Consider the following 144179-nt stretch of genomic DNA (forward strand, 5'->3'; position numbering starts at 1 on the left):
AAATATTACAAGAGAAAACAAAATACATCAATTGATTGAGCGTGGGAGCTGCTGCTCTTATCACTATGATACCCTGGCAATAATACTGTTGAGGAGAGGCTATTTTTCCCTAAACCTATTGCATCTTGCAACTGCAGACAGCTTTTGGCGAATCTGCTTCGACAGTGATGAGTCTAGACGATCAATAGTATTACATTACATGACGCGTTATTTCACATTTGTGTTTTAAAGGCTAAGTGCATGGTTTCATCAGGAATACTTCTTCTGAAATTGCACATTTACGGATATGCTGAGCATTCAAACAGCATGCATAAGGATCCATACAATGATATTAGAAAAAACACGTGTAACAAAAAGTCAAACGTTTTGACGTAAATTTACAGTAAAAACAACAACTTAATGATGATGATAACGACGACGATGATGACGACAAAGATGATGATGATGATGATGATGAGGATGATGGCGATGATGACGATGATAATGATGCGGATGCTGATGATGATGCTGATGCTGCTGCTGATGATGAGGAGGAGGAGGAGGATGCGGAGGAGGAGGAGAAGGAGAAGGAGAAGGAGGAGGAGGCGGAGGAGGAGAAATCGTATTTCGGATGAACAGCACCTCATATAATTATATTTTAAGTAAGCATCTCTACGCTATAACATATGTGTAAATCTAATTAAAATGTCTTCTTGGTTCTAAATGTTGATGCGTCAACAATGTTGTCAAGACATGAGGCTGATATGTGTCGAGATTACCGCCATATGTCTCCCACTGACTTTAATGTCACAGTTTACAAATCATGTAATGGTTGTGTATCAATGACTTATATATTACAATCGCATCGAATTGTCAGATGAACATGGCAAATCGCTGCATATAAGGGTCAACAAAGCAACGCTAATGTCATCAGTACGATTTAATAAACAAAAGACATGTTTTTGCAATATAAAACACGGAAACTTTTTGTATAAAGTCCTAGAAAAAGGCGATGTAAGTTATTCAGTGTTATGTAAAATTTCAGACTGTAGAAAATAAAATTGCTATTATTTAATGTAATAAAATTTGTTATAATGATGCCTTGCAAAAAGTAGGATGATTGATGATAACGTTGATGATGATGGTGGTGAAGACGACGGCGAAGATAAAGCCAAAGACAATAATGATGATGATGATGATGTCGATGAGGAGGAGGAAGAAAACGACGTTGACGGCGATGATGATGATGATAATGATGAAGATGAGGATGAGGAGGAGGATGAGGAGGAGATTAATAATAATAATAATAATAATAATAATAATGATAATAATATGATGATGATTATGATGATGATTATGATGATGATGATGATGATGATGATGATGATGATGATGATGATGATGATGATGATGATGATGATGATGATGATGATAATGATGATTATGATGATGATGATGATGATGATGATGATGATGATGATGATCATCATCATCATCATCATGATCATGATCATGATGATCATGATCATGACCATTATGATGATCATGATAATGATGATCATGATTTGATGATAATCATGATCATGATCATGATGATCATGATGATTAAATCGTCGACGGCAACAACGATCACAAGAATTAAATTAATCGAAAGTAAGTACATACCCTCAATCTAGTATCCTGTAAACGTCGTTGAATCACTATACGTGTACACTTTAGAGAAATACAGTTATGTTTATCGCATCTTAAATCAATTTTCGAAGTTGTTAAACACTCTGTTAAAGGTTTCAAATGACTAATAAACAAATTCTTAGCGTCAGTATCAGAATTTTTTTTTCGTCTTAGCAGTCACAGTTCTAAATCAGGAAACTAATTTTCACAGCCAATTTATTTTCTTAAAACGACACATCGTAGAGCATACCTCACCAAAACACGAAAATAATCCATGACTTCTGGATGAATGCGCGGGTATTGAACTTTTATAAAACCATGTGTGCTTTATTACTAAACAAACCAACGAGCTTACTGGTTAAACAAGTTACGTTCGATTGCCCTTGGTAATGTCGATGCACTTAAAGGTAGTGTATCGATTTACCGTGGTAAAGGAAGTTAAAGGGACATTAATACGAGTTTATTTTATGATAGGGGAATAAAACGGTTTTCATTTGTGCATTTTAAGGGTAAGAGGATTCTCTCGTTGAAACAGAACGCTGCTGCAGGTTGTAAGACATTGCACATTTAAGCAAACAAATCGTCAGAACGTACATATGTATCTGCGCTGGTTGTTGCAAAAATTGCTTTGCTTTGAATACTCAAATGCATTTTTTTTACTATTTGTTACCTCAGTTTTTATTGTGTGAAACGTGTACGTAATTTTTGTTTTGACTAGTGTATATTGTTATATATGCACATACTTTTTTAAATATTATTATTTCATTGCACATTCATTTGATTGTGGATGATATGAACAACAGTCACATGACCATATATCTTTTACCTGAATGTAAAGCGTCAACATTGTTTTGCCGACTCCCTTTCCTTATTGATACATGGATTTTGTATATTAGGTATGACGTACTGACATCCAACACACGTTTATTTGCAAAAGAAAGATGGGACAGCGCTATCCAGATATGCATAACTGGTCCACAGCCCTCGGCCAAAATATAAATTCAAAAACACACATACAGTCTTTCGTTCGCAGAAACAAAATACATATAAAACAATCAGCGAATTGAAACATGTTACAAGTTGGAGAAAATATCAAAATAATATATTTAAGGCTAAACCGAATGTTGAATTTGGTTTCATTAAAGTGACCTTTTTGATCAATTGACAAAATTGAAAATAAGTTTAAGATTTGCAAATGTAAATAATTTGTTGCAAGGACACGGTAATACTAAGCATACTCATCTTAATGTTTTGTGACGAGGTTTGCCTTTGTTTAGTACATAATACAGCATGTGTTATCAACACGGATGGCAGAGTGCTTTCAGCGCTAGACTTTTACTCGAAGGATCAGTAGTTTTAGCCCGGGTATGGATTTTTTTCTTTCTTAAATGTTATAATGTTTATATTTAGTAAATAATTATAAAAAAAAACAGAGAAACTACTTCATTATTTTTCAAAATAATTTTTCTAAACGTTTCAGTCAAAGACCTTCATCAGGAGTAAAACATTTGCAATAAAGTGATGTAATGTTTATATTTATTAATTTAATCCATTTAATTACAAACTTCAAAACATACCGTATCTGCGAACAAGTCCCTGTAATATAACATATCGGTTGTAATAACGGTCGATGGTATTATAGTCTAATTAATGCTCCTCTGGCATCTGTTTTTTTTTATTGAGACGAACATACAAGATTTACATATATCCTATGTCCCAGCCGTGAATCATACATATAATACGACGATGTTAAGATGTTCAATATATGTTCGCCACAATATGCCAGTATATGCAACACATGAACTCGTCAATTAAGAACCATTAATAATGCACGATACATGTATAGTAAAGATTGCAAAGTGCAAATAATCAAAATGATTACCTGTAAATGAATGCCTTAATAAGCTGATAATATATGACTGTTTTGCTGACAGTTTCGTCAAATGTAAAGGTAAATTTGTTTTAAGTTGTTTAAATATGCTAATGGTGTAAATATATCGCTGAAAGATTATTGTAAGCACGGTATCCGTGTAATTATCTATTAAATAGCTATCTTTGTTAGTGACATATTTTTATACATGTATAATGATATACAAAGTAATATTATCATGGCATGAATCAAAGTAACACAGTGCTTTAAATAGCAATCATAACCACTTGCTTATAAAGCTGATATTTGTTTGTTTATGTACGTTTAAAAAGTATAGTTGTTACCAGTATCACATGAAATGTCCATTTATGTTGTAAAATATGTTGAATGCTTTAGGAAATACTTAAATGTTTTTGCTTTTTTATTAGATCGATCCGTTACTATTACAAAGTTGTACTGTTTAATAGGTGCTTTGTGTTTACAATTACTTACAAACAAATTATTATATTATAAGCAAAGGCCCATTAGCATACGTATTACTTTATGATATCCTTCATGTAACTTTCAAAACAGTATACCGAAATAAATAACGCCCTCGTTGAAAGCCTCAAATAAAAATGTATGTAATAAGGTATTGAAAATTGCATATCAGATTCTTGGCTTATCAGCCAATAGATTTGCCGAAATACATTAATACGGGTTTCATGTCGTTACACATTAACAGTAGGTTTTTGCAGTTTGACTTAAATTCATAAGTAATATAATTCTTTATCCATGAATTGTTTCGAATCTAACTTATGATAGTACATTTAGTTAAGTAAGTTACCATGCAAAAGTGTCAAAGCTATTTGAAAACAATCTTCAATCAAAGTCAGTCCTTTGAAACAAATATCCACCCCAAAACACATAATATTCCCTTTATGGCTTATATAATTCATTACTTTATGATTAAGTTAACATGTTAGTATGTTTCTAATCCACAAGAAGGTAGAAACACATTATCTGAATAAAAATACACCACCCTGTTTACAGCACTCCAATAAATCGTCATTTATCAGAGTAAGTCGACGTGACTTGTCTTTTTTTAGCCCACCACAACGATTATTTTGTCGCGTATACGATTTGATACGCCTATACAGTGTAACCATAGCTCGTTACGAAATTGTTACTTAATACGCATACTCGCAACATGCGATAAGAAAACAGTGTCGTTTTGGGTTACGGCAGATAACATTTTGTTTTCAACCTAACAATAATGCTTTATAACGTAGTATAGTACGAGTGGGTTTAATTTTGGAATGCCATCCTCCGCGATGAGAGAGCAACAGTTCTTAGCATAGCCCTATCAAATACCTTCCTCAATTACACAATGCAATCATGGTCAATTCAAATAGTGTTGTTTTTTCATACGATTTTAAATCTTTTTTAAACATTTATTTGACCATTTTTGACGTCAAATATATATACAAAACCCATTTATGAAAAAGATCACAATGTTATCATCGATACGATTTGTCTAAGCACTGAAAAAACAGATTCGAAGATATTTGTTGATCGCAGTTTTGACTCTAATGGATCATTAAATATATAAGTGCATTAAAAAAAATACATTTCTGAAAGGTTTGTATTATTGAACTACCGACAATTTTACCAATCGTCTTCCTTTAAGTGGCATATAATTGTATTTACAGCGCCGAAATATACATGTAATATTGAATTGTAAAATATTAACAAACACAAATTGTTGAACAGTCATGTACTGTGGTAGTTCTAAGTTATACTAGTATATACCGTAAGTCAGGCAAAGATACAATTTTCTGATGCAGCATACAAAACAGACCTGTTTAAATGACGTCCGTGTGCATAACAAACACATGCGTCCGAATTGACCCTCATTATCGATCGGAACATCATAAAAGGGACCTCATAAACATCGAAATACACACGACCAGGAGGTGAATAGGATCTTCCATATTTAGAAAGTGGTGCAGTGAATCAATAAGTATATTCGGGCATAATATTATGACATTATTATGAAAATATATAAGCATGTGTTCCTACTTATTGCATAACGTTGTTTGGATAAAAGATGTTTCTAGCAAACGACATGCAAAGTATTTAAGAGACTGAACTGAACGTAATCGGAAAACAATACACTCTTACAGTTTTCACTCAAAGCTGTATAACATTTAACACATACGTCCAAGCAATGTAATTTTAACAGCATCAATTACAATTTAAGATTCAATCCAAATCTTAATTGGACGCCACACTAAAAAATACAAATCTCGATACAAAATTGATAAGAAAAGGAAAATGATGTGTTATGTTGAAGTATTTACTTTTATCATTCAAATATTGCACATAGGTCAGTTTGTTCATTCACGGTAACATAGATTTATCGATAAATGTCCTAAAATGGAAGGGAAAACGTATTTAAACAAATAGTGTTCAAGCACAGTATTGATTTTATCCTAGCTTCATGTAATACATTAAGGACACACGGGCAATAACCATATGTTCTCGGCAGACGAAGTTATTCATATATCTTGCTAATTGCCAACCGTCACTCTTTTCTGAAGTAAGTGATATATAATGTAGTTCCGATAATATGGTATTGCTTATATCAAAAGCATATAGCCTGTTTGAGAAAGGACCATTAGTTACACATTGTATAATTTAACCTTTGAATTTTAATACAGTATTCACAATAAAAGATACTTCGTCTCATGTTTAAAGGGGCCTTTTCACAGATTTTTGCATTTTTTAACTTATTCATTAAATGCTTTATATTGATAAATGTAAACATTGGATCGTAAAAGCTCCAGTAAAAAATCAAGAATAAAATTAAAAAAAGGAAAAGAACATTGCCCGGAGCAGGTTTCGAACCAGTAACCCCTGGAGTCCTGCCAGAGTCCTGAAGTAAAAACGCTTTAGCCTACTGAGCTATTCCGCCGAGTACACATACACTACGTATTTTATACCTTATATAAGCAATCTTCGTAGTTATACAAAATTTAACGACAAAAACAGAACTCTCCAAATTATTCAATCGTTTCGCGTTGCAACGCTTTATAATTTTTAGGTTTTATAATCGTCAAAAGATGCATATAATGGCTATATTAAAGCATGGTAAATGTTCAGTATAACTGTTTCCTCACAAATATCATAACTAACACGAAAATTTGCGAATCTGAAACAACTTTTTTCAATTTTGTCAATTTACCAAAGCGTGAAAAGATCCCTTTAAAACAACCCATTTGATTGTCTGCTTTTTAAAGTCTTATTAAAACAGCATTATATGCACTTAAAGTTAATAAATCAGTAAAAACAGTATCTGGTGTTGGTGCAGCAATTTCAATGCACACATTAAAATTAATAAAAATTGATAGTTGCAAGTGTAATTGTTTGTGTGTAACCTCGAAAGATTTTGAGGATGAGTGTTTGCAGTAATAATTAGATTACGAACATACATACATATGTGTCGCGTTCTGAGAAAACTGGGCATAATGCAGTCCGCACAGACTAATCAGGGACGACACTTTCCGCCTAAATTGGATGTTTGCTAAGAAGAGACTTCATTTAAACGAAAATTGTCATAAAAGCGGAAAGTGTCGTCCCTGATTAGCCTGTGCGGACTGCACAGGCTAATCTGGGACGACACTTTACGCACATGCATTAAGCCCAGTTTTCTCAGAACGAGGCTCATGTGATTGGTTGAAATGCCTTTGCACAACGACACCACCTCAATGAATGCTGCCATGAACTATGGAAATGTACATCTGCTATGTTAACCCATTTATGCCTAGTGGACTCTCCCATCCTTCTAAATTGGATCAATTTATGTCCAAAATAGGGGATGTCTAGTATATTTATTTCTATATTTAGAAAATTACGTACAGAAATTCCTTTAAGCAAACAGCGAAGACCCAGATGAGACGCCGCATCATGCGGCGTCTCATCTGGGTCTACGCTGTTTGCCAAGGCCTTTTTTCTAGACGCTAGACATAAATGGGTTAAGGTTTCTGTATGATTCTTCGTATGAAAAATAAGCAATACAAAACGATATATTTTATGAGTTATTGCTACAGTTTCAATCGCCGCGGGTTGACAGTGTTTTCTCGAATATGTTTTCGCCGCGTACTTTATGGGAACCTTGTATGGGTTCTCTTGCAAAAACAATCAATTTCCCTTGGAGTTCTTGGAGAAACAGAAGCTTTGAGATGAATAATTTAGTTTAAACGCACCTGTTTGAGAACTTTAACATTCTCTAGCAAAGCGATAAAATTAAAGAGATCGGACAATAGTAAACATGTATTAAAAACAATGAAACGTTTTTATCATAATGACAATACTATTGAATAATATCGACGCACTTGAACTACAGAGCAAGATGAACCATGTTCATAAACTTTGCTGTATTTCGATGTAAGCTTTACATTGCATATTTAATAAGTGGGAACTAAATGGTTGAACGATTATATGTTATAAACATAATTATCGTTAAAATTACCCTGATAACGTCTTTTGAAATGGCAATATGGAAAATAAGAAACCAGTACTCAGTCTTTTCAAAGCATTAAATGCGACCTTAGGTCTTTATTATGTTTCCATTTTCAGACTGCATTGATAATCTCACTGGCGTTTTTAAACTTTAATTGGTCTGCCCGTTTCTTATCACTTCCCTTACTCATGTGTTATCCAAATTGTAATACGTCTAATCGCAACTAGCTTATCGCTTAAGTCTTTTAATCCGTCCACTTTATTTGTAGAATGATAATATGTTTGTGGTAACATGCTTAAAGGAGCCCATACACCAAGCATGTTCTTAAACAGTTCGACCACCTTCTGAAGAAAATGCAGAACGGGATATGAACTTGCTTGAATGTGTAGTTTTGTACAGAAAAAAATCTACAATATGATTTAACGACGTTCATACACAGTTCGCGCTACGTGCATCTCGTTCCTATCCCGTCCTATCCCGTTGCCAGTCCGTCTTCATCCAGTTCAAATCGGGTCAATTCTCCCAAATGTCCCCGTTGGTATACCGTTTCCAGTCAGACAGAGCACGTCCTCCGCCAGTTTGATCAGGTTCGTACGCATTTCTTCTTTATTCGTTGTGCAGTGGTAACTCGTTAAAAGGCAGTTCTCACTCCGTCCTACTACGTTCTTAGTACGTTTAGGGCGTAGTTGCAGCCACGTTCTGCACGGCGATTATAAAACCGACTACGTTCCTACCAGTTCTAATTTATGTTTCACGCTTTGAGCCGACCAGGAGTACATTTGTAATGCCCCCCAAAATTAATTCCGCGAAAATGGAAATGCGGCTAAAGGCTGCCGAAATTAAAAAACACAAATCAATATCTCAACTGAAAAACGTCAAGAAAATGCAGAAGGTATTGACAATCCTGAATCTGCCAAACCTACAAATAAAAAGGATCGCGCTGTGTCTCCGGTAGCTTCAGATGATGGATCTGCGTTCAGGTCGGGTAGTCAAATATCGGACGAAGATGAAGAACTTACTGAAAACTTATAGAACGTGTTGCAAACGTTGTAAGAATGTATCTTTTAGTTTATATTTATTTACACGAAACAAGATCGTACTTGAGACGTAGTGCGGACTGGGTCAGTCTGTCTGAGAACGGATTGGACGGACTAGAAAAGGACTTGATCGGTTAGGCATCGTACATGTAATTTCGGTCCGATCGCACTACGTTCTGGCATGTTCCTTACCCGACCTTAGCATTACCTATCCGTTCTTAGTACGTCCATTCCGTTTCCAGTACGTTGTTACTACGTTTAATCGTAGAACGGGATGATCGGAAGAAAATTTGAGTAAGCTCAAAGTTCTGAAACACCTCTCCCGTTCAATACCGTCCACAAAGTTCGAAGACAGTTCGTAACACGTTGCTACTACGATCACTCCGTTCTCACACAGTTCGAGCCCGTTTAGTGACATTTTTCCGAACGTACTTCGAACGGAGGCGGTGTATTGGGGGTATAAAGAAGAAAGTAAATGTTACAGGTGTATTTAGTCTTTGAAAATGAATGAATACACGCCAAATATTCAAGAAAATGTATCCTGCACATTTTATATGATAAATATTCAAGAGAGAAGCTATGGGTACTATACAGTACATTTTAAAGACCTGAATTACATGTGTTACATACAATGTTTTAGATTATTTTTGTTTATTACATGGTTATTTTATTACAATTATTAATACTAATAATTTTAGTAGCATTTGTTCGACAAATATATTCAAAAGTAGTATACTTTCATAACTTGTCATTAATAGTCACTTAGCAATCTAAATCTATCAAAGCACAGTAATGTACGTTATATTTATATGTATTTTACTATAATATCAAGTTTTTTAAGAATTTTTCATTGTAAGTCAGTGTTTTTTGCGTCAATCGTAAATCCTAGCTTTTAAACTTCAGTTAACTTAAATGTGTATGCGTAGGATCAATTAACAAATCGATATTGATAAAGAAGGCGATATGTGCACAGTGTCTGTTTTTGATTTGTCTTGCACGAAACCATGCGATGCTTGAATATTGAATAGATACACATATGCTAACATTCAGTGACAATTTGAATAATCTTAATGTAAACTAGAGATCGTTTTCTTAAGTTCAAACCACATTGATGTTTTGTTTTCTAAATTTCAAACCACGTTGATATTTTGTTGCTGTCTGAGGGTATGCAAATAATAACAAAACATGAATACATGTATATGATATTCAAATATGAACAAAGCCTTTAGAATATTAAATGCAAATATGAACAAAGCCCTTAGAAGATGTACGCGAGCACATATTTATACGCGTTTATCGTTTAAGTATCCCCGAGGTCCGAATAAGAATTGCCACGGCGACCGCAGCGATAGCCAGACTGAGCAGGTTGTGGAAAAGCAGTTCCATCAGCTTCCCCATCAAGTACGGGATCTACATGTCCCTCGTAGTCTCTATCGTACTATACGGCTGCGAGAACTGGACGCTTCACGAGGACACAGAACGCATGACACAGGCATTTGAACATAAAATGTTATTGATTGCTGTAATGGAATCTTTTGATATGAGGACAATAATTGATAAAAGAAAAGTGATAAACAAGCAGGGTTTTCATTATTATTATATTTACTGATGGGGACCTGTATGTTGTTTATGCAATACATTCTGGACTTGAAATTGTGGGCATGTTTACCGATTATGATTTATTGAATTATCAATCAAGAATGAATAAGCTTAAAAGGTGTGATGTTTCTTCTCTGTTTTGTAATTGATGAGAGATTTTGATAAACTCTTAAATAGATGCAATATTAATAACAAATAAATATGTTCAACTGCTAAGACTGTTGTGTTAGATGGATATGTATTTCAATAAACGTTTTACTTAATAACATTCATGGTTATGCATAATGCCCATTATTTGGAGACATATGTGTCGTAAAAGGCGTTACTCTTTCCCTATCTAAATAAATATGCAATAGACGACTATGTAAGCATCTAAACAAAAAAGGAAAATCTCTATGTTTGCAAAATTAAGTTAATGCTATTGAATCTATTATCCAATACATCCAATACTAAATATCCTATTGATTCTTGCTCCAACACTCTATTTAACTATATGATATGGTATTTTTACATATGGCATCTTTTTCTCTGGCATTTTTACCTATGGCATTTTTACCTGTGGCATTTTTACCTATGGCCCGTTTACCTCTGACATGTCTACCGGACACCTTTCAGAAAAATTACACGTACCATTGAAATTACGATATATTAACTGATCATATGAATGCATTTGCTTTTTCAACAGCCGTCAATGTCTTACCACACTCTGTCCCTTTGGTATTTTATTTAACTATTTTGTCGACCCATATTTGTTACATCGATGTCTTAAGTTAAACAAACACTTCAGTGGGTACATTTTCTTATCACCACACACGCCCATTTCGTAATCCAGTATTTAATGCTTGTCGCCTCCACAAATTTATAGCTTCGTGAATTTATCATTTGCATGTTGTCAAAGATAGATCTTAACCGAACAGGTAGATTTGTTTACACTGGAAATGAGAATGCGAATTGTTCAAACATTACTCAACTATTCGTTTAAGATACGGCTTCAAATTGACGACCAGACAGTTTCCAAAAATAAATGAATATTTTATATCAGATATGAGATAAATTATACTGATTTATCATCAGCTAAAAATAACAGAAAATGATATAAAGTGTTTGAAAAAGTAGACGACGATAACACACTGAATGATTATGATTTATTTAGTTAATCAAGCTTGTACTTTTTCCATTTTCCCAATTACTGGTTACATTTTCATCACATAATACTATTGAGTGCACACATATCAAATCAATCGTCAAGGAGATGCATGTGCATATTACACTAACACGTATACATATTCAATCGGTTCGAATATAATTTCACATGGAGTCATTATACGAATGAACGAATACAAGTATGACACGCTCATATCCGTCTTTTAGGAGCACATTATGGAGTCTGCACAATAAGCATTCACAATACAATTTTCACAAGTTTATTTTTTCCAACCCACTCAGTCGATATACTCATCGCACAAACTGAATGCTGTTTGTATTAAGTCGACTCGAATATCACGGTGCATATAACTATCGTAATCAAATTAAATCTGCGTGCACAATACATCAGTGAGTTTGTGTGCAAGTGGCGAATTTCTTATTTAAAATACTGCAGACGTTGCATACACAGAGTGGGGAATTACAATAATTATGCAAGGCTATGTTAAAAACTAAAATTAACTCGACGGAATTTGCGTTCTCTTTGGTTGGATTTAACTACATTTCAAATTAAGTTAGTTGAAATGAAATGTGGTACCTCAATAAAACTATCCCACACATCCTTAATCGATAAGTTCTGCTATGCCGCTTAAAATATGGCTACAGACATTAAATGAGATAAAACAAACTGAAAATGACATTTCAATTTAACTTATAATCACCGAATATCAATGCCGCCGTATAAGTCTGATATATATTATTCGCAATAGTACATTTCGCAAGCATTTACTGTTGGATGTAATTATTATTTCATGTGGGTGTCCGATGATCGAAGCATTTACGAAAACATCCGGTGAACGCCGCGAAGAACTTAAACAAACTCTCCACCCCCCCCCCCCAAAAAAAAAAAAAGAATAAAGAGAGTCGGTTTATTGTTGATTGGACGAGTATTATTTCCTTACATCAAAAGTTCACATTTATATATCATTGCGTAACTACTTCTTCTTTTCACAATAGAACATTGACGCCAGAATGTGTTATTGATAGAAAACGGACAACTGCCGATAGCTTACTCTGGCTTCCAGATAGGCTGACCGCTTTCTGGCCTTGGTATCGTGCGAGATGGAATGCAACATGTGTCGGGACATTTGACATCGAAGCGGACTTCCCCGCCTGGACACCTTAAACGACAATTTTATTTCACATTTACTATAGTCAGCAGTTAGTATAATACTTACACAAACTCTAAATGTCTGGCTAATAGAGATAAATTTTGATTAAGAACACAGACGTCGTCATTTGCCGGAAGTACACGCAGGTAACCATGCGCGCAATAAATTGAAATGTAGTGTTTGTCTCTTTTTGACGCCAAATAGGGACAGGGATTATTCTATTGAACATGTGAACATCGCGTTAGGCGATGTGCGCGCATCAAGCACTGTTCCGTATTAACAAAACATCTTATGAATTTAACGCAAAGATGCCTAGTGGACTCTCCCATCCTTCTAAATTGGATTAATTTATTTCCAAAATTAGGGATGTCTAGTGTATTTATTTCTATATTTATAGTATTTCTTACAGAAAATCCTTTAAGCAAACAGCGCAGACCCTGATGAGACACCGCATCATGCGGCGTCTCATCTGGGTCTACGCTGCTTGCCAAGGCCATTTTTCTAGACGCTAGGCATAAATGGGTTAAATTAAGATACAAACTATTTCCTGCAAGCCAAAAGAAAACGAAAGTAAATGTATATGAAAGATCAGCTTGTGTATGTGTGTGCATTCAATTTGTTTTACAAAAACGCCGGTTTGACATATTATGCATGCATATTTTAAACTCTGGTGGAATGATTAGTTCATACATTAGTCTATGGCATTTTTTTTTATATTTTGCTGATTTGCAAAATTGTGAACAAGTCTTCATCAAATTCATTAATTATTTTCAAATCTCGCCGCATGGCAATTTAACTTGAAAATGTTAACGATAATATTTTTAAAATCTACCTAAATGTGTATACATGGGTCACTTGTGTGCACTGGTTTGCTTATCTAGACAGGGCGTGCATAATCGGGAATAATGATCGAATTCCAAATGGCGCGGCGCCAGATGCGAAGGCAGCATAATATAATAACATGTGATATATGTATCGGTTATGCTGTAGGCTTTCTTTTAATACCGGACACCGTATCTAAATGATCGCTTCTTGTCTGTACTACTGCATTAACACTACTTATGTTATTGCTATTTTATAATAAATACAGTATTGAACTCGTTACATAAACATTTTAACACAAAAATAAAACATTTAGACTGCTAATTATTTCCAGAAGAGCAAAAGTAAATCGTTGGTTTTTGCCCGATAACCAACATCGTTGATAATTGTCAGATCAACAAAATTGAACCGTTGTTTATTATCCGATCAATAACGTGCATGGCGGTAAAGCACTGAAAATCACACGCTGGTTGTTGAATCGGCAAAATGGGCTGAATACAAATCAAATACTATGATCATGAATCTTAATTAGGTGCTGTATGGTGCAATTAAGTTTTGTATAAAGTCACGAGGCTGTCTAATGAATTCACATGGGCTGTGCTTTGTGAAAAGGGGTTTAATGCATGTGCTTTAAGTGTCGTTCCAGATAAGCCTGTGCAGTCCGCACTTTCCCCATTATGATATTTTTCATTTAAAGAAAGTCTATGGCAAGCGGTTCGACGCATAATCCCAAGAAACTAGGTTTCTTATTTGAAAACTTGGGTTCTATATGCAATCTTCAAGCGAGAACCTAGGTTCTCATGAGAACCTAGGTTTTCAAATGAGAACCCTAGGTTCTCATGAAAACCTAGGTTCTCATTTAAAAACTTGGGTTCTTGAAGTTCTTGAAGCCATGTGCAATCTTCAAGCGAGAACCTAGGTTCTCATTCTGAGAACCTATGTTCTCATGAGAAACCTAGTTTCTTGGGATTATGCGTCGAACCGCAAGAAACTAGGTTTCTCATGAGAACCTAGGTTTTCAAATGAGAACCTAGGTTCTCATGAAAACCTAGGTCCTCATTTGAAAACTTGGGGCCATGTGCAATCTTCAAGCGAGAACCTAGGTTCTTATTCAGAGAACCTAGGTTCTCATGAGAAACCTTGTTTCTTGGGATTATGCGTCGAACCGCTTGCCATATAAGTCTCTTCTAAAAAAGAAATCCAGTTTAGGCGGAAAGTGTCGTCAATGATTAGCCTGTGTGGACTCTGCGGACATTTTACGCACATGTATAATCCCTCATTTTCACAGAGCGAGGCAAATGCGTATCAACCTCAAACCTGAACAAAAATGGGCTTGAAGCGTGTGAGAATGTTCTTGAACTGGAATGAAATACGAGATGATTGAGATTCGGCGACTTCGATTACGAAATTGACAACAAAATTAAATTGGAAAATCTAAATTTATGCAAATATCACGCTTATATCATGGTAATCTCATTCGACGTCCATGCATCTCATATCAAATTAAATTAAATAGTGCAGCAGCATCATATTAATAAATAATTACAAAGACGTTGACTGGTGGTTAACTTGCAACCCATGGCGCGTTGTAAAGAAAGCATTTACAAAACGGTATAATACGTACTTTGCTGTGATATCGCAAACATTTCACAATTATCCAAATATTAATGGGCTTATTTGTGAGAGGTTGTGAAAATAATTGGTAAAACATTAAGATGTTTTTTAATTACTGATTAGTCACTTACTTATTTGTTGCGCGCGATAATATAGTGGTTACTTTACACTGACAATTTCTGCAATAAAAGCACGTATGTTAAAACGGCGTCACTTAGCAAAAAGTTAATTGACGTCTATTTCAATGAAACAGTATAATTTTAAGAAAATCGGTTTATATTGTATATTTTCGAAATCGCGGGATAAGATATATATATTTGTCTTACAACGTTAAACGCATATTTATTTTGAATTTTTGTTTCTAAGACATCCATTTGCATTATTATCGTTGATTGTTTTCTTTTTGAAAGCATTTGGTGAGAGGGTTGAAAGTTTGTTTTGATATCTTAAGTTTATATAAGTCGCTCGCTGGGATGCAATTTGATTCTTAATTAAATGGTGTAAATAACCTACCTGTTCATAAATGTGAAGAAATTTTATTTAGCTCAAACAGTCAACTTGAAATCTTAAGTTGCAATATATTACGTAGGCGGTAGACCGAGTAAGCGTGGGAATGCGAGGAAATGATTCATTTGTTCGTTTTATATGATGTGCTTTAATTTAGGGAACAGCACATCAGTTTTAACATGCAACTTATCTTTTAATGTATAATATATTTCTCTATATAATGTGATGGTGGTAAGCGCATGATTGAATTGTGATTGAATATCGATGATGAAAAAGTTAAATTCGTGAGCACGACAGAAATAACGGTTGTGGTTGTTGCGTTCATGGTGATGGTAGAGGTTATCGTGATGATCATGATCAGCAGCATTATAAGCCTTAAGATGATTAATCAAAATAGAATCAAATGAAGTGTAACAATTTAGACGCTTTAAAATACGCAATTCAGAATACAGAAATACGGGAATGCAATCACTAATTTACTAATATCCTTATATGTCAAATAAATAACACACATGTCATATCCAGTTGTATAAGCATTTCGTACAAAATAACTGCGAATCAACACAGGTCAAAAACCAATGGATCGATAATTATAGGTTTACATAAAGTAAACGCAGCAAATAAAAAATCAAATACATAAACTAATGATTGAAAGGCAATCAGGACCATATGTGTAATGATTCATGAATCAGATCCACTTTGACTTCCCACTTTACCTAACCTACTAATAGTATGTTGAGTTTTAACACAGGAGGTCATGCATTGTACATTTTTATTTAATATTGATAACTAAGAAAGCGAATATTGCCATCTTTATGTTTTAAGCACCATTGGATTAATCGGGAAGCTGTCAATTTGTAATGCAAGGTATTTTTCAAAATATCGTTCGAACATCAGCAACGGGACTAAATGCGTGAATTTCTGCTTATGTCGAAGTACTTTTATAATTTTTATCTATGTAATCCGGGTTTAAAAAATGTTGCTGAACCTGAAATAGTAAAACATAATTAACACGATTATAACATTTGGTTCAAGGGAAGTAACTCAAATTCTCGTATCGAATAAAACGCATCTGTGGTGCCCCTTCAACGAATAGATTTGTATTAAAATTGGAAAACCGAGCTTTATTCATATGCATGCAGTATCTTGACTCATTTCTATTTCAGAAGTCGCTTTGTCGGTTCACTTAGTTTAACTAATAATTACCGATCTCATTAAGCGGCCATTTAACTTCTTCTTTTATCATTTCATAGATTAACAGTATATGCGGTACGATCGTCATCAATCGAAAATGCATTGTTATTGTCTTGTAATGTTTACTTCTTCAGCCATTATTCGCCGGAATGATATTCGAAAAATATTTCTTTTTAATTTCGATAATTTATAAATTATTACCGATCAATTTGTTCTTCAATTTTTATAATTTGTTTATGAGTTATTTTCAAGTTATCTAATCGAATAAATATAATATGTAAGCAATATTTAATAAATTCGTAAATGCGGATCAATACAAAACTGCTGACCAAGATGGACGACAGATGAAATTCAATCGGGAAGAGACTCAAATTTATAAAAATTCTATTGAATGAGTGAATTTCACGTAAGCGTCATTGTTATGGAGATAATATGAAAATGATATAGTTTCATGAAATATATTTTATATATGAGTTCAGTTGAGTTGAATTTTGAAATACGCAGTGTCGTTGTGGGGCTTTATTGACGCAATTCAATGGTAGTAGTACCTTAAATATAACTGGCCTATACTGTTGGTGGTTTTATTTGGTTCACGTTTGTGTGTTTTTTAATGAATTTGAGAATTTGCCATACATTGGAATATTTTTGCTAATAATGACATAATTACTAAGATTTGTGATTGCATTTTTTGAAAATGTTTACATATATGGAAATGATATGTAATTATTTAAACCATATGTACATTTCTTTAATTTATTTTGAGTATTACTGATCATTTTTATATTTTTCATTTTCTTCTATGTGGGGTCGTATTGGCACTTAACATTAACCTTAACAGATGAACATCTTTATTGTTCGTCGCTGAACCGTGAGTATCAGTATTGCGTAAATTTATTTGATGATGGCAAGGTTTTTGACATGAATATAATTATTAACATATGGTTATGTTATGAATATCATAGATTATAATACAACTAGAAAAAAACAACAACAACTGCTTTGCACTGTATGCTTACATATAAACGAGAACAACAGGCCCCAAAACGACACCGTAGATAGTGTGTTCACTCTATTTCCGTGTATTGAATTATGTTGTTTTACTTTCGTTTTCCATGTGATTTGGGTGGAGAAAGTAGAGTAGGTTTAACAGTCGCTAAACCGTGAGTATATGTATTGCGTAAATTTATTTGATGATGGGCATGCTTTGCAAACTTGTTTTTTGTTGTTTTTTTCTCAAAACTCTGCTTGACACTGTTGATTCATTTTAGTACAAGAGTGGGAGGGGCATTGCATAATTTCCGGAATACAAATGTGGTAATGATGTTTATACTGTATCTATTGTATTTACATTTCATGCGATTGGATGTTAATTGGAATGTCGTATACTGAGTTATCATATCTCATTTATATAATTATTATCATTGTAATACAACATATAACGAAGCATTTTCAAAAAGCGTCGACAGCATTAAAAAAACAACAACAACAAAACTTTCATAATTTTGATCGATAATGGTGCGTTTTCTGGGAAATCTTCTTTTCATTTCTGTCACCTGACGGATGCTCTTAGGTTTTAACACTGCTTATATTTACCTTTATATTAAGTTTAAAGGGTGACACACATTTTGTTTTATCGTAGGTTAAATTTTCTATATATATTTAAGATATTTGAGCATTCATAATATATCGCTGCAAAATAAGAGCTTATGCCAGGAAGCGTGCAATCTGACCTAGACCGTAAGATAAAATACTAGACTTACAGTTACAAAATTTCTACAAGTTATTGCACATCCTAGTTAATATGGAACCGTAAACAAAATGTCAACCGAAAATTAATTTTAGCCGATCTATCTTCCCAAATTTGTAAGCGATGTTAGTTGAAACAAAAAGCTATGACCTTAAAGGCTTTTCAAAGACTGAGCAACATATGCTGGTTGGGCCTACGGGTAAATTGTTAACACCGATACTGTACTCGTTTGGTTTATATTTGGCGATTAATCAGTCTATACGTTAGGCATTTTAACTTGTCTGCCTTATAAAGCTTAATGTAGTTACGCTTTGATAAACATGTATACACAGCGATAACGCAACGATAATGACTCATGTATATCTGCATTGTGTAGCAAGTTGTCGTCTAAACGCGATTTCTGCACGAATGTGATGGACATTATACGCATGAAACAAGAAAGGTGCATTTTCGAAAAATGGACTAGTTTTTCTGTATCTAGATCCTACTTCTATTTTATCCCACCATACCACGTGCTGTGACACATACTGATAATTAGCGGAGGTCATTTTCTGAAAATGTAGTTTCGTTTTTTCAATAATTGTTGTTCTGTAAAACTCTTACAGACTGACAATACAACTCAGAACATAGGCTGGAATAGAAGGTAAATTAAACGCTTTACTCATTGTACAAATAATGTCGTTTAAACGTGTTTTTGAACACTGTTATGCAATTAACCGCGTAAATCGACCAAGGTGACTTATGAGAAGAGTATTCGACTGAAAAAATTTCATATTTTTACATTTCAGTCAGTGACGTAACATGAATGGTGTAAAACGGGATTTAATGCGTCTGATTGTAGTTTGTGTAATGTTATATACAAATCTGTAGTTTAATGTTATTCCGGTAAGTTTAGACTTAAATAAATAATGTTATTTAATATAGTACTGTATTATAAAAATTCTTAGTTGTGACTTATAATATAGATAGTTACATAGTTTCAAGAAATGGTTATATAATATTTTTCTTCCTTGTCGATTATCTTGTCCAATATGTATCGTTTAAAACTAGCGGACTCCTTTGTGAACATACACTACAACGAAACGATATTTACGTTGTAAAGATACGTGTCTGCTTGATTAGCATGTTTTAAATTATAAGTGTGAAACCATTAATATTCCTCGACACATTTATTGTATAAACATTTTTACCTTGTTTAAACCTGAAGAAGCAAACATAACACACGTTTTCATTTTCTTAAATTTTGAGTATAGAAGAAAGGTCTCTCATTGCATAGGTATGAGTATTTTCCACAATAAGAATGTTAAAAATCAGATTAAAATTAAAGATGGTGTATTGATGCAATTGAATCAAGCTTGAATAAGTTCTATATGTTATTGTACTTTCGATTTCACCTGCTTTACTGTCGCATTTACACTTTTTTCGAAATTGAAGAAGTAGGGGGTATATATCAGTTCAAGTTTGTTTGGTAGATATGTTTCATCTGTCGGCCATTACATATACAGGGTCCGCATTTCCGCTTGTTATGTTTTGGTAACATGAGATGAACGGACGACCCATATTCATTTCGGGGCCCAAGGGGAAAATCACTTTGGATTATAAAATGAACATAAGTGGCATTACGATATGTAGAGAACACGTTTTACGAAATTGATATGCCGAAGGGGGAAGTGGGGCGTCTATTTGAAGTCAAGGTCACATGTGTATTGCTCAATTGTATTCGTTGCTATATTTTGAAAACTGTTTACTGTACGTTCAAATAAATATTTGTGTAGAATGGAAGACGCCGATTGCTTTTGAAGAAAAGTATCTCAAAGGTCTAGTTCGAAAAGTGAAATGCGATCCGCACGAAATGTAGAACACGCTTTGAGTTATGGTAACTCATGGGTAACGACATAAAGGTCAACAGGTCAAACGTTAAGGTTGCACGATTTTTTGATGTAAAAATATGTCTCCTGAAACAATTTTGTTACCTTAAAATCGCTCAGGCCTCTTGCACTTAACACTATGGAAGACTTACCAAGGCTTTCAATGGCGTTCATGATCAATGTAAAACGTTCGTCATGTTCGAATTGTTTTTATTTAATGCTAGGTAATGAAACATTGAAAATATTGCAGAAATAATTCCGGATATAATTTCTCACTAGCTTGACTTTTAAGAAAAGAAAACATTAAAACATTTAATGTTTGTTTGAAGGTATTGTGCCTTTTATCATAGACTATCGTCAAACAGATGTAAAGACAAATAGGATTTAATGTTAATTCCACTATTTTTTTTGAAAAATAGCGCAAGCGCTCGTGAACATGTATTTTTTCTCACTCTACTGAGAAAAATAATTCACGCTATTACCACGAAAGCAAACACATATCCTGTTTGCATAGTTTATGCTTTCATAGAATAGATAGCGTTATTATTGCGCAATATATACTACTATTTAATAGTTTACTACATTTTTTAGTTATTGAGCCCTAATGGTATGTTTTATGATTTGGTTTTCAGTCTGGGATGTAACCTACACCATTTAAGTCTGGGATGTAACATACACAATTTCAAGCTATGAAGTGTCCCAATGCCGACTGTGGGACGGAGCAAAGTGAGGGAAAATTCTGCATCGAATGTGGCACAAAATTGGAGCCAAGGAAAGCAGAGTGCATAAACTGTGCTGGCAAAGATGACGAAGGTAAAACATGCGGCGCAGCTATCAAATCGAATCAAAAGTTCTGTTTGAACTGTGGGAGAAAAGTTGACCCGAATGAGTTTTTGATTGGGAGTTGTCAAAAATGTGGCACACACTGTCCTGTAACGGATAAGATGTGCAAGGTGTGCATAGATACCGAGTCAACAGGTAAAACATTTTTGTCAATGTTATTACGTTCATTAACCCTACCAGTAACCAATTTTAATATAAGCAAAATCAGGGTAATGTTGCACATCATTTTATTAACCCATCTTAGTGTTGACCATTTATGTGCGTACCACTTAACCTTTTTTTATTACGCTTCATTTATAACATTCCCACAAACAAATACGTTATAGATGCAATGTTCCAACTGACATGACCTTCAGAACGGGAAACTGCACATTGGATTGAACTTTATCTTTACGTTTTGTCGTAAGGATAAACACATTTTATTGAACAAACATACGTGCTCTATCAGTGTTAGGAGTTTTCAATCTAAAATATTTATTGATAACACGTCTGATGATTTTTAAACTTTCCTTTAAATATATATTAGAGACGAGTTTATTTTATTGAAATGTTAATGTTTTCAGTTAAAATAAATGTTGCTGCAGTTATAACAGTATGTCATCAAGAGTTATATAGCACACATTCCGTACACACCACGATTTATTTTTAATTTGTTGTATATGAACTTCACATAATTGTCATAAATTGACATCTAACTGTTGCTTTACACACAGGCGGTACGGACTCTTTATTGAAATCAACTACTCACACGGAACCAACGAGTGAGGAAACTGACATACCAGTTGTTGACAAGTCTGATTCGGAACCAAGTAAGAAACCTTCCGATGATCAGCAAGATCAACAACAAGCACCTCAATTGGAGATTAATCCAGAAGAACAAATGAAGAATCAACTAGACGACCACCGGAAAAGTACAACAAGCACGCAACATCAGGGACCTCAACCAGTGGCTATTCAGATAGAAAAGCGTGATATTGTTATAAACAAGCAGATAGAGAATGACATGAGCAAAAATGTTGCTTTATCGGAAAATCCGGTTCATATTATTGACGATAAGTTGCAAAGTGATGTTCAAGAACAAGACTCGAGCACGAGCGGTCCTAGAACGGATCCTATACTACCACAAGCCTCTTTAGCGGGCGTTGCTGAACCTTCTCTACTGCCACAAACGTCAAAAGAAAATGAGGGCAATTCTGACATGAGAGGAACTGAAGAAAATACTGCTAGTTTTACTGACTTAGGTTAGTAAATATATTGTTTATTTATAAACTTGACCTCAATACTAAGAGTTGATATTAATTGCCAAGTCAATTTGGTCCAATACTCTTTTTCTTTGTATACTCCTCTTCCAAGAAGAGGGCGTATATTGTTTTGTTGGATGTCGATCGGTCTTTATGTCTGTCTGTCTGTCTGTCTGGACCAGTTCGATTCCGAGCAATACTCGTCAACAAATTGACCGATTGGCTTGATACTTATCATGTGCATTGTTCTTAAACAGAAGATGGCCCCTATTGAAATTGAGGTCACTAGGTCAATGTCACTGTCACAATAAGTGTGAAAAGCGTTTCCGATTAATTACTAATTGACTAATTGACCGATTGGCTTGTTACTTTACCCGAGCATTTGCCGCAGACAGTAGATGACCCGTATTGAAATCGATCTCACTAGGTCAAAGGTCGAGGTCACTGGCACAATAAGTGTGAAAATCGCTTCCGATCAATAACTCATGAACTAATTGATCAATTGGCTTCATACTTCACATGTGCATTGGCCTTGGACAGTAGATGACACCTATTGACAGTGGGGTCACTAGGTTAAAGGTCAAGGTCACTGGCACAATAAGTGTGAAAATTGTTTCCGATCAATAAAACTCGTCAACAAATTAACCGATTAGCTTGATACTTCCCATGTGCATTGGACTTGGACAGTATATCCCCTATTGAATTTGGGGGAAATAGGTCAAATGTCAAGGTCACTATCGCAATAAGGGGGGAAATCGTTTTTGATCAATCAATCGTCAACGATTTGCTTGATACTTGTGCATTTGCCTCAGACAGTAGATGACCCCTATTGAAATATAGGTCACTAGGTCAAAGATCAAGGTCACTGTCACAATACGTGTCACTGTCACAATAAGTGTGACAATTGTTTCCGATCAATAACTTGTCAACGAATTGAAAGCTTAGCTTAATACTTCACATGTGCATTTGCCCTGGACAGTAGATAACCCCTATTGAAATTGGGGTCGCTAGATCAAAGCCATGTTTGGGGTGCATATGTCTCCGACCGCGGAACTCTTGTTACTCTTTTACTCTTGCTCTTTTACTTTCCAAAAATAGTTGCCCTTTGTTTTTAACTTGTGCACTAATGGACGTATTTGTATGTTACTTGTACCAGAAGTTTGCTGCAACTAGATTATGTGTAGCATATTAACAATAAATAGGTAAAAGCTACTCGTACTAGTGAAAAAAGAAATCGACAACTTGTCTTTATTTAAACTTAAACTAACTGCACACGTATAGCGTTGATCTAATCGAGAAAACTAAGCTTGTCATATCAAATCCAAAATAATTTATGGGAGATACAAGCAATCGTAATACTATCATTTTTTTAGTCAGAATATCTTTTTTTTTTCAATATGAGCTGCAAGCCATTTTATTCAATATATTTGATTATAATTCTTAAATATTTCACTTAAAATCACGTGAATCTAGTTTAATTCTGGACAATTTTAAAAGCAATATATCTCTTGTATTTATCCTTCGTTTCAATATTATTTGGCTGATTTTGATATGGCTCACGTTGTAAAAACATGGTTTATATATAAACATGTATGAAGCATTAAATCATTTAAAGCTGAGTTATGACTGTCCATATTTTATATATCAGCTTCCGGAAGCGGCTGGGACATTGTTGATGTATCGGAAATCTATGACACGTCGCATAGAGGATCATCAAATAATGTTTTGGACTCTCCTCCAAAATATGAAGCGTCAAAAAGCAGTGTAGATGACAGCAGTATTGTACCAGACAGTGCAGATAACAAGCAACAGTTACTCTTGAATGATGAGACTGCTGCTAGTGGTGCGACAGAACGAAATGAGAATACAAGCTCGGATAAGGATGAGTCTGGCACGAATTTTGATGAGTCGGATGATCAGGAACACGATGTTGATAAAAACAGTAAACACGAAGAAATAAATAAAAATGCAATTCAACAGTCAAAACAAAAAGAGCAAGGAAAAAACAAAAACAACCCTCCAGGTTTAAAAGAAAAGAAAAAACAAAAACAAGTGAAAAAATCCGAACAACTACGAGCTAAAAAGGAGCAGATCCAACAGGTTCCAGATGACTTTTCTAATCATCACAGCGAAGCTCCAAACGTTGTTTCACAAATTAAAACTGTTTCAGAAAAAGTATTTGGGATGGGGACAGACGCAACAGAGCCAGCATTTCAAAGTACCGATGTTGATACAGGGGCAGTCCAAACTGAACCAAATAGTGTTGCATCATTTTTCATTGAACATGAAAAAAAGCTAACTCTTTCTTCACCACAAACCACAAAAAGTGACAATGATAAAGATTTGGTGCTAAACAGGAAGACAACGTCTGATAGTTATAATCAAAACACAAAGACGGACGCTGATAAAACTAGAGAGCCACTATCAAATGAACCTATTCATCCGGTACTAAATTTATTTGTCAATAATAATTTGTCTTAAGGACAGTGTATGTGAATTACATAAGATATTTATCTGTTGAAGGGACTGTCGCAAGGGAAAATATATTAATTTAAGAAATTATCGAACATACATTAATTATGATTATTTTTGTCCCGACTTAGTGAAGATAAATAAATATGCATGGTCGATTATTGTTTCCCATATATAGATCTACATAATACTAATACATTTTTCAAGACAATTTTCCAAGATCTGCAACCATAGTTGAAAAGTATAATTTCCTTTTCTGTTTTAATTTTTCTTCTGTGTTATTGTTACAGACGACTCAACAACCAATGCTGCAAAAAGAAAATTCACGGTAATTATGTTTGTTTTTCGAGATGTATTACTAATTCAATATTTAACAATAATAGTTATAATATGACACATTTTTTCTATAGACAAAGAAGGGACTCGAGTAAAATTTACGTGCTTAATCGCAAACCTTTCAATGTTTCGTTCAAAAATACCTTGCAATACAGACATAATTTATTACGACACAAACAATACTAGATTTACATAAATCGTAATCTATAATATAATTGTGATTTCAGATTTGTTTGTAAATATAGAACTTTCACTATAAAGTTTCGATTTAAACGACGTCATATTGGATCTTAAGATTTTTCCTAGTAAATTTTACGTCATTCGCTACATTTTTATGAATGAAAATAACGGCAATGTGTCTGTAATGGTAAGATACGCGTGTGATGGTACATTGTAGAAAAGATTGATGAAGTATAGATACATATAGTTCTCTTGCATAAAGCTTTTGAAATAAAAATACATTATACTTTCATCGTAATTTGTTGTCGAAATAAAACATGTTGAGCTATCCTGATTTAATAACGACGCATGTTTTCTCTTGAACATGGGTAATTCGAAAATAAACTATAAAAGTATGATAGCCTAATATTATTAACCGGGTTTTCCGAAGGAAAAACTAGTTATAAGATTGGCGAATGTCGGCGGGCGGGCGGGCTGGTGGGCTAGCGGGCTGGCGGGCGGGCGGAATAAGCTTGTCCGGGCCATAACTTTGTCGTTCATTGTGAAATATTAAAATCATTTGGCACATTTGTTCATCATCATTAGACGGTGTGTCGTGCGAAAAAATTACGTCGATAACTCCAAGGTCAAGGTCACACTTTGAGTTCAAAGGTAAAAAATGGCCATAAATGAGCTTGTCCGGGCCATAACTATGTCATTTATTGTGAGATTTTACAATCATTTGGCACATTTGTTCACCATCATTGGACGGTGTGTCGCGCGAATGAATTACGACAATATCTCCAAGGTCAAGGTCGCCACGACTTAAAATATATTGATTTTAAACATGTGTGGTAACTTTGAACAATCAGTAACAATGCACATTGTTGAGTTGGTCTCCCTTTATCATTTTGTTTTCAAATTGAAATCAAGGTCGCCACGAGTAAAAATAGATTGAATCTTACACAAGGGGGGGGGGGAACAATGTTTATTTTAAATTTATCAGACTTTTTTTCAAATTGAAAACCAGGTTTTGTGACAATTTTGTCCCTAGTTTCTTAAATAATTTTGTCTCGTTTTAGTCACACAACTGTGTTTTCTCAACATGATTAAACGATACAAATTATATTTTACTTTAAGACTTATCTCGTGTTTTTTTCGTACGTGTTTCTCAGTTCTATGCGGTTAAAGTGCCTTGCCAAGTGTCAGGAAGACACTATGTGTGTATGCACACTTATATTCTAATGTATGGTATGGTATATGACAATTTACACATGACAATATAGTTGGTTGTTACACATGCCATACGCAGTAAAAAAAAGCGATTGATTTTGCGTTGCTATAGGGACTTGGTCACCGTCATTTTCCATGCTCTGGTTTCCAAGAAGATGTTGCAAAAAGGAGGGAAAGTGTTTCTAATATTTGAATTGGACAAGTTCGAAAAATGTACACATGAAGCTTGGAAAGGAAGGTACACCTAGCATTCGATTTTAGCATTTTAACATGTTGAAATATCCAACACGTTGCTGCCCCTTGCTCACGAAATTTAGTTGTTTCGAAATTTAATTTGAGAGATAATTTATGTTTGTCTAAACAGATAACGTAATGAACATCATATGATAGGAACATTTTTATATGGCCTAAACAAAATTAAACATATGAATGAAGTTTAAAATTGTAACAACGTAACACTGTACAAGGCAGAGAGGTGATTGTAATTTAATGTGAATAGACCCAGTGTGTATGATTTTAAGAGGCGATCCCAGTTGTAATTGTTACATTCGACGTTAAAATGATAATTTCTAGGTTAATTTGATAAACATTTGTGTGTATCTATATTTACTAAAATAAATTTTCATCAAAAGTCCAGAGTTCTCAAGATCACATCGTACATTACCCTAAATTGCTCTAACCCAACAACCTTAAAATCGATTTATAAATTCATATTATCTTTGTAAAAGTATACCGATTTACCTGATTGAAAACAATACATATTTTTTCCAGAGATTTTGATAAGTTTGCCGAATATACATATACAAAAAAAATTCATAAAAATAATTTGACGAAAGGAGTTCAATACAAATACACAGTTGTTAGCACTGATGGTAAGTGCTTTTATGAGGATTATTACATTCAAAGAACAAAAAGCAAAACAGACAACAGAAAATTGCTTCTACCCAAGGAAAAGCAAGGTAATGACGTTATTTTATATTTTAAATATTCTTATGCATGTCTTATAAGCACACAATATACATATGTTTGATATGTGGGATGCGATAAGTTATTGACCGCCCTGCTCGAAAAAGGCGCGTTTTTTTCTGGAAGTTACCAAATTTAACACCCGTGTGTATTTGTAAGCGGATGATTGCTTTAAGCAAAAAACAAAATCATAGACTTAAATTATTTCCGCGACAGCAAGGGACGCATCTGACTCCCTTATATATAACATCTGGATGACGATTTGTTTGTGTAATCTTTAATTAGTAAGACAGATGCATATCTGTGATAATCAAGACCTTTTTATGGAATTAATCGAATAAGACAAAAGGAATGTGGACGCATTAAAACAATAAAAGCTGTATTCAACGCATCCACATGTCGGACACAAAGTCAGACCCATTAAATACTCTTTAATTTATTACTTGTTAGTATGTTACAAATTGTATAAACTAGGAAATTATAAGGGGCGGGAAGCGCCTCGTGGTTCTGAAGTCATTGATAAATGTGCACACAATTGTTCACGACCGGAAAAAACATTCCAATTTACCTTCAATTCGTCTTTATTAAAGAAAGCAACTCTAAATGATCTTTAAAGATATTTCGGCGGTAATATACCGCATGTATTAGATTCGGGTTCGTGAAACGTTTTCATTGAAATCACATGGCATAAATACAAGCAAAATATTTTTTTTGAAATTCACTATACTTTATTACTAACGACTATACCGGTGAAATAACATCCAAATAACATTGCAATTAGTATAACATCGTATTGTGCTACACAATTGTGTTTTCGATAATGATTGCCGCCATTTCTATCCCACAACTTCCGCGATCTGTCTACGTCATAGAGTATGTATGGGTGATGGAATTAATTGATTTTGTCTTTGCTTTTCTGTTTGTATGTTTTTTTAACAAAAACGTGCTTTTCATTTCGTGTATATCTTCTTAAATTCAACACAAACCCACATCAAAATGAATGCGACAACAATTAACGATACAATACCGATTGTTTATCCATAATTCATTTTACAATTATTACATATGAAAATTAGTTTGCTGTTTCATGCAGTACAAACCTGGCACCAGTATGACGGTATGGTTATTCAAGCTAAAGATACCGGGTTGATTCAAAACGTATGGGACTACATTCGTGACAAAGTGAAGAAAACTTTTGAAGAGCACCTTAAGTTTTTTGTTAGTGCTTTTGCTCCCAGTTGGTTTAGAATGGACGATAATACAAACTTATTATCGGAAACGTTTCAAGAATCACTAGATAGCTTAGAAGCAGTCATTCATGGGTTGCGGAAGGTCTACCGGTATGATGCAAACATATATGACAAAGATGAAGAGTTTTTGCAGAAGGTAATGTTGACGAATATGTACATGTTTGGAATAATAATCACGTTCACGGTCTTATAATTGACTTAATTCTTGCTATATATAATCGTATGCCTGTTTCTAATTGTAATTTGGAGTTATAGTTTTGTTCATGGACTAATTGTTGCTATAGTGACTCATGTTCATCTGGCATTTATCGTCAACGTTCGATGTAAAAGTTCTAAGTTAAATGCCAATTGTTGAATTTTGTGATCATTTCTGTAAATCTGCATACAAAGTCAAATTTGAGTGCCTGATATTTAATTATATTTCGAGAGTAAAAATATCTTGGTAGTACTGAAGCTCCCCGCACCCGCTAGAATTTCCCGGGGACAACATTTTATAATGATAAAAAGAGTTAATAAAAAAAACGAAGTAAGAACAAATAAGTGCCTTTCCTTTGATTTGAAATTCGGACGTTAAGGAGATTTAATATACTTTCACTGCACCACTCAGTGATAAAAATAGTTATTCGAGTATTTTTTTATATTAAATATTAACTGTTTTCAAATGATGTCCGTCTTCTAATCTGTTGACACGTTACATGATTCTGGTAATATGTATGCCTTGTGAAACCCGAATGAGAGCTTGTTGCATAGAGTAGAGCTCATGTTATTGTACACGTTTTTGTTTTCTTGTTTTAGATAGCAGATATATTGTTTGTCCCTATCTTCGATGGCTTACAACAGCAGGATCACACGAAGCAAATACTGAGAGCCATGGCGATAGCAATCGTTTGCCATAGACTACAGGTGTCACTGTCACACAAACATTGGCAACTTGTATGTAAATCAATGATTCTTACTCCTGATCCTCATAAGAAGTCTTGTCTGGAACTAGTAGAGCTAAAGAAATGTTTCAAAAGCATGTAAGTACTTTTTATATGTTATTTTAAACATAAATATGTGTTGATCTTGTTGATACAAACAATATTGCTGTCTGATTATTCCAAAACACATCTGTTTATAGAGACATGAAGAAAGGCGTGTTGTACTTAGTTAAAGCCACATCAAAATATCCCAAAAACCCGTCATGGATGTTCTGCTTGCCAGTACTGCATTTCGCTACTGACATGTGTCAGCCGTATGATCCGCCAGAGGAAGACCTATCGTATGCGTCGGCAGTACCAAAATGGTGGGGTATTGCTGAAATCAAGGAAACTGTAGAAGCATTCTGGAAAAATGAAAAGAAGTGGGAGATGTATGTGTTCATATTTACCTTCAATTTGCTATAATACTATATTCTCTTAAAGTCGAATGTCGCTCGTTCACATAACGCAGCGTTGTAGTGTTTAGTTCGATTTACTTTTCTTTTCTATGTGAGGATTAAACGACTTACATGAACAAGGTACACCTATAATATTATAAGTTACACTCATTTTTAGCTCGACTATTATATATAAAATATATATAGTGGAGCTATCCTACTCACCCCGGCGTCGGCGTTAGCGTTAGCGTCTGCGTCTGCGTTAGCGTGCAAATGTTTAAGTTTTCGTACTACCCCAAATATTTTTGTTGTCCCTTGACATATTGCTTTCATATTTTGCATACTTGTTTACCAACATGACCCTAACCTATAAACAAGAGCAGAAAAATCTATCAAGCATTTTGTCATAATTATGGCCCCTTTTCCACTTAGAATATGCAGCAAATGTTAAAGTTTGCGTACTTCCCCAACTATTTTCATTGTCCCTTGACATATTGCTTTCATATTTTGCATGCTTGTTAACCATCATGACCCTAACCTATAAACAAGAGCAGACAACTTTTCCAAGCATTTTGTCATAATTATTGCCCCTTTTATACTTAGAATATGCATATTATTGATAAATCTATGTTAAAGTTTGCGTACTACCCCAAATATTTCCTATATCCTTTGACATATTGCTTTTATATGTTGCATACTTGTTTACCAACATGACCACAACCTATAAACAAGAGCAGACCACTGTATCAAGCGTTTTTACATAATTATGGCCCTTTTTACACTTAGATAATTGAACATTTTGCTTAAATTGCCATAACTTCTTTATTTATGATCACATTTTATTATTACTTTGATAAAACAACACTTACCTGAATACCACAATGGATTCCACCCAAACAATACCCCACGCCCCATACCCAGAATCCCTCCCCCCCAATCCTACCCCCCCATTTTTTTTTAAACATCAACTCATTAATTACCCCACCCCATATTATACCACCTCTCACCCCCCTACCCCCCCCCCCTACCCCACCCAATTTTTTTTTAAACATCTAATAAATTACCCCACCCCACATTATACTCACTCTCACTCCCCTAACCCCCCTACCCGCCCCAAAATATTTTTTTCCTTTTTTATTTTTGAAAGATTGTCTAATAAATGAGCACACCCCACATAATACCCCTTCTCACCCCCCCCCCCAAAAAAAAAAAATTAAAAAAATTAATTTTCTTTCCTTTTTTATTTTTGAAAGATCGTCTAATAAATTATTGAATAATGAACAATTTCCCCATGATGGCTCACGTTATAATGTCAAGCACTCGAATATCGAGCGCGCTGTCCTCTGACAGCTCTTGTCCAGTTTACACTTACCTCTACCACGGAAGATTCGTGTAGTATAATTAATATTTAAATCACCATTGCCTATTTGCATGTTTTTGTTTGCTGTATATCCTTCTAGGATACGAAGGATCGCTAAACCATTATATTATATTTAATTCGAAATCTTAACCTGGATGAGATTTTTCTCTTGTTAGTTCTACCGACACAAAACGTTAAGCTTTAATTAACCGTTAATCTCTGTGCTTTTTCTTTCCGTGTTCGGTTACTTTACAAGTAGTATTTTAGTGGGCTAATATAATAGTATTGTGTCCGTTTGCTTCGGCCATTTTTTGTTGATGGTTCGATGTGGTTTGTTACACCAAAAGCCGCGTATTTTATCTGAATTGTGTATAAGTCTTATGTACAGTAAACATGAAGATCATAATGTTTTTTTCGTGATCATATACAAAATGATTTATAATTACATTATATCCTTGTGCAATTATCGATATGATATAAGACAGGTTGATTGTCTCATTAGCTATTTTAGTGAATGATGAATAATAAAACACAACTTTATCGTTTGAAATGATAACATAGCTTTATTTAAAAACAATACCTAGCTTATATTTGCAATTATCCCGATCGGTATTGAATTAGTTGTTTTAGCACTATGATGCCTTACTTTTAAATGCATTTTGTTTTCGAACCATTACATTTTCTTGTTATGAACTGATTTCCATACTGATTTGTTATATACATAACATCTTCAAGCCGATTCTAGTCACCCGGTCGGCTTGAAGTCACCCCAGGGTGACCTGAATCGGCTTGAAGTCACACTAGGGTGACAAGAATAGGCTTCTAGTCAGCCCCGGGTGACTTCAAGCCATTTCAGGTCGACAATGACCCAATGAGCTATAGGATTTATTATAAAAATAACAGATTATCAAATCTCTTCTGTATTTAATCAATGCACGGATTTAGATTAAAGTACTTGAATACGGCAATGTAGAAAAAGTTTATATTCCTCTAGATTTTTTGGCAGGCCATGTACTCGTGATTCCATTGAAATATTTATTTCGTTTAGTTTTGTACTAATGCTTATTTGGGTTTTCATGCTTTAGACCCCTAACTGACGTCTTGAAACTGATGAGTCCATTGTTTGAAATGGACATGTATTTGCCAAGAAGTATTATTGCAGCCTTGTATCCAACAGAAATTGTAGAAATTATGGACAATAATCCTTTTCCTCTTGACACAATGCTTGCATCTCTCTTGCATTGGAGCAGAGCCTCTAATCCATCATACTACGTTCAGGGATATTGTACTTTGGATTCTGAAGGCCATTCGGAGAAGGTATTAAATATAATTACAATTAACATTCTTGTCTTAAGCTGGTTTGAAGATGTGGTACGACGACAACAATGTAGGTGACACCGCTTTTTATTGCTCTAAAAATCAGCAATCGCGTTTATTAAGCGACACCATTGGTAACATCTTTTTGCCAAAGTCCACGAAGTGCATACGTATGTGTCACCTATAATGAAGATGTTTTTAACGGGTGATCTTCAAATCCTGATACATAATTGTCTGTACAAGATCGGTATGTTATAAGCATTCCGTTCAATGTTTTCTTCAACCTATTCTCCAAAACCTCGTCTTAGAAACACACCATATATCATCTATTATAACTTATCGATCGTATTGCTCTTGATATAGTTCTCTGTAATGTGATTTTTGTTTTCGAAACGTGCCCAGTTTAATTAAAAAATAAACAATAAATAAAGCTATAACTTAACCAGTTCTGAAGAAATTTCTTTTATCTCTGAATTTGATCGTGTAGATCAAGGAGTTTATTTGTTTAATATTCAGTAAACATATTGAATTATTTAATCTGTAAACACAGTTCATTAGAAATGTCTAGATAAATGCTATACAGAACATATTTGATAATAACACATAATATTATAATTTGAGGAAAGAAGACCAATTGAATGTGGCTGCTGTTCTTAATAAGAATTGAACATTGATAAGACATTGTTTAAGTTGAATGTTTTTTTCAGGCTGTAGTTGAATGTCTACATTTGATGCTTCTTGGACTAGATCACGTTACACAACCAAACATGTACGTATTGGGTTATTTGTTTCCGACTTGTAAGTACGAAAGTTGGTAAGGCAACCATTCGCGGATCATTTATGTTTGTAATATTTTTTTGATGCCACAAAACTATATATGATAAAGTATTTTTGATCTTACACACAAACCTTAAATATGCACATAATTCCGCAATAATTCGAATATAAAGAACATGCATGTAATCTTATTATTGCGGAATTATCAGCCGAACAGTCACCATTTGTAATTTGTTAAATATGCATATGTTTTTTTTTCAGGTCGCTCTCAAGATTGTCGATGGCATACAAAATCAGCATAGATGCTATTGAAAAAATGCAGTCATCAAACCGAACATTAAAGTTTTTTTCATGGGCTCACATTTTCATTCGCTGTATTTCACTGCACGCTAGGCAAGCGAATAAATCTGACTCAGTCGAACAGGAAGTGGCACAAATGCACCACTCTAGTATAGGAGTTGTGATAGAAAATGTTATTAAATGGTTAAAGCGTTACACATCCAGCTCCTGGTCTTACAACTTGAAATCAAATTTGAAGGTAAATATAATTTTAATCACTGCTGTCATATTTTTGTTCACATTACAAATATATATTGGATATGAACTGATGCATATAATACAACTAATATCGTGTAAGAATATATATCCTAATGGTGAAGATGGCGTTTAATTATTTATACTTATTTGTAGCGTGGTCATTAACCCTTCCCACTTTAAAGCTATGTGCAAATTACTATGTGCAAACAGCATATAGCCAAACCAGCCTGCGAACAACTCGCTCATCGACTGCTCCGTTTCTTGAATAATATATCCCTCAAGAACATATAGTACTAATATACAATTAATAATGTCTGCGTCGTCGGGTCCCACAAATATCAGCATGAGTATTCATTTTTGGCGAGCACATGCGATGATAAAGCACTGAATATCAAAACTCTAAATGATCGACACAGCGGCTCTTACAATTATCAGTAACATGTATTAATCGTGTTTTGTTTTCAATTTTAGGAAGCGCTAATATCTAATAATGTGCTAATCTGATAATAAAACAAAATGATGTACGTTTATATATTTAGGCAACTACGGTATTTCAAAAATAAAACACACAGTTTAAAAAATGTTGAAAATAACATAATGTTCAGTTTTAGTCTTGACACGTTTGATCTTTGCCGCCTACTTATACTCTGTGTTTTTTACAATATACTTTAATCAAAAGAGGCTGTTATTCAAGTTGTCCAGGATTATCTTATAGTGGTACGATAGCAATAATTACTTACATGGTAATGTGTCATTGAAGCAATGTGGAACTTTTTATTTGCAGTAATGTGGACTTGCATTATTACTATATGGAATCATTTGTTATCTTTGTTTCAAAATTCCTCTATGGTAGTATTTTTAATATTACCCAAAGGCGTGTATAAGAATCTATTGTAACAAGTTGTACAAGTAAAGAACATTAATGTTTTATCAACTTTTATGTTACTCAAGTAATGCAGCATTTAATCGTTTGAATCGTTGTACTTCAATATAGTATTTCATTTGTGTTTGCTTTCTTCTTTATTAGCGTTATAAAGTTCCGCAAACAATTGTGAATATACCTTTCATTTGCAGATTTGGAACTTTGCATTCCTTGAACAGTCCGAGGACGATCATGTTTATTTGAAACGTTGGCATGACCAATTAAATTCAGTTCTGAGAGCACACATTTTAGATGAGGTATGCTTTATTAGTGTTAAGATGATATTTTATTAGTGTTAAGATGAGATGACGTTTAATACACCTTGTCAATATTTTGCCCAGTGTCGCATATACCGCTACATGAAATTGTCACTGAGGCATGTAATTATATCTAAAACAATGTAGTCGCTTTGATAAAGTTATTTCCTTTTTTGTGTTCATACTTGTAAAACAATTGTATAATACTCTAGTGAACATATTATATTTTAATGAAAAGAAGTGTGTCGCTTTAAATTGTGCTCCCTCCAAAGAATACTTTACATAAGTCGTTGTTGTTTTCAGTTGAACAGGTATTCTTCCCTGAAAAGGGATTTTGTAAAACTCTACTGCGAAGAGATGGAAACATTCAAAAAGCCCATGCAGGAATGTCTAACATCTGTAGCTTGTGTGGTAAGAATTTGTGCAAACATTAGGTATTAATTTACTTTTAGAATTGTTTTGTCAGTTACTACTCACCCATTAGAGAAATTGACAAGTGAAACAAACCTGATTGTCAGAAAGTGTAGGCTTTCCCTTCTGTATGCATGAATATATTTGCCATATTTCTTGTTATCCATTGACTCGCGGTTGGAATAAAAGAAATCAAATTACATTTCATTTGAACACAGTTTCAACAATTTACCAAATGTACGTATGATCATTTTAATTGAATTTATGTATACCCTTAGACTAGGTAGAAAACCATACTGTACTAACCGGAGAGAAAACATAGAATAGCATGTGGTCCTTTATTTATGGCAAAAACTTAACTGCGAAACAGTGAACCAAACAACACATGTATCTCTAATAGTTTATGTTTGGACATTTGAAAGCAATTACCGTATAAACAGAGGATCTTATTTGCAGTGACATATATATATTGCCATGTTTTCGATAATGCAGGCCATTGATGAAGGCTACACAGTTGATTACCTTAACTGGAACAAACATGAAAAGGAAAGACTACAAGCGCTTATGTCGGGACTCTTCAGAAAACATTGGAATTCGTCTGTGGCTTCATGTCAGGGTGATCAACAGTCCGTGCAAATATTGAAGATGGCCTTGACCTGGTCCCCTGTCCAGTTATTTCTACGTAATAAAGGTACAGCCGTTAATCATGTGCGTTAAACATTACAAGCGACTTGTGCTCCGTCACACGAATATTTTTGTATTTTTACTTGATGAAAGAAAAAAATGTGTTAAGCCTTAAGTCAGCTTTGACTGATGTGTTTTTTAATTTCAGTATTTGAGTGTTAACACATTATTGTCAATTACCAAATGTTTGTTTTTTATCCCAGGAGAAGGAAATGAGAATCAGCTTCTGGATGTAGAGTGCAGAACAAATCTTGACGTCATAATTCTGATCTGTGAAAGCCATTGGGATTCGCTTGTGAATGGCCATGTTGAGATTGGAATGCTTCAAATGATTGCGCAACAGTCTGGGGTGTTTGCAGACATCATGACATTACTGCAACCGAAAGAAAAATCAATGAAGGATCTTGTTTCAAAAACCGTGAAAACACGAATGAGTGAAATGGGGGCATTTCAGAAGCAAGCGCAATTGATGACTGTTTTAATCAATCATTGTAACGGCATAAAGGGTGAGGCGTGCTCTCTGATTTGATCACACTTATGTGCTGTATAGTATCCTTATAGTATTTATTATTCCATTTCATCGGCATTTTTTAACGCATTTCATGCCATCGAAACAAAATGTGTCGGTCTTAAAATGTTGCTATTGACCTGTGCATACACATAATAAATTAATCGCATTCATCACAGCGTCAATTCAGAAAAGAAACCATTAATGTGTAATTGAATAAATGCTTCGTCACCCAATAACTTATGTGATCTTAATTTAAGAGACTTTTCGTATTTTTGACAACTGCATCTTCAGTTGAGTGTTTTAACTAAAAAACTTGTAGTTTTAACAGTTGCTAATAATTGAAGTAACAATTATTATAGTAAAATTAAAAACAAAACACTGGGGCACGAACCCAGGATCTCTGGAAGCAAACGCTAACGCTCTGCCTCTACACGACGTAGGTTTTTGTCTTTCTGAGATAGTCAAAACGCTATGTTGGTAAAACACATGTTTGCTAAATTATCGATGGAAAGCGTTACAAAAGCTTTACTATTTTTACGATTTCGTTTGATTAAAATTTTCTTGGGAAAGGGTGTAATTTTGCTTGCTACAATATAAACCTTTTTTAACATCTATGATATTGTTTTGAAAGTTACCATTTTGCCAAACTGTGAACAATTACACTAAGGTATATGTATAAATTACTGTTAAACGCATATTTTGGAGATAACGATTGTGTTGTTTTTTTAATCATTAAGTGTGATGTCTATATTTCAGTTGAAACGGATGCTATTGACACAGTACTTAGAGAAGTTACACAGCTGAATGGTAAACCATTAAACAAGTATTGCAAACCTGCTGTTATCACATCTGAAAGTCAGCTAGTTGAGCCTGAACTCACGGCATTCACAGTGCCAAAAGAAGTGCTGGACGTTTTGCCAAGATTAGAAGTAATTGAAAGAAGTTTCGTGTTTGAAAAAATGTGGCAGTTGGCATGTAACGCTGATGGCCAGAACTGTTCAACGCTTGAAGAAGTGGTTGCAATTATTTGGACACCTGTTGAAGAAAGGTATTGTGAAGATGTTTGGATTGAATTTAAGCATAAATTACAAATTCAGATAACGGGTATACAATGATTATCGGCATTTGAATTAATGGTGTTGAATTTGAATTTCCATTTAAAAAATATCAAAATATCCTACAAAATTTGTTCGTTAACTTAAGCGAAAGATTTATACCAAGGTCAATATGCACGAGAAGAATACGTATGCTAATCGAATCGTAACAATTAAGAAGAATGTCAGTGAAAAGCACTGTCACTGTTAATGTTCTACATTTATTTGGTCGGACGGTATATGACTAGCAGAGACTCTACTTCCTCAAAGATGAGTTTTAAGTTAATGGTTTTGCACAGTCAAGTATATGTTCATGTTCAATACGTTTGTGTTACATGAAAATTGGCTAATCATCATTTGCGTTTGACACTTTGATTTAGTGAGCGCTTTGAGCAGGGGTTTCAGGTTTAGTTTTATATATTGGTCACATAAACTAAAAAGTGAAAATGGTGCTATTAATTTTATTTTTCATTCTTATATAATACTCAATTTTTTAATTCAAGGTTTTGATTGATAATTTAACTAGAAATTGCGCGGCAGGGGCCGACGCGTATCCCCACGCCGGATGTTTGTGAGTAAAATGAGTGAAAATCTCTAACTTGATCCCACCCCAACCCCCATAACTTTTGACCCAGGGTTCAGATCAAAATTCCAAATAGTTCACCGTTGCACATATGCTCATAGCTACCATGTGTGTAAGTTTCAAGGTTCTAGTGCTAATGCGGTAGGAGGAGATAGTGACCAGGACGGGCGGATGGACGGCGGAGATAATCACATAATCCCCACGCCTTTCGAAAAGCTTGGGGATAATAAAATAAATAAAACCGCTTATATCATAACTGACATTGCGTATTGCAATATAAATGGATAACAAACAATTTGCATACGTCATAACTAAACATTTTGTGGTATTCGAAACTGGTATCATTGTCTGAAATCGTACCATGCATATCTTGGCTGTTACAATTCATACACCAGTGTACCAACGAGATTCACAAACGACTACAATCTAATTCCGTCCAATATTATTTAATACAACACACAATTCTCCATTGTTGTGAATACACGTTATACATAAATATTTCTCATGAACTATTAAGAAAGGTGGAACGCTGTAGTGGTGTGTATAGATAATATAGTTTAAAAAAAATCAAATACGTTTCAATACATATCCGTTTTTTTTAAACAAGTGCGTTTTCCAGTTCGTTTTGTAAAGGCCTAGTGTAATGGTTTGCATGCCTGTAAAATGGTGTAAACCACTTAATTTAATGCTCTTCATATACATGTACCTTCAAAAGTGGGTACTTAATCTTATATAATTCTGCAGGTGGAGCGAATTCGCTCGCAGTATTGTGGTTGGAGAAATCGCATTTGAAGAATTTGAAAAAATGTTTATGACTTTTCGCAACCTTGACGATCTAAAATGCGAGCTGACAAAACTGGAAATAACTGAAACAGTCGCGCAAACACGAATAAAACAACTGCAGGAATACAGACAGATACGTTCGTGCGTTCATGGTGCTCGGGTATTGTTGAAAGTGCAACGGCATTATGACTTAAAAGGAGACTTTAAGGCCATTGAAAAAATTGCACAGGTATACGATTTAAAAACCATTTTATGGTATTAACAATCGTGGAATCAACGTATTTTTAGGCGTAGTGTGTTGATTACAGCGTAAAAACATTTGTTTTTTATTAAGTGCATTGTTCATACATATTCACCGGAAAATTGCAATTATTTCTGTATAAAGTAGACAAACACGATCAGTTACGATCAACCTGCATTTAATAAAAAATATTGTTTTGTCGATTTCAATATCTCACAGGGCATGGATCACCATTTCATGATGAAGGACTTTAATGACAGCTTGATTGAAACGTTTCGTAATCTAAAAGGTATTTCTGACGAGAAGGTTCGGTGTATAGACGCATTTCTTACCTGCGATAACTTGGTTAAGTGGCTCAAAGAGTCCATGAAAACATGTAAGTATTTTTCATTGTTGTCCGATTTATTTAAAAAAGCATTTGTATTAAAGAACTGTTAATTAACTGTATTTGTACGTTGTAGCGAAAAGGTAATTGCAAACATGACTCAAACAATTTCATTTTAGTATCAACCATACTTTGCATGCAACACATTTGCAATCTAACATGAACTTTTGCAGCTGGTCAGAAAGAATTAAAAGTGTTTGTGGACCTTGCCATGATGTCTGCAGGAGATGAACCAATGAACATCAAAAAGGTTCAATGTCTGCACTCTGCTGTGCTTGGATTCTCACCTCTGATATTTGACTTAGACGAAAACTGTGACTTCATGACACTAGTGGACAAATGCAGAATTGTATGGAAAGAATTTGATGCCAATCCAAATCTGCCGAAACAACTGGTGGGTTCACATTTTCTTATATAGATATACATTATACTAAAATTTTCTGAGCCAATGAAAACCATAGAAATGTTACTCAACAGCAATAATACATGTATGCAAAGAGTTTAAAGAGTGCCATACTTTAGCTTAAACAAACTAATGCAACTCAAATATCCTTGTACAATTAAACAAACAAACATAATTTTTAAATAGCACATCCGTAGAAGAGTTTGTAGTCGAAAACTGGTTCGCTACATCTATTTATGCGCGTAATATGAAGCATTATTGTATGTTTGTATATAATATACGTTTTTTATTATTGTATTATTTAGATTGACACCAACCATCAACTGGCTTGGTTGCGAGAAATCAAAAAGGCTCATGGATCTGTAGAAGTGACATCACTGATGCAGGCAGAAGCCATAAACAGTGGTGGTATTTATACGGTTGGCATACTATCCGGAGAAAGAAGCAACGACGATATTGTAAGAAATAACTTGTGTTTTAATTTTGTGTTCACCAATGACATAGACAGTGGTTCCATTCCGTTTTAAAATATTTCCGCCATAAGGCGTGTCGGTGTTTTTGATATGGCTAGAGAATAAAGTGTGTTTAAATTCTTGGTTATCTTTGTTTTACAAATTACACTGAAACTTGGCCCTTATAATTTGATTATTGTGTATCCATTGAATACGAAGTGATTTGATCTCATGCCCAACGTACTGCGGCAAATGTACGTATCGGTTAGCCTCACCAAGGCAATATATTCATATGTAAATGAGTTCCCAACGCGTTTAGGTATTTTTTAGAAGTCAAATCTACAGTGGGCGTAGTTCGCCGTTTTGGCCAACGTTAATGATTGTATTGTTCAATGTTGCATTTTCACATCAACCCTTTACGTATTGTTTTTACCGGTGCTAAGAAAAAAATACCAGACATTGACTTTGAGCTATTTGATTTGCCATTCAGACAAAAAGAAAAGTAATCAAACTAACTGTACCAGAAAAAGAGGGAAAACAACAATTGAGAAACTACAGCTTTTCACAGCTTCAAGATTTGCAGAGTCGTTTGATGCTAGTTGCAGGCAGAAGTGTAAAAAAGGATAAGAAAGAAGCTGAAGTAGATGTTGACATGTTCACTTTGGTGAGAAATACATAATTTGTTTGCCGCGAACGTGTATAACTCTACCGTTGTCAACGATTTACTTATAACAAAAATAATGACATTTTGGTTTATATGGCGACCACTTATTTATCAAATAAACATTTGTAAATAATTAGCAGGATGTGATCACTGATTAAATTTATTTTAAGAGACCATGATCTTTTAAGCTATAATAATACAAATCTAAGTTTATATTTAAAGCTGATTGCTTCTACTTTAAGGTGTTTGATGGGATCACTCGACTTGGGAATGTTTTTCGAAAATTGTGCCTGTCTGGTTGTGTCCTGTTCAATAGCTGGAAAGCACAGTTTATGTGCAACACCACAAGACCTGTATGTGTCATTATCTCTTTTGGAGAAGGCAAAGATGTTCCAAAAATAAAAGTAAGTGCATTTTTATCCCCGCCATAGGCGGAGGGATATTGTTTTGGCGTTGTCCGTCCGTCTTTCCGTCCGTCCGTCCGTCCGTCCGGCACTTTTGTGTCCGGAGCCATATCTTGGAAGTGCTTTGGCGGATTTCATTGAAACTTGGTATATATATATATATATATATATATATATATATATATATATATATATATATATATATATATATATATATATATATATATATATATATATATATATATATATATATATATATATATATATGGATACACGATGATGCACGCCAAATGGCATTGTACACCATCGAATAATAACGGAGTTATGGCCCTTTGTATTAAAAAAAAATGTTTGTGTGTGTCTGGAGCCATATCTTGTGTCCAGAAGTTTAATGGCGGGGGATATCAATTCAACGAATTTGCTTGTTTTATATACAATCCTGATTGCATGATGGGTACACAACACGTTTATCATATGCATTTGGCACTTCCATTGCACCTTTGAAAACTTGTTGAAAAGTTTTTTTTTAGTGTGTTTGTTGAAGCACTGCGAACATAAGGTATGTACATATGCAAGGTTGATTGGAGTACGTTTTCGCTTTTTGTTTTCTTTAAAACATCTTGAATTTAAATCCATGAGTTTTTTTGGGGGGAAGTTAAAGTTTCGACTTAAGGCTAAGCAACGCTCATTGGGTCATTGTCGACCTGAAATGGCTTGAAGTCACCCGCGGTGACATGAATCGGCTTCTAGTCACATCCGGGTGACTTCAAGCCATTTCAGGTCGACAATGACCTAGTGAGCGAAGCGCACCCGGGGTGACTAGAAGCCGATGTTTGTCACCCTAGGGTGACTTCAAACCGATTCATGTCACCCCTGGGTGACTTCAAGCCGACCGGGCAACTAGAGTCGGCTTGAAGTCACCCCAGTGTGACATGAATCGGCTTCTAGTCACCCTCGGATGACTTCAATCAATTTCAGGTCGACAATGGCCCAATGAGCCTAAGCAACTCATTGCATTGCAAAAACATGAACATACATCATGGAATCATGCACTGTAATTTGCGTTTACTAATTAAGATAACATTATAGTTTAAAAAGATATCTTACGGATACACCAATTTTGTTTTGGACATTATTTTATTTTTATTTTGATAGTATCTGCATGTGTGTATAACTTTGGTCAATTATGTGTAATTATTGACTTTTTCTGTAGAGGCTATCTTAAATCATTGTCGTAAAAATATATTATTATAACGGTTTTACAATATAAAATATTGTTGTGAAAATGACGTCATACATGTCACACAAAAAGGTATTATAAATAGTTATAATACTCCTTTTTCTTTAAAGGGTGGCAAATCGGAGTCAGAAGGCTTGCAAGACATGATTCCCGAACTTGCAAAGTTCATGGAAAAATGCTACGATCAGTGGCTTGAGTACATCGATCAGAAACGCGCTCAGTATTACCACCTGAACTTCTTCACTATTGACCAGCTGGTGATTCTGCAACGCGAACTGGTTAAAGTTGGATCTGATTCTGAGCCATCGCATCTTATATACCCGTTGTTGTCTGCAGTAAGGAAACACTGTACACCGGGTAAATACATAACATTAGTAATACGGCTTTCTATTACAATTTAATATTTACATACGTTTTCATTTACATCATTCCTCTTCAAGTCATGTAAATAAAACATCGGCGTTGACCTAAATGTATTTATTGTTGTTTGTCCTAAGCGTATAACACTCAGTTACTGATTCTCATTTCCGTCTGTAATTTCTTAATGCCCTTTGTTTCCCATTGTCTATCACCGGATGTTACCGTTTTGTTTCTAAAAAACATGTTTATACTCTACTACTTATACCGTAGATGGTTATAACATTTTTATCTAGCCATATCACTAAAACACTTGTTTTAAAAAAAACATCACCACTTTCATTAACATTAAGCTTCAGACACATAATTCACATGTTGGTTTGGATTTTATATCGTTTATGAACACCTTTTTGTCAGCCGAATTGATTGCGGCCATGACCTCTGCAAAAGAAGATGTTGATAACCCTATTCGCGAGACAGTACAAACCGTACCAACAATTGATGCAGAGTCAAATACTTTTGACACTGAAACAGCTCTCGACGTGAAAAAGGAACTATTTGTGCAGGAACTTGTCTCAGCTGGAATTGATGAACACATAGCAAAAAAGTCAATACTGCACGTAGATTCGAACGATATTGAAGAACTGGACGTTACGCAAGGTAATCTCGTTACACAACAGTATTATAATATGTTTATAATATTTTGAACATTTAGATAACCGAGTATGTTGAACGCATGTTCAAGAATCACTTATTCGGTAGGTTAGTGTTACGATTAACGAGGTTTTGAGTCTTTTCTATTCTCTTTGAATGTTTTTGATGGCAATCCGCATGTAAAAAGTGACGCAGAAATTAAGAATGCGATAGATAGGTCTAACGGTGAGGTTAATTGAAAAACAAACTCGGCTAAAACCCAGTGAATGTGTTTCTTGAACTGATGGCATTCCAACAATTAATAATGCCATCATGTATTATATTATCACATCAACTTTGTCTGTGTTTCCTCCATTTCAGACTTTTTCTGTCCGACGTAATTAATTTAATTATGTGTTTTATTGTAACTCAGTTAAATGTTCTTGTATTAGTTGTGCAGAGGTTTTTACCATCAGTTGTAAGTATTTGTTTTATGAAATCCAATAGCTTTGTTATGTTGGCTGTTATTTATTAATGTACTTATATACTTTAAACTTATCACTATTTGTTCTGTTAGTATTTATGCATGTGCAAAAAAGACAATGCTATCATGGTACTCGTGTAGTTTTTATCATCCACAGTACTTATCCCTTGTATTTTATATCAACAGCTTTGTTGTGGTGTATCGAGGAGAATGAAATAGCAACACAATCCAGTGATGAAATTAAAGACCAAGTGGATGTTGATCAACCATTACAAACTTCTGAACCGACATTTTCTGGCTGGAGTGATTCTAGCTCCACTATGGCATCCATAATTGAGAATAGCTTAGCAAAAATACACGTTAATAGGTATATATTATAATGACATCTAGTTAATTTGCTAGCACACTGTACGTGACTGTATTTTATAGGTTTTTATTTTTAAATGGTATTTATTTTTATGTCCCCCTCCACTATAGTGGGGGACATATTGTTTTTGCCCTGTCTGTTGGTCTGCCTGTTGGTCTGTTTGTGCCAATTTTAACATTTTGCAATAACTTTTAATATTTTGAAGATAGCTACTTCATATTTGGCATGCATGTGTATCTCATGGAGCTGCACATTTTGAGTGGTAAAGGTCAAGGTCATCCTTAAAGGTCAAAGGTCAAAAATACTAAGTCAAAGCTGCGCAGAAGGGGACATAGTGTTTCTGAAAAACACATTTCTTGTTTAAATCTAAAATTTTACCAAACAACACATGTTATTCAGCCAATTTTATATAATACGCATATTTGTCATCACACATTCCTAAATCGATCAGTAATATCATATGTATATGTTTAATAATAATGATAGTTATTATTATTATTTTATTGTCATAACTACTATAGTCATCATCATAATAATAATAGCAACGATTTTATCTAAATACGTAATTTTCATAATATAAATCATTCACCATTTCCAAAGTAAGGTTTGTTTGAATAAATAAATATTTATTGTGTTTTTTGCTATGAAGCTCTGGTGTTGCTCCACTGATCCAAGGGCTAACAGATCTTTGGGAAAGCTTTCTCGGGTCCATTTCATCAAACATCAGCGACTATCTAAGCTTGGAACACTTGGGTATAGTCCTTAAGCATCTTGCAGGTTGGTATATTAATAGTTAATTAGCATGAACAGTCTACTTTGGATCTCTGAAGTGCTCAAATTGAGCCTTTGTTATCACTTTTTGCCTAGGGTCCGTCGTCGTGTGTTGTGCGCCGTGCGTTGTCAACGTTTTGTTTGTAAAAACCTTTAGATGTCACATGTTACTTTCAATTTTAATGGAACAGGGTCAGAATGTTTATCTTTAAAATTTGGTTCACGTGCGTCCAACAACAAGGTCAGGAGGTCCAACCTTACAACATCTTGCAACTAATGTAGAAGCCATGTTTATAGCACAATCTTGGTGAAACTTGACAGAATGTTAATCTTTACCATATGTTTGACATATTTGAATGTGAGCAACGCGCGTCCACTTACCAGGTCGCCATATTAAATCTGAGACGAACCTTGTGGCCACTCCAGAAGCCACATTAATGATAATCTTCGTAAACCTTGGTCAGAATGTTAATCTTGACAATTATTAGGGAATGTTTGAATTTTGCTCATTAGAACAAATCATCAAAATACCTATTTACCAACAAAGCTACCTTCATGGCTCTTGTAAACTTGGTTGGGCTATTTATCCTGACACTAGAATGGCCAAGTTCGAATGAGATTGTACATGTCGGACATACTAGCTCGCCAGGATAAGCCTAAGAAAAACATTGTTTTCACCCTGGAAGATAAATGTTCAAGTCAATCTTTATGAAACTTTGTCATAATATTAATCTTGGCAATAATCCGACCAAGTTTGAAACTGGGTCAAGTGTGTCCATAAACTACGTTCTTAGGAAAACATTGTTTCTGTTCTTTAAGCCATACTAAGTACTCAATCCTTATTACTATGTTAATGATGTTCATCATACATATTGGTGTACATTAAAGGCAAGTTCTCGTTTCAGGGCCAGCATGGTACGTTTACTATCGCTTGCCATGTTCTGAAAGATGTCTTTTGTCTATAGATTTAGGCATCGTGTTGTAACTTTCAGAGCGGGGCACTGTAGAAAGAAAACTCGCAAAGGGCTATATCGAGGGGGAGCCAAATCTTATAATTTGCCCAACTGGTAAGTATATGTTTAACATATGCTGCTCTATATACTGTCAGAGCTTGCATTGCCGTTGGCATAGAGATAGAGGTTGGAAGTTTCCTTTTTTGGATAGTGAAAGGTATTATGAATCTCTTATGTGCGGTCTGCTGTTAATTGTATTAATACTCATGAGGAATCATTATTTGTGACTATTTTCCTTACATCATAACATTAACAAAATACATCAAAATATAGCTTTTAAATTTATATGAGATTTGATCGATACTGTTTTTTTTATGCTCAATAAAGATTTGTGTAAAACAAGCTATATTCTAGCAGCAAGCATTGTTGCTTTCGTTCGAAGTCGATATGTTGATTTTGTTTTGAAGAATATACTTTATAATTAAAGAAACATATTTGTTCAAATATGTATGATGGTTAAATTTGTGTGAATTATAATCTGTATTCCTGCACTTCCGTTTACAGAAGAGATCTTGAAGGTGACCCTGTCGATCTATTTGCACGACAAAGATCAGCCGCTCCCAATGTCTGACGAAGTGTTAGTCTGTTCATCAAACACAACGAAAGACGAGGTTTTTTGATTACACTAATAATATTGTTTATAAATTATTATGATATTTTAATAACTCTCTGTTTAATCAGTTTTATTTTTGGTAAAATATTGAATGGCTGTAATGTTTCAAATGAATAACATTGCTTAAAATAGATAATTACTTAGTTGGCTTCGACAACAGATTTGATCAATTAAATTTTGGAATTTTAAAATTAAATTTCAGAATTGGAACAGAAGTATAAGTATATAATTGTATATTTACCGATATTTGATCGTTTATATAGATTTCTGTATATCTAGTATAGCCTTGGTTCATAGTTGAAATGACATTTGATAATTATGTGCAATGTATGATATACTAAGAAGCATAAAGGTACTTCTTGTCATACTGTAAATACCAATTTCATTACCTGGGGGCACTGGTTTTATGATCAGTACAATAGAAAAATAATGTAAATAAAATCAGTACATATACAATCAGACATATTGCAAACGTGCATTTTACCACCTTAGGCTGGTATTCCATCTGTCCCTATCAGCATCCGCATATCCGCATCCGTAAAAAAAAGAACAAGTTGAAATGCATTGCGCTTATTCCATTTATCCGCATCCGCATATAAGCACGCGTAATATGCGTCCGCAAAAGAACGCTCAAGTGAGCATTCTAATGCGGATGCGGACAAGATACGGACGGCATTTAGCACGATGAAGTGAGCTGTCATCTCAACAATCAACTGAACAACTAATCAAATGCGTGAACAATTACCCGAAAGTATACAACCAACGCAGTTCTGCATATCGGGACTATGATTTCACTACAAATGTTTGGAAAAGCATAGCCAATGCACTAGAAGAAGATGTTTCAAGTAATACCATTTGCATTCTTTTACAGACAGAATGATGATTTGTACCTTATATCTACTTAAATGTACGCTTGTCCTTCATAATAATTATCTCAATAATATATAGAGGATATTTGTTGGATTCGGTGGATTATCGGTTTTAATAAACGAGTGATCATAGAAAATAATATTTTCACGAGTGAATTAAAATCGATATTCCACCGAATTCAACAATTTTTCTTTTTATTCTATGCTTTTTTTCGCAGTTTGTATACATTGTTAAAGAGTTTAACTAAAGAATTTCGCTAGGATAATGACGTCATTTCGTCCAAAATATTTCACACTAAACCATGGAAATTATCGCTAATTTTCACTGTTAATTTTCACTGTTTGAAACGGTGAAATTATCAGTTTTAATTCACTGATATTTCTTTATAAACCACCGGAAAGCATAAAATAAAAATTTAACTATCTAAAAAAATATAATTTAATATATGATAAAGAACGATATGTTCTACGTATGCGGATAAATGGAATATAGCGTCCGTATTATGATTTTGCGGATACGGATGCGGATACGGATGCGGATAGATGGAATACCAGCCTAAGAATAGTTCCATAGAGCCTTAAATTAGTTTATATCATAAACTTGGTGTAGGTTGAGATATTTTGGCGCCGCTCTATATATGGTGACGGAAAAAAGATCCATTGCCTTGTGAATGCTGATTTATTGGACTACGATGTCAGCGAGGCTGCAGAACAAAGCCTAGAGGCGCACATTCTGGAGACAAACCACAAAGAAAGTACGTAATTCGGAATGTTCTTTAAAATGAGTATTTTACATGTATACACTTATTTGCAATTCCGGTTTACTTTACTAAACATGTCTCTCCATTATTTCACTTTTATGTTTTCTCGTTTAAGATCGCGCATACCGCCTTTTTGTAATATGTGGGTCGGACAACGAATACCGTTCTCCGTTTGTGTCATCGTTGGACAAATACATTCGACAAGTTCCGACAATTAGTCAACCGGCGTTGGGAGCATATGTGGCTGAAAAACTGACTGTTCCTAAAACAAACGAAGATTCTGCAGCTGTTGTTGACTTTAATAGGTATACCTTTTATGATTTACACGTTCTGAAATAATACATTATCATAATACTGAAACCTAACATACGAATGGCATGTTTTCCAAAATACGGTTGCTTTTATTCAAATAGGTCTTCAGCGCGGATCGTTAAATCGAGTCGTGCTGGTGTAGGGAAAAGCTTGTATGTAACTCGACGATCGGAAACGTTGATTGCTCATTTGGGCTCAAAGTCAAAACATTTGGATATTAAACTTGTGACAATCCCATTGCAAGAAAAACACATCAACATGCACGATGTAATACAGACATTGATTCGGCACACATCGACGCCTGGAAAAGCCACTGCAATAATATTCCATATTGACATTTCCCACGAGGTATGCTGTGATTCGTATAATCAACTCAGATTTGAATATTGCCCATTGCATACTCTACAATCCACTAAACTCGAAATTTAACATAAACAAATACTGTTTTATTATAATGAAAACAGTATATGGGCAGTTCACTAATACATGATTTAACTGTAATTTTGTTCAAAGGTTCAAGAAGGAATAGATTTTCTTCTCTTCAACTTGCTGATCCTCGACTGTTTGATGGATAAAAATGGCTACGTGTGGCGACGGAGCACAGCTGATCTTTATTTGATAGAAACAATGCCCATCATGAAAATAACTCGTGAGAACCAAGTACGTAGGATTTATTTTGTTAGTTATTGCAATGCTGAGTTACGGTTTCATAAATGATACGTGCATTTTGTACACAGTTTATCACTTGAGTTGCCTTAATTATGTTTTTTATCGGAATACTATAAATAAATAGATATTTTATAATATCCCTTTACAAAGTAGAATGTGTTTACTGAAATCTGTCTGTCTGTACGCGTCTGTGTATCAGTAGACGCAAACTTGTCCACAGGCGTGCACCTACGTTTTTTAAGTATCGTCGTACGTTGAAAAAATCAAGAAACTCATTGACCCTTTTTCCAAGTAAATTTTCCATAGCATCATGATTATTAATATACGTTAATAGGTTTACTCTTACACTTTTAAACGTACAACATTTAAACTTGCAGACAATTAACGAAAATGCACATACACGACTTCAGGGACAATGTCAGACATTGTCCCTGAAGTCGTGTATGTGCATTTTCTTTATAATCCTTCGTAAAAATTCCAGGAGTAAAGTCCTCGTTTAAGCTAAGGCGTTCAATAACAACATGCTACATATCACGACATACGGCGTCGGGTGATATTGTATTTATTATGAATAATTGTGTATTTGTTTTAGGGGATACAATACGCCCATCCAATATTTGATATTATGCCAGATGTGAAGTGTAGAACACCGCAGGAAAGTCTCAGCGTTTATGCCGGTGATGAGAATGGTAAACCAGCAGGTATATGTGTTAGTTATTTATTTCACACAAAAGTGAAGCGATTTGAGCAATATATCTGAGCAAACTGTTTATGTTTGCTTTCACAAAAGACTTAACTCCATGTACCCTAACTTTGTTCTTGACTGTTTTTATTGTCACGTCGTGCAAAGATAAAACACTGGCTTGTAGGATTAAATGAAGGCTGCACAGTTTATCCTGCCATATATTGAAGTATCAAGTATTGTTTAGAGGAGCTAACTGCCTGTCATATTATTCATTGTACCTATGAACTATACCCTAGACAATTTGACGATATATTGACTTAATGAACAGCTATGAGACCTACAGGATGTTGACATTAACAATGTGTATACATGTAATGTATATAATCATATTTCATGTAGATTACCAAGTGACAGATCAGCTCTTTGACGAAAAGCAGTTCAAAGGTCCAGTCTTCCAGCGTACGTATCAGTATTTACAACGGCTGGACACTGGTGGCAAGATGAACGATCTCGACCCCTCTCGTCCGGAAGGGAATCCGCAAACTTGTTTGACAGTTCTTTTAAGGTAGCTTTCTCTAGTTTCTCAATTTAAGGTACAGGTTTTGTTCAACCAAGTTCTGAAGGTTTTATTATGTGCATAAGTTATAGAAATTGAAGAGTATTTCAAAGCATGCGTGATAAATTCTATTATAGACGATGTGGTGTGCACAATCCATCATGGTCTGAGCTGCATCACTTTGTGTGGTTCCTAAACACGCAACTTGTAGACTTCGAACACAATTCGTTTGTGAGCACGGCTGCAGCAGAAGACTTACCTGGATTTGCAACTTTTGTTTTGCGATTCCTCATGCAAATGTCAAAGGTAAACTACCTTTAAGACACGAATAAGCGTTTGCTTTTAAGTTTATCTTTAAGTTAATTGATTTCAAATATATACACGAAACTAATTTAGAATATTTTCAATATGAGGAGAAAGACGATTTAAATAAAACAAAACTATTAACATGTTAATAAAGAGGGGACTTAGCATGATCACTTAATGATAAATAAAATCAAATAAGAATAAAATATTACCTGAGATTTGCATTCAAAAATCATTTTTAAATATAGTATTTATACGTGTAAACATGTGTATATATTGCTCTCTATATATTTAGGCTTTATGTTTGGTGTGTGTTCATTTAAAACATGTATGTCAATGAAGGTAAACTGCCCCTGGTAAATCGTTGCTGTTGACACAGAGATAACGCTTTTTATTTAATATATTTACTAAAATGTACATTACTAAAAAACAAACAAAGTTTTTAATTTATACGAACTATGGAATGTATACAGTATTTGTTTTTAGTGTTACATGAGTTGGTTTGAAACACCGGTTAAATGTGTGTGTGTTTTTCTTGCATTTATTAAATATATAACAATTTGTCTGTCTTATGATGGTTTTTGATACACGGAACATACAAATACAATTTATTTGTTAGATTTAACACGTTTTTGTGTGACGTCCCAATTATTGGTGAATTTCATTAGGTATTGGGTAATCATGTTTTTATGCTGCAGGACTTCTCAACACGATCGCTAAAAATAAGCGAAGAATCCCCAGGATGTATCCCTGCAGATGCAATTGAAGACGGTGAGAACGACGAAGATGAAGCGATCCTAAATCGGTTCTCTTTAAGACGCACTTGGGAAAGCAGGTATTGTCGGTGTTTTTGTGTACTTGGGTATACTTGGGTCGCACAACCTCCCGAAGTTGATCAATTGAACATGCTTTAAATGAGTGTTTATTTTATTAAATGTTAAGTTGCTGTCTGACCACAAGATGGTCGATTATCGAAAAAAATGCATTTTATTCAATCAGGCGACTGATGCTAGTATTTGCTTAATGGTCTACTTGGTGCAATTTATACATTGCTAGTTGTTTATAAAGGTATATAATGGTGGCGGCCTATTGACTTCGACGTTTGCACATGCGCGTACAATGCCTGAACGTGTGTGGGTTTTTTGGCGTTTTGCGATCGAACAAAAAATGTTTGTTTTTTACACTAGAGTATTCTTTTTTACAATGGACGCAAACGTTCGCACGTGCATAAACGTACCATGTTCCTTGAAATGTGCTGTTCTGTTTTTGTTTGTTTGTGAACAAGTAGGAAAGTGCGAAATATATATTAAACTGTATTCTATGATGAAGGAATCTTTGAAAGAAACATTCTGACGTTTGGTTGTGTTTTTTTTGCACTTAGCCCTCATCCTTACCTGTTCTTCAACTCCGATCGATTTTCATTCACCTTCCTGGGGTTTTTCATTGAGCGAGCTACAGGGAACTTAAAAGATCAACAAACGGGTGAACTGCTGGAACGATCTATCATGGCCCAGAATTTGTATGACGCACTTGTGAGAAATCTTGCTCCATTGCAAGAGAATTTTGATGCGCTCCCTAGGTGGGTTGTGTTCTTTTAATATTGGACGCGTTTGTATATATATAATATAAGTTTATATAAGTCTATAAGTTTAGAAGTAATGTTAAGGAATGTCGATCATTATGTTTATTAGAACGTTGTGTCTTGCATCGTACGATTCAAAAAAAGAAACAAATATTTTTGAAAAAAAAAAGGCAATAACCTCATCATCAAATTCCACATTCGATATACGTGTGTATAATTATGGTTTATTGCGTGGATGAAAATGAAAATTTAAATTCTTTTGTTCGATGCTCAGACTATGTTTATTTAAATACTTAACTGCTTAATATTTAAATACAACATTGAGCATTCTGTTAATCTTTCAGGGACATGAAGATTACCAAGTTGTGCAACGTAATGGGCATAGAAATGCCGCATGATCCAGACTCTACATATGAACTTACAACCGACAATGTCAAGAAAATCATGGCGATCTATATGCGATTTAGGTACATGTTTCAATAATAAATGTTCTGGCTAGGATTTGTTGTCTGCTTGTTATTGATGCATGTCGTAATTGCAGTTGCTAAATCAAATGTCGTCATGTGAGAGTGTTTTTTAGATGCGATATTCCTGTCATAATCATGGGAGAAACCGGATGTGGTAAAACACGGCTCGTGAAGTTTATGTGTGCCCTGCAGTGCCCACCTGGGGTCAAAGTCCAAAACATGATTCTGATGAAGGTAATGGTAACTTTGATACATGTAAGAATCCAACTTCTTAATCGAACATATCACAAATGTTCCATTATTCTAGTCCACCAGAAGTCAATGTTAACAATATGATATTTGTGAAGGTATTGACAACTTTGATAATATTGAAACCTGCACATTCAACATTTGTCCTTCCGCTCTCTTTATCTGTTTGTCTGTCGTTGCGGTTAGAGCTTGCTTTATCGCTAACCAAACCTTTTTAAATATTCTATTAAGGTTCATGGCGGAACGACTAAAGAAGACATTAAACGAAATGTTCATGCGGCGGAAGTAATCGCAAATCAAAATGTTGAGAAATACGGGCGTCACATGTACACGGTACTGTTCTTTGATGAGGCAAACACCACTGAAGCGATTGGAATAATCAAGGAAATCATGTGCGACAAATCCATTTGCGGCGGACGCTTGAAACTGTGTGAAAACCTGAAAATGATCGCAGCATGCAACCCGTACAGAAAGTAAGATACCATTTTCTATTATATTAGTATTGTTGACGTTAGATACCATTGATCAAAATGAAATTTATTTTCGAACTCAAAGCACATACTTTCAGTTTTCTCATGTTTGTATATCAACGAATTATTAAACCATGCGAGGATACAGGACTTTGTGTAACGGGAGGGAGGGGCGCAATATATTAGCAATGTCAGATACTTTGTACGTCTGTCAGATATAGTTTTGAAATTGAATTACACAATATGTGTAATAGTTTCATGTTTTCTCGGAAGAATTTTTTCGCCTGGAGCTGACAACGTTTAACGGGTATTTGTTTTAATGGGATGTTTAAATAACTAAAACAATTGCACAAACAATGAACAATTCAGCGAATATATCAGTAACGTTCTACAAAAACATATGATATTTAATACTATACTGTAAAGTGACTTCCTAATGATTGAAACATGCCTTACTTTGGAACATTTTAGGTGGTAAGGCGTGTTTGTTTCCGTCCCATCTAAAGCAACCTATGTGAACATACGTTTGAACATTTAAATCTGCTTAAGAAACCTTATAACAGTTAATATGTATTATATACAGTGGTTTATGCTGTTAATGATGCACGACAGGTACTTTTTCAACAAAACGTGCTCAATATATTTCTGCTCCCCCAAAATTTATTTTTGGAGGAGCATATAGTCGCCGCTTCGTCTGTCCGTGTGTGCGTCTGTCTATCTGTCTGTCTGTCCGTCCGTGCACAATTTTTGTCCGGGCTATTTCTCAGCAACTAATGACCGAAATTCAATGACACTTTATGGGAAGCTTCACTACCAAGAGGAGATGTGCATATTATCAGCGGGTTCTGGTCGGATGATTTTTCACAAAGTTATGGCCCTTTGAAATTTTTGAAATTTTCCATAGACTGTACATATAGTGCAATTCTTGTCCGGACAATTTCTCAGCAACTAATGACCGGAATTCAATGAAACTTTATGGGAAGCTTCACTACCAAGAGGAGATGTGCATATTATCAGCGGGTTCTGGTCGGATGATTTTTCACAGAGTTATAGCCCTTTGAAATTTTCTATAAAAAAATTCTTGTCCCCCCAACTACTGTGCCCTCAAGACGTTTCCTATTACCTGAATATATAGTGCAATATTGTGACAAAAAAAACTTTGCGGAGCATCACCCGTCTCCGACGGTTTCTTGTTTATTATAGGCATCCTGATGAACTTATCAAGAAACTAGAACAGGCTGGTTTAGGGTACCATGTCGATGCTGACGAAACAACAGACAAACTTGGACGAATTCCAATGAGGCGTCTGGTAACCAAATCAAATAAGAAGCTGTTGAAACAACTGATTTAATTATGACACTTTGATATTCTCGTGTGTGCTGTTGCACTTTGTTTGTATTTGTGTGATCAGTTACCGCTTCCTTTTTTCAGGTGTATAGAGTTCAACCGCTTCCACAAAGTTTGCTGCCTCTTGTGTGGGATTTTGGGCAGCTTAACACTGAAGTTGAAAAGTTGTACATCAGCCAAATGGTCAAACGAGCTGTAGGTTTCAAATGCATATATTTGTTTTACTTGTAATACTCTACAAATCTAGTATGTATAGAAATACATAACATTGTCTAATGTATATTAAGTTCTAATAAAATATTGCATACACATATGCTTTACTTTCCAAATCCGAAACGGATGTTCTTATGATAAGTGTATGCATTTTAAGGTATTTGTAAAGAAACATTTGTATATATGCATTTCTTCATATACAATTGTTTGAACCTGGGATTGAATTATAATATTCGCTATAATATGTTCTTCATTGGCTTAGATTGTTGACGAGCGATTGCCGCAAACATCGGGACTTGTGGAGGTCGTAAGCAATGTGTTAACGGCATCACAGAAGTATATGCGTGATCAAGAGGTATTTATGCATAAGTGTATGTAAATGTTTATGCGCGTGTTGCGTATAGATGATCTGTCCAATGTCCGTTCTTTCATTGTAAGATAATGGTCAAGTTTTAACAGCTGAGATCAGTTTTGGAACTTGCACACGATGGTAGTTTGTTTTAGTTTTTAGTTAGCCATAAGAAATTTCAGTTTTCTCAAAAGGCTAAAACATGTGTCAGCATATTAAAAAACTATTTTGTAATCGCTCGGTTCTCGATATGTTTTGCTGCTATTATTACAATCACCATGCTACGTTTGCACCTAGGATTTAGTTGAATAAATGTGATGGCTTCAGTGTCTTGATTCATATTTGTTGAGATAAACGGAGGCTGTCAAGTGCGTTAAGCAAAACAAAGTTATGTATATATTTTTATTTAAAGGATGAATGCAGTTTTGTCTCATTGAGAGATGTAGAACGAGTGTTGACTGTCATGGCATGGTTTTACGGAGAAGCTGAGGATAACCGATGTTTGTATAATGAAATGGATATAAAATTAGCTAACCAAGAAGAAGACACAAATAAAGTATGTTTAACATATTTTTGCAATATTTACTTCTGCTTATAGAATCAAATTGCTACATTTTACAGGTTACCAAAATGGTCACAAAAAACAATCTTTTCAAACTGTATATAATTATAAAGCATTACTTTTTCTTCCTAACTCATAATTCCAAGTTACTATATGCGTTAAAAGCTTTTTTTTTCATAATTCATAATTCCAATTACATATCAAACTTGCAAGCACAATATACAAGGGGCTACGGAGGAACACTTTGACTATGATTTATTAACGGGAAATGTTTGACAAAAACCACTGCATTTCTTATGTAGACATATATATGTATACATATATCTCAGTTTGTAAACGAACATTATATTTATGTTTCATTTAAAATGTATTTAACTCTTTCCACCAGGGTCTTGATGATCTAACAAGAAGTCTGGTTCTCGCGCTGGGAGTTTGCTACCACGCTTGTTTGAAGACTCGCGACGCGTACAGGAAAAGAGTGGCAAACGCATTTTCAGCCCCATGCCAATTGCAGGATGGAGCAGACCAGATATTGCAAGAAATTGACTGGTAATTATGTTATATTTGCCAATGGAAATGTGTACTTTTCACGTGTTCGGTGTAATAATACTAATACAACGATCTCGTGCAAAAAACCTCTTTCATAACCATAGTAATTACGGTGACAACCTTGTCCATTCGATGAAGAAGATGATAATTTCTCAGCATATCTACTGTGAATAGCAGCATCTGCGGTTTAGTTGCTTTTGTTTAAGTTGATTATAAGATTATTATTATATATACAAAATACCTTGTATCTTACTTTTATCGATTAACATAGAAACGCAATTTTACTCCATATTTGTTTCATATTTACTTTCTTAAATACCAGGTTTATTTTCTAACTTATATAAATGTACACAAACCATTTCGAAACATATTTTAATTTGCAAATGTATATATAAGACTTTCCTAAAAATCGAGGAATGCATACGTGTTTCACCCGTATTAATACATTAAGTGTATCTTTTGCAGCTGTCAAGAAGTATTCCTTGACAATGTTGCATTGGATCCGAATATTGCCCGCAATACAGCTTTGAAAGAGAATGTCTTCATGATGGTGGTTTGCACCGAATTACGGATACCACTGTTTCTTGTTGGCAAACCTGGGAGTTCAAAGTCGCTCGCTAAAACAATTGTTGCCGATGCGATGCAGGGAAATAGCGCGCGCTTTATTCTCTTTAAGCACCTAAAACAGGTAAAACACCGTCAGTGTGCAAACTGTTTTTTGCAGTGATTGCATGTCAGTTGTATCACATCTTTGCGGTTTTATGTGTATTGTACTTATATTTGAGTTTGTAATTATCGGCAATCGTCTTGAATTACGCAGGTGCAGATGGTGTCATTTCAATGCAGCCCATTGTCAACACCTGATGGAATTGTTGGCACATTTAGACAGTGCGCCCAGTTTCAGAAGGACAAAGACTTGGATACGTTTGTGTCAGCTGTTGTGCTTGATGAAGTTGGTTTAGCAGAAGACAGCCCACGTATGCCGCTTAAAGTATGAAGGATTCTAATACCGGTCATGAGTTATTTGATTACTGTTTTAATGCATTGGCGTACGTGTATGTTAATTATTATCGCCTTTTCGTGCATTATTGAGCCGATACTTAGTTATTATCGACCATTGATTTATGCATTTATCAATGGTGTAATACACAGTACTTAAACTTTGTAACCATAATATTCAAATACCTTTGTAAAGCTGCCCCGATTATTTTTTCATAAAAAACACGAAAATGTCCCTTTTTGGTTCCTTTGTATCATGTGTTTAAACGTGCACGCTGTTGTTTTACATTAAGCGGAGCAATATGGTAAACTCTTCTTACGTTTACTCTTGCATGATAGTTTGTACTAGTTTGAACGTGTCGTATGTAAAAGCTTCTTATTCAAATTGCAACAGGATAATTAAACTTCTTCATTGTGTCACTGTTTATTTGATATTGAAGTTATTATGTATTGAACGTACATTTATTTGGCAATGGTAGACATTGCACCCACTCCTGGAGGATGGATGTCAGGGGGATGAAACTCCAGAAGCACACAAGAAGGTCAGTGTATAATGAACCACTTATCTTAAACTACGGTCTAAGGCTACTGTTGACTTGTTGAATATTAAATTGTGTGACTTGCACATTTATCAAAGTGTATTTTGTTATATTATTACGATGATCGTGATTTGTAATATGTAGATTCGTATTAACTTAGGTTGCTTTCATTGGTATCTCTAACTGGGCTTTGGATCCTGCGAAGATGAACAGAGGTATTCTGGTTCAGCGGGAAGTTCCAGATCTGGAAGAATTAAAGACAAGCGCGAAGTGAGTAAAGCGTGAAGCAACACATGAAAATGTGCATTGAGGCTATCATACCCTACATAACTTAAGATTCGAGGAGAGACATTATGGGACTAAATTTGTCTGACGTTCCCTCTAAGTTAATCCGTTCTCTAACTTTAAAAAAGCATTTAAAACTTTCAGGTGGTATGTCAAAGTCAGCGCTTTGATGTCATAATAGAATTTTCACTGTTTCATTTCCGAACGAAATGTCCAATTTCAAAACATTATTTTTTGTATATTAAATATTCTGTCGCATTCAAGAACAATTGAGATACCGTTTACGTGAAGGCGTTTTAAAACAGATGTTTTGCCACAATTAGTTGGGCGTATTTGCTCTAAATAACATCTCCATGTATTGTTTTAACCACCTTTGTTAATCGTTAATCGTTATTTGTTAATCGTATTGAGTTTATATATCGTACCCATGTTCATGAACATGTTTTACTCACCATGAGTATACATTTTGGTTGACAATAAATAAATGACTATTGATATGTGTCCTTTAAAATGATCTGATTTGTGTGACATTGTTAAATAATTTTTATAGGGGAATATGCCAAACAAAGGAAGAAGTTGAGTCGTTCATTGAACCATTGATTGGTCCTTTGTCGGTTGCTTACCTGGATATTTTCAAAAAGGCTTCAGAAGAGATGCGCGAGTTTTATGGACTCCGTGACTTTTACAGGTATTTATCCGGATACTCAAAACTTGATCTTTAATATTTAAGAGTACATAAACATTCCTTGTGCTTATGCTCAAAACGTATTTATGGCTGGTTTCTTATTTTAACTTCATATATATTATGATACATATCGGGATATTTAAATATGAAATATAACATATATGGAATAGAAAACGGATTGAAACTCGTATTAAAACAAAGTTGTTTGTTACAAGTTTGGTGAAAATGGTGTATGGTTTTGTGGCCAAGAACAAACGGAAACCGACATGGTTGGAAATGCTTCATGCAATCAAGAGGAACTTTGGAGGGCTGGATCTTGTAGATCCTGAGGGATGCTTTAAACAACACCTTGGAAACGTAATGCATTGTAACCCTGATGTAAGTTACCCGATGGGACAAAGGCTGCATATAAACTGAGTCTTTGATATTCATTATCAAATTTAAAGCGTGTAAATTAATACGAATACGTTGAAATTAAAGTTTAAACAATATTTATCATATGATATCAATGAATTTTCTTTTCCTTTTGAAGCCAAACCAGGAAGGTCCTGACTGTAGCGCAAAAGGACTGATTGAAGCTTGTCTCTTCGATTCCTTGAAAACAGAAGGGTATTTGTGTTAACTATTTTGTAAAGAGCTGTTTTGTATACAATAATGCACTTATCTTGTTTTTTAGTTCTTGACTCGAATGTTAATACCAAAAGTATAACAAATATACTTTGATGTATTCGGAGGATAAAATCTGCGAGAATTAATATGGATATGCTTAACGTAATAGTTGACAAATATGTGAACAAACACAATTCCTGTTCACATAGATACAATTTTCTTATATTATGAACAATTCATCGAAAAAGCCTTTGGAAATACTTGTGAACAGCACATTAATGCAGTGTTTCGTGATTGAATGACGTATCTCCAGCGAAGTTCATTGTTCTGATCTTCATTATAGAAATATCATGCATTAAATGAACAATTTATGTTATTGTTTTACGAGAAAATGGAATCTTTTTGACTAATTTGTTTGTGCTTAAATGAAAAAATAGCATACACCTATTTTTGTAGAGAAAGTCGTTATCTTTTATTACTTACCGACAACTACGGAGCTCTAGCCATCATACAGCAGCAGATTCTCTCCAAGAGAAGCAAAATTCGACCCATCACCATTTTTGGTAGTAGTTTCCGAAGTGACCAGGAATACACACAGGTATATTTTGGATAATTTTGTATTTCCTGATCGGGAGATTATTGGGAATTTGTGTGTCGCTCAAACATGCTTATCTGCATATAAGTTCTGTAAAGTAAATATCATAATAACTTCTTTTAAATCAAAGATACACATTATTTGTATATATAGGTTTGTCGTAACATAAACAAGATTAAGGTCTGCATGGAGACAGGAAACACAGTGGTATTACTGAACTTGGAGAATCTCTATGAAAGTCTGTACGACGCATTGAATCAGTACTATGTGTACTTTGGAGGCGAGAGATACGTGGATCTTGGCCTAGGAACCCACAGAGTTAAATGTCCAGTTCATAAGAATTTCAGGTAGGTATCTGTTGTTTATGTATTATAACTCAATTTGATATATTCAGGTCAATTTAATATGATATATAAATTTTTTTTCGGGCAATACATTGCTTTTTATGTCCCCCACTATAGTAGTGGGGGACATATTGTTTTTGCCCTGTCTGTCTGTTGGTCCGTTGGTCTGTCTGTCTGTCTGTTTGCGCCAACTTTAACATTTTGCAATAACTTTTGCTATATTGAAGATAGCAACTTGATATTTGGCATGCATATGTATCTCATGAAGCTGCACATTTTGAGTGGTAAAAGGTCAAGGTCAAGGTCATCCTTCAAGGTCAGAGGTCAAATATATGTGGCCAAAATCGCTAATTTTATGAATACTTTTGCAATATTGAAGATAGCAACTTGATATTTGGCATGCATGTGTATCTCATGAATCTGCACATTTTGAGTGGTGAAAGGTCAAGGTCAAGGTCATCCTTCAAGGTCAGAGGTCAAATATATGTGGCCCAAATCGCTTATTTTATTAATTCTTTTGCAATATTGAACATAGCAACTTGATATTTGGCATGCATGTGTATCTCATGGAGCTGCACATTTTGAGTGGTGAAAGGTCAATGTCAAGGTCATCCTTCACAAGGTCAAGGTCATCCTTCAAGGTCAAACATCATATAGGGGGACATTGTGTTTCACAAACGCATCTTGTTTTAATATTGTCAAAAGTCAAATCGTATAAAGTAAACTTTATTTTTAATACGTGTGCATGGCTTAATTGTGTTCTTAGGTTGATTGTCGTCGCGGAGAAGCAGACAGTGTACAAGAAGTTTCCGATTCCTCTGATTAATCGACTGGAGAAGCATTTCCTGTCAGTCAATACCATACTGGATGAGCGACAGATGCTTCTGGCAGGACGCATGCAGAATTGGGCTAAAGACTTTGCATCGCAATCTTTGCAGTTGCATTTGCAGTATGGATAATGTTTATTATTGCAGAAGTTTTTATAAATCGATCAACAACTGCAGCTATATCCATGTATATTATGTTGCAAAAATGAAACAGGAGAAGCATTATCAGGAGAAACATGTTGTGTTAAAGATCCATAAACATTCAAAATCAATGAACACTTCGCAAAATAACATTGACCCATAAACTAATCAGTGTTTTTTATAGCAATAGCACACATTTCATCGCTAGATGTGGTCTTGTAAGAATGCGGAGATGTGCCCATTATTTTGAAATTGAGCCGTTATCTATTTTAATAGCATGCTGACATAATAAAAACATAGTCAAGTGCACACCGAATTATGCAAACTAACGCGAACCAAATGAATCCGATCCTGACTCGAGATCAATTGTAAAACGAAACAAGATGATATCGTGAAACGATTTAAAAATGATACAAAGTGGCAGAATGTTTGTTTTTAACATGTTGACACCAATGTTACTTGTTATTATTGTCTTCATAATGTAACAAGCCTGGAACTTTTTGTTGAAAGATGTTATATAGCATAATAGTATTGAGCAGTGTTTATGGATCTTTAACATATTATTTCATTTAAGGCAAGGGACTCAAAGCATTGACATTTCAAGGCAATTTATAAATCGGAACAGTACATTTATAATATAAAATTAAATTAAAACAGTGAAAGCTGGGGTTACTATAGTAATTGTGTTTTATCCAGTCATAAACAAAGTCGTCGAATGGAAGTTGGAGATATCTTTATCGGATATCACGAAGACACATGTTCCGCAATTATCTTGCACGTGTGTGAAACACTTGCGAAAAACCGTGATGTACAGTACTCTGATGAAGAGGTAAGTGAACGATTCAACATAGTATCAATAAAATAAATATCTGCTATTTTTACATAAAAATTGTTTTTGTACCTTAGAGTACCTTGGTTATTCCAGAAACATACCATTGGTTTCCCACGACAATTTATAATTAGATAGCAACTCAAATACCTGGAGTATATCAGATAGGACTCTTAGTGATTTTTTTCCGCCGTTTAAAATTCAAATGCTTCCACATTCAACCGATAATTGGTTTCTACATTACAATGTAAATATTGCTGTAGATTCTTGAAGAAGGGAAGATGCTGTTGCTTTGGTGTGCTACTCCCGAGGCCACCATTCGAGAAAACCAGTTAGACAGATTAGAGCGGGAAAAAATGAATCGACACTACCACAAAGCACAAGCTCATGGAAGCGCAATTGACTACCTGAAACACATGCTTTTTGACAAAAAATGTGATCAGCTATTTGCTCAGGTATATTTAGTCAAGAGTAAGAGTATGTTTTATGTAAAACTTGAATTGAAGATGGTAATTGTATATACGTACCATTTATGAGTGCACAAGTTGTGATGCTAATCTCGTGCATCTGATGATGATAAAAAAACTTTCTAACGCATCCTTTTATTCAGATCACATGCCATTCAAAGCTTTTGGCCTCAAACCACGAGAAAGAAATCTCCAATGCCGTCGAAGTGTTGCAACATGTTGAAATACTATCGCTATCGTCTTTTGACACAGAACAGCAATTCAGTAATCGCGTTCAGTAAGTGCAGTAAAATTGATATAAAACATTTAACTTTGAATGTCTTTATTTTCAAAATTATTACTATATGTGTTTGCAGCGTATGTACGAATTAATTATGATGAGGGTGTTTGTAATCAATGATTCACTTACAGGCAACATTTTGAAGCAAACTATAATCAGACTAGCCTCCTGGTTATACAATGTGATTCCGGTGACGTAAACTCTAACTTGATAGCATGCGCGAGGTACTGTGTTATGGACGAGTTCGAAAAAGTGAGGGAGATTTTAGTAGAGCCCACCCATATCGTCTTGATTGTGCAGCTTCCAAGAAAAGCTGGTGGTTGTTTCAATGGCTTTCAGGTAAAACCTATACTTAGCACCAAAGTTGATAGCTCAACAGGTCTACGTATTACTAACAATATTTTCAAATACGCAATTCTACAATGTGGTTGTGTATAGAAGTAGCTATTGTAATAAACATATCTAGTATTGGATAATAAAAATATTCAAGCTAACGTGCAACGAAGAAACCTGGTGTGTAATTTAATCAAAATTCTGAAGCATGCAGAAAAAAACGTGTTGATGAGCAAACACTTTAACGAGCCTTAAAAGTAGTAAGATATTGGATTGACACAATATACGCCCGTGTTTAAAAAAACAGCATGGTGTCGGCAATTTTTATTTTTATAATTAAGAAGAAAGAACGCACAACATTTTATGTAACGTGTGCAAATCAAATACTAGTTGTTTTCGTACATCAAAATTAAATTTGTTAAATTTGTAAAAGATACCGATCTGTTACATATTGAGTCTGAAATTGCATTTGTGTGCGAATACATTGAGTTATTGTCATATTACTTAGTAAAGAAGAATTAGTGAGAATCTATCGGCACCAATATTAACGAAAGTACATTTTGAGACAAAAACCGATGTTATATTGTACATTTACGCTTTCTTCAGTGCGGCGTATGGCATTCCGTTCACATCGACGACTTGTATCCGGAAGATTCACGCCTTCCAAGCATAAATGAAATTCAGAACAAAGCGCTCAGTGAACTCTTCTTAGACATTCATGGACATTCCACAATGTATTATTTTCTTTTACAGATAAACCGTATAATTTACACAGAATTGCATTATGGAAAACACAATAGAAGCAATGTAAAACATAAATTTAAGCGTTTATATCATAAACCTAGAATTTCCAACTTATTTTGCTAAATAGTATGTGCAAAACAATTTAAACACACACTAAACTTGTATCAATATAAAAAGTCGCTTTAAAAATATGACGAGCTCGGAAATTTTTTAGTCGTTTTCCTATTGTTGCATTACCTTAATCGTTTACTAATGACAGGCACCAAGAAGAAATGGAATATTCGGTTACTAGAATTCGAAGAACTGATGAGTCTATTAAAGTGGAATCTAGTGAAACAATTGACAAGGATAAGTACACAGTTATGGAAGTAAATCAAGATCACGTGCAGAACACTGGACTAGAAATTCCGGACATAGACAAAATAAACATGGTAGGCATTATAATGCGATGTGTACAACCATCTTTGGCGATGGTAAAAGACAGAGAACGCTTTGCACAACGGGAAACTAAACGTGTGGATATCGTTCTGAACGCCTTTGGAAATATTGATGACACAAATAAAGGTATTTTGATGTTCATAGCGTCCATATATAATGAGTTTAAAGACTTCGTTAATCTATTTTTGAAAATAATACTATATTTCTGAAATTTGTCTGGTTTTAATATAAAAATAATACATCTCTTAAACTTGTTTGTGTTTGTTCTACAACAGAAGACTCAAGTAACTTGTTTACCGGAGTCCTCATATTGCTGGGACAATTACTCAAACAAAAAGAACGCGGTTCAATGCTTGCTAAGCAATGGATGACGAAAGACGCGGCTGCTGTGGAAAACATCACCAAAAGTGGAACATTCAGGTGATTTAAAAAGTCGTTGAAATATCTTTTGCAAGTTCATTTAACTACTATTATTTATTTTCAACGATTTACATGTGAATATTATGTACACTGGCGCATATTAAATGCTGCTGATTGCTCATTGTAGGCGGTCTTGTTATGATACAATCGTATCAAAGGTAAAGCCCGTGCTTGCTGGTGTATTCGCTTACCTTGACACCAATAGCAACTTGGACCACCTAACATGTGACAGTCCATGGAAACGAAATGTATGGCTGGCGTGGTTACACAAAAGTGATGCATTGCCGCTGATGGTATTATTTTCATACTTATATGTGTGTTAATGTTTTACATTGTTCATAGTGTGTGCATTTATCTGTCAGTACTACCTGTATTTTTAATAATCAAATTCTTTTTACTTATGCGAAGCGTAACTTACATAATACACTGTCTTTTTAAAAGATAACGTTTTGTTCAGCATCGTATTTTTGAAAACGACTTTTTTTATTTAAATATGTTTTTTCTAGTATGCAGACCTCCAGTCTCCTAAGCGTAAAACTGAGCTTGGAGAAATGATTGTCCCAAGTACAGGATTTGACGGACACGAATTTAAACTTCGATTTCCATTTTCCTGGGTGATAATTCAAACCGTTGAAGAATTGTTCAAAGTTCTAGTACTCGATGAAAATGGTACGTATTTGAATTTGTTAGCCTGCTACACTAAAGTACACATACCCCGTCCTTATTATTTGAAGGATGAACTACAGATGCCCCGACAGTTTAACATACACGCCAGAATATTTTTTAGTCATCTTGACGGTTTAGTAATGATAAAAAATGTCGTATTTTGGCAACATGGCAATTTGTGTCTAAAAAATTCGAAAGAAACGAGAGTTGTTCTACTTGCATACTTAACGTTCCGTTTAATTAAGATTTACTGTTAATAATTTCGGGCTAAAACACCTCTAAATTATGGACCTTTGAACAGCGATTTATTTTTTCAGGACACGAACGTATCAACAAGTGTGCTATCGGGTTGAAGTCGGGTCCGAGTGGACAAATCCTGTTAGAAATGGAAGCTATGCTGCATGTCAATTCTGACTCTGAATCCGGCCAAAGTTTAAATCCATCTCTGCAGGATGTTTTGGAAGACTACATTCACGATTTTGTACACACTGTGTACAACGTTGAACAAGAGGCTGAACTGAACGTAAGGATTTTTCTAAGTTATGACTTATGTCAAATAGTATTATTGGTGAAACGTTTTCTTACATAAATAAATATTGTGCAACATGTATCGAATATTTGACAGATCGTTGTCCAGACCATCATGTTTAGAACGGCAGACATTTGTGGAACCAGTAGCGAAACCCCAGATCTTCTGTACCATATTGTATGTGTCCGTTTCGCTTATGAAGAATTATCACGTAGACTCGTATACTTCCGAAGCGTCAACCAAGTCTGGCCGCATTGTAGCGCCAAAATTGAGGAAATAAAGAAAGCTAATCCGGAGCATATCATGTTCAAGGAACAGGAGTTTGTAAGTATATGAGTAACGAGTCCGTAAATATGCGTTTATTAAGTTTTAAGATATTTGGTGATTTTCCGAAAAAATGATCGAAGATTTGATGGAAACATTTTTATGTTGCAGACGTATTCAACATTGTGCCTGCTTGTTGAAAATTTAAATCCTTCACCCAAAGACCTTAAGGATAGAAATGGACAGTGCAAATGGCTGACCAAAGTGTATCAGTACCGACCAGTAATGGAAACAGTTTTGCATATACATGGAGAGGATCCGATAAATTTCGGATACCACAGTATTGGCTCTATAAAGAGGGCAAGGTAAGTTCAAGTTTTAATACATTCAAATTGCATGTCAGTTTTCAGTTGTTGGACAACGTTTTGTTAAGCAAAAAATAAGTTGAGTTTAGGTTATGTTTTTATTCCTGGTGTTTCCATTTCTTTATTTGTAGTTCGAGGTGGAGCCGAGTGGTAGTATTGAAAATGTTCCTGGAGAATGTGGTAATGAAAGAAACGGAGGACGACATACGCATCAAACATATTTTGCCGCTCTGGGTGGTTCGTATTTAACAATAATGCATTTTACTCGCACACCTCCATTAGAGTATCAAGTGTTATTGAATTACATTTTCTTGAACGGATTATAACAGACAACCCTAAATTGTTGGGGTTCGGTTGTCTTAACTAGTAAAAACAATTTACCAACGCCCACTTAAATAGTCCATGCATGTATATACACACTTCGTTACATTAGCATTAAAATGTATATACTCGTACACATATCTTACCATAACTTTTCTCCTGGTGTTTGATTTGATGTATAAAGTCTACATAATCTAGTAACATTTAAATGTCTTATATTTGTAAGTCACATTGGTCGCCTTGTTTTGTGTGTGTATATTTGTTTTATCTGTGATTCGTGCAGTTGTGAACACGAGTCGTTCATAAAGTATGTTGATTAACACTCGTATTCAAACAATTAAGTATATGTAATCATGTGATCGACTATTGTATTTTTTTCGGATTTTACTGTTTATAGTTGCTTGGAGATGATATTGATTTAAAAGAAATCAAGTCCTTTAATGCTGTGGAAAAGTTTTTAAAGACGTGTAACACTGCTGCATTGAAAGAGAGCATCGGGTATGTAAACAAAAGGTTTACAAACTTTAATGAACACAGCGCAAATATATATTAATTCACGTTTAAAATGTATGCTTCTTGTTATTAGTTAATTATTTGAATTTATTAAGCTATTTGAATATTTTTGTTATATCAACGTTATTTTATCCAAATTACTAATATTAAGAAGGAGCAATATTACCTGAAACATTTTATCCGTAAGTTAGTATGTTAATTGAACTGTCCATGTGTTCCTTACGACAATTTTATTTTATTTACAATATAGTATCAGATGAATATTGTACTATACAATGTTATCTCAGACCTGAAACACGTTGTTCTCATTCACGACAGTGCGGTATATGTGGATTATCATTACCGTCAGTAATTATCGCGATAAGTTGTATTTTCACATTGTTGTTCAGTGCCGATGTCAAGTGTTGTCGTTGTAACGAGGTCCTACAGAGTGCACCGATTTCTGTTCCCTGCTCGTCTCGTCACATTCTGTGTCATACATGCTGTGTAGAAATGAGAGCCATGAAAGAATATACATGTCCACAATGCGACGAAGAATTTGACATTGACGACGATTGGGTACCTATTGTGGATGAAAATCGAAAGTAAGTTCGTAATTTAACCAATTTACGTATGATGATAATCATGGCAATAATCGGTTATTTCATACCATTTACCTGTAGTCGGTGGGAAATAAGTTCACGTAAGCTGCGTTAGTGTCTCTTCGACCGGAAAAATGTATACATTTTAGGGTCGGGAATGAAAAGTTGGAGAAATACCAGCAGCGATGCAACACATTCTTTCTTGAGGTTGTGACTCAACTTTGTTTTTCTGAGGGAGAACCTCCATCGGAACAAGTTCTTGAAAGACTTCTTAGCTATGTTACCTGTACTTCTAAGACTGGGCAACGGTACACGAAGAACATGAATTTGTTTGGTACAGGCGTTGATCCTAATCCTGTCTTTCGATCGTTCTTGCTGCAGTTAATGTTAAAATCCAGGTAGGTACAGGTACATTTAATGATTAATACTAGTTATAAAGTGAATTTCTGCAATTAATGCATGTGTGTAGTATTTGAGAGCTAAATGCGATTACACAATTTGACTAAAATTATTTTAAATTATCTACAGATCTGGTCATGTGGCTTGTTGGATTTTCGTCTGTTGTAATAGTATTTCAACTACTTTTCATATTGCAGCAAAGAGAAATACGTTTCCAAATATCTAAGCAAGTTCATAGAACATACACGATGCGGCGAGAAAATCAACAACGATGAAATGAACGAAATGTATCTTCTGATTGTTCACTGTTGGGAGGTATTCTGACAATATTAATAGTTTATATATGAAAAGTGATGTCAGTGTTGACCTTTTAGTGGTGTATCTGTAATTTAACATAATATTTATTGCGTTAAGAGTAGTTGTTTCTAGTTCCAATGAATGTATGGTATTCGATAGGGAATACTTAATGTGTGAATCATCATACATTTGTTCAGGTCCATACCTATCAAATATTTAAATCGACTTAAAGTCATTCATGTCGTTAATATATGTTCATAACTTCAACTACCATTTATCCAATCTTTTTTTTTAAATTTAATTGAAGAATCTTTATCATTTAAATTTTAGGACACGCAAATGCAATATCTGGAGCGTGATGGTGAAGTGGAGACGGACCATGTTTGTCAAAGTCTTGAACATGCAAACACTATTCTTAACGACCCTGAAAACATTAGCGACCAATTGTTTGCTATAGCAATGTCTAGGGCTTGTTTAGCAATTACAGCAAAATGCATGGAACGATATGCCAGAGGAGAAAACGTACAAACTATGCCACAAGACGATCGAAAAGTTATCCAGGCTGCTCAATTGTTATGTCAAAACAACCCCACACAATGGCCGAAGTAAGTTTATTTCCTCCGAAAGTATTCATTTATATAGTTTCGGATATATAATGAAAACCACCCAGACACTCAATGCGGCATGATGCCCTTACACGTTTTAAACAAATTAAAAAAAGTATTCTAACCTTACACACACCTGTTTAACGAGAAATGAACTTTCTGTAGTTTTATGTCATGACAAATACTTCGAACATTATATCTAATGTTGCTTATTTATATCGTTTTGTAATACCTGGTGTGACTTTGTACCTTTTATATAATTCTTGATATTATGCGTCCAGCACGTGCTTGTGTACTATTTTCAGAATATATTTAGTGAAGCTGTTGTGTCGCCGGTACGGCATAGACGTGTATCAAACATTGTCGAGGTCCGAGTTTCCGCTATTAAAATGGCTTAAGATTGAAGGCACAGAACAAGAGGTAAGCCTTTAAGTGATCTATCCATAAATACGATTTGGTAAGCAAGCGGCAATAATGCATTAAATATTCACAAACGATTGATTTTGTTTGGTCTCAACAATAGCACGAGAAAAGAACATTGATATTGAGTTATAATGCCTTATTTCCATGATTAATAGGATCAACATTATGCCACAATTGTGTGTGGCGACAACAATTCGGAATAACAACTTAGCGCTACTTTAATGACCTATTAGTGTACATGTGTATTTGTTTATCATGGTTATAAAACTGTTAATACACTAGTTAAAAATTATTAGAGATGTGTAGTTCTTACTTTACAATGCATGCATTTGATTTTTACAATCGTTTGGGTGCCTGAAAAACACTTCAAGATATCGTGAAGTCGAACCAATTTTCCGTATAACATGAACATTTGTACAAATATTAAACACACAATTCAAAGAACATATGCATATTAATGCTCGTATTTGCAGTTAGAGGTTGTAGACAGATATATTGTATGCGGTGACGCCTACACGTCCATACGAGAGGAAGTCGCGAAAACCATTTTAGGCGAAGATGTCGAAAACATTGAACAACTTTTACACGTGTGTATAAATAATAATACTTGAGTGTTAACCTAGTGTTTGAAAAAAGTCGAGTTAACATAACGTTTTCGTACTTGTTAAATATGTATTAAATACTTTTTTATATGACAGAAGCATAATGACATTTTTAAACTCAATGTTCATTTTATAGCAATTTAAAAGATGAACATTACTGGGTAAGTAATAAATAAATCAGGAAAATGAAAATAATTAGACTAGGTTCATCTTCTTTTGTACTATTCTATAAAACAAGTTTCACCTGCAATCGATAAATATCTGTGTTGCAAATACAAACGAGTACATATATGGTGTCTTCACTTTGATTGTACCGGAACTTTAGAAGATGCAAACAAGCGACCCGCATCTCGAAATACACTTGCAACTGGCTTTACATCGGGAAATAGCATGTGCAAATGTGCGACACACACTTCGTGGACCGTCACAAGTACGATTTTTAACGTTCTGTGACATTTTATTAGCTCATCTATTTTTTGGAAAAAAATTAGGAGCTATTGTCATCACCTGAGCGTCGGCCTCTGCGTCTGCGTCCGGTAAAGTTTTGTGTTTAGGTCCACTTTTCTCATAAAGTATCAAAGCGATTGCATTCAAACTTGGTACACTTACTTACTATCATGAGAGGACTTGGCAGGCAAAGTTAGATAACTTTGGCTGGCATTTTGACAGAATAATGTGCCCTTTTTAACCAGGTTTTCCGAAGGAAAAAACTGGTTATTAGACTGGCGAATGCGGGCGGGCTGGCTGGCTGGCTGGCTGGCGGGCTGGCTGGCGGGCTGGCTGGCGGGCTGGCGGGCTGGCGGAATAAGCTTGTCCGGGCCATAACTATGTCGTTCATTGTCAGATTTTAAAATCATTTGGCACATTTGTTCACCATCATTGGACGGTGTGTCGCGCGAAATAATTACGTCGATATCTCCAAGGTCAAGGTCACACTTTGAGTTCAAAGGTCAAAAATGGCCATAAATGAGCTTGTCCGAGCCATAACTATGTCGTTCATCGTCAGATTTTAAAATCATTTGGCACATTTGTTCACCATCATTTGACGGTGTGTCGCGCGAAATAATTACGTTGATATCTCCAAGGTCAAGGTCACACTTTGAGTTCAAAGGTCAAAAATGGCCATAAATGAGCTTGTCCTGGCCATAACTATGTCATTCATTGTGAGATTTTAAAATCATCTGGCACATTTGTTCACCATCATGGGACGGTGTGTCCCACGAAAGAATCACGTCAATATCTCCAATGTCAAGGTCGCCACGACTAAAAATAGATTTAAAAAAAAAAAAACTTACAAAGGGGGTTAATTTTTTTTGGTCATTTCAAAAGTTCAGTTTGAGTTTTCTCCCTTTATCAGATTTTTTTTTCACAATGAAAACCTGGTTTTGTGACAATTTTGTCCCTTGTTTATTATTAGACAATTGAAAATTTGGTTAAGTATTGTGTTTAGGTCCACTTTATTCCCTAAGTATCAAAGCTATTGCTTTCATACTTGCAACACTTACTAACTATCATAAAGGGACTGTGCAGGCAAAGTTATGTAACTCTGACTGGCATTTTGACAGAATTATGGCCCCTTTATACAAGAAAATTTCGTGAAGTTGTGTGTTGTGGTCCACTTTACTCCTAAACTATCATAGCTATTGCTTTCAGACGTGGAACACTCGCTATCATAATAGGACTGTACAGGACAAGTTGCATAACTCTTGTTGGCATTTTTACGGAATTATGGCCCATTTTTACTTGGTAAATTTAAAGTATTTGGTAAAAGTTTGTGTTTAGATCCACTTTACTTCCAAAGTATCAAGGCTATTGCTTTCAATCTTTAAATACTTTTATACTATCATGAGGGTACTGTACCTGGCAAGTTGAATTTGACCTTGACCTTTGAATGACATTGACTCTCAAGGCCAAATTATTAATTTCTGCTAAAATTGCCATAACTTATTTATTTATAATCAAATTTGATTCATACTTTGACAAAACAACACTTACCTGACATACCACAACAGACTCCACCAATCCATCCCCCACGCACCACCCCAGAATCCCCCCATTTTTTATGTTTGTCCCATTTGTTCTTATTTTTGTTTTTCTTTTGTTTCTTATTTTTGGAACATAATGTAATAAATGACCACATCCCCACACTATACACCCCTCTCCACCCCTCCCTTCCCTTCTTTTTGATTGAAGTATTGAGATAGGTCCCTTCGCCTTTAAAAAGAAAAATAGATGAGCGGTCTGCACCCGCTTGACGGTGCTCTTATTAACCAGGTTTTCCGAAGGAAAAAACTGGTTATTAGATTGGCGATGTCGGCGGGCGGGCTGGCGGGCGGAACAAGCTTGTCCGGGCCATAACTTTGTCGTTCATTGTCAGATTTTAAAATCATTTGGCACATTTGTTCACCATCATTGAGGGTGTGTCGCGTGAAAGAATTACGTCGATATCTCCAAGGTCACAATTTGAGTTTGAAGGTCAAAAATGGCCATAAATGAGCTTGTCCGGGCCATAACTTTGTCGTTCATTGTCAGATTTTTAAATCATTTGGCAAATTTGTTCACCATCATAAGACGGTGTGTCGCGCGAAAGAATAACGTCGATATCTCCAAGGTCAAGGTCACAATTTGAGTTTGAAGGTCAAAAATGGCCATAAATGAGCTTGTCCGGGCCATTACTTTGTGATTCATTGTGAGATTTTAAAATCATTTGGCACATTTGTTCACCATCATTGGACGGTGTGTCGCGCGAAGGAATCACGTCGATATCTCCAAGGTCAAGGTCACAATTTGAGTTTGAACGTCAAAAATGGCCATAAATGAGCTTGTCCGTGCCATGACTATGTCATTCATTGTGACATTTTAAAATCATTTGGCACATTTGTTCACCATTATTGGACTGTGTGTCGCGCGAAAGAATTACGTCAATATCTCCAAGGTCAAGGTCGCCACAACTAAAAATAGATTGATTTTGAAACAACTATGTAACTATGAACAATCAGTAACAATGCACATTTTGATTTTGAGTTGTCTCTCTTTATCAGACTTTTTTTCTAATTGAAATCAAGGTCAATTTTACACAAGGGGGTTAACAATACACATTTTGAATTGTCTCTCTTTATCAGACTTTTCATCAACTGAAAACCTGGTTTTGTGACAATTTTGTCCCTTGTTACAATTTAGAATAGACTACATTTTACTTTTTTTCGAGTAGTTTGATGATACGCTTTCAAATAAACATTTCGTAAAGTAAATATTGTGTCTTGCATCGCATATACATGCACATAACAAGGAAATGAACATGTTTTTTTAAAGAGCACATGTAATCATGTATGATACTTATAAAAAAAATAAGTATCAAATTTCGTACATTTTCTATAAATGATTGCATTTCATGTTTGAAGGGAACGCAGCGGCTTAGTACGTTCCTTGAAGAGAGCAACACATTTAAGGATAAAGTACGTAGTAAAATAGTCGGTGTTATTCTTTTCAAATTTCAAAAAATCTATTTTATTTGAAGGTAGTAATGTTGTTTTTTTTATTTTAATATTCGTATACGTATTCTTGTTCAAGATATATACGACTTGTAGAGCAATCCTAATAAGGTACTTTTTGACTAAATAATTATGCTGTGTGTTTATATATAACCAATCATTACGCATTTGTCTAGCAACTGTTTGTTTTTGTTTTACAATCAGGATCGAATAATGGGGGTGTTTAGTAATGAACTGAAACCCGAATTCCTGAAGATGGAACCTGGTACAGATCTGATGCACCAAGGGATTCAATGTCTGTTGACTCATTTCAAATTATCAATGTCTTGTCTTGAAGACAATTCAATGCTTCTACGTCCGCTGATTGCATTGATGAAGGGAAACCCCATAATACTGGTATTGCTATTAATGAATCTAATTCTTGGTACGGGTTATACGTCCTTATGTTTTGTGTGGAGTATGTGTTGCAAATGTTGCTTATAAAATGTTAGTTGTGATTTATGCTAATAAAAATGTTATGTTACCCCGTTTACACGAAATATGTGTGTACAGTGTGCGTATAGACAAATGTTGACTGATAAAAACTACTATTTTCATATTTCAATAATGAGCATGGCCGTTAACATGTATAAAGCAGCGAACTCTATAATATATGTTTCAGAACATGCTTCTACCAACTATGCCGCAAGATGACTTTGATGACGTACAAGCAGCCGTTCTTGCGACTCGAGGAACCGAAACCCCCACGTTCTACCGTATGTTGAATCTGTATCAAACATGATGTCTAAATGCACTAATTAATAACAAAAGTTAAGTATGTTCATCCCAAACAATTGTAAAAAAAACACATTGCACAATACAATCAACAACCTTTTCCAGTATCGATGAATTATGAAATAAATAAGGCGAGACATAGTGAATTATTTCTAAGTCTTAGCCGCTTAATTTTTAGAGCCCGGCTTAAAGTTTCTTTAAGGAAAACATAGTTATTCTTACAGTTAAAAATGTGTAAGGCTTTATATCAAAAACTATATAAGACATCAACATAATTTTCATAGGTGTTTAGATATCAATGAGAAAAAAATGCCTTGCAAAAGAACCATAAACCTACACTTTCTTTAATAGGAGTTATTTCCCTTTGTTTTTGTGTATGATGAAAGATTTCAGGGCAATATCTCAGATACAATGCAAGATTTAAACATGAAACTTCGTGGATGTATTGGTATTAATTAGGAGAAGTGCCATGCTTAAGAACCATAACCCTTCACTTCCTTAAATAAGAGTTATTGCCATCTGTTTTTAAATGATGGAAATTGTCAAGGCTACATCTCAGATACGATACAACAGTTCAACATGAAACTTCGTGGGTGTGTATAAATCAATGGGGAGAAGTGACATCCACAAGAATTTTAACTCTTCACTTTCTAAACTAAGAGTTATTGCTCTTTGTAGTTTTTGTATGATGTGACTTTCAAGGCTTTATCTCAGATACGCTACAAGATTTCAACATGAAACTTCATTGGTGTGTAGTTATCAATGAGGAGAATTTCAATTTATGAAAACAATTACTCTATACTTAATGATTACCTATTTGTTATTATCCTACACTTCATGAATATACTGTATATCAAGGGATTTGCACCGATCCATAAAACAAAGTTTTTTTATGGCGGGGGATATGAATTCAACGAATTTGCTTGTTAAATTTCAGATCATTACACTCTGGTTTAAAGTGAGTACCTATTTTTAAACGAGAAAGATGATAAATAGACACAAAGCAAAGCTCTTATTATATGGGTTTATAAATTATTCATTATAAACTATTCACGAATATGACAAAATATAACTAGAAATGGCGCGGCAGAGGCCGACGCGTATCCCCACGCCGCATGTTTGACCCAGGGGCGCCCCAGGGTTGGTAATGGGGCCATGCATAGTTGAGATTGACCGTATTGTCATAAGAGAAGTTCAGTATCAATTAGAAGTGAATTGGTGTAGAAATGAAGAAATTATAGTAAAAGGCAATTTTGGATGGGCGTGGCCTATGTGGGCGGGATGCCCCAGGGTTGGTACTGGGGCCATACATAGTTGAGATTGACCGTATTGTCATAAGAAAGGTTCAGTATCAATTTGAAGTAAATCGGTGTAGAAATGAAGAAATTATAGTAAAAGGCAATTTTTGGATGGACGGGCGCCCCAGGGTTGGTAATGGGGCCATGCATAGTTGAGACTGACTGTATTGTCATAAAAGAGGTTCAGTATCAATTTTAAGTGAATCGGTGTAGAGATGAAGAAATTATAGTAAAAGGCAATTTTGGGTGGGCGTGGCCTATGTGGGCGGGGCGCCCCAGGGTTGGTAATGGGGTCATACATAGTTGAGATTAACCGTATTGTCATAAGAGAGGTGCAGTATCAATTTGAAGTGAATCGGTGTTGAAATGAAGAAATTATAGTAAAATGCAATTTTGGGTGGGCGTGGCCTATGTGGGCGGGGTGCCCCAGGGTTGGTAATGGGGCAATGCATAGCTGAGATTGACCGTATTGTCATAAGAAAGGTTCAGTATCAGTTTGAAGTGAATCGGTGTAGAAATGAAGAAATTATAGTAAAACTGCAATTTTGGGTGGGCGTGGCCTATGTGGGCGGGGCGCCCCAGGGTTGTTAATTGGGATATGCATAGTTGAGATTGACCGTATTGTCATAAGAGAGGTTCGGTATCAATTTGAAGACAATCGGTGTAGAAATGAAGAAATTATAGTAAAATAACCTAAAAAAATGAGTGAAAATCTCTGACCCGGCCCCGCCCCAACCCCCATAACTTTTGACCCAGGGGTCAGATCGAAATTCCAAATAGTGCAGGGTCGCACATATGCTCATAGCTACCACGTGTGTACGTTTCAAGGTTCTAGTGCTTATAGTGTAGGAGGAGATAGTGGCCAGGACGGACAGACAGACGGACAGACGGACGGACGGCGGAGATAACCACAATATCCCCACGCTTTTCAAAAAGCGTGGTGATAATAATATAACAAACCAGATATGTATCGGTGTTTAGAAGTGAGTTCATATTGACAAAACCGCTCATATGTTTCTATCTGTTTTCGAGGCGTAGAAATCTTATATGTATATTATATTGTGCAGTTTTCGGTTTTCGATATAATACATCGATACATGTATATAATAATTCATTTTAAGTAAGGCGAATAATCAAAAGTATGTATATTCATCTAGGGTAAGTAATTTGTCATGTTGAACACATCTACATATATGCGACATGTTTTTCAATATTTTAATATGAATTGATAGTTATTATTGTTTGACTATTTTGTTTATTAGTTATTTGATATATGCTAAATAGCAGCTAATGAAATTATGTATTTGGCGATATTTATCGAATTACTTTTTTCAAGTTAGATGCGCTTTAAGCTGTGAACGCGAGACTCCAACTGAACATCACACATTAAATGTGTAATTAAATCTAAATACTTTAAGTTATTAAAGATGGAAATCTCTTTTCTAATACTTCAATGATTATAAGGAAGATGCTTTACTGGATTAGAAATATAAGGATTTTAAATAAATAATTACATAAATATAAGTAGCTTATTGTTAAGATGCAATAAATAATTGTTAATTAGGTATAGTCATTACATATAGAACAGTGTTATAACACACATGTTTGTATTTATTATTTTAGCGCCAGTAATGAGAAATGATCATTTGTATTGTCACTAAATATGGAACAGTGTTATTTCATTGTCTTGGTTAAATATGGATGAAAACTAAGATAAGAATAACGTTCTATTTTCAGGTTGCCCCAATGGTCATCCGTACGTTATCGGAAACGTAAGTGCATGTTTTAAATATTGAAAACATCAAAACGTTGCATTTTAGTTAAAACGCTAACACCTTCAAAAATGTAATTTGTTTTAATTATTTAGTTATATGTTGACAGTGTGGTAGACCAGCTACAGTCGGCAAATGTTCCGAATGTGGACAAGAAATCGGAGGAACTGGCTATAAGAGTGCTCCTGGGAATATTGCCAACACACAGTATGTTTTAATCATTATTTAAATATAACTACGCCGTGATTCACGTGCTGTTCCTGAAAAAAAACTTCATTTGATACGTTTTGCTTCAAAATGTCACGGCAGTTCAGATTTGTGGGTACATTTGATGAAAGTAGATTTAATTATAAAATGTATATTTGAAACCGATAATTTAAAGACATCATTCAAGTATATATGGTGTGACTTTTGTCAGACAAGCAGTACTAAGTGGTTGATATACAATTTGCTTCACCATCGGTTTATCGTATTATCTCGACTTAATGGAATATGTACCCAAATCTCTAAAGTAATCTGTTTTAGAATGACAATTGAATCAAATTGTGTTTTCAGAGGTGACACCACTAAGACAGGTCATATTCTTGGAAGAGCTGTAACAGGGGGAGCCATCAAGCCTGAAAGAGCATTGAATCCTACATACTGCACTGCCGCCAGACTTATCGTCCACATGGCCATGTATTTTTGCCCTGTTCAGCAGGTATGGAGACATTGTATCAATAAAACAATAGAACAAAACCTGCCCTAACCTAAGTCGAATATTACTAAATAATGCTTAAATATATATGATTGCATAATATGTAAAAATATGCGTTTTTTGCTATATGGAAAACAATGTATATTGTATATATTGTATATATATATAATATATTTGCATCTCATCTAATTTTAATAAAACTAAATATGTTTTTTTCCTAATTTGAATATTTCAAGTCAAATGATCTTTATAAGTACAATTTTAATGATTACGTTGGTTTATTTAGTTTAATGTGTTTAACTTTGTATAATTAAGTGTTAGAGTTAGTATAGTTATATAACAAAATATAAGAGTTTAAAGCATGTGTTTGATGAATAAGTTTATAATGCTTAAATGTGTGTTTAGTAATTATAAGTCGACCATTCATCAATTCGTTTATTTCTTTTATCCATCTTATGTTCATCAATATTTGTGTAACTTATTTATGAAACATAATTAATATATTAGGTGCAGTCCATAATAAAGCCTGATCTTGAAACGGACCAAATATCCGGGTTTTTGTTGGATCATATCCGCAATAACATCAACGATTTGCAGCGAGCTCTTGGGCGCAGTGCAGACGATGTCTTCCTCTTGATGCACATTGCTATTAACACCATGTTGCAAAAACAAGGTCTGTTCATATTGTATTATGATCAGAGGGGATAATCACGTGATAGTAAATATGGCGACGTCCATGCCGAGGCTGATATTTTTCGCCGTTTTAAACCCTATATTACTTGTATTCCTTTTGTAAATGCCGCTTCATTTTCCAGCCATATCAGCTAGAGAGTTACTAGCGGTTATTTCATATTAATATTGTATACCTCGACTTTAACCGCTGCGAAATTTCCTAGCGGGATTACAGCTCTACTAAGAAAATTTGCGGGCAGTAAAGTCGAGATATAAAGCGAATTTTTATAGGAAAAAAACAAAACACCTTTTTACTGATATGGCTGGAAAGTGAGCGTCATATAAAAATTAAACAAAAGTAATAAAGGATATAAAACGGAGAAAAATAACTGCCTCAGCATGGACGTCGCCATCTTGACTATCGAGTGATTACAAGCTCTGATAATGTTATAATTTACTTGAATTCGTATTCATGTTGTTATTGGGCCGAAGAGAGTTGTTATAAATAAGGCCACTTATACATTTAAAGTATCACTCGCATTTGGTTGCTTGCAATTCTGAAATATTAATAAAAACGTATCAACGCCGAATAAAATTATTTTCCGTGTAATATAAATAGCGTTCACAAAGATTTATATCGTTTTGACATACGAATTTCGATTGATCGAATCTCGGTTTGGCAGCTTATCGGTAATTTTGATATATCAAATCTCTTGTTGGCCAGACTAGTTGAGAATTTTTATGAATCAAATATCTTGTTCACCGAGCTAATCAGGAATTGTGGTGGATTTTTTTCTCTTTTTGGCGAGTGAATGTGATTGAACTTGTCTCTTGTTGGTCGAGCTAATCGTGAATAATTTTGAATGATCGAATCTCTTGTTTGCGATCTTATTGTGAATTTCTATTTATCTAATTTCTTTTCGGCTGAACTAATCGTGAGTTTTTAATGTCTTTTATGCCGGGCTAATGAGGGAGGCTGTTTCGGAGAAAACCCGAGCTATTGTCATAGCCAGCTCGTCGTCCGCCGTCCGACGTCCGCCGTCCGCCGTAGGCGTCGTGCTAAAACCTTAACACTGGCCATAATTTTTTTTAATATTGAAGATAGCACCTTGATATTTGGCATGCATGTGTATCTCACGGAGCTGCACATTTTGAGTGGTAAAATTTCAAGGTGAACATCATCCTTCAAGGTCTAGGGTCGAAAAAACAAAGTCAAGGGAAGTAATAAGCTTTAATGGACACAGTTATCTGACCTGCCCACGTATATATTTTTGTTAAATAAATCAAAGCGGCGCAGTAGGCGGTATTGTGTTTTTGACAAACACATTGTGGTAAAAGGTCAAGTCATCCTTTACGGTCTATGGTAAAAAATACAGTTTTAAGGAAAGTAAAAGCTTTAAAAAATTATTCAATATTGAACATAGCCACTTTATATATTTGGCATGCATGTGTATCTCATGGAGCTGCACATTTTGAGTGGTGAATGTTCAGTCACAATATAGTGGCTTTTAATTATTTGCTACTTAAAATAGAGATTTGTTACAGACAATTATTTTCAAGGGAAGTAATTTATATAATTATAAATCTCATATTATAGAATTCCTTACCAAGAATTGAAGTTCTTTTCACAGTTACTGTACAGATTTATTATTTTTAACCCAAATGATTGATTTTTCAAAGTTTTTTTTTTAAAGATATAATTATAATTTTTTTGATGTTCATTACATACCTGTGGACTTGTGTCCAATGATACATGATCAACTCTTTTATGAAAAAGTTTTATGAAAAAGAAAAAAAAACTCTAGTTATGATCTCTTATAAATCACAGGCCTTGGTTGTCATTGATGTTTGACATGGTCATCATTGACTGTTAGACCCTCCCCCACCCCCCGGTTGGATTGGACAAACTTCAATGGAAGTAATAACCTTTAAAGGGAGATGATTTCTATACCTGCCAAATGATAAATAGAAATTTTATTTCAATGCGGCGCAGTAGGGGGCATTGTGTTTCTGGCAAACATATCTCTTGTTGGGTCACTAGGTCAAAGGTCAAGGTCACTGTGACCGCTAAAAAAATTTAAAATTCTGACAAGCTTTCGCAGCCGAGCGTGGCACCCGTTATGCGGTGCTCTTGTTTTGACTTTATATTCATTGAATCTCTTTATAGCCGAGTCTATCGTGAATCTGCATTGATTGAGCATCGCATTGACCGAGCAATTCGTGAATAGTTATTAATCGAATCTCCATTTTGAATAAGCCGTGTTTATTTTGAAATAAGTTTCTCCGTGTTAACCAAGTTTTTAGATATATAATTATTTATTTCGAGGTCCGCGCTATATTGACCCATCGCTATAACGTGATGCTCGCATATTATTAATGATTTTTTTTATCTAAATGAAAAACTTCTTACATTTTGTCTTTTTTGATGAAAGTCATTTTATATTATTCACCGAGTTTGTTACAATGTTTTTTACATGATTATCACATCCCATAGTTTATACTTTTTCGCATGGACATATGTATTATTTGGAATATACTTGTAGACTTACGAGTGCCAACGTCAGTTGCAGAACTAAAATCCAAAGCAGATCGAAAAGCATGGGAGAATGAGTTTTCATCTTCTATTCTAAACGAACTTTTCGGGGTAAGTACGTTTTAAAATGCTTCGGCATATAATCCACACAAATATTTAATTAATTTACTGTAATTAATAAATCGAATAAATTGAACTTATTACTATTCAGACCCTTCTTATAATTTTTTCAGCAATTGCATATAATTTCATGTCCACACACCCGTAACCGAGATACGTAATCTAGCCTTCGTCTTCAAAACAGCATTTTATAAAATTGTATATGGTTCTATGTTTACTTATTTTTAATCTCATGATCTTGTTGTGTTTCAGAATGTTGATACGTATTTAACCGAATGGAATAACCGCCTTGCAACAGACAAGCGTTTAGGTGAGACAAAAACACATAATACTTAAAAACAACAACATATTATTTATTAATAACAATACATACCGTTATGCCCATTGAATGTTTAAAGTGTCTTAGAATATGTTCGCATTGTTGTTTTTATAAATATTGTGGATTCTTTTACCGCTTTTTGCTTAGGGGCCGATCGTCTAATGTGCCAAATATACGAAACGGAGAACTATCAAGATATGGCAGATAACGATAATCTTGCAAACAATCCACGCATGTGGAGATTCCGTACACCGATAACAATACAGCACATGTGTCAGGATTTAGAATCGAAGAGTCACGAGGGAAGTAGTAAACGTTCATTGCTTGTGCTTCAGCGGTTTATGAAAGAGGTAAATTAAAGAAGTAGAACATGCACATATAATGTTAACCACACCGTATATCTTGCGTCACAAATACAGTTATAAATAAGATAAAGCCTATGTAAAAATTCTGTATCGACTACGACAACTTTTGTAACCATAATCCCTTGTTAATTATTGTATGCCTGTTTTCGAAGGTTGAGTCTACAACCCACATCCTTTAGCTAAGCGATTTAAAACTTTGTAACAACTTGTATTATTTGTTATTGTGTAACCAACTGTATTAGTAGCTAGTGGTAAATGACATCAATTATTTTTTTTAAAGATATTGGCATTGTTTCTAGATTAGTGACATACCATTTGTTTTCATCCAAATATGACTGTGTCAACCCTATACATGCACCTTTTAAACATTTCTGTATGTTTTGCTAGGACTACCTTCTGCAGGCGTTACGTTATGTGCCAGGTGTCATTCGTCTTCAGCGATTACTTCTACACAAATATCAGAAGAAACTTGATAAATCTGAAGCGAATATTCTTAAGGTGAAGGACATCAAGAAAGGTTGGGAATTTACATTAGTTTGCTTCAATTAAAATTTCACATATGCATCATGTTCTACTATGAACATAACAATAACATTATGTCATTTGCATTTGTATTTTTAGAAAACTTTTCTGGACACGATATCGGTAAATGCATACAAGATTTTGCTTGCGCCTGGGAAATCACCAGAAAGATACTGGAGCAGTACGGTATGACATTTTGTTTGTACCAAAAATGCGAACAAGCATTTACCTTTCGTGTTCGATAGCTTGAGGCCAATCGTACATATTTGCAATAGTATTCTGCGCAGTCATTGCAATCAGACGCCCTGGACTAACCTACCCTAACGTTTTTTAAGGTCTTGTGTAGACATTATTTGGAAAAATGAAATTAGTGTATATAACATGCATCGTAAATTGGATCGAACAATTTCTTAAGATTCACACTGCTATGCTATATTGGTCGCGATATAGGTTGCGCATTGTTTTTGTGTTTTTCAGGATGTCCAACGGAGTTTGGGAGAATGTTTGTTCCAAAAGAGTTTTGCAATCAAAGCGTAAATGATAATACACCTCTAGCCGTGTTCCTTCCGTCAACCAGTGGCCCTGGACTGTGTTCTTATGCCATGCTGGATTTTCTCTTCCGAAAACAAAACGACTTTTTGGATAGTTACGTCAGTGTTTCTCAAAGGTGGAGGCCATTAGCTAATAAGGATCTAATAAGGATGCTTTAGACGACTGGCGTTGTCCTTATTTAATTTAAACATGACTATGATGCAACCCGGTTATGCTAATATTTGTTAACGTCAACGTCATTTAAATCGGTATTTTAGCAGCATGCATGTTATATGGATTATAATTAAACGTTTAAAAACTCACTGTGATCATCATCGTTATGCATCCATATACTCGTTTAAATTTGGTTTTATTAGGTTGCTTATCTTGATCCATTTAAACTAAAGATTTCCCGATTTGATTTCAATAAGTTTAATATTAATTTAATACCAATGGTTAATGAAACGTGTACTCAATACAAATACTTTTTAATCACAGAAAAGACATGAGACATCAAACGATAAAACCTGCGGCTGTGACCTCGGCGCATCTAATATGTTATTATCACGAACACGACCTTATGCCCCTGGTCTTGGCTAACTGCCATTATTCCTTCGAGATGGGCGTCGGTAGCAAAATCGAATATGATTTTGTTGGACTAGAAAGACAGTTGATGGACAGGCTTCTCTACTCAAAGTCACGGATAGAAATATCTGCTTTTCTAGAGGTAATTGTTTAGACCGCATAATTCGCATGCGTCTGTTTGGATCATTGGTATAAAAAGTCACAGTATATTTTGCAAATTGATGTCGAAAATTGTGACTGTAAATATTGCTTGCACTTAACTGTTTTTCTTTTAGAATACATTTGGTGTTAATGGCATTGCATCAATGAATGAAGCTTATAGTTGTGGCGTCTGTTATAGATTGATCTGATGATTTACCGGACGGAGGTTACGAACCGCACTGTTTTTATGAGACTTGCTGAGAGAATACCACAGGTGAATACAATATTAAGTTGACATGTGTGATACCCCTCTTCCCCGAAGTGTAATGCATTAAATATTACACATGTCCGTCAATACGTTTATCTATTCGTCCGTATGTTTTGAAGTGTTTGTACTAAAGTACTGGAAGGATATCACGCTGACTTACTGACTGTAATTTGCCGTGACTTTAAATGAAGAAATTCTGGCTGCAACCGATTTTAACAAAATAATTGTTGGGTAGATTTTGTAAAATGTTCACAGTTTAATTACCGGTAATTGTAGATTATTGTTAATGAAGGAATTAAAGTTGCATTCATTTGTTTGCAATTAAGTTATTATTCTAATTGTTAAAATAAATTTATATATATAATGTGGTTTTGTGTGGAACCAAGTCTTTTCAGAATTACTTGTAGTGTTCAAACAATGTGCTTTGGATGCATCAGTGTCTGAAGCACATCTATGAGTAGCATTTTATAGAACTAATTATTCGGTAATTTTATCGTGCCTATTTTATCATTTATAATTTATTTAAACAATATGATTTCGGTATTTGAAAGGTGCTTATAATGTTAAGAGTGTATATACAACAACTAATAACAAAACATCTTGATGAATCACCAATTGTTTTGAAAGCGAATAATTGATTAGTATGCATCATATAATTCCAATTTAGGTACACATGAACGGGGCGGTCCGCACGCAAATATGCGAGGAATTACGAAAACTGCCTGATGTCTGCAGATCTCTAGATAATCTGGATATTGCTATCAGCTTTCTGAAAACTACTGGAGGACTTTGCCATTCGCAGCTCAACATCTTCATGGTTGAGACTCTACAAATAGAAAATGCCATGTTAAGTCAAAAGGTAATTATATTATGTAGGTATACACAACATTTCGAACAGTCATTTTTCTGTCATGCTTTAAAGTTGTGATGTTAAGATACTTATTATAATGATTATGCCCATTTTTACTCACTGATCGCTGCGGTAGTACCCGGTTCTACATAATAACGTTTTTATTTCGAACAACAGACAAGCACTCTGAGTAGTAGAATAGCTTATTGCAGAACAGTCATTAATATAACGTTTATATTCCGCGTGTATCAACTTTGATTTATCATCCGATAAATCGCCCATTAGGTCAAGTTATTTTATAATTCCTGTGAATGTTTTTCTAATCAAGGCACGTCAGTCCTGTGAGTTGCAGCATGCTAGAGCCCTGTGGTTGCTTTTGTCACTTCAAAGATCCAAGCTGCTGATAGACCATCGGCAGAGTACAGAGGTTAGTGTTTTCGTTCCTTATTGTGTATGGGGAGTTATTTATTGCATGCCAACATATATGAGCTGAACATTCGTGCCTTTAGATGTTTTCACCTAATGTGCACATGAGAGCAAGAAGTTCAACAAATAAAGACATGATTTTTTCTTTTCATATTTTTTATTAAGCATTTAATTTATAAGTTTTTTTCATTCCTTTTACTTTTGATTTGTGTTTCGTTTCAACATTTGTGGATTCAATTAATTTTGTAAAATAAATTTCATGGATTTGTACAATAGATAAGTTTCGTTGGATGTCTAATGCGTGGATGTTTTATTCTGCCTTATATTAGACTTTATCCTTTGTCGATCTTTGCACATACGATTTCGTGGTTAAGCACACAATCCACGAAAATAAGTGTCCGATTAATAAAATTGTTTCACACTATTACATTCGTTCACTGTGTTCATTTTTACAGGAGGTGTTTGAAACTCTTCAAGACAACATGTTCGAAGACCTTGAGGACGGTGTTAAAGCAAAGTTTAAGGAATACATGAAAACTCTGAGCGTTGACAAACTGTCAGTAATTCTTGAAGTTATGCACGAGTTTCTACTCTTCAATGTGGCAATCCGCCAAAATCCTGACGACGAGGATAACGTAGATACAAGCGAATTCAGGTAGACCATTGTTCTCATTTAACATAATTATTTAAAGTAAAATCTTTCTAAACAATTTCGACTACAACGATATGGGGGAATACATATTTTCTCAGGCATAGTTTTTCAGTTGAAAATGTTTGTTTTTGCAAAAGTATAATTGCAGTTTGTTTAAATACATATATTTGTATTATTAACTGACAAGCCACATGGATCGTGTATCTGTTTGCTACCTTTAATTGTCCAGAATCGTCGCATGACATTAAGAAGTGAAGGTATGAAATGAATGACAAATTTGGTTGTGAATTGAAATGTCTGGCATTTTATATTTATAGTTTTCTTGACGGCCTACGGGAGTATGTTGCCGAGAGTGAGCCTGCTTTGGTGATAGATGAGGCAACATTAGAGGACTTCCCAAACAAAATTCTGTACAAACATGGAGCGAAGGCATGGGTTCTAGCATACAAGACATTAAGCAGGAAACTCGGAAGCAAGAGACGTTAGACAATATGCATGTGAATGTAACATGCCTATTACACGCACTGTTTGTGCTTCATTTGAAACTCGTCGTAAACATGTAACAATTTATTAAGGACACGTGATTATAAATGCACACATATTATATGAGATAGCCTGCTTGGATATATAGTTTAACTAAAATTATAACGACATTCTGATTTCATGTTCACGCGTTGTTACAAAACATTCCTAGACTAAGCCGAGATGCGTTCAATATAAACTGCTGTAGCTATAATGCTGTATTCTTGGTAAGGAATCATATCCGTATACATGTATACATTACATTTGTACCAGTTACAGTTAAACCATAAAACCATATTTTCGAAATAATGATTATATTTTGCATTTGTGCATTATCCTCTTTTAAATCGTGTAATGCATATTATGACGATTTGTTTCTCCTTAAATTTAAATGTTATTAAATTTCGAATATTTACAGCGTACATTCCTCAAAAAGTGTTCTACAAACAACAACAACAAAATAACGCTTAAAATGTAAACATGTGTTGTTGTTTTTTGCTTTGTCTACCCGTTTATGTCAAATTGTTGTTGAATTAAATTGTTCATACTTTCAACATATGTCAAATGTTATGTTTGATTTACTATGTGGAGTGTTTTATTTGTTATTGTATTATAATATGATTTGTAAAAACAAAGAATGTGCTTGTGAGCAGTGCTAGCGAAACAAGAATCATATTTTGTTTCACATTTCAAGTTAGCATTATGCTTAAGAAAATGCTTCTCTATGAAAATGCTACCAATATGTGTGTGTATGTGTGTTAGACTAACATAAGTGAAACACGATTTTATGGTTTCTTCAATAATGTTTCTCACGTTTATTGTTTTGGATTCAATGTTTTACGAGTGTTGTATCATGTTAACATGATTCTTTTTCCGTCCATCATTTTATTAGGAAATACATTGTGCATGTACATTTTTTGCTAAATTACTGTATTTTTATTTTCATATAAGTATGTTTTCAAAATGACATTATCTATATATGTCTTTACAATCAACAAATAATTGTATTATTGTATATTACTAGTGTCTATACATAACATTGTAAACAATCTACCGTTGTCTTGTCGTTCGTTGTCGTGTATTGCATATTGTACTAAATCTTTAAAGAAAGTTTGTGTTGCATATGCAATTACTTGCTATGTAATATAAACAAAACACAGTCATCAATGTATGCTTATGTGGAATAACTTAAATGTACATGTAGTTATATGTATGTGTCTGACAATATGCCTTACAGTTTGTTATATGCCTTCTTTATAGCGAAAGACATATAACGTATTTTTTAAAACATGTTTGTTTTTTAAGTTTTCGACTCTTTATTGAGATAGAGGCATCGTCGATTCGAATTAATCATTATAAGGAGTGTGTCAATGTCTTATGATAATGTTGAATTCCTATGTACTTCATCTAATCCCTCTCTGACTTTCTTGATTGCACGTGATAGTTTTGTTTATAAAATATTGAAAGAAATACAGTACATGCCTGTATGTTTATTTATTCAACACAATAACAAGCACATTTCTGATTTGTATTGTGTCAAAGAGGGCTTTATACGTATAAATATAGTATGTATAGACATTAGGTGTACCATGCGTATTATTGAGACAACAAGTAAGCAATAATATGTGTGGGTATTTATATGCTTCGTTTGATTATTGAGATGTTTAGATATAATTATCTGAAACGAAATATTACTTTTAGTGCTAAACTGTTTGATTCAGAAATAAGTTATATTAAAGACACTTGAAGTCATTGATGCATTAATCCTTATTGAATGGTCTTAGTTTTTACTTACCATTACCTTAAATACCGTATATTGTTTCACTTCATAATGATTATTTGCAAGATGCTGATTTGTTTTTTCAAAGGCCTGTCGATATGTTAAGTGCCCAAGACACGCTCTCTGATAAAAAGACTTTCATAAGATATGTTGATATGTCCTTGGATTTTCTTTACTCTTTGGGATGAACTACATTTCATCCATGACGTTATATATACCTATGTATCTCACTTGGATGTTTTCTTAATATTGTTTTTTTCTATGTTATTCACAGCGTGAGTGTTATTTGAATAGTTAACAATTTACTTATAGGATATGTTTTGTATGAAAAGCATCAATCGTGCGACGGCTTACACAATCACAACAACGTGCGTATAAGCGAATGTGGGATCGACGAATATGTTGTTTGAAAGAAAGAGCAGCCGTTTTAATAAAACGCCTCTTGAACAGTTTTATTTTGAATATTTGAATTCATCTAATAAATGTTTACATCAGATTTTAAATGTGTTCTTTCTTAAATGATATTTGCATCAACATGTTCTTTAGATCGCTCCCAAACATACCAAGTACTTGTTCTTCCCAGGAAACGGGCTCGAGAGTGTTTTAATAAGCCTTCAGCTTTTTATGCAATCGAGCTAAAGTAAAGAGGTTTAAACTAATTTTACATACATGTATTTTCACTAACATTAAAACATGTCGTGCTTGTCCAAAAAAAAAAGGTTAAGTTGTACCTTTAAACTTGTTATCAGTATATCTTCTTCAGATTTTCGTTACTTATCCCTAAAATACACGTCAGCTATCAATTCATTAACAATCGAAATGAACCGAAATCGTTCAGTATTCTCTTGTGCCTAATGTTTACTATGTGACGGCAAAATCAGTATGTACTTGTGGCAATATCGCCAGAATGTTCGGTAAGAGTTCCAGGTAGCGCATCGCTATCGCTATCTGTTTGACGATGGGTCTGTGTGTAACCGACCTAGTTAACACTCGGGATTGTCTAAAGTACAGATGATTACACCACCGAACAAGACCATGACCGTGTTGCTTTGAACTTTGTTCAGTTCAGACGGTCATAAATATCATAAATATCAACGATGCAATTGCTGAGTAGTACGGAATACGGATGGTGCAATCTATAATATCGCCCTTCTTTCATCAAGAGCGACACACGACACACGAAGCGATACACGATATTTTGCGCGACACACAAAGCGACACACGATATTTTGCGCGATACACGAAGCGACGCGCGAGCATGTACCACGAAATATCGCCCTTGTGTTGGTAGCCAAAAAGGCGATATATCGTGGTAAATATCGCGTGGCGCTTCGTGTAACGCGCAAAATATCGTGTGGCGCTTTGAGTATCGCGCAAAATATCGTGTCTAGCGTTCAAAGGGTGACACACGAAACAGGAAGCGACACACGATATTTTGCGCGACACACGAAGCGATACACGAAATTTTATTATTCAAATATCGCCCATATTATCAGAATCTCGTGTATCGCGATATAATTTCAGACCGCGACACACGACACACGAAGCGATACTCGATATTTTGCGCGATACACGAAGCGACACGCGATATTTGTACTGTTCAATATCCCAACTACAACGAAAATTTGCGAATCTGAAACATTTTTTTTTAATTTTGTCAATCTACCAAAACGTGAAAATGCCCCTTTAAATAGTACAGCGGCACCATATTAATTTATTATTACATGAACTTTGATAGTTGGTTAACTTGCAACCCATTGAGCGTTTTAAATAAAGCATTAACAAAACTGTAAACTACCACAAACGTTTATTCGAATATTAATTGTCTTATTTGTGAGAGGTTTGGAAAATTATTGGTAAAACATAAAGATGTTTTTTTTACTTACTGATTTGTCACTTTGTTGCGCACGATAATATAGTACTTACTTCTTAAATTGACAATTTTCGCAATAAAATCATATGTTAAAAGGGTGTCATTTAGCATTAAGTTTTATTAACGTTTATTTCATTGAAACAGTATAATTAAAAAAAAAAATGCAGTTGATAATGTTTATTTTCGAAATCTCGGGGTAAGAATGGAGTATATATTTGTCTTTCGACGTTGAACGCATTTTTTTGTATTTTTTTGCCTTATTATCGTTGATTGTTTTGTTTTTTAAAGCATTTAATGAGAGGGTTGAAAGTTTGTTTTGATTTTTCTTAAGTTTATAAAAGTCGCTCGCTCGGATGCAATTTGCTTCTTAATAAAATGGTATAAATAGCCTACCTGTTCATTTGTGTGAATAAATCTTATTTAACTAAAACAGTCGACTTGAAATCGTAAGTTGCAATAGATTACATAGGCGGGAGACCGAGTAGGCGTGTGTTTTTGGAAATGGGTTTCATTTCTTCGTTTTATATGACGTGCTTTAAGTTAGCGAACTGCACATCGGTTTTAACATGCAGTATTTCTTTTAATGTTCCCTTAATAATGTGATGGTGATTGAATGTCGATAATGAAAAAGTTAAATTCGTGAAAAAGACAGAAATAACGGTTGTGGTTGTTGCGTTTCTGGTGTTGGTGTTGCTAATCATGATGATCACAATTAGCATCATCTGTTCATTATCATCATCATTATCATCATCATCATCATCAGTATCATCATCATCAGCAGCAGCAGCAGCAGCAACATCATCATCGTTATAATCGTCGTCGTCGTAGTCATCATCGGAGTCGTCGTCGTCATCATCATCATCATCATCTTCATCTTTATCTATATCTCCATCTCCAACATCTTCCTCTTCTTCATCATCATCATTTGGTCATCATCATCATCGTATTTTTGAGCTGATTACAAGCCTTAAGATGGTGAATCAAAATAGAATCAAATGAGGTGTTATAATGATGGGGCTTGAAAATACAAAATACAGAAATACGGAGATGACATCACTCATTTAATTACCTTATAAGTTAGATAAATAACACACATGTCATATCCAGTTGTATAAGCATTTCGTACAAAATAACTGTGAAACAACACAGGTCAAGAACCAATGTCTCGATAATTATAGGTTAACATAAAGTAAACGCAGCAAATAAATAAATAAATATATAAACTTATGATTGAAAGGCAATCGTAGTCCATATGTGTAATGATTAATGAAGCAGATCCACATGGTTCCCCGCTTCACCTAACCTACTAATAGTATGTTGAGTTTTAACGCAGGAGGTCATGCATTCTACAATATTATTTCATATTTATAACTTAGAAAGCTAATATTGCATCTTTACGTTTTAAACACCATTGTATTCATTAGGAAACTGTCAATTTTTAATGCAAGGTATTTTTTAAAAGATAGTTTGATCATCAGCAACGGGACTAATTGCGTGAATTTCTGCTTATGTCGAAGCACTTTTATAATTTTATATAGAGAATAATAGGTTAGTGTTGATTATAGATCAGGTTTATCATGCGAGGCTTAGAAAACAAAAAGCACGAGCCTTGGCGAGTGCTTTTTCGTTTTCGTGCCGAGCATGATAAACCTGATCTATAATCAACACTAACCTATTATTCTATTTATCCCACTTTTTATTCAGTAAACTTTTTTTATTTAAACAAAATAAGTTTTCATGAGTGTTTGTCGTACTTTGATAATGACTGTAGTGTAACCAAGGTCAGTGTATTACTCCGCGTTCCAAAAATAACCGCTGATCAAATAATCATTTTTTTAAATCAGAATATCGTTCTGTAACAAAGTGTCGAGCGTTATTAATTACAATTTTAATCATATTGAATTGCAAATCTTTAAGTTTTATGATATCAATATGACATTAAGTCGTTATATACAAGGAACTACATTTGTTTACAACGTAGCCTAACACCACACACAATTCACTTTCGATATCAAACTATCGAGTCGATCACGAGGTGCACAATATTTCCTTCTTTGTTATAATATTTGGTTATTTCGTGACGAAATAACAAAGATTACTTGGATTTAAGCTAATTATATACATTAACATTTTGAATGTTGAAAGTGGCACCAAAGAATTGTGAGGCAAAGTTGTTCGAACTAGAGAAAGACATTTGCTGGTGAAGTGACTGGGTGGGGCGAACATCAAGATCAACTTGTTCGACGGTAGACAGTGGTTGTCTAGGCTGCATTTCGGCCATAGTTTCGGTGCATGAAGGTGAACAAGAGGAATCTGTTGGATTGTTACATTTACTGGACTGAGCAAGAATGAACACTTTTGCTGCTGTTCAACAGATACGTTGGAATAATTGGTTATGGACTGGACATTTTTTGCCCTGTTATGGCCATGGTTTCAGTGGGTGGAATGTTTGCATTTCGAAGTTTTTTGACCAGGAATTTGCGAACTGAGTGGTTCGTTATTCTCTTGTGCTTGAGAAAGCCGGCGTCTTTTGCCATGGCCTTCAGCATCTGACCTAGCTTGTTGACACCCAATTGTTGACGCAAGAACCACTGGGATGCAGTGTCATTTGTGCGTATTGCCAGGTTGGAAAGATGCTTTGAAGATAAATCAGATGGACACATATCCGAGTACAGCTTGTAAATTAACACAGGATTTCTTGGTCCAGACGATTGTTTTCTACGGTCAAAGGGGAGCAACTCGAACTGACTTCTTCAAAGGGGAGCTACAACAACAGAACCTATTTGCATAGTGTTAAATTTACCTAATACTAGAGGTTTTAATAAAAATAAATGACAAAAAAACACGATTTTTTGCTACTTTTCTTTGTTTTAAGGTCATTAAGATTGACAAACATTTGAGATTGTTTTTATTATTGATGCACTTGGCAAATACAGGTGACGAGGTGCGTGGGAAAAAGTAGTCCCGGTTCGGCAGTTGATGACGTCATTTCGTGCCATTGATTATAGCCTTGCCGTTGATTATAGATGAAATTTAATCAACGGGGCTTTAATCAACCGATTTCGCTGTAAAAGTGGGATAAAATTTCATCTATGTTATTCGGGTTAAAAAATGTTGCTGAATCTGAAATTGTAAAACGTGGTCAACAAGATAATAACATTTGGGTTCAGGGGAAGTCACTCGAATTTTCGTATCAAATAAAACGCATCTGTGGTGCCCCTTAAACGCAAAGCTTTATTTATATGCATGAAGGGTCTTGGCTCGTTTCTATTTCCGAAGTCGCTTTGTCGGTTTACTAAGCGTTAACTGATAATTACGCTCGTTTTAATCGGCCGTTTTGACCAATTAACTGCTTCTTTGATCACTTCATATATTAACATTAAGTCTGTCTTTTTACGCGGCCTTTTCTAATTCGGTGAAATATATTTCCAGTTATTTCTGGCAATCGTCATATGTTTTTGTCGCAGGAAACTTAAGGAAATTAAATTGTCCCCTTCCGTATAACAAACAATAACAAATAACAGCACAATGTTGCCCCACAGAAGATAAAACTGCCTATGACAAAATGAACAGGCAAATATCAGACTGATTTGACTCACAACTAAAGAGAGTAAAAGGTATATCGTAGACGCGTACATTGTAATATTACTTTCCAAAATGTATGAGCGCATTACATGTAACCATTGTATTGTTTGGATAGTCTTATGAGTATGAAAGGTAGGTAATGGTTATAAATATTTTGCCTCCCATAAGCAAAATTACTTTGTCTGTTTGATTGTTTTGTCTGGTTGTCTGCCTGGCTGTCGGTCTGGCCGTCGGTAGGGCTGGCTGTCGGTCGGGCGGCTGGTTGATGTCTGTGTGTCTGTCTGTTTGTCTGTCTGTCTGTTTGTCTGTCGATCAGTCGGTCTTGCTGGCGGTGGGTCGTTCGGTCGGGCGGCTTTCTTACTGGCTGTTTGTCTGGCTATATGTCTCTCGCTGAAGTAGTCCATTCGTCCCAGCGGTATATCAAGCGGACACAACAGTTTAAAACTTAAAACTATTTTTGCAGAAATTGATTTAAAGGGACTTTTACACAGATTTTGGAATGTATTGAAGCTTGTCATTAGATGCTTTATATTGATAAATGTTAACATAGGATATAAAACGCTCCAATTAACAAAACAAGAATATTTGAAGAAAGAAAAAAAGTAACCCTCAACTGGGCTCTAACCACTGACACCTGGAGTAAAAGTCTAATGCTCTGACGTGTGTATAAAAATCGTATAGAATATTACCTTATTTCAATACTTGATCTGAACTAAACATACATTCTAATTCATATTACAATTCTTTCAGAATATCGGACATAAGACAACATCAATGATCGCCTTTTTCTTCAATCGTCGTCCTTCTTACGTCGTCGACATACATCTTGTACATCTCCAGAGGCCAATGTTTGTCCCAATCTTCATGCAATGTTCATAACATCCCTTATCATATCTGGGTGAGATGAGGTCAAAAGCTCGGTCACTAGGTCAAACTAAATATTATGCTTGTCAACGCGTTTTTGTGCACAATCATCACGTATTTTCCTTTAAACACCTGTTCTTATGATCTCTTGGTAGAGTTCATAAATGGTTCAGTCCGTTCAAAAACATTGCCGCCAGGAGGCATGGCATATTCCATACATTATAAGTGAAAGCTTTTGAAAAATATCAGAGTCACATGTATTTCCCCAATAATCATGAATATTGCAAACAAGCTTTTTATCCTACAACTAAATGTGTGTTATTTCAGTGTTTCCATATTCTTTTCTTAACAAATCTTCCTATTATGATATCTCATTCAATGCCGTTAAAACGCATTGTGACCAGTAGATGTCGAAGTTTTCTTATTCTTTTCTTAAACTATATTAAGCATTAGCATTGACGGATAGGTAACATTTGAAAACTTCTTAATCGTTGACCCCTGGTTTACATAACAATATGTAATCATAAAATCACGAAGTAAAAAAGATACATAGAAATAATACATAAACAGTCGGAATGGCAGCATGGGTAGTCCCGATAAGCATGGTTTGAAATCCGATGGATGCATTTTTTTTCATTATTTTCTAACATACTTGAGCTTGTTATAGGTCTTTAAGCTCGTTAAGGCCGCTGCTTTTTTTCCTATTGAAAGCATTATCTGACATAATGAAATCGGCAACAATGTGTGAACATCACGAAGTAGATATGAAGTCCCTTCATAAGAATATCTCTGTTTAAATAGCAGAAGCACCCCCGCCAGGATTTAGCTTTGTCAATAGCAAGTGTCCGTGTGTAAATAAATCGATATCGACAAAATACGACTATTTGCAATACAGAAGCTTGTTTTTTGAAATAAAATCATAATTAAAGAATGGTATTCAGCACATCGCACGAATATAATACATATTAACATGTGTATATGTTTGTAAAAATCAAACATTACAATAAAACTATGAAAAATCTGTGTTTTCACTGCATTGTTAACTATAATGTTAACGAGTACAAAATGCCCCAAAAGGACACCGTAGAATGTGTGTTCACTGCATTTCCGTGTATTGAAGTATGTAGTTTTACTTTCGTTTTCCATGTGAGTTGGCAATCTCCACGCAGAGTTGTCGTTCCTTGCTCTCACATACAACTCTGCGAAATGCTCAGCTTGCCATTTTGTCTATAAAATAGGTCAAACCGAACAAACGCATTCAATGTACATTTGATTGGATATTTAAGATCGCAAGCATTAAATTAAGAAATATGACTTTTAAATGTACGATAAATCGTGCAAAAACTTGCGAGTTTTAATGCAACTCTTTGGAACTAATTTATTGCCTATTTACGCAGATGGAATCATTCCACGCACTTCACAAATGTAAACAATTGAACATATTTTTTTTGAGTGACGTTAGGAATTGCTTCGACGTGTGCATGTATGTTGGTTTCTTAATGTAAACAATTGAACATATTTTTTTTGAGTGACGTTAGGAATTGCTTCGACGTGTGCATGTATGTTGGTTTCTTAACATAAAAAAAACATATCAATTTTATAATAATGAATTAAGACTGATATAAGATATCATGGTATGAGATGGTTTTCTTTAATGCAGTGAATGCAATGTAACCGTCGTGCAAGAGATTGTTTAGTATTCTGTAACCTCAATGATGGACGCTTGGAATGATCATGACATAAATGAGACGCTTTCATAACAATAGTCCGTTCTGAGCCCAACACAGAGGTGAATGCAATGTAACCGTCGTGCAAGAGATTGGTGATTTGGGTCGAGAAGGTCAGAGCGACTCTGGTCGATGGCCGTCTTTGCCTTATATGGTAATCATAACCATATATGTCACAACACAAACATCTAAATAATATGAATTATTGTAATATGACCATCTATGGAGAAATCATAATCAAATAACGTGCGAGGGGTACCGAATGGAGAAACAATAAAAAACATCGTTGGATTAATCTCCCCTCTCTGATTGCCCACGAGCTTTCAAACGGTTGAGATCCGGTATTGTATACGTTTGTGACATTGTTTTGAGATCAAGAAGTCATTTCGGCGCTTATAATTGACGCTTTTGATGTGTGTATAGTGACTGTGTGATATTTGCATTGATTGAACACTTACCAGTGTATTGCAATTTTGACACTTATTGATTATTGAAAACTAGTGCTTTTTAACTTGTGTGACCTTTAATTTTATTAAAGCGTGATTGATCTGTTTTGTTTATATTCTTTTTGTGTAGTTAGACACACATTAGACAAGTTTAGTCGTCCTTATTAGTCTTGTTGCAATAGTATTGTTAAGGTAGTATTTGGATTGTTAAGACTTGTCTTTTAATAATTAGTAGATTTATTACGCAGGCTCTTTTGTACAGGATGCAGCGTTGTGTCAGGAAGCATTTCCCTTTTATTTTTTCAGTAGCCCAAGACAGGAGAAAAGTGAACCTTATTGCTGGGGACTCCAATGTTCATCGGATTAAGGATATTCTTCCTGACGATATAGCTGTAAAATGCCTGCCAATCTCTGGGGAGAATATGTAATGAAAATGGTATAGAACAGTAATTACAGTTTCAGGTTTGTTTCTATTAATGGTATCACATGTACACATTTTTCTAAACGTTAAACCGAAATGATTAATGAAATAAACAAAAGGTTACCCTTTAAACGGTATCCATATGTCATTTATAAAAGCGTCATTGACATCGCATTTCCAAACTGAAAGTAATGATTATTTCCAGAAGTTATATTCAGATCATAACCCATTAGCGCAATGACGTCATATTAAAACCAACTGTATTTGTCGTTGTCAAATCATTGGGTACACGTTTTCTTCTTACCTGCCGTAGTATTTTATAGCAAAGACGAATAAATATTGATCCAACATTTCTTCAATAAGACTACACCTGTGTAAATTTTTTATTGTTTTCTAACTTACAAGATGTACATAAAAACGAGTATCTGTTTATTAAATTAAAAATGAATGCGGATGAATAAATGTCGGGAAAATTTTCTCATGCACGTTGTGCCGACGCGCGTCGAATGTTCAAGACAATTCGGGGCATGATCATGCAACAAATAGCTGGAAAATTTTCCCGAGCACTTTGTGCCGACGTGTGTCAAATATTCAAGACGTCTAGGTCGTACATGGTGTTTTGTTATGTTTACGCTGCTGTGAATAAGGGCCATCTGGCACACATGATACAAATGTATACGAGTCTTTTTTAACAGCTTTTAATAAGTTTTGCAACATTGTAACGTAATGAACTAAAATGGATTATGTTGATATCAACAGTCGTTTAAATGTTTACTGTTTTTGTAAACATTTTTGATAAAACACGAAACGCCACCATTTAAACGTGATGCTCATAGTTTCTATAAATGATGTAATTATTTCATTTCTTTATACTTAAACAGTTCAGATTTAAAGTCCTAAGCTTCGTATGATTACAATATTTGTCATCAATATAAAGTTAAACTTATTATGCTGATGTGCAATGATTGCGTTTTCTAACTAATTTGCATGGTTATATATTTTATTTAAGCGTGTGGAATATTTTACAGATTGTAGGGAATTGTATTTGCAAACTTTTCATTTTAATCCTGAGGCAATGCATGCGTTTTCCTTGTGTATTCATTCATTGTATATTTGTGATTTATTTACACAGACATTCGCTAACTCTGTTTTCAAGGGTGCCAAATTTTCTTGTGATCGTTTTTGCCATGCATTGTTGAGAGACTTGCAGAAGATGGATGTTCAACAGCTGTATCTTCATCTAGGCTCAAATGACATTCTTACGAATGAAGCGGTGTTTTACCGGTACATAAACAATTATTTAAAAATGCTTTTATATTTAAATTTAATGTAGTTGTTTCCCATAACTATATAAATTTGCAAAACTAACATTTTACATGGTTTATTCCTCAATGAGTCATGGAAACTTGCAATCATTGTAAAAGTGTGATCTAGTTTCTAATTTATAAATAAAGCATTTCACAATATTTTCTATTATCCATGTTAATTTGACATTTTATGCTCCCCCCCAAAAAAAAAAATTGGGGGGGGGGAGCATATAGTCGCCGCTTCGTCAGTCCGTCTGTCCGTCCGTGCACAATTTTTGTCCGGGCTATTTCTCAGCAACTAATGATCGGAATTCAATGAAACTGTATGGGAAGCTTCAGTACCAAGAGGAGATGTGCATATTATCAGCGGGTTCTGGTCGGATGATTTTTCACAGAGTTATGGCGTTTTAAAATTTTCCATTAACTGTACATATAGTGCAATTCTTGTCCGGGCTATTTCTCAGCAATTAATGACCGGAATTCAGTGAAACTTTATGGAAAGATTCACAACCAAGAGGAGATGTGCATATTATCAGCGGGTTCTGGTCGGATGATTTTTCACAGAGTTATGGCCCTTTGAAATTTTCCATTAACTGTACATATAGTGCAATTCTTGTCCGGGCTATTTCTCTGCAACCAATGACTGGAATTCAATGAAACTTTATGGGAAGCTTCACTACCAAGAGGAGATGTGCATATTATCAGCAGGTTCTGGTCGGATGATTTTTCACAGAGTAATGGCCCTTTGAAATTTTCCATTGTGTATATAGTGCAATTCTTGTCCGAGCAATTTCTCAGCAACTTATTACGGGAATTCAATGAAACTTTATGGGAAGCTTCACTACCAACAGGAGATGTGCATATTATCAGCCGGTTCTCGTCGGAGGATTTTCCACAGAGTTATGGCCCTTTGAAATTTTCTATAAACTGTTCATATAGTGCAATTCTTGTCCCGGCTATTTCTCCCCAACTACTGACTGGAATACAATGAAGCTTTATGGGAAGCTTAATCTCTTGAGGAGATGCGCATGTTATTAGTGGGTTCTGGTTAGATGATTTATTTACAGAGTTATGGCCCTTTGAAATTTTTAAGTTGCTAAACCATCCATCGTATTATTGTGTCCAAAGTTATGCCCCTCAAGACGTATCCTTTTATCTGAATATATAGTGCAATATTGTGACAAAAAAACCTTTGTGGAGCATTACCCGTCTCAAACGGTTTCTTGTTTCATTATTTGCTGTCTACAATTAAATTACATGAAATAGCAAATGTTTTATTTATGCGCATAATATTAAAAATATAATTATACATATTTGTTTATGTAACTATTTTGATAGGTAAGTCAGTCTGCAAAGAAAAAGAACACATTTGTATACTTTCTCCACATTTTTATGCCCCCTTTCGAAGACAAGTGGGTATATAGTTTTCGCACTGTCTGTCCGTCTGTCACACTTTTCTTGTCCGCTCTCTAATTCAAATAGTTTTCATCCGATCTTTACCAAACTTGGTCAGAAGTTGTATCTAGACAATATCTAGGTCAAGCTCGAATATGAGCCATGTCGGGTCAAAAACTAGGCCATGGGGTCAATTTATTAGTGCATTTCAAGGATTAAGCATGGTGTCCGCTCTCTAATTGAAGTGGTTTTCATCTGATCTTTACCAAACTTGGTCAGAAGTTGTATCAAGACAATATCTAGGTCATGTTCGAATATGGGTCATGCCGGGTCAAAAACTAGGTCATGGAGTCACTTAGTGCATTTCAAGGATTTTTTTATGCCGCCGAAGGAAGTCATATAGTGATCGCACTGTCCTTCCGTCTGTTTGTCTGTCCGTCTATCTGTCCGTCACACTTTGTGTTTAGGTTTCGAAAAATGCTCATAACTTCTTTTGTCGCTTCAGATGTAACATTCATATTTGATATGCATGTGTATATGGACAAGGCCTTTCCATACGCACACAAATTTTTACCCCATGACCTTGACCTTAGGGTCCGCGTTTAGGGTTCGAAACATGCATTTAGATTTCGAAAAATGCTCATAATTTCTATCAAAGCATTTATTGGGGGCATACGTCATCCTATGGAGACAGCTCTTGTTTAACAATTTAATTGAAAATAATATGTTGTCAACACGAAGTGTATATATGCAAGATCACATTCCCAGTGACAACAACTCTTTAATTGTTGACTGTATTTTAGCTCGCATATTATATATGAAATATATATAGTGGAGCTATCCTACTCACCCCTAGTAAAATTATTGACGCTCTCAAATATTAAGCTACTTTTTATATGGGTAATATTTGGAGCGTACAAAAGGGGAAAGACTAAATTAATGGTGGGAACTTTTACTTCTTTGTCTATATTATTGCGCAAGGATTTTGTGCGCAACATTCAAGCCCCGATATAAGACACTTAATACACTGCAAATCCAATATATCGCGGTTGAAGGGGTCCAAAGATCGCGACCGTGATACATCCGGCGCGCGATATAAATGGTAAGGTTATGTATGCATGTATATGTGTGCATTAGCATCGTTATGCAATCTCAAAACACGCTATTTACCTACCTTATTCAATTATGTGTTATATCCATATGTTATTCATTGGTATAACACAAAACATTCCCTTGTCAATTTAAAACGCACATTTTACAAAAACACACATTTAACGCACTTAAAAGTGCGTTAATTCTGTGTTTTTTGTTAATATCTGCGTTTTCAGTGTTCAAAAGTGCATTTAAGTGCGCATTTTGTGCGTTTTTTCTTTTCAAGTGCGTTATTTAAGTGAAAAAGTTTGTTTTTTGTGTGTTTTCTTCATCTGTAAGTGCGCTTTTGAGTGTAGATGTGAGCAAAATGTGTTTTTTTATCTAAGAAGTGTGTTTTAAGATTTACATATGTGGGTTTTTTCTCACAAAAGTGCGTTTTTCTTTTTCGATGTGCGTCTTTTTTAACCATGAGTTAGTCTTTTATTTCATAAGTGCGTTTTTATCATATGGTCTGTTTTTAACGGATGTATCTAAAAAGACACATGTTTAACACACTTCTTAAAAAGTGCGTCTTTAACAACCGTTTAGCAAATGTTGTACAGAAATTGAACAAGAAACAAATTTGTTTCAGGCTCTAACAATTTATTTGCATCAAATGAATAAACATAGATATATACCTCAGTAACCTGTTATAATATAAGGTGCAGTTTGAATTCAAAGCGGTTACTGGTTGTGCATATGAACCTGTTTAATGTTAATATACTTTATAATACAATTTCAATGCATATAACATTGCTTTTGTTTTAATCTCAAACATTTCTAACAATTTCCACCTAAATCAGACTGTGGGTAACTAATTGAAAGTGTCAAAAATATTATGTAGGCTTGAAAGTATCAAGTATATTTCCTCAACATAAAAATATATAAATTTTGAACTTTCTTATACTGACATTTATACCCCAATACAATTAATATCTACCACATTGACCATAAACAAACATTTAAAAGGCAACTAAAATAATATTTATATTATTATTATTATTTGCTAACACCATTCAGCATGTTATATTTAAATATTCACAATTAAATATAATGCGTTAAGGGTGCTGTGTATTATTCAATAAATATTTTGGTGTTGAAATGACTGCCTTATCAGTATTTCTCAAATTATGTAATTTTTGGCTTAGACACAGCATGGAATCAGATCAGAGATTAGCCAGTACTTATTAGTTCTCTATCTAAGCCTAACAAAGGGGTGTTGATATACTTTTGATTGGTTCAGGCACCATCTATTTGAGAACCACAGATAGGAAGTTCTTTTTTGAAAACAAGCAGAATCAGCAACTGACTTTAAGCTAGATTTTAGGTACATGTATAAAGTGAACAACATTCAGACTTATTATTCTAGTGTAAAATGTCTTGAAATACTTTCAGCATGAAGTATTGTGTGATGAAATAAAATGTGTATTTACTACAATGTATAAATCAACAATAAGTTTGTTGCAAAGGAGATTCAAAGTGGGTGGTTAAAGACATATAAAGTGATATGGTCTAGTTCAACAACTTCCTGTATTTTTGGAATACTGAAGAACAGTCTGTTGTAACAGGTTTGTATTTTCAATTCTGCATCCCTTTTTTTATTTAGTTTATTGAATTGATTATGATCATTATCATATCTATGTATTGTCGCTGGGAAATGTAAATGGATGAGTAAATGTAATGCAATTTTATGGAAAAACAACACCATTTGAATTATTATGGCTGTATTTTATGGTTATTGTCATCTTAAATGTTATTTATACCTATATTTGGTCATTAATGAACACATTTTTCCCCCATATTAAATGAGAACTTTTATATTTTAAATTTAAAGGTTAAACCCCATGGTGACCGTGGAATTGACATTGACCAGAAGATCCTTTGGAAAAAATGTGCATCATCACATCGCCTACCAAAAAAGGGAGCAAAAGGGAGACTACCTGATGTATTGACTTGAATACCAGGTTTTACCCTGCACAAGCTGGCCAACATGAGGAGAACAGGAGTGGGAAAACCCCGCCCTCTCCTTGACCAAGAAAAGCTGGATTTGTTTAGGGGTAAAACTATACAGGGTACTGGTTATTGCATTTTAAAGGTGTCACACTTCCAACCAGTCCACACAGCCAAATGAGACCAGGTATCTTGGTACATTTTCAAACAGTATTTTCCACCAAACATATTTATTTATGAAAAGCGATAAGTCACATGTGATCAGAGGATTAAAATTGCAAAAATAAACAACCCAAAACAACAAGCAAACAAACTAGTTTTGATTTAAATTTATAATTTTTATAGCAACGAAATTACCATAACAGCAATATTCAACATTTACATTATAAAATATCTTTCAGGACCTGATCAATTGAGATCATGCACGAGACGCACCGCGCAAAAGCCATGACAGTATAATAGTTGCAAAGAAGTTTGACCGGCTGGTGGCAGACATGGAGAGAAAAATGAGAGCCGCACTCCGCCGCCTCAAAGAAATGACAGGCCTTGATTGATTCTCATCTGTTTGGAAACTTATACATCCTACTTTTTACAATGACCTCTGAAATATTTGTTTAAGCTCAATATGTACAGCTTCATTCTCAAGTCTTCATAACACTATACCATTTAAATATTAAGGTAAACACATTATCCATGAGTTCATAATGAACGCATCGGAATTCTATGAGGGAATATCCTTTGATATTCCCTTTTTTCGTTGCAAAATGAAGAAAAACAGGTGTTTTTTTCTCACTTTTATTGCACACAAATTTAACCTTGAATCAAAATGCATAAACAGGAATTATCAAACTTGTATATTTCCTAAAAAAAGTGCGTAAATTTACAAACATTTTTAATGCAAAAAGAACACATTTGACATCAACTAAGAAATTATTCGTAAATTTACGAACATTTTAAGGGAGAAAAATCAGTAGCTTTTTCATTGCTTGTCACCATGTGGCATAAATTTATGAACTTCTTTTTTTAAAGAAATATATGATTAACAAAACCATTATTCCTAAATTTACGCACTATTAAAAATGTTCAGAAATACTTGGTGAATTCATAGATTCTCACCAAAACCAGACTTTTAACAAAACCATATTTCGTAAATTTACACACTATTTAACATTTTCATTGGTTAATTCATAAATAAAACCATACTTCGTAAATTTACGCACTATTAAAAATTTTCAGACATAATTGGAAATTCATATTCTTGGCAATACCATACTTCGTAATTTTACGAACTAGTAAAACTTTTCAGAAATACTTCATCAATCCATATATTCTCAACCAAATCTTACTTCGTAAATTTACGCACTATCAACAATTTTCCGAAATATGAGGTCAATTCATATTTTCTTAACAAAACCATACTTCGTAAATTTACGCACTATTATATATTTTCAGAAATACTTTGTAAATTCATAGATTCTTAACCAAAAAATACTTCGTAAATTTACGAACTATTAACAAAAAAAACAGTCATAGATTCTTAACAAAACCATACTTCGTAAACTTACGCACTATTAAAAACTTTCAGAAATACTTGGTAAATTCATAGATTCTGAACAAAAACATACTTCGTAAATTTACGCACTATTAAAAACTTTCAGAAATACTTGGTGAATTCATAGATTCATAACAAAACATACTTCGTAAATTTACCCACTATTAAAAACTTTCAGAAATACTTGGTGAATTCATAGATTCTGAACAAAACATACTTCGTAAATTTACGCACTATTACAAAATTTCAGTATTTGGTGAATTCATAGATTCTTAACAAAAACATACTTCGTAAACTTACGCAATATTTAACCTTTTCAGAAATACTTGGTAAATTCAAAACCATACTTCGTAAATTTACGCACTATTAAAACTTTTCAGACATAATTGGTAAATTCATATTCTTAATAATACCATACTTCGTAAATTTACGAACTAGTAAAACTTTTCAGAAATACTTTGTCAATTCATATATCCTTAACAAAACCATACTTCGTAAATTTACGCACTACTATTTTTTTTCAGAATTACTTCATCAATTCATATATTCTCAGGAAAACCTTACTTCGTAAATTTACGCACTATTAACAATTTTAAGAAATACCAGGTCAATTCATATATTCTTAACAAAACCATACTTCGTAAATTTACGCACTATTATATTTGTTCAGAAATACCCCATACTTTGTCAATTCATATATTCTCAACAAAATCATATTTCGTAAATTTATGCTGCATTAAAAATTTTCAGAAATACAAAGTCATGTACTTGGTCAGTTCATATATTCTTAACATACGTAGTACATTTACACACTATTATATATTTTCAGAAATACTCGGTACTTGGCAAATTCATAGCAAAACCAGACTTCCTAAATTTAGGCATTATTAAACAATTTCAGAAATACTTGGTAAATTCATAGATTCTTAACAAAACCAGACTTCGTAAATTTACGCACTTAAAAAAAACAACAGAAATACTTGTTTAATCAGGGGTCTCGCGAGTGGGCGAAATGGGCAATTTCTTTGCCAAATTAATCTTCACTTCACACATTAATTTCATGAAGGCGAAGTGACTTCTCCTCCTTTTAATGATTTACTTTGTGCCAGATATTGACCGATTAAAATCAATTTGATGTGGAGAATTGGACACAGGAGGATTCTCTGCCATTAGTGCCCCATGTACAGGTCATGCAAAGTTGAACATTCAAAAGAACAGTCTGGAGCTATTACACTTCTTGAAATTGTTAATAGATGATGCCTTGATTAATTGCCTTCTGCTGGCTACCAGTAACTATGATACAGCAATGTTAAATGGCCCATTAAAACAATACTAAGGAATGATCAAATGGGAAGATGTAACCTAGCACTGACAATAAATATGGGGCTCATTTACAGGTCAGATTTGGAATCTCTGCTGTAAAATGAGATTTTAAATGAATTTTTAATTTAAAACAAATATTTGTAACAAAAAATTAATTTGATTTAATGTTGAATTGGTTAAAATTAACAAGGAAGTCAAAAGATTCTGAACATTACTGGCTTGTTACAATTGAAGTTTATTTGATACACCTGTTAAGGAAAAAAAGTAATTAAAAGTACAATCATAATCAACAATCAATGAGAAATAAGGAAAATGTTGGTTTTATACACTTAACATGTCATATTGTATAAAACAAGTGAAGAGTTGATTAAAAGCTGAACATAAACCACTAAGTTGCTGCAAAATATACGTAAAACTAAGATCTATGACGCAAATGTATCATTTCTCCCAAATATGTTACCAATTCTCCCTATTTTGGCTTTAGGGAGAAGTGACTTCTCCCTAAATTTTGAGCCTAGCTAGACCCCTGTTAATTCATAGATTCTTAACATAACCATACTTCGTAAATTTACGCACTATACATTTTTTTCAGAAATACTTGATAAATTCATAGATGTCATCATTGTTGGTATTTATACGAACATTTTCAGGGAAAAGGTCTTTTTTTTGCATTAACAATCAACATTTTTGATATTTCATATTAATGCAAACTATTATTAACTGTCATCTTTGTTCGTATTAAAACGAACATTTTCGCAAACAAAGTCATTTTTTGCATTAAAAATCAACATTTTTGATACTTGTATTAATACAGCGTTTATAAATTGTCATCATTTTACATATTAATACAAACATTTCCAGGGATAAAAAGTCAGTTTTGTCACTAAATATAGTCAGTCGCGAGAGAGCCTAGTCTTTTTTAAGGAGAAATTTGCACAGATTTTCTCCGATATTAGTGTCAGATACTGTTGGATTGTTTGTGGATTTCTTGATGAATTCTTGAACTAGATTGTCAGGTTTTACAACAGGCAAAGTTTGCAATTTGAATTTAATGTCTGGTGCAACATGACTTTCTGACCCATCAGAGCCTTCGACATCATGCTCTTGTAGTACCTTTACTTCTGCAGCGTCGGCTTCAAAAGCTTTTTGCTGAGAAAGAACTTGAAGATTCGCTTCTGATTCTGCCTTTTGTTTCAAAAGAGCTGCTTCTTGTTGAGTATATTTCAGTTTTATCTTGGCAGATTCGGCTTCTGCTTGTTTCAATGCGATGAGTTCACTCCTACGGCTAGAGGATCTCGAACTGTGTGTCTTCACACCACCATGGACAGAGTTTGGCTTCATGCTGGATATGACTTTTTTTAATATTGATTGTTTATTTTGGTCAATCTTTTCCAGCGCATGTAACTTTGCTTTTTCCTGTCGCGACACGTCTGTAGTGAGAGCCGATAATTCTTAAGACTTGCTTCACTTTTCACATTTTTTAAGTGCACTTCAAATTCGTCTTTAACTTTTACGTAACTTTCATAGGTAATTGCTGTTCAATCAGGTTAATTTCACCAACACTACTCTCATAAGTTAAACTACTTACTATGCACAAACTTTCAGTCACTTTGCGCCATGAAACAGAACAGCGCTTCCTAAAGTCATCAATTCTCTCTTCATAAAGAGCCCTTCCTTTTGCAGAAAACGGACGTACATGCCGTGTTGACATAAAATAAACTTTCTTAAGCCGGTTGAAATACAGATGAGACTTTAGTGCGACCAATTTTGAACGTGGATTTAGTTCGATGTCCAGTACCAGTCATCTCCATCTGCTACTAGCAAAGTGTAGGTCAATTTACTTTTCTGTTCTGGAAACAGATAGCGGACCGATCGTGTCGAAAAAAACACTGTATGTGGTGGTATTCAGTATTTATTCTTAGAGTCAACTCGATGTATGTGGTAAATTGCTGCAATAAAACAAAATAAAAGATGTTCAGTTCTGCAGTAAAGAACAATGAAAATGATGTATTGTAATCAAAAAATACTTTAAATGACTGAAAAAAGGTAAAAAGTATAGCCTATACCTAAGTAATAAACAATGACATAGTTACGAAAGAAAAGCTTTGGAAATTACCCTAACATATAAGACATATAGCCTCAACTGGGTCGAAAGGGTAGGTACGACGTAATTTGGGTACGAATAGCATTTACTGAAAAAACTTGAATGAATGAATATACCCCATAAATAATTACTGCCTTAACAAAATACAAGTTATATAGCATTGATAACATGTGGAAACTTACACCATACCGGTGTAAACGTCTTAAGAAAATGCCGAAATAGCAATATCGGCAAACGCCTCGATTTAAAATTCGTGTGTGTGTGTGTGTATTTGAGATTTATTTACAGGTCGTCCAGCGTCTTCTCGACTACAGATGTATCGACCTGCCCCTGTGACCCTTCAGGGGAGAAAATAAGGTCATATTATACATCATAGCACGATGGCCAATGAGACCTTAATGTGACTAGATGCTTTTTTTTTTTTTTTTTTTTTTTTTTTTTTTTTTTTAATGGATTATGTAGTGGTTTGCCTTTTATCAAAATGGTTTTTGCAGTATTCCTATTATCTCTAGATTATCATTATCCTTATTGGCATTAATGTTAATTCCTTAAAGTTTGTGTGTGGTTTTTGTGCTCTCCGCCCCAAGAGGTTTTAGTGGGGGTTCGAGCGGGATACAGAGGGCGCCCCGATTCCAGAGGCGCCCCTGGTTCTTTTAAGTGCCCGGTGTACAGCACCGATACACTGCACCCCCGTTTAACGTCCCTCGCGGAGGACTTGTTAGTACATAAACATTAGTACAGATTAGTACAGATATTACTCTATTGCCCTGTGTCTTGGTGTAAATTCACATGGGCTCTCTCTGTTGTGCTGTTGGATATTGTCAGGTGTTTAATGGTGTTGCAAGGGTCAGAATAGTTTTGAAGTTTAATATAGTAGAAAAGGGGCTGCGTTTGTGTGGTTGGACCGAGATGACTGATTGGTTGTTGGTGGTACAGGGAGGACAATATCTGGTTCTACACTTTCTTTCTTTGGGAGACAATTTTCACGCGCCTTTTTTTGTTTTTGAGAGAGAGAGAGAGAGAGAGAGCGCGCACGTTCTTCTTCCTGTTTATATTGCTAGTGGTTACACAGATGGTTATTATATGTATTAGTGCATTTTGTTCAGGAGGGAATAGATCTGGGATGTTAATGCTGACCATCCCTCTAATTCGATCTGATCCTCATAGTGACAAGGGTAATACGTGCAGGTTAGCAATACAAGGTTTACAATTCAACGTCAAACGTAACAAGGCACAGGCATGCAAGGAAAAAACTTACACTGCTCTACAAGAAAACATCACCTACGCTACAGTAGGGGAAACAACAACAACAAATACCGTCACCATTCTCTTTTTATTTTTATTTTTGTCATGTTGGGTATGTCATGTCAACGGGGCCAAAGTGCACGGATGTCATGTCAACGGAGCCAGAGTGCACGGGCGAGAGATATCTCTTCAGGCGCGCCCTCTGGCCCAGCCGACACGCTCTACTCAACATGTTTAAGTCTTGTACATATGGGAAAAATGTTAACTAATCACATTTAATTACAACAATATTTACACCTATAGGGGTTGCACTGTGGGTAAATTTGCCCACGTACGCACTTACTGCGTCTTCCGATCCTGCGTGGAAGTATGTTGTCTGTGTCCCCTACCTTCGTCGTTGTTGCTGATTACAGTTTAAGAGAAGGAAAGCGAGGGTCTCGCGGAACCCTGGGTTTTGTTACCTAGAGCGCTATTTGGTTGTAAAAGAAGGCTTAGAGCTTATCCATAGTGGTCGAAAGGGGCCAAGTGACATATGTATTGGGGGGGGGGGACGTACCCTTCCGTCGTTTTAGTATTATTAGTCTGTATCTATTTATTTATTGGTGTAATTTTCCTATATATCATAAAGCGCAGACGAGGAAACCGCGAACGTTCGTTATAGACAGCTCCCTCATCTTTGCCTTGTTTATAGTATTGTTTATTTATGTATTGACGTCAACAAGGTGTTATTGGACACTGCATTGTAATGTACTACCAATCCAAAGTACATTTGGACCCCAAAAACAATTATAGGTTCTCGGCGTGCACATTACATGCAGTGTTTCTATATCTATTTATTTGTTGATGCAATTTTCCTCTTGTCATAAGTCATTATTAATTGGAATCTTTAAAATTACATATATCATGGATTGTTTTACGGTACAGTTTTAGAACCAAATTAATTAATAATAGTATATAAGTTCGAGCCGGGCCCAGACGAGTGGCCATATGGACAACACCGGAGTGACCACCGCCCGAGACCCACCCGTCATTAGTACATAAAGTTGCCATTATTGATCTGAGTTTTTATTTATTTATTTATTTTAATTTTCCTATAGGGCCGGGATAATAGGGTTAGGTTCAGTTCGGGCCCAGACGAGTGGCCATATGGTGCACACCGAAGTGACCATCGTCCGAGTCCCGCCCGTCATTAGTACATAAGATTGCTATTATTAATTTGAATAAATGAAGCAGTATATAACTGACGGTATGTGTTGTTATTTCTATCTACCGCTAATAGTCCAACGGAATATTATATTTTATCTAAGTAGCCCGTGTCGCGCAAAAATTTAAACACGTGCAGTCGCACAACAGGAGCGATTCCGCTTGGAGGCATCAACAGTGAGTCGCGATTAATGATAAGTGGGTTTTTGTAGGCCGCTATTACCCCTGCACTTAGTTCTAGTCTCTGTTCAGCGTGTTTAGGGCATGTAAAGAAAAGATGTTCAAACGTGTTATGAATGTTGCACTGGGGGCAGAGGACAGTTTTGTAATAGTCGCCGTGCAATCTAGTCACCCTTAGGCGCATGCGCGAGTAAGCCCTGTCCTCCCTTTTAATGGGACTATAGATGTTAATCTTATGGCTAGGGTTGGTTAATATCGGTAAATTATGATCGGCGCAGTAAATTGACCATTTGTGATCCTGTTCATTATACCCTTTTTGGTTTATGATTGCAATTAGTTCGCGCGCGCTAGGCTTTAAATCAGAGGGTAGACCTTCATGGGAACCTATTCTGGCAAGTTGGTCAGCGTGTTCGTTACCCGGAATGCCTACGTGACTCGGGATCCATACGAATTGGAGAGTGATATTGTTGTTTGCTAGTTTTGTGATTCCCTTTAATGTTGCACATATAAGGTCGGGACGCGTTTTCGATGATCCTGCATTAAGTGCTTGTAAGGCGCTGAGAGAATCGGTTAATATCGCGTAGTTTGAGCGTTCGTGGGTTTCAAGTTCATTAAGCCACTTTATGGCGCTGTTTATTATAGCTAGTTCGCAAGCAAATATAGACAGTTCTTTATTGTATTTTACCTTGCACTGATGTATAATGACATTTTTGGGTTGATACACTACAAAAGCCGCGCCTGCTATTTCAAGTTCCTCATTTTTGCTACCGTCAGTGAAAATCTGGGTGTAATCCCCATATTTATCTGTTACATAGTTTTGAGCTATAGAGCCACTGTTTGGGTCGTGGTCGGATTTTTTAATTAATGTTGTTAGATGTAAGTCAATATTTGGTTTTGATAGATTTCTTAAGCTAAAGTATGTAGGTTCCTGAGTTTTAATGTCAATAGTCTCATAATATTTGCCTAGCTCGAGCACGTTCTGCGCGTACGGGAGACCACTCTTCTTTTTCCTTTTTTGGTAGGCCGGGTCTTCAGTAACACTAAGGTTAATTGGGAGGTGTGGTCCCATAGATAGCGTGCGCGCGCGGTATTTTAGTTGGTTAATTTGCCTTTGTTGACCCAGTTCTATCATTCCACATTCAGCGTGCAGCAGAACGGTGCTTGTAGATTTACGTGTACCAGTTATAATTTTAAGTGCCGTATTTTGGATTACTTGTAATTTATTGAGTAATGTTTCACTGGCTGAATTGTACGCAATGCTTCCGTAGTTTATTTTTGCCCAGATAGTGGCTTTATAAATACGCATAAGGGCTTTTTTATCCGTACCCCAGTTGTTTCTTTGGATGCATTTTAGAAAGTTGAGGTCCTTTTGGCAGCGTACAACTAGTTTAAGGATGTGGTCTTTCCATGTTAAATATTTGTCAAATGTCATACCCAAAAAAGTAATGTTGTCAAGAAGCGGAAGAGGAGCACCACATAGAGTAAGTTGTGGGGGGGTAGGGGTTTTCTTAGATCGAGTTGCTTTACGTGCATTGGCCGCTACTTTTTGTGCACTGGCAGGGAATAAGATTGCTTGGGTTTTTGTGGGATTTATTTGGAAGCCATACGATGCGCTCCAGTTTTCTATTGCAGTTAGGGCTTTTTGGATTTTAGTAATTGCTAGATTCGGTGATTTAGATGTGGTCCATATTGCACTATCGTCTACAAAAAGTGATAAATTGATTAGATCAGTGTTATTTTGTGAATTATGTGCCTTAATTTCTCTGTCTAGGGTGTTCATAGTCACGGAAAATAATATTGGAGATAGGACACTACCTTGGGGACAGCCGTTTATAGTCTCAACTGATTCTGATGTCGCGTCATGCAGTCTCACTTTTATTTTACGCGTTGTAAGAAAAGCTGCAAGCCAGTTGAGCATTTTACCCTCTATTCCTAACGTATTAAGTGTTTTAATGGCGTTTTCGTTCCATAGTTTATCGAATGCGGCTGTGAGGTCTAAAAATACGGCTGCTACGGTTTGACCGAGATTTTGGGCTCTTTTAATATCAGCTTCAAGGCGTACTAAATGATCTTCGCAAGAGTGGTTAGATCTACAGCCCGATTGGACTTCTGAGATTTTGTTATGTTTTTCTAGATACGCGCAGAGTCTCGGTTTTATCATTTTCTGCATTAGTTTGGTGAACGTAGAGGTTAAAGAGATCGGCCGATATGAGGCTGGAGAGTCTTTAGGCTTATTGATTTTAAGGATCGGAATTATTGTGGCCTCGTGCCATTCATCAGGAAGAGTACCTTCAGACCATGATTTATTATAAAGGGCAAGTAGTTCTTGTTTCCCCGAGAGTGGAAGTTGTTTAAGTATCTTATAATGGATGTAATCGTCGCCCGGCGCGCCGTTTTTGCATGTAAGGAGAGCTGATTCGAGCTCGAACAGGCTAAAAGGAGCATTGTACTTGTGAGTTTTTTCCTCGGTAAGAGATTGTAACCAGACAGGAAATTCATTTTTTGTTTTTATTTTCTTTGCAATAAACGTTTCAGAGTATCCTTCGTCACTGCTTACTTTTTGATAATGTTGTACCAGGGCAGAAGCTTTATCAGCGTTAGATACAAGAACTTCGTTGTTAACCCGAAAGATAGGTGTATTAGTAGGGGGTCTGCCTTGCATGCGCTTAACTTGATCCCATAGATCTTTGCTAGTTGTTTTATGTGAGAGATTATTACAGAATTCGTTCCAGCTTTCTAATTTTGCCTTTTTTAATACTTGTTTAGCACTTTTGCGGGCTTCCCTATATTTGTCATACTTAGGTCCGGTTCTGATTCGGATACATTTTCTCCTACATTTTTCACGATATTTAATGGCGTCTGTGCATTCTTGATTCCACCATGGTACAGACCGTTTGAGTTTTTTAGGTGTTTTGCTTACAGGGATTGAGTTATCAAGCGCAGTTTTAAGTTTTGTTATATAGGATTTAAAGTAAGAGTTGGTGTCAGTATTATCTACATTAGGAAGGAACTCATTATTACACTGAGTTTTAAAGTTGTTCCATTGTTCAGGTGTGGCTTTGTGTATTTTCCATTTGTGTTGTGTGGACGGAAGGGTATTCTCTATTCTTGTCTTAATGTTTATTATGATTGGAAGATGGTCACTTCCAAACGAGTCGTCAATGACATTGAAATCGCTTATAGCTTGAAGATGGGCTGAGGTAAGAGCTAGATCGATCGCGCTGTCGGGTTGATCTTCGCGATCAGACAATCTCGTTATTTGACCGTCGTTAAGGAAGTTTATGCTGTTATTGTTAATTAATTTTAGGAGATTTTCAGAGTTATCGTCGCATCGTGGATCACCCTCGGGGTTCCAGCAGGGGTGTTTTAGATTGAAATCGCCAACAATAATATTATTCTTTCTATGTTCAACTGAATGGAAAATTTTTGCATAATTTTTACACGTATTATCTTTAGTTTGAGCATATACGCATTGAATGCGGAATGATTGGTGCTTAGTCAAGTACAGTGTGAGGGCACACGATTCAATAGGGCAATCTTGATCAATGTTTATTTTAGTAAATGAAAGGCCCGATTTTACATATATTGCTACCCCAGTGCCTATAAGTTTTTCTCTTTGTTCACCTCGCACAGGTTCTTGATATCCTTTTAAATGAACTTGTCTGTGATTACTTTTGTAGTTCGTTTCCTGGAGACATACTACATGCACTTCGTTGTTATTAACATAATTTTGAAGCTCGTACATTTTTGCATTTGAGTTATGAGTAACCCCTCGGGCGTTCCACGACATAATTGTAAGACTGTTTATATTATGAGTATGAACTGTCGCAGACATTTGGGGTTTGGTGTGTTAAATTGACCTAACGTACGGGCTTAAGGCTACTGGATTAACTTAATATATTCCGTACGCGTGGCGAAAGAAGACCGGAAGCGGCGGTGCAATCGCGTGTCCTTTGCGGAGGCTATGGCGCATGATCGGGGTCGAGTTGTTACGGGCCATGCGTAGCCGGTTTCTATGTATATTGAAGGGAGAATACGCGGGGTGGTCGGATATCCTGTGTCGTTGCTGATGATGGCGTTGTTGCCTAGGTTGTTGTTGTTGCCTTGTTTGTTGCGGTGATGGTATAGGATTGAGCATTTTTTTAGGGTGATCTGAAGTTTGTGAGCTGGAGGGTAGCTTATGCTGTTGTTGTTGCTGATGGCGGAATGTATGTTCAACATTGTTTGTGGCTACATTATTTGTGGTTGATGTTGATGCCGGTTGTTCGGGCGGAGTAGGAGTGGTATGCTCAATATTATATTGCGCCTCATTTTCGGGGAATTTGTTTTTGAGTATGGACAAAATTTCTGTTTCAGATTTACCAACTAACTGTTTAGCTATTTGGGCAAGATTGGGTCGCTTATTTATAGCTTGAAGGTTATTGATGTATTGATTGGTAACCTTTAAGTTTTTGCTGTTGATAGTAGATTGGTATTTGAGATAGATCGGACACCCCTTATACGCCGCGCTGTGCCCGCCGCCACAGTTTGCGCATTTCCTAGCGTGCCTGGTATTGCACGATGCGTGCGAATGATTCCCCGCGCAATGTGGGCACTTCGCGTTATTGTTACAAACATTGGACGCATGGCCGAACATCTGGCATTTAAAGCATCGAAGAGTTGCTAGGAGCGCGGGCTTAACATTGTGGCCTAGTATATTTGTTGGGGCGTTTTCCGTCTTGAATGTGACCGTAATGACATTGTTTTTAAGACCACTATGGACTGCTTCTACATTGGATTTGTTTTTTAGATCGTTTTTTAATTTGTCTATATCCGCGTTTTTGGGAACCTGGATGACACCCCTTGCAAGTTTAGTTTGAGCAATTAGCTTGAAGTCAAATCTATCAAAGGAGAAATGTTTAGCTTGGTTGAGTGCGTCGTCCCTAATTTTGAAGAGGAGACCAGCTTTGGACTCTTTTAGGGGTCTTACTCTCTCAGAGCCTAGCAGTTTGATAAAGGCTTCCCCTATTGCCTTAGCCTTCTCTCGCGGGAAGATCACCGCGACAGTGGTAAGGCAAAAGGTAAGCCATATTGCCGGGGCTTGTTTATGGGTTTGGGAGCATGATGGCCCGTTGGCAGGGGGAGTAGTCTGCTTCGTGGTCGATGGGGTTTTGGACATATTGTCATTAATTGTCTGGGGAGTCACGGTTACAGGAACGATTGGGGTTATTGAGGTGTCATCGGTAATACGCGTCGCTGAATACGGAGCGCCAGACTCGGAGTCAATTGAGATGTCCCCGGGGCGGAACATTGCGCGCTTGATTTTAGGGGTTTCCGTCATTGAGGTTTCCTTACTGGAGAACGACCTCTTCATTCTCCTGAGAACTTTCTTAAATGGCCCGGACATAGTAATGATAGGAAGTGCGGTAAGGTTTGATTTAGAAAAATACGTGTACGGTAGTCGTTTTTCTTAAGTTTATCTTAATTATTATTTCCCTTGTAAAATCTCAGTCTTGTTTTCCTTAAGCTGTTTGTATGTAATGGAATGAAGCAATTGGGTACTTATGTTTGCGATTTCGCCGCTCGCGCAGTGTTTGGATTTAAGTTGATTGAGGAAAATTCTTTGTTCTTTACGTGCGAGTAGTTAATTATCTATCAATTATTTGCGGTTCGATAGGGACTTCGCGAGTAGTCTAGTAGGTCTTAATTGAGAACTAAATAGGGCCCTTTTGATCTGTTACTTAGTACAGCGGTAATTAGTAGTAAATAGATGGTCCCTGTTTTCGCGTTCTAGTTAGTTTATTTTCAGTTATTAGCGGGTTGATGAATGATTCGCGAGTAGTCGAATAGTAAATGGTATCTACTTCTAATTGGTCTTAGCCTAATAGGGGTCTTTGGGCGCTTAATTGGTAGTCCGATAATTGGTAGTAAACAGAGGGTCCCTGTTTTCGCGACAATTGCAAATTGCAAGTGTTAATTGTTACGCGATCTCTAATCTTAATGAGCGTAGGTTTTTATACTGTAAAGGGTCTTTTTACATTACACTTAAAGCGCTTATTCTGTATCTTATTTTCTTATCAAGTAGCTTTTCTTGGAAAAATATTGTATGCTGATTAACTGAATACAATATTGAATTGATATAAAACCATGTATTATACTGTTTTCTTTTGTTTAAACTTTAAAAGCACACTCTAATGAAAAACTATTGAAATTGGCGTGATTATCTTTTAAATGTTAAATTGGCTAGATTCTTTATGTCAGATAATTGCACAGTGCTATTACATTAAAGACATTAAAATACTAATCGATTACTATCTTTCGCGTTCTTTTTTTAAAGGATATTACCAAAGATAAATAAACTATGTCTTGCCGTTATCAATTATAATGATCACAGGTAATCTAAACCGAGGAAAGAATTGTATAATGTTAAATTAAACACTTAGATTTAATTATATCCCATTAATTAATTAGATAATTTTCCTTCTTGCACTGAAGCACTTTAACGCTAATTACGTTTTTATTTAACTCCACTATTCGCCTTCAAATAGAAGATCTTATTAGACCCTAAATTTGATTTATTATTTCCAAATTAATTTTACTATTAATCCAATTTTATTTTATTAATCCAATATTTCCAAGATAATCCGCTTAATTTCACGACCTAACCTAACGCAACGAAAATGCCGAGGTGCGAAGAATACGTCCGAACACCGCGAGATGAGCGACACGAATGGCGATTTAAAATTCGTAGGTGAACAAACACTGATATATCCAAGGGAAGTAAGCAGCGCAATATTATACGGTTACATATGATCGATATAGCCAGCACACAGGTTTTGTTAAAAATGTATACAAATTGCTAGAATAATTAGTTTGTTTCTCATTGATTGTGTTCTGTTGTTTGACAATACATTTTTAAAAGGATAAAAAACAAAACAAAGAAATTACATAGAAAAACAAATTTTGCTTTCGTGTTCGCTGGGTCGTCTGCACTGAGGAAGGTATAGCGTCCATGACCTTAATTTATGGAAGACATAATTGTAAATATCTTTGATCTTCATCAGTTTTTTTGCCAAAAATTATATACATGTACTTAAATTAGTATTGAATTCAGTATTTATGAAGATGGCTGGTCTTCTGATAAACAAGAATTGTAATCAGGCCTTCTTGTATAAATTAATCATGTTAAAATTGCCAGAAACCAGCTTTTTATGGCTTTGCACTTTTAAATAAAATCTACCAATTAATCGCTACTTACAAATAATGTTTGAAATTAGCAGAAAATGATTTTCAGAACAGAACAGAATATTTATTTGACTTAAGCATAACAAGCTTATCGTTAATCGTTCTGTTCAGTTTATCAAGAACACTGTTTGTGTGGTATTCATGAATTAATTAAAGCGCATGAAATTATAACGTAGCGGTTTAGCACAAATTGTTAAGATACTGTTTCTTCGAAATCACATCCTTGTATACCAAGAGTCTATGCCATAGATATGGTGTGTATTTGAGATTTATTTACAGGTCGTCCAGCGTCTTCTCGACTACAGATGTATCGACCTGCCCCTGTGACCCTTCAGAGGAGAAAATAAGGTCATATTATACATCATAGCACGATGGCCAATGAGACCTTAATGTGACTAGATGCTTTTTTTTTTTTTTTTTTTTTTTTTTTTAATGGATAATGTATTGGTTTGCCTTTTATCAAAATGGTTTTTGCAGTATTCCTATTATCTCTAGATTATCATTATCCTTATTGGCATTAATGTTAATTCTTTATAGTTTGTGTGTGGTTTTTGTGCTCTCCGCCCCAAGAGGTGTTAGTGGGGGTTCGAGCGGGATACAGAGGGCGCCCCGATTCCAGAGGCGCCCCTGGTTCTTTTAAGTGCCCGGTGTACAGCACCGATACACTGCACCCCCGTTTAACGTCCCTCGCGGAGGACTTGTTAGTACATAAACATAGATTAGTACAGATATTACTCTATTGCCCTGTGTCTTGGTGTAAATTCACATGGGCTCTCTCTGTTGTGCTGGTGGATATTGTCAGGTGTTTAATGGTGTTGCAAGGGTCAGAATAGTTTTGAAGTTTAATATAGTAGAAAAGGGGCTGCGTTTGTGTGGTTGGACCGAGATGACTGGTTGGTTGTTGGTGGTACAGGGAGGACAATATCTGGTTCTACACTTTCGTTCTTTGGGAGACAATTTTCACGCGCCTTTATTTGTTTTTGAGAGAGAGAGAGAGAGAGCGCACGTTCTTCTTCCTGTTTATATTGCTAGTGGTTACACAGATGGTAATTATATGTATTAGTGCATTTTGTTCAGGAGGGAATAGATCTGGGATGTTAATGCTGACCATCCCTCTAATTCGATCTGATCCTCATAGTGACAAGGGTAATACGTGCAGGTTAGCAATACAAGGTTTGCAATTCAACGTCAAACGTAACAAGGCACAGGCATGCAAGGAAAAAACTTACACTACTCTACAAGAAAACATCACCTACGCTACAGTAGGGGAAACAACAACAACAAATACCGTCACCATTCTCTTTTTATTTTTATTTTTGTCATGTTGGGTATGTCATGTCAACGGGGCCAGAGTGCACGGATGTCATGTCAACGGAGCCAGAGTGCACGGGCGAGAGATATCTCTTCAGGCGCGCCCTCTGGCCCAGCTGACACGCTCTACTCAACATGTTTAAGTCTTGTACATATGGGAAAAATGTTAACTAATCACATTTAATTACAACAATATTTACACCTATAGGGGTTGCACTGTGGGTAAATTTGCCCACGTGCGCACTTACTGCGTCTTCCGATCCTGCGTGGCAGTATGTTGTCTGTGTGCTTTTCCCCTACCTTCGTCGTTGTGGCTGATTACAGCTTAAGAGAAGGAAAGCGAGGGTCTCGCGGAACCCTGGGTTTTGTTACCTAGAGCGCTATTTGGTTGTAAAAGAAGGCTTAGAGCTTATCCATAGTGGTCGAAAGGGGCCAAGTGACATATGTATTGGGGGGGGGGGGGGGGACGTACCCTTCCGTCGTTTTAGTATTATTGGTCTTTATCTATTTATTTATTGGTGTAATTTTCCTATATATCATAAAGCGCAGACGAGGAAACCGGGAACGTTCGTTATAGACAGCTCCCTCATCTTTGCCTTGTTTATAGTATTGTTTATTTATGTATTGACGTCAACAAGGTGTTATTGGACACTGCATTGTAATGTACTACCAATCCAAAGTACATTTGGACCCCAAATACAAATATAGGTTCTCGGCGTGCACATTACATGCAGTGTTTCTATATCTATTTATTTATTGATGCAATTTTCCTCTTGTCATAAGTACATAAGATAGTCATTATTAATTGGAATCTTTAAAATTACATATATCATGGATTGTTTTACGGTACAGTTTTAGAACCAAATTAATTAATAATAGTATATAAGTTCGAGCCGGGCCCAGACGAGTGGCCATATGGACAACACCGGAGTGACCATCGTCCGAGACCCACCCGTCATTAGTACATAAAGTTGCCATTATTGATCTGAGTTTTTATTTATTTATTTATTTTAATTTTTCCTATAGGGCCGGGATAATATGGTTAGGTTCAGTTCGGGCCCAGACGAGTGGCCATATGGTGCACACCGAAGTGACCATCGTCCGAGTCCCGCCCGTCATTAGTACATAAGATTGCTATTATTAATTTGAATAAATGAAGCAGTATATAACTGACGGTATGTGTTGTTATTTCTATCTACCGCTAATAGTCCAACGGAATATTATATTTTATCTAAGTAGCCCGTGTCGCGCAAAAATTTAAACACGTGCAGTCGCACAACAGGAGCGATTCCGCTTGGAGGCATCAACAGTGAGTCGCGATTAATGATAAGTGGGGTTTTGTAGGCCGCTATTACCCCTGCAATTAGTTCTAGTCTCTGTTCAGCGTGTTTAGGTCATATAAAGAAAAGATGTTCAAACGTGTTATGAATGTTGCACTGGGGGCAGAGGACAGTTTTGTAATAGTCGCCGTGCAATCTAGTCACCCTTAGGCGCATGCGCGAGTAAGCCCTGTCCTCCCTTTTAATGGGACTATAGATGTTAATCTTATGGCTAGGGTTGGTTAATATCGGTAAATTATGATCGGCGCAGTAAATTGACCATTTGTGATCCTGTTCATTATACCCTTTTTGGTAAATGATTGCAATTAGTTCGCGCGCGCTAGGCTTTAAATCAGAGGGTAGACCTTCATGGGAACCTATTCTGGCAAGTTGGTCAGCGTGTTCATTACCCGGAATGCCTACGTGACTCGGGATCCATACGAATTGGAGAGTGATATTGTTGTTTGCTAGTTTTGTGATTCCCTTTAATGTTGCACATATAAGGTCGGGACGCGTTTTCGATGATCCTGCATTAAGTGCTTGTAAGGCGCTGAGAGAATCGGTTAATATCGCGTAGTTTGAGCGTTCGTGGGTTTCAAGTTCATTAAGCCACTTTATGGCGCTGTTTATTATAGCTAGTTCGCAAGCAAATATAGACAGTTCTTTATTGTATTTTACCTTGCACTGATGTATAATGACATTTTTGGGTTGATACACTACAAAAGCCGCGCCTGCTATTTCAAGTTCCTCATTTTTGCTACCGTCAGTGAAAATCTGGGTGTAATCCCCATATTTATCTGTTACATAGTTTTGAGCTATAGAGCCACTGTTTGGGTCGTTGTCGGATTTTTTAATTAATGTTGTTAGATGTAAGTCAATATTTGGTTTTGATAGATTTCTTAAGCTAAAGTATGTAGGTTCCTGAGTTTTAATGTCAATAGTCTCATAATAATTTCCTAGCTCGAGCACGTTCTGCGCGTACGGGAGACCACTCTTCTTTTTCCTTTTTTGGTAGGCCGGGTCTTCAGTAACACTAAGGTTAATTGGGAGGTGTGGTCCCATAGATAGCGTGCGCGCGCGGTATTTTAGTTGGTTAATTTGCCTTTGTTGACCCAGTTCTATCATTCCACATTCAGCGTGCAGCAGAACGGTGCTTGTAGATATACGTGTACCAGTTATAATTTTAAGTGCCGTATTTTGGATTACTTGTAATTTATTGAGTAATGTTTCACTGGCTGAATTGTATGCAATGCTTCCGTAGTTTATTTTTGCCCAGATAGTGGCTTTATAGATACGCATAAGGGCTTTTTTATCCGTACCCCAGTTGTTTCTTTGGATGCATTTTAGAAAGTTGAGGTCCTTTTGGCAGCGTACAACTAGTTTAAGGATGTGGTCTTTCCATGTTAAATATTTGTCAAATGTCATACCCAAAAAAGTAATGTTGTCAAGAAGCGGAAGAGGAGCACCACATAGAGTAAGTTGTGGGGGGTTAGGGTTTTCTTAGATCGAGTTGCTTTACGTGCATTGGCCGCTACTTTTTGTGCACTGGCAGGGAATAAGATTGCTTGGGTTTTTGTGGGATTTATTTGGAAGCCATACGATGCGCTCCAGTTTTCTATTGCAGTTAGGGCTTTTTGGATTTTAGTAATTGCTAGATTCGGTGATTTAGATGTGGTCCATATTGCACTATCGTCTACAAAAAGTGATAAATTGATTAGATCAGTGTTATTTTGTGAATTATGTGCCTTAATTTCTCTGTCTTGGGTGTTCATAGTCACGGAAAATAATATTGGAGATAGGACACTACCTTGGGGACAGCCGTTTATAGTCTCAACTGATTCTGATGTCGCGTCATGCAGTCTCACTTTTATTTTACGCGTTGTAAGAAAAGCTGCAAGCCAGTTGAGCATTTTACCCTCTATTCCTAACGTATTAAGTGTTTTAATGGCGTTTTCGTTCCATAGTTTATCGAATGCGGCTGTGAGGTCTAAAAATACGGCTGCTACGGTTTGACCAAGATTTTGGGCTCTTTTAATATCAGCTTCAAGGCGTACTAAATGATCTTCGCAAGAGTGGTTAGATCTACAGCCCGATTGGACTTCTGAAATTTTGTTATGTTTTTCTAGATACGCGCAGAGTCTCGGTTTTATCATTTTTTGCATTAGTTTGGTGAACGTAGAGGTTAAAGAGATCGGCCGATATGAGGCTGGAGAGTCTTTAGGCTTATTGATTTTAAGGATCGGAATTATTGTGGCCTCGTGCCATTCATCAGGAAGAGTACCTTCAGACCATGATTTATTATAAAGGGCAAGTAATTCTTGTTTCCCCGAGAGTGGAAGTTGTTTAAGTATCTTATAATGGATGTAATCGTCGCCCGGCGCGCCGTTTTTGCATGTAAGGAGAGCTGATTCGAGCTCGAACAGGCTAAAAGGAGCATTGTACTTGTGAGTTTTTTCCTCGGTAAGAGATTGTAACCAGACAGGAAATTCATTTTTTGTTTTTATTTTCTTTGCAATAAACGTTTCAGAGTATCCTTCGTCACTGCTTACTTTTTGATAATGTTGTACCAGGGCAGAAGCTTTATCAGCGTTAGATACAAGAACTTCGTTGTTAACCCGAAAGATAGGTGTATTAGTAGGGGGTCTGCCTTGCATGCGCTTAACTTGATCCCATAGTTCTTTGCTAGTTGTTTTATGTGAGAGATTATTACAGAATTCGTTCCAGCTTTCTAATTTTGCCTTTTTTAATACTTGTTTAGCACTTTTGCGGGCTTCCCTATATTTTTCATACTTAGGTCCGGTTCTGATTCGGATACATTTTCTCCTACATTTTTCACGATATTTAATGGCGTCTGTGCATTCTTGATTCCACCATGGTACAGACCGTTTGAGTTTTTTAGGTGTTTTGCTTACAGGGATTGAGTTATCAAGCGCAGTTTTAAGTTTTGTTATATAGGATTTAAAGTAAGAGTTGGTGTCAGTATTATCTACATTAGGAAGGAACTCATTATTACACTTAGTTTTAAAGTTGTTCCATTGTTCAGGTGTGGCTTTGTGTATTTTCCATTTGTGTTGCGTGGACGGAAGGGTATTCTCTATTCTTGTCTTAATGTTTATTATGATTGGAAGATGGTCACTTCCAAACGAGTCGTCAATGACATTGAAATCGCTTATAGCTTGAAGATGGGCTGAGGTAAGAGCTAGATCGATCGCGCTGTCGGGTTGATCTTCGCGATCAGACAATCTCGTTATTTGACCGTCGTTAAGGAAGTTTATGCTGTTATTGTTAATTAATTTTAGGAGATTTTTAGAGTTATCGTCGCATCGTGGATCACCCTCGGGGTTCCAGCAGGGGTGTTTTAGATTGAAATCGCCAACAATAATATTATTCTTTCTATGTTCAACTGAATGGAATATTTTTGCATAATTTTTACACGTATTATCTTTAGTTTGAGCATATACGCATTGAATGCGGAATGATTGGTGCTTAGTCAAGTACAGTGTGAGGGCACACGATTCAATAGGGCAATCTTGATCAATGTTTATTTTAGTAAATGAAATGCCCGATTTTACATATATTGCTACCCCAGTGCCTATAAGTTTTTCTCTTTGTTCACCTCTCACAGGTTCTTGATATCCTTTTAAATGAACTTGTCTGTGATTACTTTTGTAGTTCGTTTCCTGGAGACATACTACATGCACTTCGTTGTTATTAACATAATTTTGAAGCTCGTACATTTTTGCATTTGAGTTATGAGTAACCCCTCGGGCGTTCCACGACATAATTGTAAGACTGTTTATATTATGAGTATGAACTGTCGCAGACATTTGGGGTTTGGTGTGTTAAATTGACCTAACGTACGGGCTTAAGGCTACTGGATTAACTTAATATATTCCGTACGCGTGGCGAAAGAAGACCGGAAACGGCGGTGCAATCGCGTGTCCTTTGCGGAGGCTATGGCGCATGATCGGGGTCGAGCTGTTACGGGCCATGCGTAGCCGGTTTCTATGTATAATGAAGGGAGAATACGCGGGGTGGTCGGATATCCTGTGTCGTTGCTGATGATGGCGTTGTTGCCTAGGTTGTTGTTGTTGCCTGGTTTGTTGCGGTGATGGTATAGGATTGAGCATTTTTTTAGGGTGATCTGAAGTTTGTGAGCTGGAGGGTAGCTTATGCTGTTGTTGTTGCTGATGGCGGAATGTTTGTTCAACATTGTTTGTGGCTACATTATTTGTGGTTGATGTTGATGCCGGTTGTTCGGGCGGAGTAGGAGTGGTATGCTCAATATTATATTGCGCCTCATTTTCGGGAAATTTGTTTTTGAGTATGGACAAAATTTCTGTTTCAGATTTACCAACTAACTGTTTAGCTATTTGGGCAAGATTGGGTCGCTTATTTATAGCTTGAAGGTTATTGATGTATTGATTGGTAACCTTTAAGTTTTTGCTGTTGATAGTAGATTGGTATTTGAGATAGATCGGACACCCCTTATACGCCGCGCTGTGCCCGCCGCCACAGTTTGCGCATTTCCTAGCGTGCCTGGTATTGCACGACGCGTGCGAATGATTCCCCGCGCAATGTGGGCACTTCGCGTTATTGTTACAAACATTGGACGCATGGCCGAACATCTGGCATTTAAAGCATCGAAGAGTTGCTAGGAGCGCGGGCTTAACATTGTGGCCTAGTATATTTGTTGGGGCGTTTTCCGTCTTGAATGTGACCGTAATGACATTGTTTTTAAGACCACTATGGACTGCTTCTACATTGGATTTGTTTTTTAGATCGTTTTTTAATTTGTCTATATCCGCGTTTTTGGGAACCTGGATGACACCCCTTGCAAGTTTAGTTTGAGCAATTAGCTTGAAGTCAAATCTATCAAAGGAGAAATGTTTAGCTTGGTTGAGTGCGTCGTCCCTAATTTTGAAGAGTAGACCAGCTTTGGACTCTTTTAGGGGTCTTACTCTCTCAGAGCCTAGCAGTTTGATAAAGGCTTCCCCTATTGCCTTAGCCTTCTCTCGCGGGAAGATCACCGCGACAGTGGTAAGGCAAAAGGTAAGCCATATTGCCGGGGCATGTTTATGGGTTTGGGAGCATGATGGCCCGTTGGCAAGGGGAGTAGTCTGCTTCGCGGTCGATGGGGTTTTGGCCATATTGTCATTAATTGTCTGGGGAGTCACGGTTACAGGGACGACTGGGGTTATTGAGGTGTCATCGGTAATACGCGTCGCTGAATACGGAGCGCCAGACTCGGAGTCAATTGAGATGTCCCCGGGGCGGAACATTGCGCGCTTGATTTTAGGGGTTTCCGTCATTGAGGTTTCCTTACTGGAGAACGACCTCTTCATTCTCCTGAGAACTTTCTTAAATGGCCCGGACATAGTAATGATAGGAAGTGCGGTAAGGTTTGATTTAGAATAATACGTGTACGGTAGTCGTTTTATCTTAATTATTATTTCCCTTGTAAAATCTCAGTCTTGTTTTCCTTAAGCTGTTTGTATGTAATGGAAAGAAGCAATTGGATACATATGTTTGCGATTTCGCCGCTCGCGCAGTGTTTGGATTTAAGTTGATTGAGGAAAATTCTTTGTTCTTTACTTGCGAGTAGTTAATTATCTATCAATTATTTGCGGTTCGATAGGGACTTCGCGAGTAGTCTAATAGGTCTTAATTGAGAACTAAATAGGGCCCTTTTGATCTGTTACTTAGTACAGCGGTAATTAGTAGTAAACAGATGGTCCCTGTTTTCGCGTTCTAGTTAGTTTATTTTCAGTTATTAGCGGTTTGATGAATGATTCGCGAGTAGTCGAATAGTAAATGGTATCTACTTCTAATTGGTCTTAGTCTAATAGGGGTCTTTGTGCGCTTAATTGGTAGTCCGATAATTGGTAGTAAACAGAGGGTCCCTGTTTTCGCGACAATTGCAAATTGCAAGTGCTAATTGTTACGCGATCTCTAATCTTAATGAGCGTAGGTTTTTATACTGTAAAGGGTCTTTTTACATTACACTTAAAGCGCTTATTCTGTATCTTATTTTCTTATCAAATAGCTTTTCTTGGAAAAATATTGTATGTTGATTAACTGAATACAATATTGAATTGTTATAAAACCATGTATTATACTGTTTTCTTTTGTTTAAACTTTAAAAGCACACTCTAATGAAAAACTATTGAAATTGGCGTGATTATCTTTTAAATGTTAAATTGGCTAGAATCTTTATGTCAGATAATTTCACAGTGCTATTACATTAAAGACATTAAAATACTAATCGATTACTTTCTTTCGCGTTCTTTTTTTAAAGGATATTACCAAAGATATATAAACTATGTCCTGCTTTTATCAATTAAAAGGATCTCGGGTAATCTAAACCGAGGAAAGAATTTTATAATGTTAAAGTCACTTTTTTTTTTTTTTTTTTAGAAAAGGTTGGCGTACTACGCTATAGACTTACTACTTTTCCGTAGCACTTCTTTTTCCCTGATTCTACCGATTTTATCCACACAATTATCACTTAAATATCACCTTTCCTTCTAACACTGGAGCACTTGCTTTTAAATTAAACACTTAGATTAAATTATATCCCATTAATTAATTAGATAATTTTCCTTCTTGCACTGAAGCACTTTAACGCTTATTACGTTTTTATTTAACTCCACTATTCGCCTTCAAATAGAAGATCTTATTAGACCCTAAATTTGAATTATTATTTCCAAATTAATTTTACTATTAATCAAATTTTATTTTATTAATCCAATATTTCCAAGATAATCCGCTTAATTTCACGACCTAACCTAACGCAACGAAAATGAACTGCCGATAGGTATGCCATAGATATGTTCTGTTCTGTTCATTATATAGTACTATAACGACTGTACAATCAATTATCGCGTGACATTAACCAAGCTCGTCTAAACGATTTAAACTTCAAAAGCTCGAAGCGGATTTTTATTGTCTCTTATAATTCAAATTTGAATGGCCATTTACAGTTGTTGTAATATATGTGTTTTTATATCTTGTATATAAAATGTTGTAAATGTAAATGGATGAGACTGAAATAAAATAAAATAACAAAATGTAGTGTACAAATTGTAACCGGGACTACGGAAGCGCTTCGAGCCATCAGAAAATATGACCCTTGCGAATCCGAGAAAAACGACCAAAAAATTGTATGTATTACAATAAAAGCAAATGGTACTTCGAGGAGACTTTGAGTCAATCGGAAATTCGAGCGAATTGATTACAAGCTAACGAGATTCGACTTTAATTCTTTAACCCATTCATGCCTAGCGTCCTGAAAAAAGGACATTGCAAACAGCGTAGACCCAGATGAGACGCCGCACTATGCGGCGTCTCATCTGGGTCTCCGCTGTTTGCTTAAAGGAATTTCAGTAAGTAATATTCAAAATATAGAAATAAATATACTAGACATTCCTAATTTTGGAAATAAATTGATCCAATTTACAAGGATGGGAGAGTCCACTGGGCTTAAATGGGTTAATTTTGTTTATTCGCATCGAGTATTGTATCTGTTTATCAAACATTAAAGTTCAGATTGTTATCTATATATCTTGTATGACGGATAATTCGGGAAGACATGCAGTTTTATGAGGGCCATAAATAATCAAAGTTCGCAAGCTATTACAATCTTGGGTCCGAGTTCCTTAAGAACTCCACATGCCTCCTATCCACAAAAAGTGGCGCACGCACAAAGTGAGCTGATAACATCGATGATGTCTCGTGATCTTGGCAATGGAGTGTTATTTAATTCTTTTGACACAATCTCTTAATGTTTTGTGTCTCCAACTTATTTTTTTTATAGAATGTGACCACCTGAAATATGTTCACATCTTTTCTTAAATAACTTATCTAAATAATCTAACTAAATAATCTTTAACATTTTTCATTTCATAGATCACAGTTTGAATACTTTTTTAAAATATTAAAACTTATATACCTTGATTGTTTTATATGATATTATTTACAACCGATATTGAATATTATGTAAGTGGCTGAAATGTGTGCCTGATACATATATTAAGACTTGGACAGTGTACTGTTCTTAACCTGAACAGATAATATCTGCAATCAACTTATAACTGCAAATATTGAGTAATGCAAACAAAAAAATAAAAATGTACATGCAAACTTGTTCACACTTCGTTTAATTGTCGATTGTTTCCTATTTTAGTGTGGGAATATTTTATATCTCAATTAAGTTAATTAACCTGTAAGTAATTTTTGACCGTGATACAGGTACGTCCACTTGTAAAACCAACGGTTTTTATCTGTGGTTTGACAACTTCACATTTTTTTCTGTTAAAATGGAATTTATTTGACGTGCGCCTTCCAATGAAGGTGCAATATATATATTATAGAAAATTTGGAAGATTTCCACTGTATATCGAGAGATATATTAGAATGATTAAAAACGTTTTGACACTTTACTCGGTTTAACATGAAAATAGTATTTTAAACACCATTTAAATGATCAGTTGAATAACATTACTGTTAACCATTCTCGTACAAACTGGGCCTCACTGGTAATATCCTCACTCGGTTAAGATAGAAACATTCATCCCGAAGCTAGCCCAAGTCTCACTATTGCCGGTAGAGCCCCGGTCCATCCCGGTTTGCTCACGCCGGTCGACCGGCGAGAAGCGGGATGATTTGTAGATTTTTTTTAACGCGATCACACTTTTTCCCGGTGCCGCCCAGGTTGAAGCAAGTCAACAACCCGGCAGAGTCCCGGTCAACCCCGGACTAGCTACAGTTTATCCCGGTGAAGCCCCGACAGAGCCCCAGTTGTCGTCGGTAATGCCCGGGTGGAGCCCCGGTGAAAGCCGACAGCGTTCATGCAGAGCCCCGGTATACCGTAACTCCACCGACACTCACCGGGGCTATACCGGCATCAGACCCTGGCAGAGCTACGGCAACGCCCCGGTTTAACCACGGTCGTCGCCGGTAATGCCCAGGCGGAGCCCCGGTGAATGCCGGTGGCGTCCTGGCATGGCGCCGGTTTACCGATGTACCGTAGCTATACCGGGACTCTGTCGGCATTCACCGGGGCTCCACCGGGGCAAAACCGGCGACAACCGGGGCGTTGCAGTAGCTCTGCGGGGGTCTGTATGGGCCCCGGTGGAGCTACGTTGCCGTCCCGGTTGTTCCCGGTGCCGTCCCGGCTTTTTTAAATACTTTAATACTTAACCGATGAAGCCCCGTTCGTTCCCTGTTCATCCCAGTCGTCCCCGGTGAAGCCCCGGTTCATCCCGGTAGAGCCCGGATCACGCACCGGCGCTCAGCCGGCATCATAGTGAGACTGGGCCTTAAGAAATCGACTTCGCAATATCTATAGCAATGTTTTGCTAATTAAAATTTACGCGGTGGTCGGGAATTGTTCTGGCTGTGTTACACAGATATATATTTGCAAAATACCTTTATCGTTCCACAATTAAATATGGAAATTGGTCGGAAATATATTGTTCAATATCGAATCCCGGACAATCGCTCCTACGGACTATCGCTCCTACGCTAAATTTGACAGGGCGGACAGTCGCTCCTACGGTGTTTTGACAGGGCGGACAGTTAATGTTATTATGCCCATGCATACTCAGGAAACATTCGTTGCGTAAAAAATATACACAAAAAAAATCACGAATAAATAGAGACTGCACGACTTTGTTAAATATTTATGAATTTATATAAAATGTGTAAATCTTGTGAGCTATTATATTCCGAAAGATCACCAATAATTTCCTTTCGTATGTGGTCGACTTTGGCGTATCATTCGTATGAGAGGGGATAATACAAAAAATTAACTTAATTATAACTGGGTGTCAAATATATCGAGGTATTATTTGATTAACGTCTTGACATCATAAAATTGTTTTTTCCTGCACAAAACAAAAACACATTTCGAGTGTATATATAAAACGAATCACCATACAAAACAATCTTTAAAGAATCTGATTGTCTGACCTAGTTTTGAGTTATTTCACACGCGCTGTATTTTAGTTATTTCACACGCGCTGTAAACGGTTTGTTAAATTTTACAGAAAGGTAAGTAATAAATTGTTTATCCAAACACTTTTTTTCTAGGTTTATCCCGCTTTTATTGTTACCGATATGTATAATGAAAATAAACAACGGATTTCCTTTTATGTTTAGCTATTCCAGAACTTATAATAAATATATGAAAATAGCATCTCCATTCTGTATAGATAATTGATATGACTACATTTTTTTTAAATAACTCTTAATACGTGATTATTTACAGTTTACGTTCTCAAAATCATGATGCTTTTCCTTCGAGATTTTTACAACAGAAATGTACCTGTTAAAATGTAACATATCTCATGCAAAGAATCTTTATATTGTTTATTTGTTAAACGATAGGCGTTACTGCTTAAGGTGAATAAATATTTTGGTTTGGTGATTTGGAAATGTAATTCACGCTTCCTTTTGAACTTGCGTAAAATATGTTTTGCAATAAACAGAAGCTTTTTTTATTGAATTATCATGTCTAGTGTGGAAATTAAACACCTTACAACAAGTAAACAATAACGTTCATATACTGTCTCTCTATTCTCTTTTTTTTACTTTAAATTACTGAATGTAAAATAATTGATACATTTTTTTGAAACAGCACAACTCAAAAAATAATGCATATGTTTAAATCTGTTAACGGATCTAAATGCAGTCTGTAAAATACTGTTCATTATCTCAATACATATTTTACTTATAATTATTATCGATCTTGTATTTCTGATTACTTTCTATGAATTTGGTTCAGTGCGAAGTAGTAAACAAGCAATTGGAATCTTAGATCACAGTTCCTTTAGAACTCCACATGCTGCCTATCCACAAAAAGTGGCGCACGCATAAAGTGAGCTGATAACATCGATGATGTCTCGTGATCTTGGCAACGGGGTGTTATTTAGTTTCTTTGTCAAAGCCTTTTTGTGTTTTGTAACTCCAATAAGATATTTATTTCCCCATTTTACAATTCTTATCTAGTCGTTTTCGTTATATTATTTGAATCGCAAAATTAAACACGATTCATGCTTAATGTCAGTCATTATTGAACATGTGTTTGTAAGCGTTTAAGCAGTTATATCCGTTATATGGTATGTACATGTACTCGTTCTACATTGTATTTCATTTGTGATTTTTGCGAAAAAAATAATTATGACTGGGGCGGGTCCATTTAATTTTTCTATTAATTTCAAGTAGCTTTCAAAACATCAAGAACAAAACACTGTTACTTGAAAGCAAAACTACTAATTAGTAATTATCAAAGTTGCAAATAATATACAACTATGATTGTACACAATATGCCCCTAGACAAGAAACCAATACACGTGCACATTTAATTATAAAGTTTTTTTCTTTTTAGGAGTAGATCTCAAATGTTTTAAACAGTGCAGGATAACACTAATTTTCATTGCGGTTATAAACAATTCGAAACAAATAATTACTATCGTATATCAATGATATTTCCATACGCAGGAAAGCATATGACAAAATGACATACTTATAATTGGGCCCAATCTCAGGTACAAGCTATCAATACATATTTAAGGAATGTGGTTTAGTGTGGGTTATACAAAGTAAAAGCGCGCATACTACTATTATCCTTGACCCGAGTTGCCTTACATCTCAACCGACAACCCACTAATTAGGTTGCACACAATCTATAAAGCTAAAAAGGTTCATGGCTTACTATCTTTGGAACATTACGTTATTAAATAACAATGATATTTTAACAATTTTATTGTTTTGAACATCCAGACAGTATTTTGTTCTTTCTTTAATGATGATGATGATGATGATGATGATGATGATGATGATGCTCATCATCATCATCATCATCATCATCATCATCATCATCATCATCATCATCATCATTATCATCACTTGGGAAAAAAATATAAGAACGGAAGTCTTGGGTAATAAGAAAACCCGCATCTTACAGAAAATTAGATCCATATAAACAAAGCTATGTACTGACACGTCTCTTACTAAGAAACTATTATCTTGTTCATAGTTAACCGTTGTTTAGTAATGAATATCACCAGGGAAAGTGCATTTGATTTTCAAACTGTTATATATATATTGTCTTACATGTAAAAAATAATTATTATGATCCAATTTAACTAATCACGTATCTAGTTGTTCAAAAATAACTATGTTATTTCTAATTTATTAATTTCTCTTAATGTGTGTTTTTTTTCCATATATCAATATTTTCAATTATTCAAATGCATCATCTGTATATGAAAGTCGATGAAAACTTTAGTTCATTATAGATAAAACAAGAAATATCTTTAAAAAAGATATACGGCGTTGATTGTGGTCGATGTTTATGAACGATCAAAAGTTAGATGCCTTTTTTCTGCGCAGTTCTTAGCTAGATCATAAGCAAATCAATTACGGGGTGTTGCGCCAGATTTCGTGGCTTATTTTGCTTTATGTGATATTATTACTCAGATATCTATATTTACAGAATAGAAAAACACAAGAAACATGAAAATAAACGAGTGCATATAGGTCAGCCGGCAATACTCGAATCTTATTTAATTGCATAATTATAGTATAGTGAATTATTGTGCTCATGCTTAATAAACTGGTCTAAATGGATAAATATTTCTAACTAATTTTATCAAAATTGGTCCTTATCATGCAAATGTTGAAACCATATTAAAAATCGATGATTGACATACCACAATAATATCGCCGAATATCTTTATTTAGTATCTTTCTGATCAAAACAGACTTCAAGTGCACAAAGTTTACGAGACGGCGTTTATATAAAGATTTCTGCAACTGACCGCAAACTGACCTTGATACCTTGCGGATTGGAATGCAATGCATTACAGTCACTACGTTATTGTCAGTAAGACCGGTGTAACACAATGATCGCAACCCCTTCTGCGAACTCCGGTGATAAACTGTATATAAACTCTGACTTTCACAAATGGCCGCGAATTGACCCGAAACCTCGCGGGTTGAAATGCAATGCAAGTAAGTACTAAATATGACAACATAGTCTTTAGTATAAACGCTTTTGCGCTGGAAATTCTCTGAAAATAAAAGGTGAACGCACAAACTGTATTTATGTCGAAAATTGATTGTAAAACTGTTCTATCTATTGAGCCTTTTCATTAGAGATAAAATTGTTTCATGCAGTAAAACAGTGTTACAAAGACGCGGATATGTTTCCAATGTTCTGGTGTTATACTCAAATCAGCCAATGGAATAAATGAAGTGTATTCATTCGTACCTAGCCGCGGGAAATTTTATTTGAGTATTATTGGACACTTACAAAGGTCAAGTCAGGGTGAAAAGCTGGCTTAATACAGCTTACGCCGAAAAATAGAGCATTATTTATTGCCAATTCATTATAAATAGAAATAAATCGAGCACTATTTATTGCCTATTCATTATAGATAGAAAAAAATGGAGCAATATATATGTATTGCCTATTCTTTATACTTCAATATATGTCTTGCACTTATTTAATGCATAATCATAATATTTGCGCACTGAAAATCATTTCCTGCTAATTTCAAACATTATTTGTAAGTAGCGATTAATTGGTAGATTTTATTTAAAAGTACAAAGCCATAAAAAGCTGGTTTCTGGCAATTTTAACATGATTAATTTATACAAGAAGGCCTGATTACAATTCTTGTTTATCAGAAGACCAGTCATCTTCATAAATACTGAATTCAATACTAATTTAAGTACATGTATATAATTTTTGGCAAAAAAAAATGATGAAGATCAAAGATATTTACAATTATGTCTTCCATAAATTAAGATCATGGACGCTATACCTTCCTCAGTGCAGACGACCCAGCGAACACGAAAGCAAAATGTGTTTTTCTATGTAAATGAACATTTCTTTGTTTTGTTTTTTATCCTTTTAAAAATGTATTGTCAAACAGCAAAACACAATCAATGAGAAACAAACTAATTATTCTAGCAATTTGTATACATTTTCAGGGACCTATACAAATGTTTGTATAGGTCCCTGACATTTTTAACAAAACCTGTGTGCTGGCTATATCGATCATATGTAACCGTATAATATTGCGCTGCTTGGATATATCAGTGTTTGTTCACCTACGAATTTTAAATCGAGGCGTTTGCCGATATTGCTATATTGGCATTTTCTGAAGACGTTTATACCGGTTAATAGCCCCGCATGATGTAAGTTTCCACATGATATCAATGCTATATAACTTGTATTTTGTTCAGGCAGTAATTATTTATGAGATATATTCATTCATTCAAGTTTTTTCAGTAAATGCTATTCGTACCCAAATTACGTCGTACCTACCCTTTCGACCCAGTTGAGGCTATATGTTAGGGTAATTTCCAAAGCTTTGCTTTCGTAACCATGTCATTGTTTATAACTTAGGTATAGGCTATACGTTTTACCTTTTTTCAGTCATTTAAAGTATTTTTTGATTACAATACATCATTTTCATTGTTCATTACTGTAGAACTGAACATCTTTTATTTTGTTTTATTGCAGCAATTTACCACATACATCGAGTTGAATCTAAGAATAAATACTGAATACCACCACATACAGTGTTCTTTTTCGACACGATCGGTCCGCTATCTGTTTCCAGAACAGAAAAGTAAATTGACCTACACTTTGCTAGTAGCAGATGGAGATGACTGGTACTGGACATCGAACTAAATCCACGTTCAAAATTGGTCGCACTAAAGTCTCATCTGTATTTCAACCGGCTTAAGAAAGTTTATTGTATGTCAACACGGCATGTACGTCCGTTTTCTGCAAAAGGAAGGGCTCTTGATGAAGAGAGAATTGATGACTTTAGGAAGCGCTGTTCTGCTTCATGGCACAAAGTGACTGAAAGTTTGTGCATAGTAAGTAGTTTAACTTATGAGAGTAATGTTGGTGAAATTAACCTGATTTAACAGCAATCACCTATGAAAGTTACGTAAAAGTTAAAGACGAATTTGAAGTGTACTTAAAAAATGTGAAAAGTGAAGCAAGTCTTAAAGAATTATCGGCTCTCACTACAGACGTGTCGCTACAGGAAAAAGCAAAGTTACATGCGCTGGAAAAGATTGACCAAAATAAACAATCAATATTAAAGAAAAGTCATATCCAGCATGAAGCCAAACTCTGTCCATGGTGGTGTGAAGACACACAGTTCGAGATCCTCTAGCCGTAGGAGTGAACCCATCGCATTGAAACAAGCAGAAGCCGAATCTGCCAAGATAAAACTGAAATATACTCAACAAGAAGCAGCTCTTTTGAAACAAAAGGCAGAATCAAAAGCGAATCTTCAAGTTCTTTCTCAGCAAAAAGCTTTTGAAGCCGACGCTGCAGAAGTAAAGGTACTACAAGAGCATGATGTCGAAGGCTCTGATGGGTCAGAAAGTCATGTTGCACCAGACATTAAATTCAAATTGCAAACTTTGCCTGTTGTAAAACCTGACAATCTAGTTCAAGAATTCATCAAGAAATCCACAAACAATCCAACAGTATCTGACACTAATATCGGAGAAAATCTGTGCAAATTTCTCCTTAAAAAAGACTAGGCTCTCTCGCGACTGACTATATTTAGTGACAAAACTGACTTTTTATCCCTGGAAATGTTTGTATTAATTTGTAAAATGATGACAATTTATAATAGCTGTATTAATACAAGTATCAAAAATGTTGATTTTTAAAGCAAAAAATGACTTTGTTTGTGAAAATGTTCGTTTTAATACGAACAAAGATGACAGTTAATAATAGTTTGTATTAATACAAAATATCAAAAATGTTGATTGTTAATGCAAAAAAAAAGACCTTTTCCCTGAAAATGTTCGTATAAATACCAACAATGATGACATCTATGAATTTATCAAGTATTTCTGAAAAAAATGTATAGTGCGTAAATTTACGAAGTCTGGTTTTGTTAAGAATCTATGAATTCACCAAGTATTTCTGAAATTGTTTAATAATGCGTAAATTTAGGAAGTCTGGTTTTGCTATGAATTTGCCAAGTACCGAGTATTTCTGAAAATATATAATAGTGTGTAAATGTACGACGTATGTTAAGAATATATGAACTGACCAAGTACATGACTTTGTATTTCTGAAAATTTTTAATGCAGCATAAATTTACGAAATATGATTTTGTTGAGAATATATGAATTGACAAAGTACGGGGTATTTCTGAAAAAATATTATAGTGCGTAAATTTACGAAGTATGGTTTTGTTAAGAATATATGAATTGACCTGGTATTTCTGAAAATTGTTAATAGTGCGTAAATTTACGAAGTAAGGTTTTCCTGAAAATATATGAATTGATGAAGTAATTCTGAAAAAAAATAGTAGTGCGTAAATTTACGAAGTATGGTTTTGTTAAGGATATATGAATTGACAAAGTATTTCTGAAAAGTTTTACTAGTTGGTAAATTTACGAAGTATGGTATTATTAAGAATATGAATTTACCAATTATGTCTGAAAAGTTTTAATAGTGCGTAAATTTACGAAGTATGGTTTTGAATTTACCAAGTATTTCTGAAAAGGTTAAATAGTGTGTAAATTTACGAAGTATGTTTTTGTTAAGAATCTATAAATTCACCAAATACTGAAATTTTTTAATAGTGCATAAATTTACGAAGTATGTTTTGTTAAGAATCTATGAATTCACCAAGTATTTCTGAAAGTTTTTAATAGTGCGTAAATTTACGAAGTATGTTTTGTTATGAATCTATGAATTCACCAAGTATTTCTGAAAGTTTTTAATAGTGCGTAAATTTACGAAGTATGTTTTTGTTCAGAATCTATGAATTTACCAAGTATTTCTGAAAGTTTTTAATAGTGCGTAAATTTACGAAGTATGGTTTTGTTAAGAATCTATGACTGTTTTTTTTTTGTTAATAGTTCGTAAATGTACGAAGTATTTTTTGGTTAAGAATCTATGAATTTACAAAGTATTTCTGAAAATATATAATAGTGCGTAAATTTACGAAGTATGGTTTTGTTAAGAAAATATGAATTGACCTCATATTTCGGAAAATTGTTAATAGTGCGTAAATTTACGAAGTAAGATTTGGTTGAGAATATATGAATTGATGAAGTATTTCTGAAAAGTTTTACTAGTTCGTAAATTTACGAAGTATGGTATTGCTAAGAATATGAATTTACTAATTATGTCTGATAATTTTTAATAGTGCGTAAATTTACGAAGTATGGTTTTATTTATGAATTTACCAATGAAAATGTTAAATAGTGCGTAAATTTACGAAGTATGGTTTTGTTAAAAGTCTGGTTTTGGTAAGAATCTATGAATTCACCAAGTATTTCTGAACATTTTTAATAGTTCGCAAATTTACAAATAATGGTTTTGTTAATCATATATTTCTTTAAAAAAAGAAGTTCATAAATTTATGCCACATGGTGACCAGCAATGAAAAAAACTTGTTCGTAAATTTACGAATAATTTCTTAGTTGATGTCAAATGTGTTCTTTTTGCATTTAAAATGTTCGTAAATTTACGCACTTTCTTTAGAAAATATACAAGTTTGATAATTCCTGTTTATGCATTTTGATTCAAGGTTAAATTTGTGTGCAATAAAAGTGAGAAAAAACCACCTGTTTTTCTTCATTTTGCAACGAAAAAAGGGAATATCAAAGGATATTCCCTCATAGAATTCCGATGCGTTAATGGATCTTTTAAAAAGCCATTCACTGTACTACCATTGATAGTTTCCTAAACATTTAATATTTTTTTGGACATACAGTTGTTTAAGGACATTAAAGTTTAAATACCAAATTTAAATAATGAAAGCAGCATGTGACCTCAGAAGAACAAATTAAATTTGAAGTGCCAGACATGAACAAATGAATAACCTCTTTTAGAATGGCTTCTAACCTATTGAGCATTAAAAAACGCATTTTAATGTCAAAAGGTACTAATGTAAATCTATCCCAAGGCAATTTAAACAGAATAAGAATAATTTATTAACAAAACCTTGCATACACCTAAGATAGTGGAGCAGGTAGTATTGAAGATATAACGATTATTATTTAAATTAAAAGAACATTGGAAATATCGACATATTGAATCAATGTTACCATGAATACCATCAATACTAACATAGGATTACTCTGTAATGTGAAACCATTAAATGGAATACTAAATTAACTAAGCTTTGAATGAAGGTGTGGCTATGGTTTTTTTGCGTGCTAAAATAATTTACAGTGTTGTTTTTTAAATGCAAAAAATACTTGAAGAATTCTTCAGGCCATATAATCTTATTGCCAATATATAAGAACAACTCAATGGCACTTAGCCATAATGCATTTAGACTGAATTAAAGACAATCGACAGATACTGTATTATTTGATTTGTATGCTGTTGCGGACAATTCATATACTTACAAGATTTTAATAATATGGGCTCATGATAACTGGTTAAATGGCGACAATAAATGGAAAGCCTTTACAAACAAATCTTGCCACAGAACCTATCATTTTTGTGTAGCTATGTAGTTTTATTGAAAAACCAGCCATTTCAGTGAAGAATTGTCATTTTCTCGTTACCAAGTCCGTGTGGAGACTGCAAATGGATGTATTTTGAACTTTTATCTACATTTTGTTTAGCTGATTGTCTATGGATAAGCTATCATGGATTTATTTCCACCAATTGTTAAAGGTAAGGAAAGACATTTATTTGATACAATTTCTAAAAAAGACAAATAAGATATGTTTTAAGTGAGTTTCTAACCATTTTAAAATAAAAGCAATAATTAAAATGTAAAATTATTAGTTAGTACCTTGAATTAATAAAAAAACTTCTGCGACAGTGTAGCTTAAGGAACAAGTAAGAAAGTGATACATAATTGTTATTTGCTATGATTCTTCATAGAGCCTGGAAACTGTACATGCATGTATAATGTAAGTTTTATTGATATTCAATTGCAGAGACATTTAATTGCTTGATTAATGTTTGAAGCCTTGTTGTTGTTTTTTTTCCAAAATCTGTGGATTAAGACTAAACTAATTATTTACTTTTCCCCAAAAGTTCATCATGTAAACCTCAGAGGCAATGCTAAAAGGAGTCACATCTGTGGAGCCAATACAAGATGGATCTAAAGGGAGCCAATATGCATCCACTGCCCACAGCCCACACCAGCTTTAGCCCAGGTAGTATTATTGTAGATATAACGAGCATCATTTAAATGAATAGAACAAAGGAAATATTGACAAAACGAATAATTGAAACCATCAATATTATCATGAGACATATGGAACATATTTAAGATATAATAATGATCATTTACTGTATTTTTGGGTTATATGTGGAACCGGAATGTAAGACGCATTCCCTATTTTTTTTTACCTTTTTCGAATTTTGATCATATATAAGACGCATCAGCATAAACAACGCACGTATCACATGATAAAATAATCCCAAAAATGCAATCAAAATGTTCATCCATTAAAATTTGAATTCTCTTTAATGCTTGATTTTAGATTGAAGATGTCTAGTAAAATTGATTGCGGTCAATTGTGACCTTACATCTTAAATCACTGTAATGATCAGCGGTCTAGCAACGCCTACTGATAAGCCCTGCCTACAGCCAGACTTGGCCAATAAAATTGCTTGCTGTATTTCATATGCTTGTTTCGTTAGTAGTTCCCCTTAGATAGTCATAGCGAATAAACATGTTAAAAACCTATCCCTCTTGGGTCTTGTGTAAACTTATCCCTCTATGGGTCCAGGCAACAAATACATAATTAACATTAAGAAAAAAACAATAAAACATACATTGGTGACCAGGATTACAGTTTGATTTTTTTTGTTTGCATTTGGATTTATAAGACACACATTCACAATGACCGGATTCACCCCGTTTCCCAAGTTTGATGTCTTTGAGGAAGAAAATTCCCTTGCTGTTCGATGAGACAAATACATGAATGTATTACATTCCATCGTTATTGTTTAGGTACAAGCTATAATTAAGCCTGACTTAGAAGCGGATCAAGTATCCTTATTCCTATTGGATCATATCCGTAGTAATATCAGCGATCTGCAACGAGCTCTTGGTCGAAGTGCAGACGATGTCATCCTATTGATGCATATTGCTATTAACATCATGCTACACAAACAAGGTATGAAATTCGTCTAATTATATTATTATACGATATTCAATAAATTCCACATGCATGCACGTTTTATTTATGCAAACCATTGTCAGTTATTTTGAAGACGCGTTATCTGTAGCGACATGTAAAATGTTTTCCAGATTTTCTAGTCTCGAAGTTTATAATGAAACTATTCTCGAATTGGTGTTTGTATTCATGCTTGGTATTCTATTATAGAATACCGAGTTCCTCAGTCAGTTGCAGAGCTGAAATCCAAAGCAGATCGACGAACATGGGAGCATGAATTTTCGTCCTCGATTCTAAACGAACTGTTTCGGGTAAGTACTTAAAATGGAACAAGTGTCAACAGATATGTCAAATAATACTACTACTTATAATATTATTATTATTCCTTTTTATAATGATAAAGCAAGCATAGCCGCCATGACAGTGCATTAATAAATTTTAAAGAACTGTTATGAACTTCGTTTTTTAACGCCTCGTCTAGGTGCCATGTTAATTTATTGATTTTTCCACTATGGGTTGTTTATGAGTGAGCAATCAGTTTTACATTTGTAATCATATATTTGCACAATTAAACTATTCTTAATGGAAACTAGGTTATTCTGAATATTATTTCTCAAGTGAAGTGCGCAAAATGAATTGTTTCTGATTCGATTGTTTTCGTTAAGACATGTGAACTTATGTCGACCTTCTTCGCTTTTCAGTAATTGTATCGTAAGTTAACGCACTTTCTAAAATTTCACCTTCAGCATAATTATTACATCTTCGTTTGAGGTACACGTGGTGCCCTTGTAACTCAAGATGAACTTTTATACGTTGGAAATAAAATAGTTTTCTAGTTTTCGAGCAAGAATGTATCACACAACAATCATGTTCAAAGTTTATATTTCCTCATATCGCTAATTAAAACATTTAAAACTGACCTATAACTAGACTAGACAGATATGTATTTTTATGGTTTTCGGTGGGAAGAAAACAACACGTGTTTGCATATATTTCCACAGATGTACTAGAATAAATGCATGTATAATGAACTTATGTATAAATATACACCGCAATAGGTATTTCTTGATAACTGTTTGTTTCTCAGAGTAACATTAGTAAATAAATGGTTCAGAAAAAAATGTACTAACCGAGAATCCATAATTAGTTCACATATTTTTTTACACTTTGGTTATCGATGCGGAATTCAATAACAATAGGTACAAAGCGTAGAAAAGAACGAAAATCAAAATGGCGTTTAGCAAATCTAAACCCTTTTTCTAAAAACTTGTCCTAAAATAGTGATTGTTTATATTTTTTTATTATCCATCTGTATGCTTTTCAGAATTTCGACACGTATTTAATAGAATGGAATCGCCGCCTTGCAACAGATGAGCGTTTAGGTATTTAATATTGTTATAGTGTTTCAAAGGGCAAATAGTTTTTCTGCATCAGGTTAAATAAAAACATTAAAACACATATGATGGTTGAAGTTAAGGAACACATTATGCGTACGAATGTTTATCCGCATATTGTATAATCTATATTTTAAACTATATTGATATGTTCATAGAAATACAGGGAACCCAGTTTTGTATTGTATTTGCATTTGCAAGGCTGCCCCACGGAATTTGGTAGAGTGTTTGTTCCAAAAGAGTTTTGCAACCAAAACATACAC

At 35.1% G+C, this 144179-nt stretch overlaps 2 protein-coding genes across 2 annotated transcripts in view; one reads left to right on the forward strand and one right to left on the reverse strand.

The window, feature by feature from the left end:
* Window positions 1-2027, reverse strand: part of LOC127854021 (uncharacterized) — a 30562-nt gene extending 28535 nt beyond the window's left edge. The window contains exon 1 of the mRNA XM_052388933.1: window positions 1645-2027. The gene's annotated coding sequence lies outside the window, so the exon portion shown is untranslated. The remainder of the gene's footprint in view (window positions 1-1644) is intronic.
* A 19351-nt stretch (window positions 2028-21378) lies between these two features.
* LOC127853530 (E3 ubiquitin-protein ligase rnf213-alpha-like) lies at window positions 21379-90707 on the forward strand. Its single transcript, XM_052388084.1, has 96 exons — window positions 21379-21705; window positions 22284-22811; window positions 24460-25256; window positions 25574-25611; window positions 27124-27249; window positions 27783-27970; window positions 29071-29363; window positions 30023-30246; window positions 30348-30578; window positions 33030-33261; window positions 33969-34030; window positions 34300-34576; window positions 35650-35754; window positions 36058-36165; window positions 36658-36856; window positions 37053-37355; window positions 38117-38408; window positions 39782-40049; window positions 40281-40437; window positions 40620-40840; window positions 41155-41307; window positions 41792-41965; window positions 42208-42369; window positions 43720-43966; window positions 44384-44626; window positions 45270-45450; window positions 46100-46227; window positions 47214-47288; window positions 47739-47845; window positions 49327-49471; window positions 49593-49782; window positions 49891-50137; window positions 50303-50449; window positions 51051-51159; window positions 51543-51708; window positions 51837-52005; window positions 52704-52840; window positions 53387-53584; window positions 53932-54054; window positions 54168-54288; window positions 54535-54776; window positions 55977-56082; window positions 56205-56315; window positions 56596-56688; window positions 57095-57238; window positions 57633-57793; window positions 58259-58481; window positions 58614-58784; window positions 59272-59334; window positions 59492-59601; window positions 60167-60304; window positions 60517-60679; window positions 60834-60910; window positions 61367-61508; window positions 61659-61852; window positions 62616-62798; window positions 63514-63646; window positions 63910-64101; window positions 64257-64390; window positions 64525-64732; window positions 65333-65460; window positions 65730-66034; window positions 66184-66328; window positions 66456-66621; window positions 66835-66997; window positions 67312-67517; window positions 67620-67847; window positions 67959-68152; window positions 68284-68389; window positions 68871-68971; window positions 69376-69570; window positions 69717-69965; window positions 70164-70281; window positions 70594-70868; window positions 71174-71288; window positions 71765-71878; window positions 72219-72323; window positions 75295-75348; window positions 75589-75780; window positions 76046-76139; window positions 79194-79228; window positions 79338-79435; window positions 79784-79928; window positions 80433-80598; window positions 83141-83241; window positions 83503-83560; window positions 83717-83919; window positions 84322-84451; window positions 84556-84642; window positions 84934-85123; window positions 85486-85714; window positions 85913-85987; window positions 86649-86840; window positions 87160-87258; window positions 87713-87912; window positions 88227-90707. The coding sequence occupies exons 1-96, from the start codon at window positions 21417-21419 to the stop codon at window positions 88393-88395; spliced, it is 16578 nt and encodes a 5525-aa protein (XP_052244044.1). The 5' UTR covers window positions 21379-21416; the 3' UTR covers window positions 88396-90707.
* The last annotated feature ends 53472 nt before the right edge of the window (window positions 90708-144179 follow it).

This window comes from Dreissena polymorpha, chromosome 12, assembly GCF_020536995.1.
Source record: "Dreissena polymorpha isolate Duluth1 chromosome 12, UMN_Dpol_1.0, whole genome shotgun sequence".
Taxonomy (NCBI): Eukaryota; Metazoa; Mollusca; class Bivalvia; order Myida; family Dreissenidae; genus Dreissena; species Dreissena polymorpha.

Coding starts and splice junctions, on each gene's coding strand:
- LOC127853530 (XM_052388084.1), top strand. CDS start 21,417: ATGAAGTGTCCCAATGCCGACTGTGGGACGGAGCAAAGTGAGGGAAAA. Junction 25,612..27,123: donor CTGCAAAAAGAAAATTCACG/GTAATTATGTTT, acceptor GCGTTGCTATAG/GGACTTGGTCACCGTCATTT. Junction 29,364..30,022: donor ATGAAGAGTTTTTGCAGAAG/GTAATGTTGACG, acceptor TTCTTGTTTTAG/ATAGCAGATATATTGTTTGT.